Genomic DNA, 140106 nt, shown 5'->3' on the forward strand with positions numbered 1-140106 from the left:
GGAGGCAGAGAGTTGGGTCACCGGCACAGGCGAACGCCATGGAAGTCTGGATCGGAGGCAGGGGTTGCGGCGAGCAAGGAGATATCCAACTACATCCTTTCCTCCCGGATAGTCTCCCCTCAGCACCGCCACTGTCCAACCCTGAGCCCCGCGCTCCAGCCCCACAAGCGAACAGCAAGAGCACGCGGCCTCAGTTAAATCCCTTGGAAGGAGAGTCAGGCATCCGGCCGGACGGAGCCGGGGGCGGCCCACCCCTCGGGGGGTCCTGCCCCTCAAGTGACACGGCCACAGCCAGAGGGACGTTTGAGGTCGAAGCTTTATTGGCTATTTGAACTGAGTCAATGAGTCCAGACCCACTCGTAACGGACTGCTTCGTGGTCGTCGAGTCTCTAGTGTGCATTATCTCATAGGTTACATCCGACGCGGAGGGGGAGGAGGAAAAAAAAAAAACCCCAACAAAACATTAAGACAAGTGACGCTAAAACGTGCCCCAGTGTCCAAGGTGATCTAAGGCTGGGGAGGAGGAGTGAGGAGGAGAATGAGGAAGATGACAGACTCCAGTTTCATTGCACGCCGGGCCCAGTTGGCTATATGATAGGTGCCCGGGGACACGTGCTGGCAATAAAAGTCCCCGGGTCTCCTCTGTCTTATCATTGAGGCGGGGAGATCCAGAGACCCCAGGCCCAGTGGTCCCCTCCCCAGCTAGACAACCTTGCCCTGCTCATGGAGGGGCTGAGGAAGTGGCAGGCTGTGGGGTAGGAGGCACTGGACAGCGGCCCCCCGGGGCACCCCAGACAGTCAGGGTGGAATGAAAACAAGTGCCATCCCACAGCCAGGGAGGGCAGAGAGGCGAGAGAGACAGAGAGCAAAACAGGGTTAGCGACTTAAGGTGGCCACTCGTGAACTCGGGTTTCTCTGCTTCCCATCAAACAGGCCCCGTCCCTGTGGAAACGGGTCCACTGAATCAGCCCAGACTATCTACTGTTAATGATACGCTGCTCCTTAACACTGTGTGGAGTGAAGAGAGCCGGGGAATGGGACCCAACAAGCACCAAGTTCATTCAGGATTTGGCCAAAGGCCCTAAACGGGCCAGCCTCTCCAGCCCGAATCGTGCCGCTAAAGCAGCCCCTCTCCCTTTGGCCAAGAGTGGCAGGAATGGGCGGCTGCCAAAATACAAAGTGGGAGGGGGGGGGGGAAAAAATCCACCAAGATCATACAGAAAGGAAAAAAAATTTTCTTGACAAGTTCATGGCAGATGCTGGCAGCACCTCCCACTAGCCCCTGGGGTGCGGGGAGAGGAAGTACATTTCAATGTCATCCTGTTGCTTTGCTCAAGGGAAACCCCCACCCTATCCTGAGACGTTCCTATCCCCTGGTTCTTAGTGTCTTTTTTTTGTTTGTTTTGTTTTTTTAAATACCCAAACCAAACTTTTTCTAAAAAGTATCTTTAAAAAGGCTATTAAAAAAAAAAAATTTCTAAAACCGCCATCAAGTGTTTCCAGTGGCTAACACTTCTCTCCCACCTCTTGCTGCCACGGGCAGGGGAGCTGGCTAAGCCGGGGCTCCCCTGCCCCCCAACTGCACGGTCAGCAGCACAACCACCCTTGTGGGGCGGGGGAACCCCCCCACCCGGATCCCTCGGCCCCAGAGCAGCCTAGAAACTGGGTGGGGAAATACAAGCCTATGTGAGAGCTGAGCTTCCAGGGGAATGCATAAGTTACTGAGGGGAGGGGAGGAAAGAGGAAAGAAAATAAATATCGATAATCTAAAGTCATCAACTCCCCGAGTCGGACTGAGCAAAGCCCATGGGCTGTCTCAGCATCTCAGACTGAGAGGGTCAACGGGATGGTTCCCCGACCCCCTGACCGGTTGATTGTCCAGACACTGGTCCCTCCCCAGCCAGAAGCCCGCCCGGGGCACAGTTACGGACGGAAACAGGGAGCGGTCCCTGGTTGCCGCCTGGCTTCCTGGCAGCAGGACGCACCGGCTCCTGCCTCCTCTCCGGCCTCAGGGCAACTGGAGTCCTTGCTCCCGGGCACCGTCTGGCAGGAGTTGCCCACCAGCCAGAGGGCTGGCCAAGCAGACTCCTCTCTGCTGCCATCAGGCACCCCAAGTTCTCCGGGACAGTCTGGGGTGGAGAAGGTGGCGGGGGGGGGCGGCTCCAAGAACGGGATGGGGATGGAAATGGAGCCGGCCCCGCCTGCCCCGTGGACTGTGACTATATCGGCCCTCCCGGGCCACCGGGGAGGATTCAGGCCTGCTCCTTGTCGGCCCTCCACAGCCGCTCCTTCACCTCCAGGGGTAGGGTGTTAAAGAGGTCCTCCTCCACCACCAGCCCGCTGCGCTTCAGCATGGGGCAATCGCCCAGCTCCACGGGCAGGCACTCCAGCCGGTTCCCCCGCAGCTCGATCTGGGACAGGTTGGTCAGTTCACCCACCCGGGAGGGCAGGGACTGCAGCACGTTGTTCCCCAGGTTCAAGGTCCGCAGCTTCCGGCACTGGAAGAGCTCGGGTGGGAGGCTCTCGATCTGGAAGGGAAAGGCAACGTGTGACGCCGGGGTCTCGGCTGAGGAGCCCGTGGTGACTCCCCGCCTGGCAGGGATGGATGGACGGATGGATGGATGTGGCCGAGGGCTCAGCTGACCCGGCAAAACCAAAACTCGGCAGCTTCCTCAGTCGGGGGTGATGCTGCCACACTGCCCAGGATGCCACTCCCACCAGCTCTTTCTGGAGCCTTGTCGGGGAGGGGTGGCAGGCGGGGAGGACTTCAAGAGCCGCTCATTCTGATGGGGAGGCCGAAGAAGGGAAGCAGTGTGGCCTAGTGGATAGGGAGCAGGCCCCGGAGTCAGAAGGACCTGGGTTTTAATCCCAGCTCTGCCACTTGTCTGCTGCGTGACCTTGGGTAAGTCTCTGCGCTTCATGTCTGTCATCTGTAAAATGGGGATTAAGACTGTGATCCCATGTGGAACCGGGGTGTGTATCTACCTCAGATATTAGAACAGTGCCTGGCACATAGTAAGCACTTTATTGTCATTAACTTGTGTCATTTTTAGACTGTGGGCCCACTGTTGGCTAGGGACTGTCTCTATATGTTTCCAACTTGTACTTCCCAAGCGCTTAGTACAGTGCTCTGCACACAGTTAGCGCTCAATAAATACGACTGATTAACAACAACAAAAAAAAGACCTGCGCTCCTATCTTGCCACAATCAATCGATGTATTGATGGTATTTCCTGAGCACGTATTCCACCCAGAGCACTGCACCAAGGTCTTGGGTGAGTACAATACGACAGAGTAGATAAGCACGATCCCTGCCCACAAGGAGCTTACAGTCTACAAGGGGAGACGGCCCCTACGATACGTTTCAGGAGGAGGAAATGGCAGAATAAAGGAGATGTATAAAAGTGCCGGGGGCTGGGGTAAATAGCAAACTGTTTAAGAGGTTCAGACAGACCTAAGTGCATAGGAGACACAGAAGGGAAAAGGAAAAGTGTGGGCTTAGTCAGGAAACGCCTCTCAGACAGAAGGGAGGGTGAAAAGGAAAAGTGAGGGCTTAGTCAGGGAACACCTCTCAGAGACAGGATTTTAGGAGGCCTTTGAAGACGGGGAGAATGATGGTCTGTCTGTTGTGAAAGGGGAAGGAGTATGTGGATCAGTCATCAGCTGTGGGAGAGCCACCGGATCGAGGAACAGTGGCATTCTGTTCTGAGTGGCATTCTGAGAAGCAGCGTGGCTTAGTGGAAAGAGCCCGGGCTTGGGAGTCGGAGGACGTGGGTTTTAATCCCGGCTCTGCCACTTGTCTGCTGTGTGACCTTGGGCAATCCATTTAACTTCTCTGGGCTTCAGTTACCTCATCTTTAAAATGGGGATTAGGACTGTGAGCCCCACGTGGGGCAACCTGATTACCTTGTATCCACCCCAGTGCTTAAAACAGTGCTTGGCACATAGCTTACCAAGTGCCATCATTATCACTGTTCTCAGCTTCCCCTCTAAATTGGAGCAACTCCTTGCCACTTCCCATAGGCTGGGGAAGTTCGGACAGCTACGCCCTGGAGTGAGATTCTGGGAAGGCCCGTGTTGAGTGTTAACCTGCTGAATGTCGATGGTTTCTCTCTCCTGGGCCTGCCGTACTGCTCCCTGCATCTCCCTCCTGCCTCAGCTCTGCTCGCACCCCTCCGCTGGTCCCTCGGTGGCCACCCTACTCCGACCACCTCAGGCCAGGCCCGACGTGCCTCGAACCTGGGATATCCCAGATGGGAGAGGGAAGCTGCCGGTTCCTTCCTCTCAAAGGGAGGGCGGACCTTTCCCTCGGGTTTTCCGTCTGTCCTGGGTGTCACCTTCTCTCCCATCCCTGCTCAACACAGCTACTCCTGGGACCCCGACTCGATGCCATTTCTCCCCAGGTAGAACAGGAGGGGAGGTGGGAAAAGCGGGGTGGACTCTCCCTCCTTTCTTCTGGGGGCAGGATCTGTCAGATGGATCTCTGCGCCCTCCTCTCAGAGGAGCTTTGCAGCACATCTCTAGACCATAAGCTCGCTGTGCGCAGAACGTGTCTACCAACTCTGTCGTACTGTCCTCTCCCGACTGCTCGGTGCAGTGCCTGCACCGAGCGAGCGCTCGCTAAATACCACTGCTACGCCTTACTGGGAAGCAGGGCCTAAAGCAGAGCCGGAGGAGTCTGCAGAGTGGAGGAGTCAGTCCTGCAGAGTCAACCAGGTGACTGCTTGCTGTTTCCTTTGTTTTTGGGGTGAGGTGTGGTCACGGTTTAATCCTTGGAGGCTACCAGGTTCTTGGGCCCAAGGGCCTTGGGGAGACAGTTTGGTTTCCCCCTCCTATTTTACCTTGCTGATTTCCTATTACAACCCTCTAATGCTAACCTATCACTGCACCTCAATCTTGCCCATCTCTCCCAAGCCCCGTCTCTGGCCTAGTCCCTCCACATCCTACCAACCACCGCTCTCCCCACCCTCAAAGGCTGATTAAAATCCCATCTCCTCCAAGAGGCCTTCCCCGACTGAGCCCTCATTTCCCCTACTCCCTCTCCCTTCTGCGTCAGCCGGGGACTCGCACGGCTCAGGAAGGACCGAGGCCTTTTCCGGACCTTGAAAAAGGAAGCGCTGGCCTACGAATCAGAAGGACCTCTTTTCTTCTTGTGACCATGGGGGTGAGGTCCCGAAGTCAGCCTGCCAACAGCATCTGGAGTGACCTTCCTATGGGGACAGCTAAGGACTCCCCTGACTGCCTGTGTTCAATGAGTAGGGGAAGCCCAATAAACCGGAATTCTGACAGTCTAATCCACAAAGCAATTTTTGAGATGATCCTGTTCTGGACCCTGATTCTTTTTTTTTTAAGATGGAATTTGTTAAGCACCTACTATCTGTCAAGCACTGTTTTAAGTGCTGGAGTATAAGCAGCAGCATGGCTTGGTGGATAGAGCACGGGGCTGGGAGTCAGACGGACCTGGTTCTAATCCCGGCTCCACCGCGTGTCTGCTGTGTGACCCTGGGTAAGTCACTTCACTTCTCTGTGCCAAAGTCAACTCATCTGTAAAATGGGGAGTAAGAGTGTGAGCCCCATGTGGAACAGGAACTGTGTCTAAGCTGATCAACTTGTATCTACTAGATACCTTCTATTTACCTTCTAGACTGTGACCCTGCTGCTGGGTAGGGACCGTCTCTATATGTTGCCAACTTGTACTTCCCAAGCGCTTAGTACAGTGCTCTGCACACAGTAAGCGCTCAATAAATACGATTGAATGAATACCTTCTCGACTGTGAGCCCACTGTTGGGTAGGGACCGTCTCTATATGTTGCCAACTTGTACTTCCCAAGCGCTTAGTACAGTGCTCTGCACACAGTAAGCGCTCAATAAATGCAATTGAATGAATACCTTCTAGACTGTGAGCCCGCTGTTGGATAGGGACCGTCTCTATATGTTGCCAACTTGTACTTCCCAAGCGCTTAGTACAGTGTTCTGCACACAGTAAGTGCTCAATAAATATGATTGAATGAATGAATGAATGAATCTATTCCAGTGCTCAGAACAGTGCTTGGCACATAGTAAGTGCTTAACAAGTACCATTATTAGGTACAAGTTAATCAGGCTGGACACAGTCCCCATCCTCCAAGGGGCTCACAGTCTAAGCAGGAAGGAGAACGGGCATTGAATCCCCATTCTGCAGTTGAGGAAACCACGATACGGAGAAGCTAAGTGACTTGCCCAAAGTCAGAGCAGGCAGGTGCCGGAACGGAGATTCGAACCCATGCCCTGTGGCTCCCAGGCCCAAGCTTCATCATCCACCAGGCCACGCTGTTAGCCAGCATATCCACCTCTGTTTGGGGGAAGGAGAGCTTAGCATGATGCATTATGCCCTTCTAGATCACTCAATCCATCAATGGTATTTATTGACCGCTTACCACGTACAGAGCACTGTACTAAGCGCTTGGGAGAGTACAATATAGCACAGTTGGTCGACACGTTCCAAAATCGCTACCACGCCCACCCGATACTCCAACACTATAGTACCTCCCTCACAATGAAGTGAAAGATTGGAATAGCCAAGGCTGAGCCCGGCTCTGCACCTCAATCCTCTACAACCACTCAATCAATCAATCAATCGTATTTATTGAGCGCTTACTGTGTGCAGGGCACTGTACTAAGCGCTTGGGAAGTCCAAGTTGGCAACACATAGAGACGGTCCCTACCCAACGGTGGGCTCACAGGCTAGAAGGGGGAGACGGAGAATAAAACCAAACATACTAACAAAATAAAATAGATATGTACAAGTAAAATAGAGTAATAAATATGTACAAATATATATACATATATACAGGTGCTGTGGAGAAAGGAAGGAGGTAAGATGGGGGGGATGGAGAGGGGGATGAATCAATCAATCAATATCAATCGTATTTATTGAGCGCTTACTGTGTGCAGGGCACTGTACTAAGCGCTTGGGAAGTCCAAGTTGGCAACACACAGAGACGGTCCCTACCCAACAGTGGGCTCACAGTCTAGAAGGGGGAGACAGAGAACAAAACCAAACACATTAGCAAAATTAGATAGAATAGATATGTACAAGTAAAATAAATAAATAAATAGGGTAATAAATATGTACAAACATATATACATACATACAGGTGCTGTGGGGAAGGGAAGGAGGTAAGATGGGGGGGATGGAGAGCGGGACGAATCAATCAATCAATATCAATCGTATTTACTGAGCGCTTACTGTGTGCAGGGGCACTGTACTAAGCGCTTGGGAAGTCCAAGTTGGCAACACAGAGAGACGGTCCCTACCCAACAGTGGGCTCACAGTCTAGAAGGGGGAGACGGAGAACAAAACCAAACATATTAGCAAAATAAAATAGATAGAATAGATATGTACAAGTTAAATAAATAAATAAATAAATAAATAAATGAATAAATAAATAAAATAAAATAAAATAAAATAAAATAAAATAAAATAAAATAAAATAAAATAAAATAAATAAATAACCACTCACCTAACCTCCTCTCTCTCCCTCTCAGGAAAGCAGCAACAGGATTGGGGAAGGAGGAATTGTTGCCAGAAACAATCACCGGGCCCACTCCTGCAGCCCAAGAGCCACCCTCCTCTGCCCTTTCCCCCCACAGCACAGGGGCTGGGAACACAGGGAGAGCTTGTCCCAGCTGAGATCACCTGTTGCAACTTGTCCTTCCCAAGCGCTTAGTACAGTGCTCTGCACACAGTAAGCGCTCAATAAATACGACTGAATGAGTGAATGAATGTTGCAAGTGCCCTGAGCGGTCACATAATATTATTATTATTATTATAGTTGTTAATGCTTACTATAACTGTGGTACTTGTACAGCACTATCATCAATTGTATTTATTGAGCGCTTACTGTGTGCAGAGCACTGGACTAAGCGCTTGGGAAGTACAAGTTGGCAACATATAGAGACAGTCCCTACCCAACAGTGGGCTCACAGTCTAAAAGGGGCTCACAGTCTACGTCTAACACAGTCTCACTATGTGCCAAGCCTTGTGGTATCTCAATAGTGGTATCTCTATAGGTTGTCGACTTGTCCTTCCCAAGCGCTTAGTACAGTGCTCTGCACACAGTTAGCGCTCAATAAATACGACTGAAGGAGTGATACAAGTTGGGCTGGTTGGACACAGGCCCTGTCCCACATGAGGCTCGCGCTCTTAATCCCCATTTTGCTGATGAGGGAACTGAGGCCCAGAGAAGTTCAGTGACTTGCCCAAGGTCACACAGCAGGCATGGGGCGGAACCGGGATTAGAACCCTGTGCCAAGCACTGTTCTAAGCGCTGGGGTAGATACAAGTTAATCAGGTTGGATACAGTCCCTGTCCCACATGGGGCTCACAGTCTGTGCATATTTATTACTCTATTTTACTTGTACATATTTATTCTATTTATTTTATTTTGTTAATATGTTTCGTTTTGTTGTCCGTCTCCCCCTTCTAGACTGTGAGCCCACTGTTGGGTAGGGACTGTCTCTATATGTTGCCAACTTGTACTTCCCAAGCGCTTAGTACAGTGCTCTGCACACAGTAAGCGCTCAATAAATACGAATAATAATAATAATAATAATAATGATGGAATTTGTTAAGCGCTTACTATGTGCAGAGCACTGTTCTAAGCGCTGGGGGGATACAAGGTGATCAAGTTGTCCCACGTGGGGCTCACAGTCTTAATCCCCATTTTACAGATGAGGGAACTGAGGCTCAGAGAAGTTAAGTGACTTGCCCAAGGTCACACAGCAGACATGTGGCGGAGCTGGGATACGAACCCATGACCTCTGACTCCAAAGCCCGGGCTCTTTCCAATGAGCCACGCTGATTGATTGATTAACTTCTCTGGGCCTCAGTTCCCTCATCTGTAAAATGGGGATTAAGACTGGGAGCCCCCCCCCCCACCCCGTGGGGGAACCTGATCACCCTGCATCTCCCCAGCGCTTAGAACAGTGCTTTGCACATAGTAAGCACTTAAATAACCAACAAAATGGCCCATTTTCACGTCACCAGCCCCACGGTTAGCAAAAAAAAGCAGCAGGGGAGACAGGAAGTGATTAAGCAGGCTGCTAAACAGGGCTTCCAAGAAGCACCAGGGAGGTCTCTACACAGTAGGCAGGCCAAACGTCACCCACCCACTCGGCCATCTGCAGTGGCCTTTGCAGATTCCTTGGGAGAGGTGCACGAAGGGGAAGGAGTTTGGGGCGGCCGGCCTGCGGGGCGGTTGGACTCCGGCACGCAACTCCCGGGACATCACGAGAGCGCCCCACCCCGAACATCCAGTCAGCCCCGGAGCGGGACCAGTGCCATTTCCTGGGCCTCCCTGCAAGTCTGAACTCACTTCAGGATGGTGGTCTACATCGTACCTCGTTCTCGCCTGTCCCGCCGTCGACCCCCGGCCCACGTCCTCCCCCGGGCCTGGAATGGCCTCCCTCTGCCCATCCGCCAAGCTCTCTCTCTTCCTCCCTTCAAGGCCCTACTGAGAGCTCACCTCCTCCAGGAGGCCTTCCCACACTCAGCCCCTTCCTTCCTCTCCCCCTCATCCCCCTCTCCATCCCCTGCATCTTACCCCCTTCCCTTCCCCACAGCACCTGCATATATGGATATATGTTTGTACATATTTATTACTCTATTTATTTATTTTACTTGTACATATCTATTCTATTTATTTTATTTTGTTAGTATGTTTGGTTTTGTTCTCTGTCTCCCCCTTCTAAACTGTGAGCCCACTGTTGGGTAGGGACCGTTTCTATATGTTGCCAACTTGTACTTCCCAAGCACTTAGTACAGTGCTCTGCACACAGTAAGCGCTCAATAAATACGATTGATGATGATGATGATCGCCCCTTGGCCAGTGTCTATCTCCCCCCCTGACCCCTTACGCAAGGCCTGCCCCTGGCCTGGAATGCCCTCCCTCTTCAAATCCCGGCTCCACCGCTTGTCAGCTGTGGGACTTGGGGCAAGTCACTTAACTTCTCTGGGCCTCAGTTCCAGAGTAAGCGCGCAATAAATACGATTGATTGATATACAAATATTTGTATACTACTCCTATAAATACATGGAGTAGTATACGACTCCTACATACTACTTCTGTATACTACTCCTACAACTACAAATACAAATTACTCCTACAAATACTCCTACTCCTACAAATGTGTACAAATAAAAATATACATATATATGTACATATACATACATATATATGCATATGTACAAACATATACATACATATATATGCATATATGTATATATATATACATATATGCATATATGTATATATATATATATACATGTATATATATTCCCCATCTTACCTCCTTCCCTTCCCCACAGCACCTGTATATATGTATATGTTTGTACATATTTATTACCCTATTTATTTATTTATTTTACTTGTACATATCTATTCTATTTATTTTATTTTGTTAGTATGTTTGGTTTTGTTCTCTGTCTCCCCCTTTTAGACTGTGAGCCCACTGTTGGGTAGGGACTGTCTCTATATGTTGCCAATTTGTACTTCCCAAGCACTTAGTACAGTGCTCTGCACATAGTTAGCGCTCAATACGATTGATGATGATGATATATGTATGTATATATGTTTGTACATATTTATTACACTATTTTACTTGTACATATTTATTCTATTTATTTTATTTTGTTAATATGTTTTGTTTTGTTGTCGTCTCCCCCTTCTGGACTGTGAGCCCGCTGTTGGGTGGGGACCGTCGCCATATGTTGCCGACTTGGACTTCCCAAGCGCTTAGTCCAGTGCTCTGCACACAGCAAGAGCTCAATAAATACGATTGATTGATTGATTCCCTCATCTGTACAATGGGGATTAAGACTGTGAGCCCCCCGTGGGGCAACCTGATCACCTGGTCCAGGTGAGGGATACAGGGGAAGCACAAAAGGTGAGCGGGGGGCACTGGGAAGACAGGGAAGACAGCTGGGGGCGGGGGGGGGGGGGGGGGGGGGGGGGGGGGGGGGGGGGGGGGCCCTGAAGCAGCACACTTTGGAATTTGCCCGAATTCCATGAAAGCCACAGTGAGGCCCCGCCTCCCCCGGCAAGGAACCGTTAACGGAAAGCGGGGCGCAAGCCAGACCCCACTGCCCCAATCTGGATGCGGGCCACGGCTCCGCACCCCAAATTCCAAGTCCCACCATTCCCGGAGGGCAGATCGGGGCCCGCCGTTCTCCCCAACGAAGCGGGGTCCCCCCCCACCCGAGATTTATCATCGGTCATCTCCTTTGCTCAGATCTGCCTACTTGCTTTCCTCTTTCCCGGAGGAGACAGACAGGTAACCCGCCTCGGTTCGCCTCCCTCACCCTCCCGGCGTCAGGCGACTCTCTCTGAGCGAGGGACGGCTAGAACGGGACTTTACGGAAACCCTTCTTGAAAGATCCCCGAAGCGGAAAAGTCATTAGCTCATTTCAACAGGTTGGGTTGCCAGCTCGTACTTCCCAAGCGCTTAGTACAGTGCTCTGCACACAGTAAGCGCTCAATACGATTGATTGATTTCCACCTCCGTTTGCAGATGCCAATATCAGCCGCCCAGATAAGCACTCTCCCTCCGGATCGGAGAGGTGGGCTTGGAGCGATTTCCATCTTAGGCAGTGGACCAGCCAGGGGGAGACCCCCCCCCCGCCCCGCCGGTCCACCTCAGCTCCGGGAAAACCAGCCACACCGTCGCTCCGATCTAAGCGGAGCAGCAGGGCCCCAACCGGCCTTCCCGGTAAGGAGGGAGCAGCGCAGTGTGGCTCGGGTGGCTATTTATTTCCCGTTCCAAAGTCACAACGCGTTTCCTGTCCCGATCCCTAGAACCTTGCCCTTTCAAGTGAACCAAATCCGTGCCAGTTGATGGCGGGGAGGGGAGAGGGGGGAGACACACACACACACGCAGAGACAGACAGAAAGATCACGCGGCAGGATGCAGGCTCGCCCCTGAGCCCGCCAACTTTCCCGACCCCCGTCACGTCGCGCGCGCTCACCCGATTAGCCGTCACGGCCAGGTTCTGGAGGTTCTGGAGCATGCCGACGTCGGCGGGGATGGCGGTCAGGTTGTTGTGGCTGAGGTCCAGGTAGCGCAGCTTGCGGCAGTAGAAGAGCTGGGCGGGGATCTTCTCGATCTTGTTGCGGTTCAGGTAGAGGCGCTCCAGGTTGGTGAGGTTCCCGATCTGGACGGGGATGTAGGCGATGTGGTTGTACCAGAGCTTGAGGCAGGTGAGGCGGTGCAGGTGCTGGAAGCTGATGATCTCCTCGATGGTCTTGAGGTTGTTGTCCTTGAGGTCGATCTCCTGCAGGTTGTGGAGGCTGAAGATGGAGTGGGGGATGCGCTCCAGGTCGCAGCGGATCAGCTCCAGCTCCGTCAGGTTGACCATCTTCTTCAGGCTGTTGAGGACGATGAGCTTGGTGCCCTCGTTGTTGACGGAGAGCTTCTGGAGGTGGACGCCCACGTCGGTCACCACCTGGGGCAGCTTGGTCAGGTTGCTCTTGAGGCGCAGGACCTTGAGGCGCTTGAGCTCGCGCAGCCCGTCGATGACGATGTAGCGGTTGTTCTCGGCGCTGAGGTTGCCCGTCAGGTGCAGCTCCTCCAGGGTCTTCAGGCTGTAGATCCACAGGGGGATCTCCTTGATGTCCGTGAACTTGACGTGCAGGGCCCGCAGGTTCTCGCGCAGGAAGGCCAGGGCGGGCGCCTCGATGCGGGCCGCCGTGTGGTAGAGCCACAGCTCCCGCAGGCCGGCCAGCTGGGCGATGCTGGGCGGGACGGTGACGTCGGGGATGAGCTCCAGCTTGAGCACCTCCAGCTCGGTCAGGTCGAAGACCGTGTCGGGGATGCCGCTGAGCATGAACAGGTGCAGCTCCAGCTTGTCCTGGGAGTTGCGCGTCAGGCGCTGGCGCAGCTTCTCCAGGGTCCACTCGTTGTTCAGGTTCAGCTGCCGCAGCTTGTTCTCGCTCACCTCCGACAGGAAGACGGCGAAGCGCTTCGAGTAGAGCGGGTCGTACTGGTCCGTCAGGTGCAGCATGAAGGCGAAGTCGTTCTTCACGTCCGGGATGTCGCTGTAGCTGCTCTGCTCCCGGATCGACTCGAACGAGTACTTCTTCAGCGAGCGCCGCAGCATCCACCAGAGCGTGTACACGCAGATCAGCCCGTAGAAGAGGACCAGGCTGATGTAGAAGGAGGCCAGGATCTTGAACAGGGTGGCCAGCGGGTGGGCGCAGCGGTAGGTCCGGTAGCCCGTCAGGCTCTCGATGTCCACCGTGCAGTCCACGTCGAACCGGATGTGGTGCACGAAGTAGACCGTGTAGCAGAGGATGAGGACGAACTTGATCACCTTGATGATGGTCTGCCGCATGTAGAGGCGGTAGACGACGTCCCCCTCCTCCACGTGGGTCCGGAACTTCTTCACCTTCTCAAACAGGGCCTTGGCCTGCTCCCCCTCCTTCTTATCCAGCACCCCCGTCTCCGACCGGTCCACGATGCCCTGCTCCAGCCGCGACTTGCTCCGCTGCAGCATGGGCACCGTGGCCTCCACGTCCTCGCTCACCGTGGAGGACTTCTTCTCCACCGCGCCGTTCATCTTGCCGAAGGCCGGCTTGGGGTCGCTCTCCTCCACCACCGTCTCCGACAGGGCCCGCGTGGTCCAGGGCGAGTCAAAGCACTTGAGCAGGATGGAGACGAAGTGCTCCAGCTTGGAGCTGGTCCGGGGGAACTTGAACCAGAAGTTGCTGCAGGCCAGGAAGATGAGCGTGTGCAGCAGCACCAGGTAGGGGAAGTACTTGGCGAACCAGTGGAGCCGGTTCTCGTAGCACACCGCGTCCACGTAGTTGTACTGGTGCCGATCCAGGTCGTAGCGGATGCCCGTGGGGCCCGGCTCCGGGCCCGCCGTGGAGTTGGGGTAGCCGGCCTCGGGCCCGCCCGCCGCCGCCCGGCCCCGGAACGAGTCGTTGCAGGAGTCCCTGGTGACCCACTTGCAGGGCAGGCAGATCATCTTGTCCTGGGTCACCTGCAGGGTCCCCCCGAACACGGCGATCATCAGCATGACGATGGAGATGTAGTCCGTGAACACGTCCCACCAGGGCTTCAGGATGCGGTAGGCGGGCTGAGTGTCGGCAAAGTAGCGCAGTTCTGTCACGGGAATCATGGTTCGACCTGGAAGGAAGCCACAGGCAGGGGGTCACCGGCCGAGGACAGGGCTCGGGGGAAGGGGGGGCCGGGAGGTTCCTTCAGGAGGAGGGGAGAAGAGGGAAGGGGGTCCCCATCTTAACAGAGGCGGCGACGGCCCGAGATTCAAAGCTTCGACTCCGACTGCCCGGCCGGCCGGAGGCGTGGGGAAAACGGAACCCTGGGCGTTACCGCCTGGGCCAGGTGGGGTCGGGGGGCCCTCCGAACGGACAACCGCTACCCCTAAATCGAACGCCGCACGTTCCGGGGCGGGAGAGGGGCTGGCGGCCGGAGGGCGGAGAGGAGAAGGCTGGAGCCGACCCTCAGAGGGCTGGAAAGAACCCCTGGCGTCATCTTAGGCGGCTGGAGACCAGCGGCGGCTCCCAGGGGAGAGATTTGGAGAGGGTCCCGCCCCTCGCCTTTCAAGTTCACATTTCCGTCTCGGGACGAGGACAATGCCGGCTGGGTCACCTGATGTCTCGGGACAGCGAAGGATGGCACGGGCTGGGGGACGACATTTGACACCCTGCTATTACCACAACGGGCACTCCCCTCGGTTCAAAGGGCCCCTTTCTCCCGAACTCGGAGCGCTTCGTGAGACGGGGAAAGGAAGGGAGTGGGAGACGGTGGCCCAGGATGAGCTCGGTCAGTTTCCCGGTAAACACGCGGGGCCCAGGTGTCCGTCCCCTGACGGCGCTTCTCAGATTTGGTGGGTGCCACGGCTGGGTGTCCACCCTCTCCTGGGAAAACCGTCAGGGCCCAGGAGAGCGACACAGGTCTGCCTGGGCCCAGAGACAGAATCAGAGGAGATCTGGACCTAGCCGCGGGAGTCTGCCCGACGGTAGGAAGCTCCCTAATAACAGGGCTAGGCTTCCTTAATCCACCTACACTGTGGGAAATCAGCACTTTATGACTTTCTGAATCATCCAGTCTTTCTTTCCACTCCCGTTTGTGTGTTTTCCCCCCCTCTCTTCTCTCCCTGGCCCGGAGCCTAACGCTAAAAAAAAAATCTAGCCGGGAACCTAAACGTATTCCCTGGTGAGTGGTGTTGTCGCTAAGATTATCTGCCCCTTGGGAGCCGAGCCATCCCCAAACCGGGCCCGACAAAGGCCAGGGAAGAGTTGGTCAACATTTTCCCCGGCCCGTACGCGGTTTCCTAGATTCATAATCTACCTTCACGTCTGTCTCCTCCTGTAGGCTGTAACTCCTTGGGGGCAGGGATAGCATGGACCAATTCTGTACTCTCCCCGGCGCCAGTCCAGTGCTCTGCATACAGTGAGTCGACTGATTGGTATTTCCAGCAAGGAGGACTGAGTGGTGTTATTGGGCAGGGAGACAAGAAATGACTTGTGGGGGGCTGGGGAAGGAGGAGGGAAAATGGCGACAGATTCATCAATCAATGGTATTTGTTATTATTAATGATAATAACAATAATAGTAATTATGGTATTTGTTAAGTGCTTACTAGGTGCTGAGCACTGTTCTACGCGCTACGGTAGATACAAGGTAATCAGGTTGCCCCATGTGGGGCTCACAGTCTCGGTCCCCAGTTTACAGGTGAGGTAACTGAGGCACAGAGAAGTTAAGTGGCTTGCCCCAGGTCACACAGCAGACAAGTAGCGGGGCTGGGATTAGAACTTGGTGACTCCCAAGCCTGTGCTCTTTCCACTAAGCCATCCTGCTCGAGCGCTTACTGTGTGCAAAGCACTGTACTAAGCGCTTGGGAGAGTGCACTATAACAGCCACATTCCCTGCCCACGACGAGCTTAACAGGGTGGGTAGACATGCTCCCTGCCCACAGTGAGATTACAGTCACCAAGCCCCAGAAATGAACTACACTCCCCTGCAGTAGGAAAGACAGGTAGAAAGCGAAATGAAATGACGGGGACAGTTCCCCACCCGGCAGCCAAACCACCCCAGCCTTTCAAGAAAGATGGGCCAGGGAACCCAGGCTGGTCAAGTTGGGTCACTAACCCCCGGAGGAGAGGAACAGGCTACAGAAAGCCGGCCCAGGCATCTTGGCCACAGTTGTGACCAGCTCCAGAAGAGAAACTGCTCTGGGTTATGATTGTGGGTTGGCTCGGATGCCCCATTAAATTAGCTCCACAACCCGGTGGGGGAAAAGAAAGAGGTTCCCGGCGAGGCCGCCGATGGAGAAGGTCCAGAGAAGGACAACCAGGATGACCAGCGCAAGGGAGAAACTGCCCACTGTGGAGAGGCAGAAAGGATTTGGATCTTTTATCCGGAAAGACTCGGGTGGAGGGGAGTCGGGATCGAATCCACGGAATCGCGAAGGGCGAAGAAATGTGGGAAGAGCTGAAGGACCCCCCACAACGGAAGCATGAGGTTCCAAAAAGGAAATACATCTTCACCCACGAGGTGGGAAGCATTTGGAAGTCATCACCGTAGGAACCGTGCAGACTGAAAACAAAAGTAGATCATCATCATCAATCGTATTTATTGAGCGCTTACTATGTGCAGAGCACTGTACTAAGCGCTTGGGAAGTACAAATTGGCAACATATATGGATATAGATATGGATACATTAACCTATGAGTAGTTTATAATGGGTTATGACAGAGCCAGCCAGCTCTCTTAGGTGATAATAACAACAGCTGTATTTGTTAAGCACTTAGTATGTATGCTAAGTGCTGCGGAAGCCACAAGACAATCAGCGTGGTGAAGTGGATGGAGCATGGGCCTGGGTGTTCAGAAGGACCTGGATTCTAATCCCAGCTCTGCCACTTGTCTGCTGTACGACTTCAGACAAGTCACTTAACTTCTCTGTGCCTCAGTTACCTCATCCATAAAATAGGGATTAAGACTAGGAGCCCCATGTGGAACATGGACTACTGAGACACTTGTATCTACCCTACTACGTAATACAGTGCCTGGCAGATAGCAAGTGCCTAACAAATACCATTTAAAAGTAATAATAGTAATGATCAGGTCGTAGTCCCCGACGCACTGGGTCCCAGTAGGAGGGAGAACAAGACTGGGTTCCCCATTTGACAGATGAGAGGTTAAGTAACTTGTCCAAGGTCACACAGGAGGCACGTGGCCCTAACCATTGGGATCAATGAACAGGAAGGCACAGCTGCCATTTGGGGAGACAGAAAATCGCCCTGTGGAGACTGAACCAGACTCAAGAGCAGCATCACTTATGATCTTAAGTCCCAAGCAGAGTGAGAGGAACGCTTCTGCCACAGCTACCCCGAAGGAAGGGTGGGCTCTGACCTAGAAGGGAAAATGAAAAGCAGATTGGAGCCTGTGGTCTGGACTGGGCAACCGCCCTGGGTCGCTCAGAGCCAGAAGCAGGATGTTATGCCTGCCCGCTCCCCGACTTCCCTGCGATGCTGTTCACGCCGAATCAGCAGTCCTCCGGCCAAGATACATGCTGGGAACGGAAAGGCCTCCCTTGCGCTACGGTGGGAAGAGACAGAGTCCGTCTATTTCTACAGACCGGTCCTTTATTCAGACAGCTTCTGGGCCCTGTGATCCCAGACCAGGAGGCAGGCAGAAGGCGCAGTCACCAAGGGTTCTTTAGAACAGGCTGTTCTGACTCGGTTTACTGAGTAATAATAATAATTGTGGTAATTGTTAAGCATTCACTGTGTGCCAGGAACAGTACTAAGCGCTGAGGGGGATACAAGCAAATAGGGTTGCTAGAGCCTCTGTCCCACGTGGAGCTCAGTCTCAATCCCCATTTTCCAGATGAGGTAACCGAGGTCCAGAGAAGTGGCTCGCCCAAGGTCATACAGCAGACAAGTGGCGAAGCCGGGATTGGAATCCATGACCCCTGACTCCCAAGCCTGTGTTCTATCCTTACGCCGAAGTGCTTTCAGGAAGACGCCCCTGCCAGGGTATTTCCCCGGCGCAGATCCCTCCTTTCCTCTCACGAGCCCCACAGCAAAGTCACCCTTCCTCTGGACGCAATCTGACGGCGGGGGAAGGAAGCCTGCTGCGGGCTTACCGGAGATCGAGGCCCCACCACCTGCACATCGGACTCAACGAGGGCCCATGCAGGTGGAGGGCTAGCAGAGGGCCGGCACGGAAAAATCTGGGCTGGCATCTGCCCACACCCTCGCACTCCGGAAAGACGGCTCGGCTGTTTCCCAGAGAGCGGGGCAGGTGCCCGCCAGTCTTGGAGGGTCCTATTCATTTCTTCATCCGAAGGCTTCGGACTCAGTTTGCTGAAAAAAATCCATAGCAGCGGCAGCCCAGGGCCCCCAGGAGAGGCGGTCAGTAGGTGATCTAGGAAGCAACACCCACTCAGGAAGGCTTCCACTGTGGGCCTTCTCACTGCCCCTCGCCAGCAGGTCGTTGGCCCTGGCCCTGTTCCCCCTTTTAGACTGTGAGCCCACTGTTGGGTAGGGACTGTCTCTATGTGTTGCCAATTTGTACTTCCCAAGCGCTTAGTACAGTGCTCTGCACATAGTAAGCGCTCAATAAATACGATTGATTGATTGATTGATTGACAACAGAGCACGTGCCCGGGAGCCAGAAGAATCTGGGTTCTAATCCCGGCTCCGCCACACGCGTGCTGTGAGACCTTGGGCAAGGTCACATAACTTCTCTGGGCCTCAGTTCCCTCATCTGGAAAATGGGGAGTAAGACTGGGAGCCCCATGTGGGTCAGGGACTCTGTCCGACCTGATTAAACTGTATCTAAAGTTCCATCATTATTATTATTGTTTTATCAGCCAGGACCCCAGCCCTCAGGCAGCAACCGCACTCAGCCCACAGGATATCCCCGGTTTAGAAGAGGAAACAGACGACAAGCCGTGAATCAAACACGTTGCTCGGAATCGGTGCAAGAGTTGGCACCTGCCCCCACCCAGAAGGAGCATCCCTCGGTGAAGGGGTGCCCGACGCGGGCCAAAGCCGAGCTCGGGAATCCTGGCGAGGTGCAGGATCGAGTCAGCCCCTGGAACCACCGCTTCCTGCGGCGGAAGAGGAGGAGGAGGGCGGGGAGGGGAGAGATTTTAACTGAAGCACCGACAAGGAAGTCGTCCCAGCCTCTAAAACCCATCTCTAGTTCCATCTTTCCAACAAGGTGTCAACGGCAGGAATGTGGCCCACCATTGGACTAGGGCTTGTTCACGCTGGCCTTGGCAATGCCAAGGCGGGCTTTGGGTGAAGAGGGACCAGTGAATCAAGGGTGGGAATCCCGGTGGGGTTGGTTCCCGTTCGCCCACACAGGAAACGTTGTGTGCTGCTTGGCCGCTGTGGACGGGGTGGGGGTGTTCTGTGTCACTTTCAGAAGACGCGGCCCCCAAATCTGACCCCGGGGTACGTACGGCTGGTACGCTGGAGCCGTGGCAAGGGGTGGCTCGGTGATGGACCCTTCCTAGAAAGACCCAGGCAGTCTGGGCAGATACCCAGGACACAGGTTTTTTGTTCTTGTTTTCTTAAATGTTGCCAACTTGTACTTCCCAAGCGCTTAGTACAGTGCTCTGTACACAGTAAGTGCTCAATAAATACGATTGACTGATTAAATGGTATTTGTTAAACGCTTACTATCTGTCAAACGCTGTTTTAAGCACTGAGGTAGATATAAGTTACTTAAGTAGGACACAGTCCCTGCCCTGCACGGGGCTCATAGTCTAAGTAAGAGGGAGAAGAGGAGAACTGACACACAGAAATGAAGTGACTAGCTCAAGGTCACACAGCAAGCAATTGGCAGATCAGGATTAGAACCCGGCTCCTCCGACTCCCAAGCCCAAGATCTTTCCAGTAGGCCAGGCAGCGTCTCAGAGCTGACAAGGAACGGTGAAAGGGGACCGAAATGATCAGGGGCTGAGGTGGGTGGAACAGCTTCTGGGCAGAAAATATGGACAAGCCTGAACTCCATACAGTCATAAAAAGGGCTGGGCGGGACAAGCATCCAACCATTGTTCACTAGCTCGTACTCCAGTGGGCCCGGTGAGGTGGTTCAAAAATCAATAAAAGAACACACTTCTTCACGCAGAGGATGGGAAGCAGAGAGAATTTATTCCCACAGGGCGTGGCGCACACAGATGTCTTTGGGAAGGGAGTTAGAGGAATTCAGAGATTCCAAGGAAGAGAGGGCAGAAATGGCCTCTAGACTATAAGCCCCTTGAGGGCAGGGCACTTATCTTCCACCTCTGTTGCACTGTGGCCTAGTGGATAGGAAATCAGAAGGACCTGGGTTCTAATCCTGGCTCCCCCCATGCCTGCTGTGTGACCTTGGGCGAGTCACTTAACTTCGCCGGGCCTCAGTTACCTCGTCTGTAAAATGGGAGTTAAGAGTGTGAACCCCATGTGGGACAGGGACTGTGTCCAACCTGATTTGCTTGAACCACCCCAGCTCTTCGTACAGTGCCTGGTACATCGTAAGCGCTCAAATACCACAAATACCACAATTATTACGGGAGAAGCAGCGGGACTCAGGGGAAAGAGCACGGGCTTTGGAGTCAGAGGTCATGGGTTCAAATCTTGGCTCTGCCAATTGTCAGCTGTGTGATTTTGGGCAAGTCACTTCACCTCTCTGTGCCTCAGTTACCTCATCTGTAAAATGGGGATTAAGACTGTGAGCCCCCCGTGGGACAACCTGATCACCTTGTAACCTCCCCAGCGCTTAGAACAGTGCTTTGCACATAGTAAGTGCTGAATGCCATTATTATTATTAATATTAATTATTACTATTAAAAAACTAAACAAACAAAAAACCCTACCTCAACCTTTGAGATTTGGTCACTGTCTGCTCAGGGACTTTACTACCCAACACTTGGCAGAGGTCCAGGGGAAAAGCTTACAGAAAAATAGTTTACAGGGAAGAATTGTGGACCTCCAAGTTAAAGAGAATGGGGAGCTATTCATTCACACGTCTTGTCTATAGATGCTACTCTTCTAGACGGTAAGCTTTTAGTGGGGAGGGAACATATCTACCAACTCTGTTGTACTGCAATCTCCCACAGGCCTAGTTCAGTGCTCTGCGCAAAGTAAGTGCTCAATAAATACCACTGATAGGTTGACTGTCCTTTTAAGGTCTGTTTTACACTTTTAGAACTGGGAGGGCTGAGTTCACACTAAGGGCATGTGGCCCTCTGCTAAATATGATTTGAAGCTAAGCGACAAAAGGGGAGAGAAACAGGGATAACTATAAAAAAAGGGATTTTTGTGAAGGAGGATGGTTAGCTATGCCTTGTTAGCCCATCATCAATGCCTGTTCCTACTCCTTTTCCTTGGGGCTTTTAGTTTCTGTCTCCTTGGGGAGTATAGCCGGACCACGCTATCCGGGCTCAGTCCGGAAATCAAGTCGGCCTGCTCATCTGCAAGGAGGGACACCGTGGCTGAGCATCAGCAGGGGTTGCCCGCTGAGATGGCCGCCTGAACCGGCTGCCCCCTGAGACTGACAGACACCAAGAGAGCCTTGCCCAGCTCGGAACCACTTCCCTCTCCAAATCTCCCTTGGCCCTCGGGCACAATCGACACCAACCATGCCATTACTTGCCTCAGTTATGTTACTTGTTAAGTCCGTAACTTGTTGAGGAGGGTGGAATGAGCTGTCGATCTTGCCTGCCTCAACGCCGATCCCTAAACCAGGTCCTGCCTCTGGCCTGGAACGCTCTCCCTCCTCAAATCCAACAGACAGACAATTACTCTTCCCCCGTTCAAAGCCTCATTGAAGGCCCATCTCCTCCAAGAAGCCTTCCCTGACTAAGCCCCATTTTTCATCTCCCACTCCCTTCTGCATCACCCTTACTTGTTCCCTTTGCTCTTCCCCGCTCCCAGTCCCACAGCACTTAAGTACATACCTGCAATTTTATTTATTTGTATTAATGTCTGCTTCCCTTACTCTAGGACTGTAAACCCGTTGTAGAGGGGGACTGGCTGTTTATTGCTGTATTGTACCCTGCACACAGTGAGTGCTCAATAAATACGATCGAATGAATGACCGACCACCTCCCCTGAGAGCTGAAGTGGTCTTAAATGGGGGGGTATCCAGGGTGGATGATAATAACAATACAAATAATAGTTGTGGTATTTGTTAAGTGTTTACTATGTGCCTGGCACTGTACTAAGCGCTAGGGTAGATACAAGCTCATCAGATTGGACACAGTCCGTGTCCCACATGGGGCTCACAGTCTTAATCCCCATTTTACAGATGAGGTAGAGGCACAGAGAAGTTGAGTGACTTGCCCAAGACCACATACAGACAAGTGGCAGAGCCAGGATTAGAAGGTCCTTATGACTCTCAGGCCTGTGCAGAATCCACTAGGCCATTCTGCTCCTCAAATCCTTCCCTTTGCTAGGATTTTAGTAGAACAGGAAAGGATGTGAGCTCAAGTGTGAGCACACCCGTAACGAGGCCTGGGTTCTAATCCTGGCTCTGTCACTTGCCTGCTGAGTGATCTTGGGCAAGTCACTTACTCCTTCTGTGCCTGTTCCCTCATCTGCAAAAGGGGATTAAACAATCTTTCTCCTACACTCTTAGACTATGAACCCCATGTGGGACAAGAGTCTGTCTAACCTGATTACCTGGTCTCTCCCCAGCCTTTAGCAACATACATAGCACATAGTAGTAAATGCTTAATAATAATAATGGTATTTGTTAAGCGCTTACTATGTGCAAAGCACTGTTCTAAGCGCTGGGGGGATACAAGGTGATCAGGTTGTCTCACGAGGGGCTCACAGTCTTAATCCCCATTTTACAGATGAGGTAACAGGCACAGAGAAGTGAAGTGGCTTGCCCAAGGTCACACAACTAAGTGGTGGAGGCTGAATTCGAACCCATGACCTCTGACTCCCAAGCCTGTGCTCTTTCCACTGAGCCATGCTTCTTCTCTCACAAATACCATGATTATTAATATTAAAGATCTTCCTGCATTGACTAGATCCAGATTCATTATCAGCACAAAACATAAACTGAGTCAATTCTGGTTTATATTCATAGCCCACACATCTATGGAGAAGCAGCCCGGCCCAATGGAAAGAAAATGGGCCCGGGAGTCAGAGGAACCAGGCTCTAATCCCAGCTTTGCCCACTGCTTGCCTTGGGAACTTGGACAAGTCACTTAACTTCTCTCTACCTCAGTTCTCCCTCCTACTTGGACTGTGAGTAGCATGCGGGACAGGGACTGTGCCCAACCTAATTAACTTATATCTACCCCAGCGCTTAGAACAGTGTTTGACGCTGTTCCTTTCCTGCCTTAACTCTGCCCTCTCCTCTGCCAGACAAAACTATTTCTCCTCCCTTATTGACACCCATGCCCATCATCCCCATCAACTCCTCCGTACATTTAACTCCCTTCTCAGGCCCCCTGTTCCTCCCCCTCCTCCTTCCCTCACCCCCAAAGATCTGGCCTCCTACTTCATTAGTAAAATTAACTCCATCAGGCCTGAGCTCCCCAAAGTCACTCCTCCCCTTTCTCCAACCCCCCGGCTCTCAACCCTCTCCGCTACTCTCCCATCCCTTCCCAGCAGTATCCTCAGATGAGATCTCCTCCCTCCTCTCAAGTGCTACTCCGGCCACCTGTGCTTCTGACCCCACTCCCTCTCATCTTATGAAATCTCTCGCCCCTTCCCTCCTCCCCTCCTTAACGTCCATCTTCAAACGCTCACTCTCCACTGGTTCCTTACCCTCTGCCTTCAAACATGCCCACGTCTCCCCGTCCTAAAAAAACCCTCTCGACCCCACCTCCGCTTACAGTTATCGCCCTGTCTCCCTCCTACCATTCCTTTCCAAACTCCTTGAACGAGTCGTCTACACCCGCTGCCTCGAATTCCTCAACGCCAACTCTCTCCTCGACCCCCTCCAATCTGGCTTCTGTCCCCTACATTCCTCGGAAACTGCCCTCTCAAAGGTCACCAATGACCTCCTTCTTGCCAAATCCAACGGCTCCTACTCTATCCTAATCCTCCTCGACCTCTCAGCTGCCTTCGACACTGTGGACCACCCCTTTCTCCTCAACACGCTATCCAACCTTGGCTTCACAGACTCCATCCTCTCCCGGTTCTCCTCATCTCTCCGGCCGTTCATTCTCAGTCTCCTTTGCAAGCTCCTCCTCCCCCTCACATCCCCTTACTGTAGGGGTTCCCTAAGGGTCAGTTCTTGGTCCCCTTCTGTTCTCTATCTACACACACTCCCTTGGTGAAGTCATTCGCTCCCACGGCTTCAACTATCATCTCTACACTGATGACACCCAAATCTGCATCTCTGCCCCTACTCTCTCTCCCTCCCTTCAGGCTCGGGTCTCCTCCTGCCTTCAGGACATCTCCATCTGGATATCTGCCCGCCATCTAAAACTCAATATGTCCAAGACTGAACTCCTTATCTTCCCTCCCAAACCCTGCCCTCTCCCTGACTTTCCCGTCACTGTAGACGGCACTATCATCCTTCCCATCTCACAAGCCCACAACCTTGGTGTCATGCTCGACTCTCCTCTCTCGTTCACCCCTCACACCCAATCCGTCACCAAAACCTGCCGGTCTCAGCTCCGCAACATCGCCAAGGTCCGCCCTTTCCTCTCCATCCAAACCACTACCTTGCTGGTTCAATCTCTCATCCTATCCCGACTGGATTACTGCATCAGCCTCCTCTCTGATCTCCCATCCTCCTGTCTCTCCCCACTTCAGTCTATACTTCACGCTGCTGCCCGGATCATCTTTGTGCAGAAACTCTCTGGGCATGTTACTCACCTCCTCAAAAATCTCCGGTGGCTACCAATCAACCGACGTACCAGGCAAAAACTCCTCACCCTCGGCTTCAAGGCTGTCCATCACCTCGCCCCCTCCTACCTCACCTCCCTCCTCTCCTTCTCCAGCCCAGCCTGCACCCTCCGCTCTTCTGCCGTTAATCTCCTCACCGTGCCTCATTCTCGCCCGTCCCGCCGTCGACCCCCGGCCCATGTCCTCCCCCTGGCCTGGAATGCCCTTACTCCGCACATCCTAGCTCTCTTCCTCCCTTCAAAGTCATACTGAGAGCTCACCTCCTCCAGGAGGCCTTCCCAGGCTGAGCCCCCTTTTTCCTCTCCCCCTCCCCACCCTCCCTCCTTCCCCTCCCCACAGCACCTGTATATGTTTGTACAGATTTATTACTCTGTTTTACTTGTTCATATTTACTATTCTATTTAATCAATGATGTGTAGCTTTACTTCTATTTATGCTGATGACTTGACACCTGACCACATGTTTTGTTTTGTTCTCTGTCTCCCCCTTCTAGACTGTGAGCCCGTTGTTGGGTAGGGACCGTCTCTATATGTTGCCAACTTGTACTTCCCAAGCGCTTAGTACAGTGCCCTGCACACAGTAAGCGCTCAATACATACGACTGAATGAATGAATGACACATAGTAAGCGCTTAACAAATACCATAAAAAAATGAATAGGACACCGCTCATCTCTAGGACTGACCAGAAAGAGACTGATACTGACTAAAGAGATCAGAGCGGACCTGTCTGTTACCAAAACAGCCTAAATTGCTGGCAAGTGTCGAAACCCCTTCTGAAAGGGGATTTTTCTGTAGGGGAAATGGAACACAGAGCCCTTTTGTTGAAAGAGAGAGCGAGAGTGACCAGAAAGCTTCCCAGGAGAGGAAACTTACTTCTTTGGCCCAGTGTTAATAGAACAAGGGAGGTGGGAAGAACTCATTGCCAGCTGTCCCTCAGCAATGTTTTCCCAGGGAAGTGGGGTCAGGTCGAAGAAGCTGGTTTTCAGAGCGACATGGGGGGAAAAAAAAATCACGTGGTCCCCATACCACACATCCAGCATATGAGAAGCAGTGTGGTCTAGTGGGTAGAGCCCGGGCCTGGGATTCAGAAGGACCTGGGTTCTAATCCCGGCTCCACCACTTGTCTGCTGTGTGACCTGGGAAGTCACTTTGCTGAGCCTCAGTTCCTTCATCTGTAAAATGGGGATTAAAACTGTGAGCCCCATGTGGGATCGGGACTATGTCCGGCCTGATAAGCTTGTATCTCTCCCAGCAGCTAATACAGTGTCTGGCACATAGTAAAGGCTTAAATACCAGAAAAAAAAAATCCCTTCAGCAGGAATGACACAAACAGACATACACACACATACAGAGACAAACACACACACACAGAGACTCACGCAGCAGTCAACTGGAAAGACACAGAGGCTTCGGGGATCCTCTGCGAGACAGAGATACTGGAAAGGGTAAAAGCGCGGTCCAGCATCTAGAGGCCACAAGTCCTCTCAGAACAGACGCCACCCGAGTGGGCCACCATCAAACAGTCACCTACACCCGGATTGTGGGTATGAGTCAGGGCCAGCCTGGGCCTGGTGTGGGCTGGCTCACTAGTCACACTGGGCGGGAGGACCGCACCCTCCATTCACCTGAGGAGCCTGACAATCCGAGGACTTCGTGGCCCTAGGTTGAGAGGAAGCCCTCCTGCGCCAAGAGTCACTGCCAAGGAACTTTTAGAGGTAGAGCGGGTCTCCTGAAACTGGTTTTCCCTTCTGCAAACTTGCTACGGGTGCGTTAGTTACAACCGGGGGTGCTGGACTGTGAGCCCCATGTGGGACAGGGACTGTATCCAACCTCACTGCCTTGCACCTACCCCAGCTCTCACAGAGTAAGCACTTAAATATTTTTTTAAAAAAGAAAAGGTGGAGGGCCCAAAAGAGTCGATCGGCTCTTTGGCGGTTCCTCCTCCCTCTCGCTTTCCCCCTCGAGCCGAAGCTAAAGTTGGCTGCCGAGAACATGACAAGCCCCCACTCCTCGAAACAGTCGCCGCGGGCAAGACTTGGGGCACCCAGTGTTCTTGTCCCTCAGTGAACAGGCTGGAAACTGGAACTGCAAAAGAGATGCCCTGGAGCGGGGTACTGACAATTGTTTTCTGTTTTTATGATACCCATTAGACAAACGCTGCCCTAAACACTGGGGCAGATACGTGTTAATTAGGTCCCATTCTCTGTCCCTCATGGGGCTCACAGTCTAAGGAGGAGGAAGAACAGGTATTGAACCCCCGTTTTACGGTCGAGGAGACTGGGGTACAGAGAAGTGACTTTCCCAAGGTCGCAGAGCTGGGATTAGAAACCAGGTCCTCTGAGTCCTGTATATATGTTTGTACATATTTATTACTCTATTTATTTTACTTGTACATATCTATTCTATTTATTTTATTTTGTTAGTATGTTTGGTTTTGTTCTCTGTCTCCCCCTTTTAGACTGTGAGCCCACTATTGGGTAGGGACTGTCTCTATGTTGCCAACTTGTACTTCCCCAGCACTTAGTACAGTGCTCTGCACACAGTAAGCGCTCAATAAATACGATTGATGATGATGATGATGATGAGTCCCAGGCCCTTGCTCTTTCCACTAGGCCATGCTGGTTGGCTTTCTGGGCTCTGACCCACTTTTCGTGGTCAGCCACCACCCCAGAAAAAGGGGGCTCTTGACAGTTTTGGTCCTTCTGGCCAGCCAGAACCTCAGGGGAGGCTGTGGCCCCGGGGGAGGGGGTGTTGAGTCAACCCCAGTGAGTTCACCAAAGGCGATCTGTCCAGACAAGCAGGGAGAAGGAAGTTAACACAGGCTGCAGAAGAGGCGTATATGAGGAACCACCTCCCCGAAAGGTTACGAAACCCTGGAATGGGATCCCGGGAGAGGTTGCGGGAATCTCCTTCCCTGGAAATCTTAGACGGCTGGCAGAGAGGCACCCATTAATCTGGGAATATTCCTGTATCTATCGGAGAAAGGAAGGAGTGTAGTCTCCAGTTCCTGCCTGCCCTAGGGATCCGTGATCCAACCGGCTCCTTCCCCGCAGACTCAAGCCACCCTCCACTCAGGACCCGCTGCCCTCGGGCTTCCACTCGCCTGGAAAACCACTCAGGGCGGTCACATTACAATGAGCCCCTTGAAGGGATGTAGAAGGCGGTTCAAACTCTGAGTTTTTCACTGGCAGGGGTGTGGAGAGCGAATCAGCCCACTCATCAGGCTGACTCCTTGGAACGCACAAAGTTGGCAGTCGGCTCTAAAGGGGTGCCCCAGCGGCTGCGAGAGGGTGGAATTTTACTGCTACTTACCGCAGCCAAACCCTGTACTGGGTGTGAAGCTAAATTGCATCAATCTATTTAATTTTGAGGTTTCAAGCCCTAGAGAGATATTTAAACACAGACACGCTCACGAACGCGTAACGTGGGAGACTGCATTAGGAAAGGGACTCGAAAGAGAAGAAGTTTTCAGCTTAATGAAGAGCCAACATCCTCCAAGCAGCAATGTGGGAATGGCCGGGACAGAGTCTCCCAAAAAGCAAGCCAGGAAAAGTCAACACCTCCAGCTTCCAAGAGAGAGCACCTCGATTCTGGAAAATCCGAGTTTGGAATCCAGAGACCTCTCCTCTGCATCCGGAGACAAAACGCCACATTACAAGCCCATGACGGGGCCACGGACACAGAGATGCAATCAGCAGGGAAAAGATTCAGCAGATGGAGGGGGCAAGGAGTGGCAGCTGAGTTAGGATTTGGTGAATAAGAGAGCCAGCTTAAGGACGGCAACAAGAAGCAGTGTGGCCTAGTGGTTAGAGTAAAGGCCTATGAGTCAGTAGGACCTAGGTTCTAATTACATCTCCGCCTCTTGTCTGCTGTGTGACCTTGGAAAAGTCACTTCACTTCTCTGGGCCTCATCTGTAAAATGGGGATTAAGACTGAGAGCCCCACTTGGGATAACCTGATTACTTGGTATTTACCTCAGCACTTAGAACAGTGCTTGGCACATAGTAAGCACTTAAATATCATCATTATTATCATTATCTACAGAGAAGCAGCGTGGCTCAGTGGAAAGAGCCCGGGCTTTGGAGTCAGAGGTCATGGGTTCAAATCCCGGCTCCGCCACTTGTCCGCTGTGTGACTTTGGGCAAGTCACTTCACTTCTCTGTGCCCCAGTGACCTCATCTGTAAAATGGGGATTAAGACCGTGAGCTCGCCGTGGGACAACCTGATCACCTGGTAACCTCCCCAGTGCTTAGAACAGTGTTTTGCACATAGTAAGTGCTTAATAAATGCCATTATTATTATTACCCTAGCGCTTAGAACAGTGTTTGGCACAAAGTAAGCACGTAATAAGTATCATCATTATTATTTTTACTATTCTCTGTGCTTCAGTTACCTTACCTATAAAATGGAGATTAAGACTGTGAGCCCCATCCCATCTGGTTAGTTTGTATCTACTCCAGTGCAGCGTGGCTCAGTGGAAAGAGCACGGGCTTTGGAGTCAGTGGGCGTGGGTTCAAATCCCGGCTCCGCCAATTGTCAGCTGTGTGACCTTGGGCAAATCACTTCGCTTCTCTGGGCCTCAGTTACCTCATCTGTAAAATGGGGATTAAGACTGTGAGCCCCCCCGTGGTACAACCCGATCACCTTGTATCCCCCCAGCGCTTAGAACAGTGCTTTGCACATAGTAAGCGCTTAATAAATGCCATCATTATTATTATTATTACTGTGCCTGGCACATAATAAGTGCTTAACAATTATGTAAAAAAAAAAAAAGACCAAGGGAGGTGATTTGAGAGAAAATCTAGAAAGAGTCAAATGGTCTTAGAGTAACAGATCTAGAAGCAGCAGGGCACAGGAAGAAGAATGACAATCCTGGATGAGGAAAGAAATCCCAGCGTGCCTTACGGTGTGAACAAGGATTTTGCCTTTTTCCTAAATCCTTTCAAAGTCCTGCAAACATCCCAAAGGTTTCCCTCGCCAAGCGCAGAAGTCTTAAGAGCATGATCCCCAAATCCCACTTCCAAGGCAAGATATTCGGGGTCAACACTGGCAGGGAAAGAGGAAGCATTACCGGAACTTTCTCTCAAGACACTCTCCTTTGCTCATCCGAAACAAACACGTACATCTCAGCTCAGGACTCGAACTCAGTAACCGAGGCTCTCTTCAGCACGAAACTGCTTCTTGGCACCGAGGGCGAGAGCTTGGGCCAACGTAGCAACCGCCTCCTTCACAGGCTATTCTGTTCTCAGAGAGCCGTGGGATCCCTCCTCTCCACTTCCTCTCCCTCCCGACTGGCTCCCATCCCAACTTCCTGGGATTGTGATGCACGCAGATTGGGGGGTACCAATGGCTCCTTCGGCAGACACTTGTGGCTCAAGGCGGAGCATCTTTTACCTAGAGGAGGCACAGTAGCCAAACACCAACAGAAAGCCCTGCTTCTTCCCTGGCCTCGTCAGGTTTTCGGGGAAAGAAGCTGGAGGCCTACTGGACAGCGCAGGGGTTTGGGAATCCCAAACCCAATAAAGCGGAAGGAGACGTGACACCGAAACAGGCCTCTGCCGCTGGCATCTCTGCTGCTCCCGGTTGCGGAACAAGCGGCTCAAAAATCCAAGTTTGGACCCCACCGGGAGAAAAGGGAAATTGCCAGTGTGAGACCCTCTGCCCTTGTGGACAAATCCCAGCTTGGTGGGCAGAACAATCAGCCTTTCAACGATAGTCTGATAGGACTGATAGTCCTCTAGACTGTGGGAAGGGACCATATCTTCCAATTCTATTACACTGAACTCTCCCAAGCTCTTAGTACAGCGCCCTGCACACAGTAAGTGCTCAATACATACAACTGATCGATTGAAAACAGCTCTTAGCAAAAGGCCCAGGGGTGTCTTTTAGACGAGGACTGGGCAAAGACAGAAACCAGTCTGGTCTGATCTGCTGAAAGGAGGAAGAGGAAGCAAAGCAGCTAAAAAACAAAAACCTAATATTAATCCTTGGGAATCACCTGCCACCTGGGAATCTAGCATATTCCCAGAGAGTCTCAGGACCCCAAGCCTCCACCCCAGAAAACCTAAGTTTTCAGGTGCCAGGCAGCGGGCTGTTTAGATAAGGAGAGGACGGCGGACTCTCCTCTGGCTCTAATCCCATCCCAGCTAGGGCACCTGTGTCCTGCGATAATAGGTGCGCAGGAAAGCAGATAGTTGCCCTTTGCTCCTCCACCAGACTCTGCTGGGCATTGTCAGCCACTGACTCTTCCTCATCTCTATATGTCGCCAACTTGTACTTCCCAAGCGCTTAGTACAGTGCTCTGCACACAGTAAGCGCTCAATAAATACGATTGATTGATTGATTCAAACTTGGAGGTCAAGAGCATTTTTGTTGCAAGCAACCAGGGAAAAGAGAGAGAAGAAAAAGGAGAAAGACAGAGGGACACAGAGAGCGTGAGACGGAGACAATCACAGCTCTAACCTCACAGCTGGTTCTGCTATCTGCACTTCAGTTCTCTGTGCTGGAGCAAGGTGACATCTGTGCGGGTTGGACGCTGATTTCCTGTTGAAGTGCTGCATTCCCCAAGCGCCATGGGGGCAGCTTCTCCTGCAAGGAAACAAGAACTCAGGGTCAGCGGGGGAGCAATGAGTGCGAATATGTGGAAGGCAGGCAGCCTCCCCGCTCGGCCCAGGCGACTGACCTTTGGCCAGGTCACCCTGAGCTTTGGTTTCCCCAGATGCCCATCTTGGCATCAGAGAAGCGGCGAGGTCCAGTGGAAAGCGGAGCTCAGGTCTAGGAATCAAAGGACCTGGGTTCTAACCCTAGCTCTGCCACTTGCCTGCTGGGTGACCTTAGGCAAGTCACTTCAGGTCTCTGGGCCTCAAGTTACCTCACCTATAAAACAGGGATTAAAACCTCCTCCCTCTGACTTAGACTATGAGCACTACGTGGGTCAGGGATTGTGTCCAACCTGATTATCTTGAGTCAACCCCAGGGTTTAGAACAGTGCTTGACCCATCCTAAGTGCTTAACCCCTCCTCAGATTTTTTTTTTTTTTAAAAGTGTTCCCTCTGCTCCCTACTTCCCTTATGGATGAACGAGCTCTTTCCTGTAAAGTGCCCTGAGCTGTGAGGGTGGAGAGTCTTCACTGAAAGCTAAGGAGAGAGAGAGAGATTCCCTAACAGGGAGAAGGAATTCCCCAGCCCCTCCCTAGGGCACTACAGGTGATGACTGGAAGTTAGGAAGGAGGATGTGACTGTCAGGCTGAGATCCGTATCCTTGAAAGAAAATGGAATATCCCTAAAATACCCAATGCTCCCACACTCAGGGGCCTCTGACCCACACCTAAGAGATGGAATTGGTCAACACCTGTTTTCCCACCTACTTACACTGTGAGCCTCATGTGAGACTTTTATTCATTCAATCAATCGTATTTATTGAGCGCTTACTGTGTGCACAGCACTGTACTAAGCGCTTGGGAAGTACAGGTTGGCAACATATAGAGACGGTCCCTACCCAACAGCGGGCTCACGGTCCCATTGCTTAGAACAGTGCCCGAAGCAAAGTGCTTAACAAATACCATTATAATAAAACAATAATGGAGCTAGAGATAGGCCATTCTTGAATCGAGAGATTTATGTTGGAGACTCCCCTTGCAGTTCCTTGATGCCTTCTGAAGTTTCCAGCAGATTACCAGAAAATCCCCAAATCATCCCAACTATGCCAACTGTTAGCTGTGTGACTTTGGGCAAGTCACTTAACTTCTCAGTGACCTCACCTGTAAAATGGGGATTAAGACTGTGAGCCCCCCGTGGAACAACCCGATCACCTTGTAACCTCCCCAGCACTTAGAACAGTGCTTTGCACATAGTAAGCGCTTAACAAAATACCATCATTATTTGTATTATTATTATTCATTTGAGGGGCTGGGGACACAATGAGGTGGCTGGTAGAAGTCAAGTAGAGGAGTCAACATCCTAGCTCTAGATACCTCAGTCATCAATCATCACCAATCGTATTTATTGAGCACTTACTGTATACAGAGCACTGTACTAAGCGCTAATTCCATTCAATAATGGCGTTAATCTTCAAGGACCAGGAATCCTAGGACTATCATGAACCTCCCAGATAATCATTCATCCATTCAATCGTATTTATTGAGCGCTTATGTTGCCAACTTGTACTTCCCAAGCGCTCAGTACAGTGCTCTGCACACAGTAAGCGCTCAATACGATTGAATGAATGAATGCAGAGCACTGTACTAAGATAATCCCCCCCAACAAGCCACCTGTGCCCCTTTCGTCTCCCTGTGCGAAAAACCCGGGTCTATTTAAGCCCCATGATTAATAATAAAACAAATTATGGTGCCTGTTAAGCAGTTACTATGTGCCCAGCACTGTTCTAAGCGCTGGGGGTAGTTACTGTGTGCAGAGCACTGTACTAAGCGCTTGTAAGTGCTCAATATATACGATTGATTGATTACAAGTTAATCACATTGGACAGAGTCCCTGACCCGCATGAAGCTCACAGTCGGAGTAGGAGGGAGTAGGATTTAATCCCCATTTTACCGATAGGGTAACAGGCACAGAGAAGTCAGGAGACTTGCCCAAGGTGACACAGCAGACACGAGGCAGAGTCAGGATTAGAACCCAGGTCCCTCTGACTCCCAGGCCCGAGCTCTGTCCCCTTAGGCCATGCTGCTTCTCATCTACCCCACCATTTAGCAGCAGAACCCGAAGCACCCCTAGGTAGAGGGATTGATTCAGAGGACCCATCGCACAGCATCCCTTCATCCGCTAGGCCAAACCAACCTTTCCCATCTTCGCTTCACAGGCATCAATCGTATTTATTGAGCGCTTACAGGGTGCAGAGCACTGTACTAAGCGCTTGGGGAGTACAAGCTGGCAAGGAAGCATGTCTGACCTTCAAGCCAGCCTGCCAGTCGGAGCCACTGGCCCCCAATACGTGCCAGCAGCAAGAGATGCCTGCTTTCGGGTCAGGAAGTTCTGCTCTCTCTGCAGGTGGGATGGTACCTGCTAGGAAGTCGTATGGATGATAACCTTGATGCAAGATGAACAAGGGGAAAAAGAGACACCCCCCGGGGTGGGAGAAGAGGGGTTTAATTTTGCTTTGCCTCTGTCTCTCTCTCCTACAGCCTTCTCCTCCTTGATGTACCAGAAGCTCTTCAGGAGGCACAGGGAGCAGAGAGGACTTCCCTGCCACCTCCAAGAACACAAAAAGGCCCATCCCACACCCCACCATATCCTCCATCAATTCCCTACGGTCTCCTTCCCGGCCCAAAGGGGCCTCCGAGCCTCTTTCCTCCCACACTCCCGGGGAAAGCACAGTGGGCCGCTGCATTCAGTTCGGCGTGAACGAGCTCTCAGAACCCTCCCGCAATGGACATTAAGTGGTCAGCGCCATGCCAAAGGAGAAGGATTCCCTGGCCAAACCTGGCTTCCACAGGCTCGGGGGGGGGGGGAAAAAAGGACCGAGCGGAGATCCAGTGAGTCCAACTTCGCCCTCCTGGCCCGGCTGTTTCTGCCGGACTCCTTCTGGGGGGGGGGGGGGGTTAGGCCTCCTCTTGGGGGAGGGGGGGGGTCAAGCCTCTTCCTGGGGGACGGGGGGGTCAAGCCTCTTACTGGGGGAGGAGGAGGGGGGGGGGTCAGGCCTCTTCTTGGGGGAGGAGGGGGGTCAGGCCTCTTCCTGGGGGAGGAGGGGGGGTCAGGCCTCTTCCTGGGGGAGGAGGGGGGGGCACAGGCCTCTTCCTGGGGAAGGGGGGGGGGGTCAGGCCTCTTCCTGGGGAAGGAGGGGGGGGGGGGTAGGGCCTCTTCCTGGGGAAGGAGGAGGGGGTCAGGCCTCTTCCTGGGGGAGGAGGGGGGGTCAGACCTCTTCCTGGGGGAGGAGGGGGGGTCAGACCTCTTCCTGGGGGAGGAGGGGGTGGTCAGACCTCTTCCTGGGGGAGGAGGGGAGGGTCAGTCCTCTTCCTGGGGGAGGAGGGGGGGGGTCAGGCCTCTTCCTGGGGGAGAAGGGGGGGGTCAGTCCTCTTCCTGGGGGAGGAGGGGGGGGTCAGGCCTCTTCCTGGGGGAGAAGGGGGGGGGTCAGGCCTCTTCCTGGGGGAGAAGAGGGGGGGGTCAGGCCTCTTCCTGGGGGAGAAGAGGGGGGGTCAGGCCTCTTCCTGGGGGGGGGGGGTCAAGCCTCTTCCTGGGGGGGGGTCAAGCCTCTTCCTGGGGGAGGGGGGGGTCAAGCCTCTTCCTAGGGGAGAAGTGGGGGGTCAGGCCTCTTCCTGGAAGAGGGGGGGGGTCAGGCCTCTTCCTGGGGGAGGAGGGGGGGGGGTCAGGCCTCTTCCTGGGGGAGGAGGGGGGGTCAGGCCTCTTCCTGGGGTGGGGGTGGGGGGGTGTCAGGCCTCCTCCCCGCCCTCCCACGACCTCCCTGCAGGGAGCCGGTCTGTCGCGGATGCACCGGGCATGTGAGCCGGGCTCCGGCTTTCCCAGTCGGTCGGTCCCCACCCCGCCACCCTAGGGACCGGCCGTCTCTGCCTCCCAGATAGAGAAGGCGGGCGGGCGGGCGGGGGCTTCCACCAGCCATGTCTTGTCCCGCGGCCTGAAGGAGTGTGTGGGGGCCAAACCAACCAACCAACCAACCACCCTCCCTCCCTCCGGCCCCCCGCACCTCAGACACCGCGCGTCCTTCCCCTCCGCCGGCCCCGGCGGCTCCTCCTTTTGTCTGCCCCTCACTGCACCACTCGGGATCCCCCCACCCCGGAAGTGACGTCAGCCCGCCCACGGGGCCCGCCATCTTGGTGAGGGGAACTGGGGGCGCCATCTCAGTGAGGGGAACTGCGGGCCGCCATCTTGGTGAGGGGAGCCGCGGCCGCCATCTTGGTGAGGGGAGCTGCGGCCGCCATCTTGGTAAAGGGAGGAAACCGCCCCCCTCTCCCTTCCAAAGGACCAGCGCAGGCCGGGCGGCCCCAATAGGCGGAGGGGAGGGCGGGGAACAAAAAAAACAAAACAAAAAAAACAAAACAAACAAACAAAAAAAAAAAAAACAAAAACAAGAAGAGCCCGGCAGTGGCGAGCGTCGACGGTAAGTAAAACGCAGGCTGCAAGGGGGGCGGGGTGGGAAAGCAACAGTGGGTAACTAACTATGAAACAGGTGCAACAACTCACAGATCACAAATTCAGGAATAATAAGAATAATGATGGTTTTGTTAAGCTGTTAACCTGTATCTATGTTTGTACATATATATTACTCTATTTATTTATTTATTTTACTTGTACATATCTATTCTATTTATTTTATTTTGTTAGTATGTTTGGTTTTGTCCTCTGTCTCCCCCTTTTAGACTGTGAGCCCACTGTTGGGTAGGGACTGTCTCTGTATGTTGCCAACTTGGACTTCCCAAGCGCTTAGTCCAGTGCTCTGCACACAGTAAGCGCTCAATAAATACGATTGATGATGATGAAACAGGTGCAACAACTCGCAGATCACAAATTCAGGAATAATAAGAATAATGATGGTTTTGTTAAGCTGTTAACCTGTATCTATGTTTGTACATATATATTACTCTATTTATTTATTTATTTTACTTGTACATATCTATTCTATTCATTTTATTTTGTTAGTATGTTTGGTTTTGTCCTCTGTCTCCCCCTTTTAGACTGTGAGCCCACTGTTGGGCAGGGACTGTCTCTGTATGTTGCCAATTTGTACTTCCCAAGCGCTTAGTCCAGCGCTCTGCACACAGTAAGCGCTCAATAAATACGGTTGATGATGATGAAACAGGTGCAACAACTCACAGATCACAAATTCAGGACTAATAAGAATAATGATGGTATTTGTTAAGCTGTTAACCTGTATATATGTTTGTACATATATATTACTCTATTTATTTATTTTACTTGTACATATCTATTCTATTCATTTTATTTTGTTAGTATGTTTGGTTTTGTCCTCTGTCTCCCCCTTTTAGACTGTGAGCCCACTGTTGGGCAGGGACTGTCTCTGTATGTTGCCAATTTGTACTTCCCAAGCGCTTAGTCCAGTGCTCTGCACACAGTAAGCGCTCAATAAATACGGTTGATGATGATGAAACAGGTGCAACAACTCACAGATCACAAATTCAGGACTAATAAGAATAATGATGGTATTTGTTAAGCTGTTAACCTGTATATATGTTTGTACATATATATTACTCTATTTATTTTACTTGTACATATCTATTCTATTTATTTTATTTTGTTAGTATGTTTGGTTTTGTCCTCTGTCTCCCCCTTTTAGACTGTGAGCCCACTGTTGGGCAGGGACCGTCTCTGTATGTTGCCAACTTGGACTTCCCAAGCGCTTAGTCCAGTGCTCTGCACACAGTAAGCGCTCAATAAATACGATTGATGATGATGAAACAGGTGCAACAACTCGCAGATCACAAATTCAGGAATAATAAGAATAATGATGGTTTTGTTAAGCTGTTAACCTGTATCTATGTTTGTACATATATATTACTCTATTTATTTATTTATTTTACTTGTACATATCTATTCTATTCATTTTATTTTGTTAGTATGTTTGGTTTTGTCCTCTGTCTCCCCCTTTTAGACTGTGAGCCCACTGTTGGGCAGGGACTGTCTCTGTATGTTGCCAATTTGTACTTCCCAAGCGCTTAGTCCAGTGCTCTGCACACAGTAAGCGCTCAATAAATACGGTTGATGATGATGAAACAGGTGCAACAACTCACAGATCACAAATTCAGGACTAATAAGAATAATGATGGTATTTGTTAAGCTGTTAACCTGTATATATGTTTGTACATATATATTACTCTATTTATTTTACTTGTACATATCTATTCTATTTATTTTATTTTGTTAGTATGTTTGGTTTTGTCCTCTGTCTCCCCCTTTTAGACTGTGAGCCCACTGTTGGGCAGGGACCGTCTCTGTATGTTGCCAACTTGTCCTTCCCAAGCGCTTAGTCCAGTGCTCTGCACACAGTAAGCGCTCAATAAATACGGTTGATGATGACAAAACAGGTGCAACGACTCACAGATCACAAATTCAGGACTAATAAGAATAATGATGGTATTTGTTAAGCTGTTAACCTGTATATATGTTTGTACATATATATTACTCTTTATTTATTTATTTATTTTACTTGTACATATCTATTCTGTTTATTTTATTTTGTTAGTATGGTTTTGTTCTCTGTCTCCCCCTTTTAGACTGTGAGCCCACTGTTGGGTAGGGACTGTCTCTATATGTTGCCAATTTGTACTTCCCAAGCGCTTAGTACAGTGCTCTGCACATAGTAAGCGCTCAATAAATACGATTGATGATGATGATGATGTATGTTGCCAACTTGGACTTCCCAAGCGCTTAGTCCAGTGCTCTGCACACAGTAAGCGCTCAATAAATACGACTGATTGATTAAGCGCTTACTGTGTGCAAACCGCTGTTCTAACAAGGTGATAATAATAATAATGGCGTTTATTAAGCGCTTACTATATGCGAAGCACTGTTCCAAGCGCTGGGAAGGTTACAAGGTGATCAGGTTTCCCCTCGGGGGGCTCACAGTCTTAATCCCCATTTTACAGATGAGGCACAGAGAAGTTAAACTCATTCATTCATTCAGTCGTATTGATTGAGCACTTACTGTGTGCAGAGCACTGGACTAAGCGCTTGGGAAGTCCAAGTTGGCAACATAGAGAGACGGTCCCTACCCAAGAGTGGGCTCACAGTCTAGAAGAGTGGGCTCACAGTCTAGAAGAGTGGGCTCACAGTCTGCAAGTTGTCTACAAGTTGGCAACATATAGAGACGGTCCCTGCCCAACAACGGGCTCAAAGTCACACAGCTGACAAGCGGCGGAGCCGGGATTTGAACCCATGACCTCTGACTCCAAAGCCCGGGCTCTTTCCACTGAGCCACGCTGCTTCTCCCCCGTGGGTCTCACAGTCTTAATCCCCATTTTACAGGTGAGGTCACCGAGGCACAGAGAAGTCAAGTGACTTGCCCAAAGTCACACAGTTGACAAGTGGCGGAGCCGGAATTTGAACCCATGACCTCTGGCTCCCAAACCCGTGCTCTTTCCACTCAGCCACGCTGCTTCTCCCCCGTGGGTCTCACAGTCTTAATCCCCATTTTACAGATGAGGTCACCGAGGCACAGAGAAGTCAAGCGACTTGCCCAAAGTCACACAGTTGACAAGTGGCGTAGCCGGGATTTGAACCCATGACCTCTGGCTCCCAAACCCGTGCTCTTTCCACTGAGCCACGCTGCTTCTCTAGCATGAGAAGCATTTTAGACTGTGAGCCCACTGTTGGGTAGGGACTGTCTCTATATGTTGCCAGCTTGTACTTCCCAAGCGCTTAGTACAGTGCTCTGCGCACAGTAAGCGCTCAATAAATACGACTGAATGAATGAATGAGTTTAACTTCTCTGTGCCTCATCTGTAAAATGGGGATTAAGACTGTGAGCCCCCCGAGGGGCAACCTGATCACCTTGATTGATTGATTGATGAGCACGGGCTCCATGAGCCCTGTGGATGTGATTTCAGTGGGCACTTCCGACTGCGTGGGCTCACATGTGGAAGTACACGTGTCCACTCACTTGCCAAGGAAGATGTGGTACATACAACATATCGTATGTTCCGTAACCCCACGTGGGACCACCTGATGACCTTGTCTCTGCCCCAGCGCTTAGAACAGTGCTTGGCACATAGTAAGTGCTGAACAAATACTATTATTATTCAGCGCTTAGAACACTGCTTGGCACATAGTGAGCGCTTAACAAATACCATCATTATTATTACATTGGGTATAACCCACGATTCGCCGGAAGGGTCAAACCCAATCACCAGGTCCTCGCTATCGCCAATCAATCAATCATATTTATTGAGCGCTTACTGTGTGCAGAGCACTATCGAACCCTCGTTCTCCGCTTCGCTGGAAAATATGAAAATGAGAGGGGAACAAGCGATTTGTGGGGAGGGGAGAGTAATCATCGGTAATGGAGAGGGGAATGATCCCTACGATGCCGCTTGTGGGACTCTGAAGGTGACCCTTCAGGCGTTAAGGCCCCATTTGCGGGATTGAGTTTGGATTTCACTCCTGAGTCGTCTATACAGTAGGCTGATTGATAATTTCCCTCCGGGTGCCCCAGGAGCCATTGGGAGTTCATCGTTAGTGTAAATAACACTCAGGGATGGGGTTTGCCCCATCAACAGAGGGACTGGCGCACTAGTATTAGAGAGACAGAACTCCCCCGGTCAACCTGAAGAAGCAGCGTGGCCCAGTGGGTAGGGCACAGACTTGGGAATCAGAAGGTGCTGAGTTCTAATCCCTCGTCTGCCGGGGCAAATCACTTCACGTCGCTGTGCCTCCGTGTCCTCATCCGTCAAACGGGGATTAAAACCGTCCAACCTGATTAGCTCGTGTCTACCCCGGCGCTTAATTCACGGCCTGGCACGCGGTAAGTACTTAAATGCCATTTTTAAAAAACCTCAGACTAGAAGACTCCAGAAATATAAAGTTACAGGGCTTGTTCTCAGCCCTAGAGGGACATTCAATCTCTGTATACGATATAACCGTCCTTTGGAGCTGAAGGTGACATTACTGACGTGAAGTTTACCCCTGGCCGGAAAGGGAGGTGAGAGTTCCTATCGGAGTGAACTCAGGCCGTTGAAATGATGTACCCGAGTGTTGTTTTTGGTTTCCCAATCCTCCTGAAGTTTCTGCGCAGGCCTGCAAACCCTAGATCCCTGTGGGCCATAAACTCGTCGTCATCATCATCATCGATCGTATTTACTGAGCGCTTACTATGTGCAGAGCACTGTACTAAGCGCTTGGGAAGTACAAATTGGCAACATATAGAGACAGTCCCTACCCGACAGCGGGCTCACAGTCTAGAAGGGGGAGACAGAGAACAAAACCAAACATATTAACAAAATAAAATAAATAGAATAGATATGTACAAATAAAATAAATAAATAGAGTAAAAAATATGTACAACATATATATATATATATATATATATATATATATAAACTCGTCGTGGGCAGGGTATGCCCTGTTGCTATATTGTACTGTCCCAAGCGCTTAGTACAGTGCTCTGCATACAGTAAGCACTCAACAAATGCAGTTGATTGATCTCCTGACAGTCCCCCACCCCCTCAGCTCTGTCCCTATGGTCCCGCTGACCTGCGGGAGGTCTCCTCTTTCCCAGTGGTGACAGTCCACTGAGTGCAGAAACGGACCAGAGACTGAAATCAAATTAACTTTGGCCCGGAACTGTGCTCTCCAAGGCTCGGAACAGATAATAATAATAATAATAATAATAATAATAATGGCATTTATTAAGCGCTTAATAAATGCTATCAAAATTTAAAATTTAAAAATTTAAGCACTGGGGAGGTTACAAGGTGATCAGGTTGTCCCACGGGGGGCTCACAGTCTTAATCCCCATTTTACAGATGAGGTAACTGAGGCCCAGAGAAGCGAAGTGACTTGCCCAAAGTTACACAGCCGACAATTGGCAGAGCCGGGATTTGAACCCATGACCTCTGACTCCAAAGCCCGGGCTCTTTCCACTGAGCCACGCTGCTTGGGAAGCATATTAAGCGCCGGATGGTCGGAGTTATTATCAGTGGAATGGACTGAGCCTTCAGTGTGCAGAGCATTCATTCAGTCAGTCGTATTTATTGAGCGCTTACTGAGTGCAGAGCACCGTACTAAGCTCATGGGAGAGTACCATATAACAATAAACACTGTGCTAGGCATTGGGATTATTCATAAAAATAATAAAAAGTGCATTCCCTGTCCTCAAATAGGAGTGTACAGGCTAATGGGGGAACAGGTAAATATAAATTGACAGGTACATCATAGCTATGAGTGAAAAATAGCTAAAAATAAATAGCTGCTTGTTAATGATGCTGGACAGGGACTGTCTCTATATGTTGCCAATTTGTACTTCCCAAGCGCTTAGTACAGTGCTCTGCACACAATAAGCGCTCAATAAATACGATTGATGGTGACAGAAAGGTAATAAAGACAAATGTATAAACAACAGCTACACAAACAAGCCAATATATGACGACTGAGGAGGTTGATGGGATAGTACCCTGCAGCAGAAAAACTTGAGAAAATATCAAGCATCAACCAGTGGTATTTATTGTGTGCTTACTGTGTGCAGAGTGCTGTTCTAAGTGCTTGGGAGAGTTCTGTACAACCGAATTAGCAGACGTATTTCCTTTTGTTTTCTAAATGGCCTAGCGCTTACTTTGTGTCAAGCAGTGTTCTAAGCGCTGGGGTAGTTCAAGTTAATCAGGTCGGACACAGTCCCTGTCCCTGGAAGGAGAGTAGGCATTAATTCCTCATTTTACAGATGAAGAAACCGAAGCTTAGGGAAGTTAAGTGACTTGCCCAGGATCACAAAGCAGGCAACTGGCAGAACCATGATTAGAACCCAGGTCCTTTGTCTTCCAGGCCCATGCTTTATCCACTAGGCCATGAGCTTACAGTTGAGCCCACTGTTGGGTAGGGACCGCCTCTATATGTTGCCAACTTGTACTTCCCAAGCGCTTAGTACAGTGCTCTGCACACAGTAAGCGCTCAATAAATACGATTGATTGATTGATTGAGAGGAGCGTCTAGAAGCTATCCAGAGACGACGACAACAGAGGCTTGTCGAGATTTCACGCACTGAACTCGTGAGCCCGTTGTTGAGTAGGCACCGTCTTTATATGTTGCCGACTTGCCCTTCCCAAGCGCTTAGTGCCCTGCACACAGTAAGCGCTCAATAAATACGACTGAATGAATGGAACCCAAAAAAGCTGACTTGGCTTTTTACCGGCCAAACGCCCTCTGGTCTGTGAAGTCATACACGAAGGAGGGTTTGAGCGGTGAACCAGCAGGACAGGCTGCTGAGCGCCAGTGATCCCAGAAATGCAGCCTACTTTCTGAGCAAGCCCTCTGGGTTTATTTACTAGTCACAACTCCACTTTCCTTCTCCCTCTCCCGGGGCCCACGGGGTCCAAGATCTGCTGGCTGTCCCCCACAGGCGTGGTTAGTTTCTCTGTCGTACATCTCTGGCACAACTTCCCGGTGGTGCCTGGATAGGAGAACCAGGAGAACTCAAGGTCTGGGCTGGGGGTGCCTGAGTCCTAATCTCAGCTTCGACCCCGCTTATGGCATTAGGCGCACCTTATTCACTTTTTTTTCTTACTGCATTTGTTAAGCACTTACTGTACTGAGCGCCGGGGCAGATAGAAGCTAATCAGCTTGGGCACAGTCCATGTCCCACATGGGGCTCAAAGTCTTAATCCCCATTTTACAGACGTGAGGTGACTTTTCGCCCTCATTCTGCCTCTGGCCTGGAACGCCCTCCCTCCTCATATCCGACGGGCAGTTAGTCTCCCCCATCTTTCAAAACCTTACTGAAGGTACATCTCCTCCAAGAGGACTTTCCTTCGAAGCTCTCTTTTCCTTTCCTTTCCCTTCTGCATTGCCCTGACTTGCTCTCTCATTTCACTAATTTCTCATCTCACTCATTTTCCTGCTGTGTTTCTTCTATGGTTTCTTCATCTCCCACTCCCTTCTGCGCCGCTCTGACTCGCTTCCTTTGCTTCCCCCCACCACCCCAGCCCCAGAGCACTTATGTATATATCTCTAATTTTATTTATTTGTACTGATGTCTGCCTCCCCTTTTCTAGACTGTGAGCTCATTGTGAGCAGGGAATGTCCTATTTATTGTTGAATTGTACTTTCCCAAGCACTCAGTATGGTGCTCCCACTCCCTTCTGCGCCACTCTGACTCGCTCCCTTTTGCTTCCCCCCACCACCCCAGCCCCACAGCACTTATGTATATATCTCTAATTTTATTTATTTGTACTGATGTCTGCCTCCCCCTTTCTAGACTGTGAGCTCGTTGTGAGCAGGGAATGTCACTATTTATTGTTGAATTGTACTTTCCCAAGCGCTCAGTACGGTGCACCCACTCCCTTCTGCACCGCTCGGACACGCTCCCTTTACTTCCCCCCACCACCCCAGCACCACAGCACTTATGTATATATCTCTAATTTTATTTATTTGTACTGATGTCTGCCTCCCCCTTTCTAGACTGTGAGCTCGTTGTGAGCACTGAATGTCACTATTTATTGTTGAATTGTACTTTCCCAAGCGCTCAGTATGGTGCACCCACTCCCTTCTGCACCGCTCGGACACGCTCCCTTTACTTCCCCCCACCACCCCAGCCCCACAGCACTTATGTATATATCTCTAATTTTATTTATTTGTACTGATGTCTGCCTCCCCCTTTCTAGCCTGTGAGCTCGTTGTGAGCAGGGAATGTCACTGTTTATTGTTGAATTGTACTTCCCCAAGCTCTCAGTACGGTGCTCTGCACACAGTAAGCGCTTAATAAATGTGATCGAATGAATGAGTTTGCTGGCTCCAGGGCCAGGGCCGTCCTCTGTTTGCCTGGCTCTTCCTGCCTGCTCTCCAGAGGAGTCTCCCAGACTTGTTCCCGATGAGCTCCCTCCCTGCCGTTTGCTTCCCAGCGCCCTGCTTGGGTTCCATCAGCTTTCTGCTGCCTCTGATCCCCTCCTTGTGTTCTTTCAGCTGTCTGTTTTCTCTCTGAGTCCCTGGCGAGGCTGGCATCGGCTTCCCTGGCTCCCCCCGGGAAGTGGCAACGACGACGCGACTCACGGGGGGCAAGAGAGAAACAAGGGGGTTTGGTGCTGGCACCTGTGGCCTCAGAGTAAGAAGAACTCTGTGTTCGCTCACCTGTTGGCCTGGCCCACCCACCCACCAGAACTGGGGCCCAGACCCTCTCCCGTCCCGTCCCCGAATCATCTGCTCAGCCTCCAGTTCCCTGTCTTTCTGAGCACCCAGAGGAGGTTCCTGGGAAGGTGACCTTATTCTTAGCTGTGTTACATCACCTTATTTTTAAATAAGGCTTTGAAGTGGGGGAGAGTGATGGTGAAAGGGAGCGAGTTCCAGCCCGGCGACAGGACGTGGCTTCAAACTAGTCTCGCCCTGTAGAGCATCTGCTCAGCCTCCACTTCCCTGTCTTTCTGAGCAGCCAGAGGTTTCTGTGTTATGTCACCTTATTTTTAAATAAGGCTTTTGAAGGTGGGGAGAGTGATGGTCTGTCGGATATGAAGGGGAGGGAGTTCCAGCCCAGCGACAGGACGTGGCTTCAAACTAGTCGACCCTTGTAGGGCATCTGTCTTAGCCAAGGAGACACCTGGCCTGACATCAGTCAATTAATCAATCAGTCAATTGTATCAAGAGCTATCTGAAGAGCACTGACCTAAGTGCTGGGGAGAGTACAACACAACAATATAACAGACGCATTCCCTGCCCACAGTGAGTATAGGCAGGTCCCACTTGTTACCTGGAGGTGAGAGCCAAAGAACTGTGCCCCCAGAGTGTCAATCCATCAGTCAATCACCTCTGGCTGACTGGTTCTCCCAAAGCCCCAGGAATTATTACACCCACAGAGGCACTCTGAGCCCATGGAGGGCAGAGCTCTCTGCAGTGGGGATTTTTTGTGGACCAGCAGGCAGAGGGGCTGAGGATGGCAGGTGGGCCTTCTTCATCTGGTACTTAGAGATCCTAGAATGGTTCCAGGCCCCCACTCCACCCCCCAGTTCACTCCTCCCTCCTCCCTTATGTCTCCGGAGAAGTTGGCTGTCCCCAGAAGCTGGGACCAAGCATGCTCAGGAGTTCAACATTTTTCCTGGGTCAGTGGCTCCTCAGAAGCAAGAAGCCAGCTGGACTGAGCCGGCCCCTCAGCCAGGCAGTAAGTGATCCAGATTTTTTAATGGCTTTGTGCTTCCTGGGAATACGAAACAGCCACTTCTCTCTTTCTCTCTCTCCCTCTCCCCTCTGCCGTGTGTGTGTGTGCCAGCTAATGTCTCTTGGGAGATCTCACCTCTGTGAGCAAATGTCTCGTGATTCCCCTTCTCTGCAGGGAGGAGTGTCTGAGGTGGATTGAGGAAATGATAGTGATATTGAGGATAGTGATAGTATTTATGAAGTGCCTGCTAGGTGCAGAGCACTATAAGTACTGGGAAAGAATACAAAGGTGGGAATTGGGTATTGGAGAAGCAGCGTGGCTCAGTGGAAAGAGCATGGGCTTTGGAGTCAGAGGTCAGGGGTTCAGAGCCCGGCTCCACCAGTTGTCAGCTGTGTGACTTTGGGCAAGTCACTTCACTTCTCTGTGCCTCAGTTCCCTCATCTGTAAAATGGGGGCGAAGACTGTGAGCCCCCCGTGGGACAACCTGATCACCTTGTAACCTCCCCAGCGCTTAGAATAGTGCTTTGCAAATAGTAAGCGCTTAATAAAATGCCATCATCATTATTATTATTATATGTCCCTGTCCCTTGGAGGTCTCTTAATCTAAATTTAGTAGTAGTAGTAGTAGAAGGGAGGGGGTAATGAGGGCCTGACATCACAGTTGACACATCGCCAACCTCTATCTTTTTAGGCTTGCCACCTTGGCATTAACCTTGATTTCTCTCTCTCTTCCACTGTCCATATTGAGGCTTTTGCCAAAACCTTGTCTACTGCCAGGATCGTTTTTCTAAGACTCTCTCTCCCTGCTCCTCAAAACCTCCAATGCTTGCCCTTTCCCTCCGCATCCAGGAGAAACTTCTGACCATTGGCTTTAAGACGCTCAATCAGCTTTCTCCTTTCTATTTATCTGCTTTCTCCTCCTGCCACATCCCAGCTCAGCCCCTTAGTTCCCCTCAAATTCCCCTACTCACTGTGCCTCACCCTTGTCACTCCCTCCTGCCTGGAACTCTTTCCCTTAACACGTCCCACAGACCACTGCTCTCCCCATCTTCAAAGCCTTTCCGAAATCGCATCTCCTCTAGGAAGCCTTCCCTGATTAATCGCCAATCTCTCCCAGGTTATACTGCCACTTTAACACCTTTTCATCATCTAAGGGCTTGTGTGTTCGCAACTTTCCGGACACAGTGGGCTCTCCATAAATATCGCCTGATTGGTTGAGGACCTGCTCCCTGCCAAATCCTCTTTGAGTCACTCAGGAAGCAGTTGCCAATGACCCTTCGATCAATCAATCAATGGCATTTATTGAGCACTTACTGTGTGCAAAGCACTGAACTAAACACTTAGAGCACAACTCAACAGAGATGGCAGACATGTTCCCCGCCTCCTAGAAGCTTACAGTTTTGAGGAGGATCTTTCAGTCACAACCTGCAGAAGCAGGGAGGGCTAGTGGACAGAGCCCAGGCCTGGGAATCAGGGGACCTGGATTCTAATACCAGCTCTGCCACATGTCTGCTGTGTGACCTTGGGGAAGTCACTTCACTTCTCTGTGCTACCTCATCTGTAAAATGGGGACTAAATCCTACTCCCTCCTACTTAGACGGTGAGCCCCGTGTGGGACAGAGACTGTGTCCAACCTGATTAACTTGGATCTACTCCAGTGCTTAGAACAGTGCTTGACACATAGTAAGCGCTTAATAAGTACCATAATTACTTGTTATGGTCTTTCTTGGCCAATTAGATGGGATTCTGCTGGGTTGGTTGGGGGAAACGGAGCCAAGGAGAAGGAGGGGTAGAGTCTCTCTCTGAGCAAGGACCCAGCAGGTGGGGTGGGAGGGTGGTGGGGGTGGGCTGGGGGTAGGAACGTTGACTGGTAATAACAGTAATAATTGTGGTATTTGTTAAGCGCTTACTATGTGCCAAACTCTGCACCAAGCAGTGGGGTAGATACCAATCAATCAATCAATCAATCAATCGTATTTATTGAGCACTTACTATGTGCAGAGCACTGTACTAAGCGCTTGGGAAGTACAAATTGGCAACATATAGAGACAGTCCCTACCCAACAGTGGGCTCACAGTCTAAAAGGGGGAGACAGAGAACAAAACCAAACATACTAACAAAATAAAATAAATAGGATAGATATGTACAAGTAAAATAAATAAATAAATAGAGTAATAAATATGTACCAGATCATCATGTCCCATGTGGGGCACACAGCCGAAGTAGGAGAGAGAACAGGCACTGAATCCCCATTTTGCAGATGAGGGAATTGAGACTCAGAGAAGCCAAGTCATGAGGAGAGAATGGGTCTCTGTCCTTCCGTTGATGACCACCTCCTCCTCTTCTTCCACCCCTCCTGTTCTTTGGCCCTCTTCCTCCTCCAAAAGGCTTCTTCAGAAAGGTAGACCTCTGTGGAGCCGGATCTCGGGTGGGGATAGAAAAGCTTCAGTGGTCCTGAGCCGGCGCGGGGGCCCAGGCTCAGGCCCTGGATGGAGTTTCAGCGAGCCAGAAGGTAGCCGAGACAGGGAGGGGCTGGGGCGGGCTAACGGACCGTGGGCACTGAGGCCCACGGGATCTGAGCCGGTGGACCTCATCCCGCTCCCCACCAGGGGCCTGGCCAGGGTTAGGAAGGTCCCTCTTTGTGGCAGATGGGGAAACTGAGGCCTAGCATCCTTGGGAAACTCTGTGTCTGGAAAGTGCCAGCTGACAGCCCTCACTGGCAAGGAAAGGAGAAGAGGCGGGAAGACATCCAGGGAGGGAGGTGGGCTGGGTTTGGGGCTGGAGCGGCCTGACTGGTTTGTTGTGAAATCTCCTCCGGGACTGGCTTCTCCAGGGAAGACAGGGAAGAGGAAGGAGGAGGCGGCAGGTAGGGGGTGGGAAGTGAGACGTGGCCAGCTGAGGACGTTGAACTCTTCCTCCCGGAGCCAACCCCCCACCTCTCCCTCTCCAGGGTAAGATGTCGAAGGCTGTGCAGGCCGACAGGCTGGAAGGAATTGACAAGAATCCGTGGTGAGCAGGGAATGAGGGGCGAGGGAGGGTTGCACTGCCGGGAGCCAGTACACAGGTGCTGATGGGAATGCGGGCCAGGGTGCCGGGGGAGACGACCCAGCCTGATTTATTCATTCAATCGCATTTATTGAGCGCTTACTGTGTGCAGAGCACTGTACTAAGCGCTTTACCAAGTTTGTTCGTGACCTCTGAGCGTCTGGAACAGCCAGCTCCTTGAGGGATAGGGGGCTGGAAGGAGCGGGAGAGAGGGGGGCTTATGGGATTCCTAGCGGGAGGGAAAGTCCTAGTTTGGGGTTCCCAGAGGCCCCACCTCATCCACTGCCTCAGAGCATACCACAGTCCTCCCCAGAGCCCATGTCCTATGGAGAATATTGCCATCAGAGCAGGGGGGACGGCCAGCCAGAGCACGCAGGGCCTCCGCTCCTCTGCGCCGAGTGCTTCTCGGCCTGTGTTATGGCTCGGACGAGCCGGGGGCGCAGGTCCAGCCCCCCGGGGCAGGCAGGAGGGAGCGAGGCAGGCTCCTTGGGGTGTAGGACTCACGGCAGACGCTTTTTCTGGGAGAAAGCAGAAGGAAGCGAGCCAGACGAGGAATCTAGTCTGCCACGGTTGAGGAGCAGGGCTTAGAGTGAGTGACCCACAGGGCCAGGAGACCAGAAGTCAGGGACAGCACGTGGCCGGTACTGGGCTCCTCCCTTTCACCAGTCTGGTCCCCCAAGCATCATAGACCAGCCTTTTTTTCCTCTTCCTCTGTAAACTCATTGTGGGCAGGGAACGAGTCTATCTACTCTATTATACTGTTATATCACACACTCCCAAGCGCTTAGTATAGTGCTCTGTACAGAGTAAGTGGTCAATAAATGATTGATTGGGAAAGTGAGCAGGGCAAAGCTTCTGGTTTGGTGGCACAGAGGGAAGGAGACAAAAAAAAACAACAGATGAACACACACTCACACAAACCCCACCCCCACCTATTAACTCACCCTCTCAGACCCCACAGACGCACACACAAATGCACACAAGACCCTCACGCAGACAAATACAGACTCTCACAGACCGCAGTCACACACACACATACATTCACATACGTGACACACTCATAAGCACCCGTGCATAGTCACACATGCGCAGAAACAAACATCCACCCGCATACACCAAAATGAACACACAAGCCCATGCGCGCTCGCCCCGGCATTGAGACTTGTCTAACGCGGAGACGAACTATAGAAGTTGCTCTCAATCCATAGGGGCCGTCAGTCCATCATATTTACTGAGCACTTACTGTGTGCAAAGCCCTATACTAAGGGTTGGGAGAGTACAATATAACAATAGACAGACACATTCCTTGCCCACAACAAGTTTACAGTCTAGGGGGGCGCGGGAAGTGGTGTTAAGCTCCTAGTTTTTGGGGGGGTTTTTAATGGTATTTGTTGAGCGCTTACTCTGTGCCAGGCACTGTACTTAGTGCTGGGGTAAGTACAAGGTAAGCATGTTGAACACAGTCCACATCCCACATGGGGCTCACAGTCTTCATCCCCATTTAACAGATGAAGTAACTGAGGCACAGAGAAGTGACGTGACTTGCCCGAGGTCCCTCAGCAGATGAGTGACGGAGCCAGGATTAGAACCCAGGTCCTTCCAACTCCCAGGCCCATGCTTTCCCGTTACAGCCGGTGCCACCGCTGAACCATCCCTCCTCTTGCAGGGGACCTTGTGTCCCCTGGAGCCCTGGCAGCTGACAGACAGATGCTTGGGGAGACCCTGTGGGCCTGAACCATCCCTATGGATGGTCAGACCCAGGAAATCCCTATTTCCCCAGCTGGTATGGACACCTGTCTATTTGGGGTTTTTTTTTGTTGTCTGTCTCCCCCTTCTAGACTGGGAGCCCGTTGTTGGGTAGGGACTGTCTCTATCTGTTGCCGAATTGTACTTTCCAAGCGCTTAGTACAGTGCTGTGCGCACAGTAAGTGCTCAGTAAATACAACTGAATGAGTGGAGAGAGGAGTGGTGGTCGTGGGGCAGGATGGAGGAGGAGGAAGTTTCTATGGGATCCTTCGGGACCAGTCTAACTAGAGTGTTCAGTGAGATCTGGGGGAGTAGCCAGTTCCAGATAGGGGTGGACTGGGGCTGAGGGCAGATGCGGGACTGCGGGGAGAGAGTGAGAGAGAGTGTGTGTGTGTGTTTCACTGCTCCCAACCTTCTCCCCACTTGCTCCTCTCAGGGTAGAGTTTGTGCAGCTGGCCAATGAGTACCCCTCAGTCAACCTCGGCCAAGGCTTCCCCGACTTCGATCCCCCAGATTTCGTGCAGGAAGCCTTCCAGAAAGCCGTCGACGGGAGCAACGTGATGCTGAACCAGTACACCCAGGCCTTTGTGTGTCTCCCCATCTCCCTCTCCCAGTCCCTCCTCTCCCCAGAGGACCCTCTCTGTCTCAGGGCTCTCCTTTCCCCTCATCCTTCCCACTCCAAGGTTCTCTTGGTCCCCAGCTGCCCCGGATTAGGTCAGGATCCCCCTCCCTCCTTCCCCTGGCTCATGGCTCCCGTGTCCTTCAGAAATTCCTTCCCTTCCCCACTCCGTCTCCTCTTCTCCCTGCCATCTCCCTCTATTCCCCCGGTGATGCCATTCCTCCCCTCCCCGTCTCCACACAGGGCCACCCGCCTCTGGTGAAGAAGCTGTCCCAGTTTTTTGGGCCCCTGCTTGGCCAGGAATTGGTCCCCCAGAGAAACGTGCTGGTGACAGTAGGGGCCTACGGAGCCCTCTTTACCGCTTTCCAGGCCCTGGTGAATGGTGGGGATGAGGTGAGCAGGGGAGGGGTTTCCTGGCTCTCTCCCTGCAAGTTTAACCAGGGCTTTAAGGATCACCAGTCCCCTTCGGGGGATCAGGAGATCCCAGCAGCCCCTAATGACACTTCCCACTGTCACCCAGGTGATTATCATCGAGCCGTATTTTGACTGCTATGAGCCCATGGTGAGGATGGCCGGTGGCCACCCGGTGTTTGTGCCTCTGCGGCCGGTGAGAGCTCTTGTGTGGGGTCATGCGTGCCCAGGAGGGTGGGGGGCTGAGGGGCCCGATTCCTGGAGGGAGGAGGCTGAGGAAGCAGGAGGGACCCGGATGCCGGGTGGGAGGGGGCTGAGGACCAGGCAGGGGCCAGAAATCCAGAAAAGAGGGAATGAGGAGTTGAATTCTGTAAGGCTGATCCTTGAAGGTGAATGAGACTGAATTCTGTAAGGGAGGGGGCTACTGGGAAAGGGCAAGGAGTTGTCATGTGATTCTGGGAAAGGAGCAAGGCCTGGGGAATGGGGATAAGGGCCAGAGGAGAGAAGGGAGGAATGGAGGGAGAAAGGATGGAGGGAGAGAGGGAAGGTAAAGCTGGGTGACCACCCACCCCCCTACACCAAGAGGATCCAGGGGAGGGAAAAGGGGAAGTAAAGACTCAGGTCAAGAGGGAGCCAGGGGCAGAGGTGGTTCACAATCTGTTTCCTCTTCTTCCTGTAGACAGTAGCGGGAGATGGGGAGTCGTTCTCCAGCCAGGACTGGCAGCTGGATCCAGACGAACTGGCCAGCAAGTTCACTTCCCGGACCAAGGCCGTGGTCTTAAACACCCCCAACAACCCCCTGGGCAAGGTAACGCTGCTCTCCTGGACCCCATGGTGGTGGAGGGTGAGAGAGAGAGAGAGAGAGAGTGTCCTTCCATGACCTGAGGCTTCTCTTCCTCGCTCCCCACTGCCTAGCAGGGCATCTCGGGACCCGGACTCAAATGTGTCCTTTAGGGGCACAGGGAGAGAAGCCGTGGCGGAGCCCCCACCCTTGGGGAAGCAGGCAGTACCATCAAGCTCGGCCCACTCCTTTCAGGTGTTCAGCCAGGAGGAGCTGGGGCTGCTAGCAGCCCTGTGCGTGCAACACGACGTGCTGTGTATCAGCGACGAGGTGTACCAGTGGCTGGTGTACAATGGGAGAGACCATGTCAGCATCGGTAGGGGATCCCCCTCAGCCGCCCCCACCATCCTGGCTTTGCCTCCTCCTTAATTTCCAGGAACGGCCTCTGCCCGGCCCACAGGACCTGGGAGTTCTCCTCAGCACCAGCCACCGTAACCCTGGGCTCCTCCTTCCCGTTCCCTCTCTGGCCCTGTTTCCTCCTCTTCCTTCACCCTAAAAGGGGGCTCATTCACATGGGAGGGCATGTCCCTCTTGAGCACCTGCAGAAAATGGGGACATTTAGGAGTTCCCAGGGACCTGGCCCCAGGACATGGCGTGGCCCGAGCGTGGTTGGCCTGGTCCCTGGGTGCCGTGGCCAACTGCTCCAGGCATTGTGGCCCAGAGGCCCCAACGTTTGTCCTCTTGTACCACGGACAGCCACCCTCCCCGGGATGTGGGAACGCACACTGACCATCGGCAGCGCCGGCAAGACCTTCAGCGTCACGGGCTGGAAGGTGATTTCGGGGCCGGGAGTATGGGGAGACGGAATTCCCGGGGAGGAGGGGAAGGGAGGGGAGGCGGCCTGAGGAACGGAGGACGGAGAGAGAACCGGAGGTACTACCGAGGGGGGTGGAGGTTTCAAATCTGACGTTGTTTCTTCTGAGCAGGTGGGGTGGGTCTTGGGCCCGGATCGCCTCCTCAAACATCTACGCACCGTGCACCAGAATTCCGTGTACCACTGTGCCACACAGGCCCAGGTGAGGCCCTCATTCAACCCTCCTGCCCAGAGGCCCCGGGGATCCTCTGGCCCGGCTCAGGGGCGGCAGGCTGGAACCTGGAACCAGGCCCCCGCTGTCGGAGGTGGCCGTGGCGGACAGGGAGAGGAGCCCGGGCTAGCGGAGGGCAGTGCCCTAGATCAATTAGGAAATGAGAGGGAAGGAGTCTAAAGTCCAGAAGCTTGAGATGGAGCGATAGGGCCGCAGTGGTCAACTGCCAGCTGGGAGATGAGGAAACAGCAGGGTGGGGGCCGGGGCTTGGACGGAGCTGAGCCCTGAAGCCCTGCCTCTACTTCCCAAGGTTCAACCAGGGTCCCATCGGGGCGGGGGCCGCTGGGAAGAGGCAAGGAGTCCTCGGGTGATTCTGGGAAAGAAGCAGGGCCTGGGGAACAGGGACAAGGGTCAGAGGAGGGGAAAGGATTTGGGGTTGAGGCTTGTCAGGAGGGGAAGGGGGGGATAATCCAGGGTGGGAGAAATGCTCGAGGGAAAGAAGGCTGAAATTGGGACAGGAGAGTGGAAGGAGGTGGCCAGAGGCGAAGAAGCCGATGCCAGGCAGGTTGTACCTGGGCAGCACAAGGAGGGTGGCCTGAGGGAGGTTGAATCCAGGTGCCTCGGGGTGAAGGATAGGAGGTGAAACTGGGGGGCAGCCTGTGCCTCAGACCCTTGCTGCCCCCCATTCTGTCCCACCACCCGCTCTCCTCCCCTCCATTGTACCCACCCACGAAGCAACGAGGCTTAGCGGATAGAGTATGGACCTTGGGAATCGAAAGGGCCTGGGTTCTAATCCCAGCCCCACCACTTGTCTGCTGTGTGACTTTGGGCAAGTCACTTCACTTCTCTGTGCCTCTGTTCCCTCATCTAAAAAATGGGGATTAAGACTGTGAGCCCCATGGAGGGCATGGACTGTATCCAACCTGATTATCTTGTATCTACCCCAGCGCTTAGTACACTGCCTGGCACATAATAAGCACTTAATAGATACCGTTATTATTATTATTAGGAGGCCGTGGCCAAGGCCTGGGAGCGGGAGCTGGCCTACCAGGGTCAGCCCGACAGCTATCTCGTGCAGCTGCCGCAGGCCGTACAACAAAACCGGGACCGCGTGGTGCGGGGGCTGCTCTCTGTGGGGATGCGGCCCGTCCTCTCCCAGGGCACCTACTTCCTCATAGCCGACATCTCCGCCTTCAGTGAGTCGGGGCGGCCCAAGGGACCTGCTGGGTGGGAGCGGGGGTGGATGGAGGGAGAGGATGGAAGGGCTTGAGGAACGGAGATGGGGGAGGAGGAGAGGAAGGAATGAGGGAGAGCAGGGGAGCGCGAGAGCTCAGCGAGGGGAAGGCTGAAGGCCTGGTCAGACAGCCCTAGTGTGGGCACCAGCTTATGGCTTCTGCAGAGGATAAGATGCCCGACCTTCCCGGTTCGGAGGAGGAGCCTTACGATTCACGCTTCGTCAAGTGGATGATCAAGAACCGGGTGAGGGGGAGCCCAGGATTGGGACTCACGGGGGGCCTGGGCTTCCACTTGACTGAGCTGGGAGTGGCTGGACCCCGGGGCCCTAGGGGGAGGCTCCTGTGGTCCCTTGGGTGGGGCTCCCGGCGGCGTGGAGGTGGTTAGGAGATCCCTGGGTTCTCTCTTTCCCTCCAGGGCTTGATGGCCATGCCTGTGTCCATCTTCTTCAGCCCCGCTCAGAAGAGGAATTTCGACCACTATATCCGCTTCTGCTTTGTGAAGGTGAGAGAGGCAAGTCTGGGTGTTCCTCAAGCCCGTCTGCTAATAATAATAATAGTTGCGGCATTTGTTAGGCAACTACTGTGTGACAGGCACTGTTCTAAACACTGGGGTAGATACAAGGTAATCAGTTTGGACAAAGTCCCCATCCCACATGAGACTCACAGCCTTAATCCCCATTTAACAGATGAGGTCACTGAGGCACGGAGAAGTTAAGGGACTTGCCCAAGGTCACACAGCAGACATGTGGCGGAGCCAGGATTAGAACCCACGTCCTCCAATTTCCAGGCCTGTGCTCTTTCCACTAGACCACGCCGCTTCTCAGCTGACCTGGGGAATCCCGAATCCTAAACTCAGGTCACTCCAGGATGCAAAACCGTGGAGACAGGGAGACCTGACACTTTCCTACTTGACAGCTGGGTATTCGATTTCTCCGAGGACCCGTTGCCTTCTGGTCCTGGCTCCATCCCGGCCGACATTAGTACGCTATTCCTCCGGGGAGGTCACCCCTCACTGGCTCAGTGGAAAGAGCCCGGGCTTTGGAGTCAGAGGTCATGAGTTCAAACCCCAGCTCCGCCAATTGTTAGCTGTGTGACTTTGGGCAAGTCACTTAACTTCTCTGGGCCTCAGTTACCTCATCTGTAAAATGGGGGTTAAGACTGTGAGCCCCACAAGGGACAACCTGATCACCTTGTAAACTTCCCCAGCGCTTAGAACAGTGCTTTTGCACATAGTAAGCGCTTAATAAATCCCATCATTATTATTATTATTAACCCTTATGCCCAGAGACCTGCCCCTCAAGGAGCAAAGAGAGACCTTAAGATGCAGAGAAGGGGAGGCACTGACCTTGAATTCCCCTGCTGATCAGAGTGGAGACTTGAGGCTTGGCCGTCCCGCCGGCCTTTGGATGGGATGGCCAATGGTCTGGGAAGAGTAGTTCCAGGGAGAGGCTGACTCATGTCAGAGCAGTAGCGAGGCCTAGCCAGTAGAGCACGGGCCGGAGAGTCAGTCAGAAGGACCTGGGTTCTAATCCTGGCTCCGCCACTTATCTGCCGTGTGACCTTAGGCAAATCACTTCTGGGTACCTCAGTTCCCTCATCTGTAAAATGGGGATTAAGACCGTGAGCCCCACATGGGACAGGGACTGTTTCTAACCCCATTTGCTTGTATCCACCCCAGCACTTAGTAAGTACAGTGCAGGGACTATGTCCAACCTGATTAGTTTGCACCTACCCCAGGGCTTCAAACAGTGCTTGACACAGAGTAGCCGCTTAACAAATACCGTCATTATACTTACTGTTATTATTACAGTGCCTGGCTCGTAGTAAGTGCTTAACAGATACAACAATTATTATTAATATGGCTCTGCTTAGAATGAGGCCACCCTGCAGGCTATGGACGAGAAGCTGCAGGCATGGAAAGAAGCAGAGAAGGACTCCTGAGGTCCGCTCCATCCCCCCCGGGGCCCCCATCCCCGGCTGCTCCGGCCTCACCCCCGCCTCTTTGATGACTGACAACAAGCACGTGTAACTTTATCTTCCCCGCTGCATCCACCTCTTGCCACTGTGGCCAGCCTCAGGGTCCAGGGCAAGGCATCTAGGATGGATAGGGCAGGGGGAGGAAGCATTGGGAGCGGGGAAGAGGGGTCCGCGGGGGGTGTCCTGGGACAGGACAGGATGGAGAGTAGGGCAGCAGTCAGCCCAGGCTCTCCTACTGTACCGCCAAGGTAACCTCAAGCCCCCCTGCCCCTGGCAGCCTCAGGCAGGCTGGGTCTCCTAGCCGTCCCCACTGGCTGTGAGCAGAGTCGACCAGAGGCTAGGAAGTCTTCCTGGACAGAGTTCAATCAATCAATCGTATTTATTGAGCGCTTACTGTGTGCAGAGCACTGGACTAAGCGCTTGGGAAGTACAAGTTGGCAACATATAGAGACGGTCCCTACCCAACAGTGGGCTGGGAGACTAAAAGGGGGAGAGTTCCTCCCTTACTCCCCATCCCACCCCCGACCCCTGTCTCTCAGTCCGCTCGGTGAGCTTTCCAACTCCTCTCCCCACGAGCAGCTTGGTCGCACTCACAGCCCGGGTCCCGACAGCTGAAGCTGTTCGAGGGAGAAGCAGAGGTGTCACGGTCGCACAGGGTAACGCACAGACACCCCTCCCAAAAAAAACTTTCCTGGGCCCCACACATCTCACCTCTGCCCCTCAGCCCAGAACAGCCGTTCAGACCCATTACCCCGGCTCCATTGACCAGAACAACCCGCCTGAACCATAAAGACCAAAGGTTAGAAGTCGAGGAGTCGACAGTCCTTCAACCTCCTCCCCCTCCCCCAGAGCAACCCTTCGTCTCAGGGAAGTGCATTTAGACTTGACTGTGGGCAGGTGATTTGAACTAGAGTTGGAAGGGATCCCAGCTCTGTACTCAGCACTGGAATAAAGTTGATCATTTTCAACCCGATACAGAGAGGTACTGTTTGACTTCTTTCTCATGCTTCGGTTCTTTCCCAAGAGCTAAGTGTTCTACACTAAAACTAACAGAAGCTCCTTAGATGTCATTACTACTACAACGACTACTATTACTCCTAGAACTACTTAACCTTTCCGTCGGCTTCCGTCGGGGGAACGGAGGTACCAGCCGGAGGCGGCTATCCTTCACTTGTCTCCTCCCGCACTAAATACTGGGTTTTCCCGAACAAGTTCCAGTCAGAAGAGGGAGAGAACAATCATTGCTCTCCAAACGTGAGAGAAAATCCAAGCACGGGAGTGACTTCTGCCACTTGAAATGAATTCTTAGAGCGGAGGCGGCTATCCTTCACTTGGCTCCTCCCGCACTAAATACTGGGTTTTCCCGAACAAGCCCCAGTCACAACAGGGAGAGAACAATCATTGCTCTCCAAACGTGAGAGAAAATCCAAGCACGGGAGTGACTTCTGCCACTTGAAATGAATTCTTAGAGAGGGAGATGTAGGCACTCGATAAATCCCATTATTGCTTTTATTAAAAACGGGGCTTCCCGGCCTCCCCGTTGGCTATGTGGAAACCTTAGACAGTGAGAGAATCTTGGAAATATTCTCCCCAGTTCCAGGATAATAAAGCATTTCCCCTCACCATGGAAAATGTTTTTCAGTGGGGATATCAATACATCGCTGGTATTGATTGAGCAGTTGCTGCATTTATTTTTTATTTATTTTCTTCTTACTGGTATTAAGCGTTTACTCTGTGCCAGGCACCGTACAAAGGGCTGGGATAGATATAAGCTAATCAATTTGAACACAGTCCCTGTCCCACACAGAGCTCACAGTCTCAATCCCCATTTTACAGATGAGGTAACTGAGGCACAGAGAAGTGAAGCGACTTGACCAGGCTACGCTGCTTCTCTTGCAGTTCATTCATTCATTCATTCAATTGTATTTATTGAGTGCTTCCTGTGTGCAGAGCACTGTACTAAGCGCTTGGGAAATACAAGTTGGCAACATATAGAGACGGTCCCTACCCAACAGTGGGCTCACAGTCTAGAAGAGAGTTCAATAGATTTGATAGACACAATCCATCAATCCAGGCCCTCAAGGAGTTTACAGATTGGCGGGGGAACGGATATTAAAATAAAATACAGATAAGGGAAGCAGCAGGATATAAGGATATGTACCTAAGTGGTATGGGGCTGGGATGGGTAGCAAAGTGCTTAAGAGCGATGAGGGACTGGGTTAGGGAGAGAATCGAAGTGCTTACAGACCCCAGTACCTAGGTGACACAAAAAAGAGGGCGAATTGGGGAAATGAGGGGGTTAGGGAAGGCCTTGGAGGAGATGTAGACTTTAAACTCCTTATTCACTTATACAAATGTCTGTCTCCCACTCTAGACTGTATGTATGCTCATCATAGGTACAGAACATGTCCACTAATTCTGTCGTATTTGTACTCTCCCAAACTGCGCAGAGTAAGTGCTCAATAAATACCATTGATTGATTGTGGGCAGGGATTGCATCTACCAACTCTACTGTACTTTCACAAGTGATTAGTTCGGTGCTCTGTACACTGTAAGCACTAAATAAATATCACTGATTGGTTGATGACTTTAGTGGGGCTTTGAAGATGGAGAAAGCAGTGGTCTGTTGGCTAATGAAGGGGAGGAAGATCCAGGCCAGAGGGATGTGGGCGATCTGTCAGCATCGTCAATCGTATTTATTGAGCGCTTACTGTGTGCAGAGCACTGTACTAAGCGCTTGGGAAGTACAAGTTGGCAACATATAGTCAGCAGTGAGATGGACAAGATCGAGGTATGGTGAGTTAGGTTGGCCTGTTTCCTCATCTGCGCAATGGGGATAAAAAATAATAATAATAATGATGGCATTTGTTAAGCGCTTACTATGTGCCAAGCACTGGTCTAAGCACTGGGGGGGATACAAGGTAATCAGGTTGTCCCACATGGGGCTCACAGTCTTAATCCCCATTTTACAGATGAGGTAACTGAGGCACAGAGAAGTCAAGGTCACACAGCTGACACGTGGCAGAGCTGGGATTAGAACCCAGGACCTCTGACTCCCAAGCCCGGGCTCTTTCCACTGAGCCCCGCTGCTTCTCAAATAACTGCTGTAGCTCCCTCTTAGATTGTGAGCTTCACATTCGACAGGGATTGTGCCCAATCTGATCATGAAGATGATGATGTCAGTATTCGTTAATCAATCAATCGTATTTATTGAGCGCTTACTGTGTGCAGAGCACTGGACTAAGCGCTTGGGAAGTACACGTTGGCAACATACAGAGACAGTCCCTACCCAACAGTGGGCTCACAGTCTAGAAGGGGGAGACAGAGAACAAAAGCAAACATATTAACAAAATAAAATAAATAGAATAGATATGTACAAGTAAAATAAATAAGTAGAGTAATAAATATGTACAAACACATATACATATATACAGGTTTTGTTCTCTGTCTCCCCCTTCTAGACTGTAAGCCCGCTGTTGGGTAGGGACTGTCTCTATGTGTTGCCGACTTGTACTTCCCAAGCACTTGGTACAGTGCTCTGCACACAGTAAGCACTCAATAAATACGATTGATTGATTGATTGATTGGGGAAGGGAAGGAGGTAAGACGGGGGATGGAGAGGGGGACGAGAGGACGAGTTAAACATTTATTAATGGGACAAACACCATTCTAAGCACTGGGGTAGAAAGGCAAGCCAGACTCGTTGGGCCCCATGTGCGACAGGGACTGTATCAGATCTGATTATCTTGAACCCAAGTGACTAGAATCAATCAATCATATTTATTGAGCGCTTACTGTGTGCAGAGCACTGTACTAAGCGCTTGGGAAGTACAAGTTGGCAACATATAGAGACAGTCCCTACCCAACAGTGGGCTCACAGTCTAGAAGAGCACTTCGATGCAAGAAGTGCTTAATATTAAGCACACTACTGCTAACGATTATTATTTTCACCCAAAGAGTTTAAGCCCATTGCTGGTGGTGGGACCGTGGCCATAAGGGGATGCACTGAACAGGCCCCACAGGCGGGTTGAGTTGCCCAAAATCACACAGCAGACAAGGGACGGGGCCGGGATTAAAATTTAGGTCCATCTGACTTCCAGATTTGTGCTGTATCAATCAATCAATCAATCGTATTTATTGAGCGCTTACTGTATGCAGAGCACTGTACTAAGCGCTTGGGAAGTACAAGTTGGCAACATATAGAGAGAGTCCCTACCCAACAGTGGGCTCACAGTCTAAAGGGGGGAGACAGAGAACAAAACCAAACATACTAACAAAATAAAATAAATAGAATAGATATGTACAAGTAAAATAAATAAATAAATAAATAGAGTAATAAATATGTACAAACATATATACACGTGCTGTGGGGAAGGGAAGGAGGTAAGATGGGGGGATGGAGAGAATGGATGGGGTGAAAAAAGGGGAAAAAAATTCAACTGCAAGAGAGACAAGCAGGGGAAATGTATGCTTAGTCGGGACAGGCCTCTTGCTAATTGGAGGAGGCAGTTGCGGAAACACACTTTAACTGAAATGTATTTTTAGGGTTTTTTACACTTTATTTAAATCAATGTTTCGTTAAAGTGGCACCTCTACCGCTGCTACAAACTGGGTAGCCAGGGGGTCCATAACGTTGGGTAGGGACTGTCTCTGTATGTTGCTGACTTGTACTTCCCAAGCGCTTAGTACAGTGCTCTGCACACAGTAAGCGCTCAATAAATCCAGTAAGCCATGCTGCTTCCCTATCTGTACAGCTTTAGGCGCCCTGTGCCACTTGGTAAGAGCAAGGGCCAGGAGCTCAGCGGACCCAGGTTCTAGTCCCGACCCCACCACGTCTGCAGAGTGACCTTAGTCGAGTCACTTAACTTCTCTGTGCTTCAGATGCCTCATCGGTTAAGTGAGGATTTAAGACACTGCGAGCCCCTCGTGGGACATGAACTGCGCTTCGTACGGTGCTCTGCACACAGGGAAAGAGCACGGGTTTGGGTTTCGGAGGACGTGGATTCTAATCCCGGCTCCGCCACTTGTCTGCTGTGTGACCTTGGGCAAGCCACTTAACTTCTCTGTGCCTCAGTTCCCTCATCTGGAAAATGGGGATGAAGACTGTAAACGCCAGGTGGGACAACCTGATTACCTTATATGTACCCCAGCGCTTAGAACAATGGTTGGCACATAGTAAGCGCTTAACAAATACCACAAGACACCCGTCGTGGGCAGGGATTGCCTCTATTTGTTGCTGAATTGCATTTCCCCAGCACTCTGCACACAGTAAGCACTCAGTAAATACGACTGAATGAATATTGTATATTTGTACATATTTATTACTCTATTTTATTAATGATCTGTATGTATAATTCTATTGATGTATTTTGATGGTATCGACACCTGTCTACTTGTTTTGTTGTCTGTCTCCCCCTTTCATTCATTTAATCGTATTTATTGAGCGCTTCCTGTGTGCAGGGCACTGTACTAAGCGCTTGGGGAAGTACAAGTCGGCAACATATAGAGACGGTCCCTATCCAACAACGGGCTCCCAGTCTAGAAGGGGAAGACAGACGACAAAACAAAACGTGTAGACAGGTGTCAAAAGCGTCAGAAGAAATAGAATTATAGCAATATGCACATCATTAACAAAATAAAAAGAGTAGTAAATATAATAATAATAATAATAATGGCATTTGTTAAGCGCTTACTATGTGCAAAGCACTGTTCTAAGCGCTGGGGAGGATACAAGGTGATCACGTTGTCCCACGTGGGGCTCACAGTCTTAATCCCCATTTGACAGATGAGGGAACTGAGGCCCAGAGAAGTAAAGTGACTTACCCAAAGTCATACAGCTGACAAGTGGCGGAGCCGGAATTTGAACCCACGACCGCTGACTTCCAAGCCCGGGCTCTTGCCACTGATCCACAGTGCTTCTCTATGTACAAGTAAAATAGAGTAATAAATCTGTACAAATTCATTCATTCATTCAATTGTATTTATTGAGCGCTTACTGTGTGCAGAGCACTGGAATAAGCGCTTGGGAAGTACAAGTTGGCAACATATAAAGACGGTCCCTACCCAACAGTGGGCTCACAGTCTAGAAATCTAGACACCGAATCACCTTGTAGCCTCATCAGTGCTTAGAACAGCGCTTTGCACATAGTAAGCGCTTAACAGAAGCAGCGTGGCTCAGTGGAAAGAGCCCGGACTTTGGAGTCGGTGGTCATGGGTCCAAATCCCGGCTCCGACCATTGTCAGCTGTGTGACTTTGGGCGAGTCTTTTCACTTCTCTGGGCCTCAGTTCCCTCACCTATAAAATGGGGATTAAAACTGTGAGCCCTCCATGGAACAACCTGATCACTTTGTAACATCCCCAGTGCTTAGAGCAGTGCTTTGCACATAGTAAGCGCTTAACAAATACCATCATTATTATTGTTATTATTAACTTCTCTGGGCCTCATTTCCCTCATCTGTAAAATGGGGATTGACTGTGAGCCCGCTGTGGGACAACCTGATCACCTTGTAACCTCCCCAGCACTTAGAACTGTGCTTTACACATAGTAAGCGCTTAACAAATACCATTATTATTATTATTATGATTAACTTCTCTGGGCCTCATTTCCCTCATCTGTAAAATGGGGATTAAAACTGTGAGCCCACTGTGGGACAACCTGATCACCTTGTAACCTCCCCAGCGCTTAGAACAGTGCTTTGCACAGAGTAAGCGCTTAACAAATACCATCATTATTATTATTATTATTAACTTCTCTGGGCCTCATTTCCCTCATCTGTAAAATGGGGATTAAAACTGTGAGCCCACTGTGGGACAACCTGATCACCTTGTAACCTCCCCAGCGCTTAGAACAGTGCTTTGCACAGAGTAAGCGCTTAACAAATACCATCATTATTATTATTAACTTCTCTGGGCCTCAGTTCCCTCATCTGTAAAATGGGGATTGACTGTGAGCCCCCCGTGGGACAACCTTGATCACCTTGTAACCTCCCCAGCGCTTAGTACAGCGCTTTGCACAGAGTAAGCGCTTAATAAATGCCATTAAGACTTTTAGACTGTGAGCCCACTGTTGGGTAGGGACTGTCTCTATATGTTGCCAACTTGGACTTCCCAAGCGCTTAGTACAGTGCTCTGCACACAGTAAGCGCTCAATAAATACGATTGATTGATTGATTGATTTAAAAAAATGCCAGCATTATTAAATACGATTGAATGAATGAATGAATGAATAAATCCTAGGCCCAAGTGCTCTGAGGAAAGGTCAGGCCCGTGGCCGCCTGGGCGCGCGCCACCCTGCGGTCACGTGGGGTGGGGCGGAATCCCGTGTCGTCATGGGGGCGTGGCCTTTCCTGGAGGACGCCGCTGATTGGTCGGGGGCGGAATCCCGTGAGGCAATAGGGGCGTGGCCTCACCCAGAGACGCCTCTGCTTGGTCAGGGGGGAGGAATCCCGTGTCGCCACGGGGGGCGTGGCCCCGGCGCCGCTGACTGGCAGGGGGCGCGGCGAATCCCGTGTCGTCATAGGGGCGTGGCCTTCTCCGGAGGCACCGCTGATTGGTCGGGAGGCTTCACTGATTGGTCGGGGGCGCCGCTGATTGGTCGGGGGGCGGGACATCACCTTGGCCAGCCCAAGATGGCGGAGCGCGCGGCCAAGCGGGCGCGGCCCCAGGTGGGTACCAGCGTAAACCGAACACGTGTTGAGGGAGATTCGGCGGCGGGCGGGTTCTCCGGCTCCCTCACATAATAATAACAATAATGACGGCCTTTATTAAGCGCTTACTATGTGCTAAGCACTGTTCTAAGCGCTGGGGAGGTTACAAGGTGATCAGGTTGTCCCACAGGGGGGGCTCACAGTCTTCATCCCCATTTTACAGATGAGGGAACTGAGGCCCAGAGAAGTGAAGTGACTTGCCCGAAGCCACACAGCTGACCAGTGGCGGAGTCGGGATTTACATATTTATTACTTACATATTTAATACTCTATTTGTGCATATCTATTCTATTTATTTTATTTTGTTAGTATGTTTGGTTTTGTTCTCTGTCTCCCCCTTTTAGACTGTGAGCGCTTAGTACAGTGCTCTGCTCATAGTAAGCGTTCAATAAATACAATTGATGATGTGAGCCCACTGTTGGGTAGGGACTGTCTCTAGATGTTGCCAACTTGTACTTCCCAAGCGCTTAGTCCAGTGCTCTGCACACAGTAAGCGCTCAATAAATACGATGGATTGATTGATTGATTGATTTGAACCCATGATCTCTGACTCCAAAGCCCGGGCTCTTTCCACTTGCTTCTAGACTGTGAGCCCGCTGTTGGGTAGGGACCGTCTCTATGTGTTGCCAACTTGGACTTCCCAAGCGCTTAGTACAGTGCTGTGCACACAATAAGCTCTCAATAAATACGATTGATTGATTGAGCCACGCTGCTTGGCACATGATAAGCGCTTAACAAATACCATCATCATCATTACCTTGTATCTTAACCCAGTGCTTAGAACAGTGCTTGGCACATAGTGAGAGCTCAACAAATACCATTATTATTATTAAATAGACTGTGCGCTCGTAGGGGGCAGGGAACGCCTCTGTTGACTGTTGTACTGTACTCTCCCAAGCGCTTAGTACAGTGCTCTGCATACAGTAAGCGCACAATAAATACCATTGATTGATTGAGTCCCCCTTGGGATACTCTGATCGGTGATCAGGATACAAGGTGATCAAGCTCTAGACTGTGAGCCCGCTGTTGGGTAGGGACCGTCTCTAGATGTTGCCAACTTGGACTTCCCGAGCGCTTAGTACAGTGCTCTGCACACAGTAAGCGCTCAATAAATACGATTGATTGATTGATTGAAATGCAAGAAGCCTGTAAAGCTGCACGGAGATGCACATAAGCGCTTAGTACAGTGCTCTGCACACAGTAAGCGCTCAGTAAATATGACTGAATGAATATGCATTCAGAAGAGTGGGTGGTAGGCGTGGGAGAAGCAGCGGTCGCCTAATGGTTAGAGCACAGGCCTGGGACTCAGAAGGACCCACGTTCCAGTCCCGGCTCCGCCACCTCCCTGCCGTGTGGCCTTGGGAGAGTCGCTTCACTTCTCTGTGCCTCAGTTCCCTCACCTGTAAAATGGGCTTTAAGACGGTGAGCCCCATGTGGGACGCGGACTGTGCCCAACCTGATTAGCTCGTATCTACCCCGGCACTTAGAACGGTGCCTGGCACATCGTGTACCCTAAGGAAGTGGGAGAGGGGCTTGAACAGACCCTCTGCCTCACATCAGTCGTATTTATTGAGCGCTTACTGTGTGCAGAGCACTGTACTGAGCGCTTGGGAAGTACAAGTTGGCGACGTAGCATCCGGGTCTCCCGGATGTGCCTCTGTGCGGGGCCTGAATATCCGAGAAGTCCCAACTTAACAACCTCCTTGCTGCCTTCTAGGGAGAAGACCAGAAGGTGGACTGGCGGAAATGGAAACAAGAGAGTAAGCGCAGAGATGTGGCGTTGGGGGGGAAGTGGGAGGGAACACTTTGGGGGCTTGGGGCTCAGTTTCCCCTGGGCCCCTCTAGACCCGACGGGCCCTTTCCGTGTTGTGAGAAGTGAGAAGGGGGGCCCTGGCCCCCGCCATCCTTCCCGGGCCTCCCCGTGCGGGAAGAATCTGGGGTTGCTAGGGGTAGGCTATCTAGCCAGATAATAACAATAATTAATGATGATTGTGGTACTTGTTAAACGCTTACTATATGCCAAGCTGTGGGGTAGGTACACAGTTCCTGTCCCACGTGGGGCTCACATCTCGATCCCTATTTTACAGATAATAATAATAATGATGGCGTTTATTAAGCGCTTACTGTGTGCAAAGCACTGTTCTCCCCCTTCTAGACTGTGAGCCCGCTGTTGGGTAGGGACTGTCTCTATGTGTTGCCGACTTGTACTTCCCAAGCGCTTAGTGCAGTGCTCTGCACACAGTAAGCGCTCAATAAATACGACCGATTGATTGATTGATTGATTGTGCCACCCCAGGGAAAGAGGAGAAAAAGAAGTGGAAGGAGGTGAAGCTGGTGAAGAAACTGGAAAAGCAGCGAGCCCAGGAGGAGCTGAAGAAACACCAGGAGGAGGAGGAGAAGCAGAAGAAATCCAATGGTAATGGGTTGGGGGGCCCCAAGGAGCCTAATCTCTGGCAGGGGGAGTCCCCCCCACCCCCGTTGGGGTGTTCAGGGGTCGTCTTTGGTGCCCTGTGTGGAGGGACAGTTGATCGCCACCGTGGCAGTTTGGGGGGCAACTCGGAGGACTCATGTGGATTAGAGATTATTTTTGTCTTATTTTAACAGTTAAGTGCTTACTATGTGCCAGGCACTGTACTAAACACTGGGGTAATAGTCATAATATGATTACGATCAGACTGTGAGCCCGCTGTTGGGTAGGAACCGTCCCTATATGTTGCCAACTTGTACTTTCCAAGCGCTTAGTACAGTGCTCTGCACACAGTAAGCGCTCAATAAATGCGATTGAATGAATGAATGAATAATAATTTTGGTATCTGTTAAGCCCTTACTGTGTGCCAGGCACTGTTCTAAGCGCTGGGGGAGATACAAGGTAAGCAGGTTGTCCCACATGGGGCTCACAGTCTTAATCCCCATTTTCCGGATGAGGTAACTGAGGCACAGAGAAGTGAAGTGACTTTTAGAAACAAGCCGAGCAGGTTGGATACAGCCCATGTCCCACACGGGGCTCAGTCTCTTTTTTTATGTTATTGGTTAAGTGCTTATTATGTGCCAGGCACTTCTAAGCACTGGGGTGGATACGACATAATCAGGTTGGACGCAGTGCATGTCATTTGTAGATGAGGGAGCTGAAGCACAGAGAAGTGAGGTGACTTGCCCAAGGTCACACAGCAGATGTGGCGGAGCTGGGATCATCATCATCAATCGTATTTATTGAGCGCTTACTGTGTGCAGAGCACTGTACTAAGCACTTAATAATAATTAATATTGTTAATATTAATAATATTATATTAATAATTAATAGTTAATAATAATGTTGATAATAATAATGTTGGTATTTGTTAAGTGCTTACTATGTGCCAAGCACTGTTCTAAGCGCTGGGGTCGATACAAGGTAATCAGGTTGTCCCATGTGGGGTTCACATCATCATCATCATCAATCGTATTTATTGAGCGCTTACTATGTGCAGAGCACTGTACTAAGCGCTTGGGAAGTACAAATTGGCAACATATAGAGACGGTCCCTACCCAACAGTGGGCTCACAGTCTTCATCCCCATTTTACAGAGGAGGGAACTGAGGCCCAGAGAAGTTAAGTGACTTGCCCAGAGTCACACAGCTGACGGGTAATGGAACCGGAATTCGAACCCATGACCTCTGACTCCAAAGCCTGTGCTCTTTCCACCGAGCCACGCTGCTTCTCTATTAGACTCCAAATCCTGGTGATTCTCAGGCCTGTGCCGTTTCCACTAGGCTACACCGCTTCTCTTACCTGCACCCGTTCCTCCCTCCTAATGGAGGCCGACGGCTATTAATAGAGACTGTTTTTAGACTGTGAGCCCAATGTTGGGTAGGGACTGTCTCTATATGTTGCCAATTTGTACTTCCCAAGCGCTTAGTACAGTGCTCTGCACATAGTAAGCGCTCAATAAATATGATTGATTGATTCCCGGGCACAAGAACCCACTTGCAGGTTGGGCAACCCCGAGTTTGGGACGCAAAGCACTGAACTAGACACCTGGGATCCACACCGAAGATCCGTCTCCGTCCCTGCCCTGAGACACTACTAGGGGAAAACTAGACAGACACCCAGACGGTCAAGTGAGTTGCAGAAAAGTCTTCTTGAGATGTAAAGGGAAGAGCGGGCTGTGGCTTTGAGGGTATGCGGGTAGAGATAAATCAGGTTGAGCTTCCTGGAGGGAGGTGCCCTTCTGCCCTGGGGGTGTTGATGGCCCTCTGAGGGTTCCTTCTCTCCGCAGGAAGGTCCTACACCCTGAGCGTGGCACTGCCCGGGTCTATCCTCAACAACGCCCAGTCCCCGGAGCTGCGCACTTACCTGGCTGGCCAGATTGCCCGGGCCTGTGCCATCTTCTGCGTGGATGAGATCGTGGTCTTTGACGAGGAGGGCGAAGACTCCAGGTAAGGGGACCGCCGCCTTCCTCCCGGGACCGAGGCCTCTTCTGCCAACTTGAGCCGGTGCCCAGGGTGGGCACATGTAGTCAGGGCTGGGAAGAGTGGGAGAGGGCAGTTATTGGGGGGAAGCCCACTTTGGGGGGCCCGTCCGGCCCGCGTCAAGGAGGCGGGGACGGGTCTGCGTCTCTGAGGTCACCGGCTGGGATTCCCTTTGCAGGAGCGTGGAAGGCAAGTTCGACGGCATCGGCAAGAAGGGACAGGCCTGTGTGCAGCTGGCCCGCATCCTTCAGTATCTGGAATGTCCACAGTAAGGCCGGGGGCCGGGCCTGGCTGGATTCTGGGATTCCGGGATTCTGGGGCCAATCTGCCCCCACCAGAGACGTCCAGAACTCTTCCTTTAGGAAGCCGAGGAGTCTTGGGCTCCGAATGCGTGTCTGTCTGGGAGCCGAGGGACGCCAACGACCTGGCGTAGTAGACCAGCCTGGGAGGAGTCAGAAGGTCAGGGGTTCTAATTCCGGCTCCGCCGCTTGTCTGCCGTGTGGCCTGGGCCGAGTCGCTTCCCTTCTCTGGGCTTCAGTTACCTCATCTGTAAAATGGGGATTAAGATTGTGAGCCCCGGGTGGGGCAGGGACTGTGTTCAACCTGACTACCCCAGTGCTTGGCACAGAGTGAGCGCTTAACAATAATAATAATAGTAATGGCATTTATTAAGCGCTGGGGGGATACAAGGTGATCAGGTTGCCCCACGTGGGGCTCACAGTCTTAATCCCCATTTTACAGATGAGGGAACTGAGGCCCAGAGAAGTGAAGTGACTTGCCCCAAGCTGACAATTGGCTGAGCCTGGATTTGAACCCATGACCTCTGACTCCAAAGCCCATGCTCTTTCCACTGAGCCCCGCTACTTGTCTGCTGTGTGACCTGGGGCGAGTCGCTTCCCTTCTCTGGGCTTCAGTTACTTCATCTGTAAAATGGGGATTAAGATTGTGAGCCCCGGGTGGGGCAGGGACTGTGTTCAACCTGATTACCCCATTGCTTGGCACAGAGTAAGCGCTTAATAATAATAATAGTAATGGCATTTATTAAGTGCTGGGGGGATACAAGGTGATCAGGTTGTCCCACGTGGGGCTCACAGTCTTAATCCCCATTTTACAGATGAGGGAACTGAGGCCCAGAGAAGTGAAGTGACTTGCCCCAAGCTGACAATTGGCTGAGCCTGGATTTGAACCCATGACCTCTGACTCCAAAGCCCGTGCTCTTTCCACTGAGCCACGCTACTTGTCTGCTGTGTGACCTGGGGCGAGTCGCTTCCCTTCTCTGGGCTTCAGTTACCTCATCTGTAAAATGGGGATTTAAGATTGTGAGCCCCGGGTGGGGCAGGGACTGTGTCCAACCTGATTACCCCAGTGCTTGGCACATAGTAGGCGCTTAATAATTATAATAATAATGATGGCATTTATTAAGCGCTTACTATGTGCAAAGCACCGTTCTAAGCGCTGGGGGGAATACAGGGCGATCAGACTGTCCCACGTGGGGCTCACAGTCTTCATCCCCATTTTACAGATGAGGGAACTGAGGCCCCGAGAAGTGAAGTGAAAGTCACACAGCTGACAAGTGGCGGACTCCAAAGCCACGCTGCCTCTCAAAACACCGTCATCCTCATCGTCCTTTAATTCTTTTCTCCAGGTACCTACGGAAATCCTTCTTCCCCAAGCACCAAGACCTCCAGTTTGCAGGTAGGGACTTGGGAGCCTCCCTTTCCCGTCCCTAGGTGAATTTCCGCAGAGGGAGGACCCTGCCTCTTTACTCACAGATTCTATAGTGGACACTGTAATCTCCCTCTCTGACTCTCCCTGACTCAGCTGCCCAGAGGGAGCTCTGCTCTTCTGCACTCAATCAATCAATCAATCAATCATATTTATTGAGCGCTTACTGACTCCTGCTCACCCCCAACCCATTATCATTATCATCATCCCAGACTGAGCCCCTTCCTTCCTCTCCCCCTCGTCCCCCTCTCCATCCCCCCATCTTACCTCCTTCCCTTCCCCACAGCACCCGTATATATGTATATATGTTTGTACATATTTATTACTCTGTTTATTTTACTTGTACATATCTATTCTATTTATTTTATTTTGTTAGTATGTTTGGTTTTGTTCTCTGTCTCCCCCTTCTAGACTGTGAGCCCACTGTTGGGTAGGGACTGTCTCTGTATGTTGCCAACTTGTACTTCCCAAGCGCTTAGTACAGCGCTCTGCACACAGTAAGCGCTCAATAAATACAATTGATTGATTGATTGATTCCCTTCTCCCCAGGGCTCCTGAACCCCCTGGACGGCCCACACCATATGCGTCAGGATGAAACCTCGGAGTACCGCGAAGGGGTGGTGCTGGCTCGGCCCTCCAAGCCCGGACGCGGCTCCTTCGTCAACTGTGGCATGAGGAAGGTAGACACTAGTCCCTGCCCCAAACGAGCTGACTGCAGGCTAACCCTAATGATGGTATTTGTTGGGCACTCATTATGTCAAGCGCTGTTCTAAGCGCTGATAGATGATAATCAGGTCCCCGCCAGAACTCTTTCCTACCACGGTGTGGTTAGAAACAGCCCCAGCAGGAATAATAATAATAATGATGGCATTTGTTAAGCGCTTACTATGTGCAAAGCACTGTTCTAAGCGCTGGGGGGGATACAAGGTGATCAGGTTGTCATCATCATCATCATCAATCGTATTTATTGAGCGCTTACTATGTGCAGAGCACTGTACTAAGCGCTTGGGAAGTACAAATTGGCAACACATAGAGACAGTCCCTACCCAACAGTGGGTTCACAGGCTAAAAGGGGGAGACAGAGAACAAAACCAAACATACCAACAAAATAAAATAAATAGGATAGATATGTACAAGTAAAATAAATAAATAAATAGAGTAATAAATATGTCCCACTTGGGGCTCCCAGTCATCATCCCCATTTTACAGATGAGGTAACTGAGGCTCAGAGAAGTTAAGTGACTTGCCCAGGGTCACACAGCAGACACGTGGCGGAGCCGGGATACGAACCCACGACCTCGGACTCCAAAGCCCGTGCTCTTTCCACCGAGCCACGCTGCTTCTCAGTCGACCAGGAGCCTGGAGGAGCAATTCTGGGGCCCCAAGAGCCCAGGCCTTATGTGTAATGTGTGTTGTATGTAGTGCGTGTGTGCGCGTACAATGTTCATTGGGTGGTCGGAGCTCTTCCAGTTCTCGTTTAGGGGAATTGGATTCTTCTTTATGTGGTGGCGACCCTTTCCCTCTAACCCCAGGGTTTGAAACAGTGCCTGGCCGGTAGCAAACGGCCCAAAAACCCCCTTCTTTTCCAGGCTCCCTGTTGGTGAAAGAGAAGACACTTCTTCCTTCCAACCACCCTCTTCCTCCACGTCAGGCAACCGGGGAGGGAAAAGTTGGGACTCATTTTCCATTCTGCTTCCCTCCCCCTGCCCTAGGAGGTGCAGATCGACAAGCAGCTGGAGCCGGGGCTGAGGGTCACCGTGCGACTGGACCAGCGGCAGATTCCAGGTAAGCCGCTTCCAGCGGAGCCCGTCTCCGGGCACCTCCTCCACAACCGCTCCGGGACTCCGCCCTGAAGCCCCCTCTCATTCGGCCGCTCGGTCCCAACGGTTGGGCTGAGCCGGGGGTTTCAGGGACGAGGTGCAGGGGGGCGTGAAGTCTCACGGCTCTTCCTGGCTTCCTTCCTTTCCAGAAAGCAAGAGCCACAAGGGCCGGGTGGTGTCTTCCCAGGAGCCCCGCACGGAAGCCGGCCTCTACTGGGGCTACAGTGTCCGCCTGGCCTCCTGTCTCAGTGAGTAACTGGATCCGGGGGCTACGAGGTAGCCCCGGGGCCCCCACCACGGGACTTGGCCAGGCCAGCAGAGGCTAGATTAATTAGGAAATAAGAGCGAAGGAGTCTGAAGGCCAGAAGCCTGACGGGATGACGGCAGTGGGCCGTAACGGACCGCCAGGAGGGAGGTGAGAGGAAACAGCGGGTATAGGGGCCGGGGCCTGGTGGAAGCTCAACCCTGAAATCCTCCTCCACTTCCCCAGGTTCATCATCATCATCATCATCATCAATCGTATTTATTGAGCGCTTACTATGTGCAGAGCACTGTACTAAGCGCTTGGGAAGTACAAGGTTCAACCAGAATCCTGAGGTGGGGGGATCTGGGGGAAAGAGGCAAGTAACCCCTGTCTGGTTTGGACCCTGAAGCCTGAGGGTGAGAGACGCTGTGGCCGAGCGGGATCACCTCCTCAGGGAACTTCTGAAATCTTTCCCAGGTGCCGTGTTTGCCGAGGGCCCCTTTAAAGACGGCTACGACCTGACCGTCGGCACCTCGGAGCGAGGGGGGGACCTGGAATCGGCCCAGCTCCCCGACTTCTGGTGAACGCCCTCCCCCCCGGGTTCCCCCAAGCCGGTGACTTTCGGGGAGTGGGGAGCCCAACGGATGGATTTTTCTCTTCCGCCATATCCTGACCTCTCTCTCGCTTGCTCCCCTCAGCCACGCCCTCGTCGTGTTCGGAGGGCTCCAGGGCCTGGAGGCCGCAGTGGACGCGGATCCCAACCTGCAGGTGGTGGAGCCCAGCGTCCTCTTCGATCTTTATCTCAACACCTGCCCCAACCAGGGCAGCCGCACCATTCGCACAGAGGTGGGAACCCGGCCCCCCTCTTGGGCACATACCGCCAACCCTTTCATCGTCTGGTCCCCCTCTCTGATGGGCACCGCTCTGAACTACTCTCCGGGTGGGTTTGGAGGTCAGGGATTTCTCCCGCCGTTAGAGCTGTCCCTCTTCCGACTCTTACCCAGAGATCACAAGTTGGGTCGTGCAGAAACACAGGGAATCTCATAAGCGTACAGTATGCCCGCTCTTTAATAACTGGTATTTGCTACGTGTTTACTACGGGCCAAGGACTGGGGCGGATCCAAGATCCTGAGGTCCCATGTGGTGCTCACAGTCCATATAGGAGGGAGGTATCGAGTCCCCATTGGGCAGATGAGGGAACTGAGGCTCGGGGATGTTAACAGTGAGTTGCCCAAGGCCACACAGCAAGCCGGGATTAGAACCCAGGTCCTCCGACTCCCGGGCCCAGGCTCTTCCCACTAGGCCGCGCGGCTTCCCCTTAAATCATCACCGTGGCCACGGGTGTTGGGAAGGGGCCGGAAGGCTCCCAGATCCAAGAGACCCAGAGAGAAAGTAGGGGACTTGAATACAAACCAGCATCCTTGCCCTCGCCCACCCCACCTAAATAATTACGGTACTTAAGTGCTTACCCCGTGCCAAGCGCTGTTCTAAGCGCTGTCCGCTTCCCTCCCCTTCCAGGAAGCCATCCTCATCTCCTTGGCATCCTTACGACCCCGGATCGTCCAGGCCGGGGCCAAGCCTAGCTGAAGGGCAGGAGGACAACGCTGATGGCTACAGGAAGACCCTCCTCCTGTGTCCACCTGCCACAGGAGTTGGGGCTGGGGGACTCGGGGGGCAGGACTGGCGACCCCAAGAACCAGAGCAGCCTCCATTTGGGTCCGAGGAGCAGGGAACAACAGCACGGACGGTGCTGGCCCCCAAACAATAAAACAGAACTTCTCATCACACTAGGCCTTCTTGTCTCGAAAGATAACTTAAATTTAACCCCCCGGACCCCGACCCACAGGTCCTCCTGTTCAGCCGCCTGCCCGCTCGTCGTCCTCACGTGCCCCCTGCTGTGATGGTCTTGAGATTATTCGTCCTCTTGAGGATGTTGGGCACGAAGAGCAGGCCCGAGGCCCTCTCGATGGTCTCGATGGGCACCAGGAAGCGCTCCAGCGGGACGGTCGCGTCCACCGGGGCGTTGGGCATCACGTAAGACCGCAGCTCCACCTGCCCGCCCTCCGCCTCGAGGATGAGCACCTTGAAGAAGTGGGTGGGCACCGCCACGTGGTTCTTACCGATCACCTGGTACTTGACGTACATCTTCCCGTCCGCCTCCTGCCTGCGGACGGGAGACGGGGAGAGGGAGGAAGAGTTGGAGGGGTGAGGGGGTAAGCTCCGTCTGGGCGGGGATCGTGTCTACCAACTCCGTCATCTTGTATTTTCCCAAGGACTGAGTACAGCGCAGTAAGCCCTCAATTCTTGCAATCATATTTTCATTCATTCATTCAATCGTATTTATTGAGCGCTTACCGTGTGCTTTCCCCAGGACTGAGTACAGCGCAGTAAGCCCTCAATTCTTTCAATCCTATTTTCATTCATTCATTCAATCATATTTATTGAGCGCTTACCGTGTGCTTTCCCCAGGACTGAGTACAGCGCAGTAAGCCCTCAATTAATTCTTTCAATCATACTTTCATTCATTCATTCAATCAATCGTATTTATTGAGCGCTTACCGTGTGCTTTCCCAAGGACTGAGTACAGCGCAGTAAGCCCTCAATTCTTTCAATCATATTTTCATTCATTCATTCAATTGTATTTATTGAGCACTTACGTGTACTTTCCCAAGGACTGAGTACAGCGCAGTAAGCCCTCAATGCTTTCAATCATATTTTCATTCGTTCATTCTATCGTATTTATTGAGCGCTTACGTGTGCTTTCCCCAGGACTGAGTACAGCGCAGTAAGCCCTCAATTAATTCTTTCAATCATACCTTCATTCATTCATTCAATCGTATTTATTGAGCGCTTACCGTGTGCTTTCCCCAGGACTGAGTACAGCGCAGTAAGCCCTCAATTCTTTCAATCATATTTTCATTCATTCATTCATTCAATCGTATTTATTGAGCGCTTACCGTGTGCTTTCCCCAGGACTGAGTACAGCGCAGTAAGCCCTCAATTCTTTCAATCATATTTTCATTCGTTCATTCTATCGTATTTATTGAGCGCTTACGTGTGCTTTCCCAAGGACTGAGTACAGCGCAGTAAGCCCTCAATTCTTTCAATCATACCTTCATTCATTCATTCAATCGTATTTATTGAACGCTTACCGTGTGCTTTCCCCAGGACTGAGTACAGCGCAGTAAGCCCTCAATTCATTCTTCCAATCATATTTTCATTCATTCATTCAATCGTATTTATTGGGTGCTTACCGTGTGCTTTCCCAAGGACTGAGTACAGCGCAGTAAGCCCTCAATTCTTTCAATCATATTTTCATTCATTCAATCGTATTTATTGAGCGCTTACCGTGTGCTTTCCCAAGGACTACAGTGCGGTAAACCCTCAATTAATTCTTTCAATCATATTTTCATTCATTCATTCAATCGTATTTATTGAGCGCTTACCGTGTGCTTTCCCCAGGACTGAGTACAACGCAGTAAGCCCTCAATTAATTCTTTCAATCATATTTTCATTCATTTATTCAATCGTATTGATTGAGCGCTTACTGTGTGCTTTCCGAAGGACTGAGTACAGCGCAGTAAGCCCTCAATTCTTTCAATCATATTTTCATTCACTCATTCAATCGTATTTATTGAGCGCTTACCGTGTGCTTTCCCAAGGACTACAGCGCAGTAAGCCCTCAATTAATTCTTACAATCATATTTTCATTCATTCATTCAATTGTATTTATTGAGCGCTTACCGTGTGCTTTCCCAAGGACTGAGTACAGCGCAGTAAGCCCTCAATTAATTCTTTCAATCATATTTTCATTCATTCATTCAATCGTATTTATTGAGCGCTTACCGTGTGCTTTCCGAAGGACTGAGTACAGCGCAGTAAGCCCTCAATTCTTTCAATCATATTTTCATTCATTCATTCAATCGTATTTATTGAGCGCTTACCGTGTGCTTTCCCAAGGACTACAGTGCAGTAAACCCTCAATTAATTCTTTCAATCACATTTTCATTCATTCATTCAATCGTATTTATTGAGCGCTTACCGTGTGCTTTCCCCAGGACTGAGTACAGCGCAGTAAGCCCTCAATTAATTCTTGCAATCATATTTTCATTCATTCATTCAATCGTATTTATTGAGCACTTACCGTGTGCTTTCCCCAGGACTGAGTACAGCGCAGTAAGCCCTCAATTAATTCTTTCAATCATGTTTTCATTCATTCAATCGTATTTATTGAGTGCTTACCGTGTGCGAAGTCCAAGTTGGCAACACATAGGGACGGCCCCTACCCAACAGTGGGCTCACAGTCTAGAAGGGGGCCTATCTGAGCGCTTATTGTACAAAGCGCCGTAATCAAACTCCTCACCCTGGGCTTCAAGGCTGTCCATCCCCTCGCCCCCTCCTACCTCACCTCCCTTCTCTCCTTCACCAGCCCAGCCCGCACCCTCCACTCCTCTGCTGCTAATCTCCTCACCGTACCTCGTTCTCACCTGTCCCGCCATCGACCCCCGGGCCTGGAATGCCCTCCCTCCGCCCATCCGCCAAACTAGCTCTCTTCCTCCCTTCAAGGCCCTGCTGAGAGCTCACCTCCTCCAGGAGGCCTTCCCAGACTGAGCCCCTTCCTTCCTCTCCCCCTCGTCCCCCTCTCCATCTCCCCATCTTACCTCCTTCCCTTCCCCACAGCACCTGTATATATGTATATATGTTTGTACATATTTATTACTCTATTTATTTTACTTGTACATATCTATTTTATTTTGTCAGTATGTTCGGTTTTGTCTCCCCCTTTTAGACTGTGAGCCCACTGTTGGGTAGGGACTGTCTCTAGATGTTGCCAATTTGTGCTTCCCAAGCGCTTAGTACAGTGCTCTGCACACAGTAAGCGCTCAATAAATACGATTGATGATGATGATGATGATCAATGCCGGTGAGAGTACAACAGAACAAGAAACCGACACAATCCCCGTCCACAGGGAGCTTACGGACTAGAGGGGGAGACAGACATCAATACGAATAAACATTAAAACTACTAATTGGAAGATTGGAAGATTCCCCCGCCCGCTTCAAAGGGGGCAATGGGGGAAGAGTGCTTTAAGGGCTGAGGACATGGCGGGGGCTCGCCTTGGACCCTCCTCTTTCGGAACTGGATTGAGGGGCTTATTGGGTCACAGGTTCGGAGGATCCCGCCCGCTCTCTCGCTTTCGGAAGCAGCCTCGGCTCCCAACCCTTCCGGGAAACCGGGAACTAAGCTGGGGCCTGGCATTCCGGGGGAAAACCCAAGGGGAGAGAAAGAACATCCCCCAACCTGGGGCAGCTGACGGATTGGGGTGGAGAGGGCTGCCAACTCCGTGGGCACGGCGGGGGAACCTACCTGGGCAGGAAGAGGGGTCCGGTGCAGACGTAAACGTTTTGGTAAGTGCCGGTCAGGCTGCGGCAGTATTTCTCCAGGTTGTTCCAGGCGTTCTGGTTCAGGTGGGGCACCTGGGAAAGCGAGGGAGGAAAAGGCCCGCTTTTAGTCCAACTCCGATTTGGCAGCCGTTTGCCTTCTTGTGGGAATTCGGGGGGGCTTCGCTAAAAGGAGTCCGGCCGCGCCCCTAGGACCCGGGCAGCCGGCTATAACGGTGTCCATTTCCGCCTTCCTACGCCTTTGGCTGGACCCAAAGCACTGTAGCGCTTAGTACAGTGCTCTGCACACAGTAAGCGCTCAATAAATACGACTGATGATGACCCGATTGCTCCCACATTCAATCAATCAATCGTATTTATTGAGCACTTACTGTGTGCAGAGCACTGTACTAAGCGCTTGGGAAGTACAAGTTGGCAACATATAGAGACGGTCCCTACCCACCAGTGGGCTCACAGTCTAAAAGGGGGAGACAGAGAACAAAACCAAACATACTAACAAAATAAAATAAATAGAATAGATATGTACAAGTAAAATAAAAAAATAGAGTAATAAATATGTACAAACGTATCATCATCAATCGTATTTATTGAGCGCTAACTGTGTGCAGAGCACTGTACTAAGCGCTTGGGAAGTCCAAGTTGGCAACATATAGAGACGGTCCCTACCCACCAGTGGGCTCACAGTCTAGAAGGGGGAGACAGAGAACAAAACCAAACATACTAACAAAATAAAATAAATACAATAGATATGTACAAGTAAAATAAAAAAATAGAGTAATAAATATGTACAAACGTATCATCATCAATCGTATTTATTGAGCGCTTACTGTGTGCAGAGCACTGTACTAAGCGCTTGGGAAGTCCAAGTTAGCAACATATAGAGACAGTCCCCACCCACCAGTGGGCTCACGGTCTAAAAGGGGGAGACAGAGAACAAAACCAAACATACTAACAAAATAAAATAAATAGAATAGATATGTACAAGTAAAATAAAAAAATAGAGTAATAAATATGTACAAACATCATCATCAATCGTATTTATTGAGTGCTTACTGTGTGCAGAGCACTGTACTAAGCGCTTGGGAAGTACAAGTTGGCAAAATATAGAGACAGTCCCTCCCCAACAGTGGGCTCACAGTCTAAAAGGGGGAGACAGGGAACAAAACCAAACATACTAACAAAATAAAATAGAATAGATATGTACAAGTAAAATAAATAGAGTAATAAATCTGTACAAACATATATACAGGTGCTCTGGGGAAGGGAAGGAGGTAAGATGGGGGGATGGAGAAGGGGACGAGGAGGAGAGGAAGGAAGGGGCATTCAGCGATATGCCACCCACCCACCCCCCTTTTTTAAATATAATAATAATAATGGCATTTGTTAAGCGCTTACTATGTGCAGAGCACTGTTCTAAGCGCTGGGGGTGGATACAAGGTGATCAAGTTGTCCCACGTGGGGCTCACAGTCTTAATCCCCGTTTTACTGACCCTTGGAGTCAGAGGTCATGGGTTCAAATCCCGGCTCTGCCAATTGCCAGCTGTGTGACTTTGGGCAAATCACTTCACTTCTCTGGGCCTCCGTTACCTCATCTGTAAAATGGGGATTACGACTGTGAGCCCCACGTGGGACAACCTGATCACCTTGTAACCTCCCCAGCACTTAGAACTGTGCTTTGTACATAGTAAGTGCTTAACAAATGCTATTATTATTATTATATCCACCCCGCGGATGCTTTGTCCAGTGCCCGGCACTGAGTAAGTGCTTAACCAAAACTGTAGTTATTGTTATTATTATCCATTAAGCCAGGGTTGTGTCCAACCTGCTTATCTTCTATCCACCCCAGTGCTTAGTGCTTGGCACCTAGTAAGCGCTTAATAGCCACCCTAATTATTACTCTCCACTAAGCCAGGGCTGTGCCCAACCCACTATCTCGTAACCACCCCAGGGCTTGGTGCCTGGCACTTAGCAAGCGCTTAGCGGATACCGTTAGAAAAGCCAAAAAGGGTTGTCTGCCTCCCCAGGCCTGAGGTCTTTTGGCTGGGTGCCCGGTGGGGCCGGGGGGTGGGCCAGTGGGTGACCCGGGGGGTGAGCTGGCCAGGGGGTGATGGGGGGAGCAGGTCAGTAGGTGACCGGGGGAGCAGGTCAGGGGGCGACTGGGGGAGTGGGCCAGGGGTGATGTGGGGAGCGGGCCAGGGGTGACCTGGGGAGCGGGCCAAGGGGTGACTGAGGGAGTTGGCCAGGGGTGACCGGGGGAGCGGGCCAGGGGGTGACCTGGGGGGCAGTGGGGTGGGCCAGGGGGGTGACCCAGGGGGTGATATGGGATGTGACCTGGGGGGTGGGCCAGGGAGTGACCTGAGGGGGGTGACTTGCAGGGTGACCAGTGGGGTAGGTCAGGGAGTGAACTGGGGGGTGAACTGGGGGGGGGGGGTGACCCTGGGGGGCAAGCCAGGGTGGGGGGGGTTGGGCCAGGGAGTGACCTAAGAGGGTGCCCTGTAGGGTGACCCAGTGGGGTAGGCCGGGGAGTGAACTGGGGGATGACCTGGGGGGTGACCCTGGGGGGCAAGCCGGGGGGTTGGCCCAGGGGGTGACCTGGGGGGGTGAACTGAGGAGTGACCAGGGGGGTGGGTCAGGGAGTGACCTGGGGGGTGACCTAGGGGGTGACCTCTGGGGTGACTCAGTGGGGTGGGCCGGGGTGACCCTGGGTGTGGGCCAGGGGATGACCTGAGAGGTGAGCCGGGGGGGGGGGGGGGGGGGGGGGGGGTTGGGCCAGGGAGTGACCCAGTGGGGTGGGCCAGAGAGTGAACTGGGAGAAGACCTGGGGGTGTGACCCTGGGAGGCGAGCCGGTGGGGGGGGGGGGGGGGGGTGTCATTCATTCATTCAATCGTATTTATTGAGCACTTACTGTGTGCAGAGCACTGTACTAAGCGCTTGGGAAGTCCAAGTTGGCAACATATAGAGACGGTCCCTACCCAACAGCGGGCTCACAGTCTAGGGAGTGACCCGGGGGGTGAGCTAGGGGGTGATTCAGTGGGGTGGGCCAGGGGGTGACTTGGGGGGGGGGGGTGACCCTGGGGGTGGGCCAGGGGTGACCCAAGGGGTGAGCCGGGGGGTGGGCCAGGGGGTGACCCAATGGGGTGGGCCAGAGAGTGAACTGGGGGATGACCTGGAGGGGGGGGAGGTGTGACCTTGGGGGGCAAGCTGGAGGGTTGGGCCAGGGAGTGACCTGGGGGGTGACCGGGGGGGGGTCAGGGAGTGACCCAGGGGTGACCCAGGGAGTGACCTCTGGGGGTGACTCAGTGGGGTGGGCCAGGGGGTGACCTCGGAGGGTGAACTGCAGGGTGACCCGATGGGGTGACCCAGGGAGTGACCTCCGGGGGTGACTCTGGGGTGGGCCAGGGGGTGACGACCCTGGGGGTGGGCCTGGGGGTGACCTAGGAGGGCGAAGCGAAGGGCGACCTCGGGGCCGACCCGAGGGGCAGGACCTGAGGGGCGACGTTGCTGAGGAGGAAGGTGTCGTCCATGGCCCTCTGACTGTGGGCATGGTTGGCGGCGGCAGCCAGGTGCCCGCGCTGGAAGCCGCTGTGGCGGTAGTCGTCCGGGGTGGCCCGGTGATAGGGGTGCAGGGCCGGGTCGGGACGAAAGCGGCAGCCCCGGCGCTCGGCGGGGACGGGGATGGGGCCCCCGGGGGCCCCCAGCCGCTCCAGCACCCAGCGCGCCCCCCGCTCCCGGCCGGAGTAGCTCAGCACGTAGCCCGCCCGCACCTGCAGGCCCCACAGCCCCGGGGCCCCGTATTTCAGGGCCGCCACGGCCCCCTCACCCTCCCGGTCGCCCTCCGCCAGCACGGGCACCACGGGCACCACGGGCACCCGGCCCAGCAGCCGCCCCCCATCCTCCTCCTCCTCCTCCTTGGCCCGGCCTGGACGCCCCCACACCCCCCACCCCCAGCCCGCTCCCACCAGCAGCCCCAGCCCCGCACCCAGCCAGGCCCGCATCGCCCGCCGACGACACAGCGCGGGGACGGTGGCGGCCTACAACGCCGACGGCCTTAGGGCACACGTGTGGAGGTCCCTCCCCTGCTAGAGCGCGGGAAGGTCGGGCTACAACGCGGACGGCTGAAGAGCAACGGGAGGCCCCTCCCTTGCTAGAGCGCGGGGAGGTCGGGGTACAACGCGGACAGCAGATGAGCAAGGGGAGGCCCCTCCCCTGCTAGAACGCCGGGAGGACAGGGTACAACAAGGACGGCAGAAGCCCCTCCCTTGCTAGAGCGCGGGGAGGACGGGCTACAACGCGGACGGCAGAAGAGCAAGGGGAGGCCCCTCCCTTGCTAGAGCGCGGGAAGGTCGGACTACAACGCGGACGAGGGAAGAGCGCGCGCAAGGAGGCCCCTCTCCCCTGCTAGAGCGCGGGGAGGTCGGACTACAACGCGGACGGCGGAAGAGAGCGCGCAAGGAAGCTACTATAGCGCGGGGAGATAAAATAATAATAATAATGTTGGTATTTAAGCGCTTACTATGTGCCAAGCACTGTTCTAAGCGCTGGGGGGGATACAAGGTAATCAGGTTGTCCCACGTGGGGCTCCCAGATCGGCCTATAACGCGGGCGGCGGAAGCAGCGCGCGCAAGGAGGCCCCCTCCCCTGCTACAGCGCGGGGAGGTCGGCCTACAACGCGGACGGCGGAAGCAGCGCGCACGCGGAGGCCCCTCACCCCTGCTATAGCGCGGGGCGGCCGGCCTACAACGTGGACGGTGGGAGAGCGCGCGCAAGGAGGCCCCCCTCCCCTGCTACAGCGCGGGGAGGTCGGACTACAACGCGGACGGCGGAAGAGCACGTACAAGGAGGCCCTTTCCCTGCTAGAGCGCGGGGAGGACGGGGTACAACGCGGACGGCAGAAGAGCAAGGGGAGACCCCTCCCTTGCTAGAGCGCGGGAAGGTCGGACTACAACGCGGACGAGGGAAGAGCGCGCGCAAGGAGACCCCTCTCCCCTGCTAGAGCGCGGGGAGGTCGGACTACAACGCGGACGGCGGAAGAGAGCGCGCAAGGAAGCCTCTCCCCTCCTATAGCGCGGGGAGATCGGCCTACAACGCGGACGACGGAAGCAGCGCGCGCAAGGAGGCCTCTCCCCTTCTAGAGCGCGGGGAGGTCGGGCTACAACGCGGACGGCGGAAGAGCGCGTGCACGGAGGCCTTTCCCCTACTAGAGCGCGGAAAGAGGCCCCTCCCCTGCTATAGCGCGGGGAGGCCGGCCTACAACGCGGATAGCGGCAGAGCGCGCACCCGGAGGCCCCTCTCCCCTGCTAGAGCGCGTATAGGCCCGGACAGAGCGCGGTGACCTTGGGCCCCGGCCCCCTGCAGGCCCCGCCCCCAACGCCCTTAAAGGGGCCGCGGCTTTGGGGGGGCTTTTTATGGGATTTATTCATTCATTCAATCATTCATTCATTCATTCAATCGTATTTATTGAGCGCTTACTGTGTGCAGAGCACTGGACTAAGCGCTTGGGATGTATAAGTTGGCAACATCTAGAGACGGTCCCTACCCAACAACTGGCACTCATTCCATCGTATTCGTTCACTCGATCGTCATTATTGAGCACTCACTATATGCAGGGTACTGTACTAAGCGCTTATGAGCGCTACTGAGAGCTCACCTCCTCCAGGAGGCCTTCCCAGACTGAGCCCCTTCCTTCCTCTCCCCCTCGTCCCCCTCTCCATCGCCCCGCATCTTACCTCCTTCCCTTCCCCACAGCACCTGTATATATGGATATATGTTTGTACAGATTTATTACTCTATTTATTTATTTATCTTGTACCTATCTATTCTATTTATTTTATTTTGTTAGCATGTTTGGTTTTGTTCTTTGTCTCTCCCTTCTAGACTGTGAGCCCACTGCTGGGTAGGGACTGTCTCTATATGTTGCCAACTTGTACTTCCCAAGCGCTTAGTACAGCGCTCTGCACACAGTAAGCGCTCAATAAATACGATTGATTGATTATGAGAAACAGCGTGGCTCAGTGGAAAGAGCCCGGGCTTTGGAGTCAGAGGTCGTGGGTTCGAATCCCGGCTCCGCCAACTGTCAGCTGGGTGACTTTGGGCAAGTCACTTCACTTTTTAGACTGTGAGCCCACTGTTGGGTAGGGACTGTCTCTATATGTTGCCAACTTGTACTTCCCCAGCACTTAGTACAGTGCTCTGCACACAGTAAGTGCTCAATAAATACGATTGATTGATTGATTGATTGATTGACTGATTCTCTGGGCCTCAGTTCCCTCATCTGGAAAATGGGGATTAAAACTGTGAGCCCCCCGTGGGACAACCTCAGCACCTTGTAACCTCCCCAGCGCTTAGAACAGTGCTTTGCACAGAGTAAGCGCCCAACAAATACCGTCATTATTATTTATTATTAAAACAAAACACGTAGACGGGTGTCAAGTCGTCAGAAGAAATAGAAATAACGCTCCAGGCGGGGAAGCGATCATTCATTCATTCAATCGTATTTGTTGAGCGCTTCCTGTGTGCAGAGCACTGTACTAAGCGCTTGGGAAGTCCAAGTTGGCAACATCTAGAGACGGTCCCTACCCAACAGTGGGCTCACAGAGTAGAAGGGGGAGACAGACAACAGAACAAAACATATTCACAAAATCAAATAAACAGAATAAATATGATGTACAAATAAAATAGAGTAATAAATATGTACAAACTAGCTCGGACCGTAGGCCCCTGTACTTCCCAAGCGCCTAGTACAATGCTCTGCACAGTGACAAGCCCAAGGTCACACAATAGACAAATGGCAGAGTCCCCTGGCCTGAAATGCCCTCCCTCCACACATTCGCCAAACTAGCTCTCTTCCTCCCTTCAAAGCCCTACTGAGCGCTCACCTCCTCCAGGAGGCCTTCCCAGACTGAGCCCCCTTTTTCCTCTCCTCCTCCCCATCGCCCCTCTCACCCTGCCTCCTTCCCCTCCCCAGCACTTGACATATTTATTACTCCATTTAACTTGTACATATTTGCTACAATATTGATTTTATTAATGTGCGTATAGCTTTAATTCTATTTATTCTAACGGTTTTGACACCTGTCTACATGTTTTGTTTTGTTGTCTGTCTCCCCCTTCTAGACTTCCCCCTCCTCCCCATCCCCCCCCACCTTACCTCCTTCCCCTCCCCACAGCACCCGTATATATGTATATATGTTTGTACATATTTATTACTCTATTTTATTTGTACATATTTATTCCATTTATTTTATTTTAATATGTTTTATTTTGTTGTCTGTCTCCCCATTCTAGCCTGTGAGCCCGCTGTTGGGTAGGGACCGTCTCTATATGTTGCCAACTTGGACTTCCCAAGCGCTTAGTCCAGTGCTGTGCACACAGTAAGCGCTCAATAAATACGATTGAAAGAATGAATGGACTGTGAGCCTGCTGTTGGGTAGGGACCGTCTCTATATGTTGCCAACTTGTACTTCCCGAGCGCTTAGTCCAGTGCTCTGCACACAGTAAGTGCTCAATAAATACGACTGAAAGAATGAATGAATAGTCTGTGAGCCCGTTGTTGGGTAGGGACCGTCTCTAGATGTTGCCGACTTGGACTTCCCAAGCGCTTAGTACGGTGCTCTGCGCACAGTAAGCGCTCAATAAATACGATTGAATGAGTGAATGAATGTATCCCCTAGGCCTGTGCTTTTTCCATCAGGTCACGCTGCTCCCCAGTTCCTTACAGTGCACAGCACAAGGGATCAAATACTGCGATTGATCAGAGAAGCGGGGCAAGGACCGTGGAGCTTCTAAGAGAAAACCACCCAGGACTAAGTGGATTGCCGTGAAGAGGGAAAGCACAGAGGAAGAGACAAAAAGGAGGATGCCGGGGCTTTGGAGAAATGAGGCAAGCGGGTTTCACGAGACCAGAGGGGGAAACCGTTGAGGAGGACCACCCTGGACTGTCAACGCGCTCCTCCAGCCCTTTCAGACAGGCTCTGGGTCCCAATCAAGGCTTCAAACGGTATTTACTGAGCACTACTGCTAAGTGTTCGGGAAAGTACAGTGCTATAGGAGCGGGTAGCCGCGATCCCTGCCCACAAGGAGCTTACTTTTAGCTGAGGCTGGTGAGCCGGGGGCTGGCAAGGCTGGAGCACGCGCTGTTGTCCAAGGTGGCGGGTTGGAAGGTAAAGTGTTACATTGTGAAGCTCTCTGTGGGCAGGAAATGTGACTGTTTATTGTTGTATCGTACTCTCCCAAGCACTCAGTACAGTGCTCTGCACACAGCCCGTTGTTGGGTAGGGAGCGTCTCTGTATGTTGCCAACTTGTACTTCCCAAGCGCTTAGTATAGTGCTCTGCACACAGTAAGCTCTCAATATGATTGAATGAACAGTGCTCAATAAATACGATTGAATGAATGAGTGAGTGAATGAAGACCATTTGCAATGATGTGAAAACCTTTGCAGAAACAGCAAGATTTGACGGAATCCTTCCTTTCATTATTATTGTATTTGTTTAAGTGCTTACTGTGTGCCAAGCACTGTTGTAAGTGCTCGGGTACATACAAGGTTAAAAGGCTGGACACAGTCCCTGTCCCACATGACGGAGATTAGTTCCTAGGAGGGCGACTGGTATTTACTTCTAAGATAATAATAATCATTATGGTATTTATTAAGTGCTTACTATGTGCCAAGCACTGCTCTAAGTGCTGGGGTAGATAAAGGGTAATCAGGTGGTCCCCCAGTCTCAGTCCCCATTTTACAGATGAGGTAACTGAGGCCCAGAGAAGTGGCTTGCCCAAAGTCACAGAGCAGACAAGTGGCAGAGCAGGGATTAGAACCCATGACCTTCGACTCTCAGACCTATGCTCTATCCACTACGCCATGCTGGTTCTCTGCAGGGAACGCGCCTGCCAATTTTGTTGTGCTGGACTCCCCCAAGCGCTTGGTACAGAGTTCGGCGTACAATTAAGTGCTCAATAAATACCACTGATTCATTTACAAGGTGCAGGAGGGTGACCCCGGCCCCAATCCCCCAATACAAGTTTCTTTCTCTCCTCTCCCCGTCCCGCCATTTCGGGATGTCTGTCACACACAAAGGGCCCATTGCAAAGGAAACACGTGATTTATTAAGATAAGTTATCACGAACAGCAATGATAAAAAACAATTCAGAGCAGTGTGGAAAAACAAACAGAAAAAAAGAGGGTCTTTCTGCGGGTCATGGGAGGAAATCCAACCCGACTGGATAGGGAGATGGTTCGAGGCCTGAGGGCATCTCTGAGGGGTCCAACGGACCTCTGGAAGACCCTTCCCCTCTCACAATGTCCCAGCAAGCAGGGGACCCTCCTGCCAGGCGTATCAGGCAGAGCCCCAGATCACAAGGAACAACCTTGGCCTGAATTCCAGTCATACTCTCCACCCCAACCCTGCCCTGACTCACGAGACTGGGGGTAAAGGGGAAGGATGGCGCGGAGCCAGGATAGCCTTCTCCCGGCAACGGGAGTGAGGGCAAGCAGTGCCGTGGGCAGGATCGGCCGGCCTCCGGAGCCCGTCCGTTCGGATGGGTTGGGGCTGAGGTAAAAATCCCAGCTGCCGGTGAGCCGGTTGCCTTTACGCTGCCCGGACTCCGGAGTAAGCGAAGGAGTTGTTCTAAGGGGCCGAGGGAGGTGGGATTGGGGTGGGGGGACAGGGGAGAGTCTTAGGGGGCAGCTAGTGCCCTCTGAAGAGGGCAAGCTGTTGAAGCATCACACCGCTTCCAGCCTTGTGTAGCAGGCTCGCTCTCAAAGCCATTTCCAGGCCCAGGTCGCTGGGGCTTAGGTGTGGGGTTAGAGAGTGGGGCTCTGGCTTTCAGTGCACATCGTCCAAAGCCTAAAGTACCAAAAGAGAGAAAACGGCTAGGTCCCAAGAGAAGGCCGTAGACCGATGGCCCCCTGGAGTCCCCGCTGGGCTTCCTCCTAAGAGGCTCCGAGAGGAGAGGGCAGCCTCTTCCAACAGCTCCCTTCCTCCACCCGGACGAGGCTCTGCTCTTGCAAACCCCGGGACAGAGCTCCAGTCCCGGGGAAGAGCCCTGGGAGACGGAAGATGGTCCCCTGGAAGGCCCGCATCCAGGAACGGGATCCAGGTGGGGGCAAGCACATGACAGAGGCTCAGTAATCCCCCCCACATATCAACCTCACCACCCCCTTCGATGCAAAGGCTCGGGGTTTCTACGGCATCCAAAGAGATGAGCTCTGCTTCCCCTCCTGGGTGAGAACTAGCAACCAAGCCAGGCCTTCCCACTTCCTGTTCAGCAAGCAGCGCTCCATGGGGAGCACTGAGGAAGGGGGTCCAGAGCACGGAAGAGGAAGGGATTGGGAGTCGGAGGGGGTCAGAAACTTTTAAAAACCGGGGAACCTCACGTGCGGAGTTCAGGCGGGGTAGTCCTTCAGGGTCCCATACTGCAGAGCCTCCAACTCTGCCCCTCTGAAATAAATAACGTGCCCCTCAAATAAATAGGAAGACCTCCCAATACTGCAGGAGTTAAACAGGCACGGTCTGGCCTGAGCAGCCAGTTAAAATGAGCCAAGTGGACAGAGCGGGGTGGTCGCTGCTGGGTCTGAGCTGCCCGGAGGATGAAGGCCCCTCCCTCAACCACGTCCACCTCCTGTGTGGGGTTTGGGGGGGGAAGAACAGGGGCACGGGACTGCACCAACCCTCTGGGTGCAGGAAGAGACGGTCCGATTGACCCTAATGCTCCCGATGGTTGAATAGGTAGCAAGCTTTCTGTTTCCCATGCGTCCTAAACGTAGCCGTGCGGCCACGCCCTTGCTACCCAAGGAGCCGCAGACCCAGGGGAGGGGGCTGCCACGGCTCCCTCTCTTCCCAGAAACCAGATAGCTGAGCCCTGGCAGAGGGGAAGCCAGTGGCCCCTCCAGTGCGCAATCCAAGAAATTGAGAGTCACCCCAGTCCAGCCCCAGGGCACCCCATGGGCCCTGACAAAGCAGGAAACTGAGCCTGTCAGAACCAGGGGGAAAAACGGTCGGCCAAGGGCTCCCCGGTGGCAGACAGAGCCGAGGTGGTCCCGCTCCGTGGGGGCCTCCATCCACCGGTTGGTCCCAATTTCCTGATCCCTGGTCCCCTTGTTTAGAACCGACTCCAGACCCACCCCCTTTCAGCCCAGACCCTCTTGAATTCCCTCAAACCGCTGGCCCTAGAGACGTGGAGTGACCACTCGCTTTCCCGGTCTTGCCCTCCTCCCCAGAGCTCGCTCCCGGCCGGCTCCACCGGCGGCGGGAGAGGAACGAGTCCCGACAAGTGCCCTGAGCCCGAATGGTCCCTGTGGGAAAGGAGGTGATAAAGGCAGCAGAGTGAAGGTCAGGATCCTGCCCCGGGCACAGGAAAGAGTGCCAGGGTTGTGCGGGCCCCGGGCCATTTTTCCACGGGAAGTCCAGTTTCCTCCAGGGCAGACCTGAACCTGGCCCCGCAGGCAACATCCTCATCCGAGCGGATCACGGCGGTTCCGAGACGAGGGGGCAGCAGCAGTCGCAAGCCCCGCCTGGGCCCACGACAGTGCAGACGTCAGGCAGCGGCACGGCCTGCTGCTCTAAGGCTTTAGTGTCACGGAGAGCTGCCCCTCCGGCTCATTCTCCCACCCAGCTACGGCTGGCGGGGAATCAGCCTGGGATCAGGCAACTTGGAGGGAGAGGGAGATTTGGGGGTGGGAGGGAGGGAGAAAGAAACGGAGCACAAGCGCAAGTGAGCAGGAAAGGTCAAAGGGCAGGAATCCTGGGCCACTCTCCGCTTTTCTCTGGAGAGGGAAAGACTGGCAGCACCAGTCAACAAATCACCGCCCCTGGGTGATTCACATACCCAAGGGAGGGGTGGGCACCCCCTAACACCCTCCCTCCACCCCAACTCCCCAAGAGGCAACGAAACAGCAAAATCGCTGCCCTGGAGGAGCTGGGAAAGAAAGATGGGAAGGTGGAGTCAGGAAGGGAGTCACCCCAAGCCCATTCTCCCGCCTCCCCGGCAAGTTCAGCCTTACTAACCTGCTAATGTCCCTGGTGGTTTGAATCAACTTTGGGAGACACGCCACTCACCGCCCCCCGCCCGGCCCCTGCCTCTCCCACGGACCCTGCGGAAGGCCGATCGTGAGGGTCCAAACTCAAATTCAAACCAGGGGAAGAAAATACCCTACAGACGGAGGCAAGGGGCGGGGGCCCGGTGGTCCGCCCCTTCTCAGCTGCCCCGGTGGCTCCGGCGGGGGAAGAGGCCTCTTGGAGTCCGAAGGACCAACACAAACCGGCGGGCCCAGAGGCGGGGGTGACCACCCCCCGGGCCAGGGGGGAAGGGTGGCATCCAGAGCCCCCGGACTTCTCCGCTGCCCCCTCCTCCCCTGGGCTAATTGGAGTCTTGAAGTTCCTTGGCTTTCTTTAGGATCTGATGGACATCCGAGTTGGGGTAATCCTGCGGGGGAGAGGGGAGAGCAACGAGTTAGACACGTTCGCCCACCTCCAACTTTCGGGATGTAGGTCTGGAAACTACAGTGATCGTGACAGCGCACCGTCACGTCAACGCACCGCATCGGAGCAGAGAGCACTGCACCTCCTGGCCTGATTCCGCCTCTCACAGCCGCCCCTGGACCAATGTGGAATGAGGCCCAGAGGAGGAGGGGAACTGGTCTAAGGACACGTAGCAAGTTGGCAACGAGGCCGAGGGCACTGACCGTGGGAGCCAACCTTCCGTTTCAAGAGTGGGACGAGGTCCAGGTGGACGGCACAAGATGGGAGGGTTACTCACTGCCGAAACAAATGTCACGCGCGTGTATCTGAACCCGCCCATCGGTCAGACCTTTGCCACGCTCAAAGCCCTCCTAAAACTCCACCTCTTCCTACCCCGAGCCAATTCCCAGCACCCCGAGTCACACCTCCCCTTCGGCCGACTAACACGACTGAACTTATTTTCACCTTCCTTAACGTTCGTCAGTGTTTTCACGTATTCCCTCACCGTTTTAGAGCGTCTGCTCCTCGTGGGCAGGGAACGTGTCACTTCTTTATTCGATCCTTCCCAGGCTTCTACTACGGTGCGTCTCACCAAGGGGGAGCTCGATAAACGCTCTTCTCCAACCTGTCGCCTAACCTGCTCTTAGTCCAACGCTGCCTAGCGGGTGGTCTCACCTGTTTGCCTTCACGGGGCTTGTGTCCTCTCCCTTCAATCAATTAACCAATTGCATTTATTGAGTGTTTATCACGTGCAGAACCCTGTACTGAGCACTTGGGAGAGTGTGATAACAGAGTTGGTAGACACGTTCCCCGCCCACAGCGAGCTTACGGTCTAGAGGGGGAGAAAGACATTACTTTGATGTCCCGAGAATTCCCGGAAGGAGAGGGGGCACTTGGGGCCGGAAGGCAAAACGACAAGCCTCACCCTTTGGGAATGGATCCATTCCCGGGCCCCGAAAAACCCTCATCCGTAGGGGAAGGCAGCTCTGCTCCCTTTGCTGTAAGATCACTCATCCTATCCCGCCTTGATTACGGTATCAGCCTTCTCGCTGACCTCCCTGCCTCCCGTCTCTCCTCACTCCAGTCCATACTTCACTCTGCTGCCCGGTTCGTTTCTCTACAGAAAGGTTCAGAGCATGTCTCCCCACTCCTCGAGAAATTCTAGTGGTTGCCCAACCTGTACCGCATTCACTCATTCATTCAATCGTGTTTACTGAGCGCTTGCTGTGTGCAGAGCACTGTACTAAGCGCTTGGGAAGTCCAAGTTGGCAACATACAGAGATGGTCCCTACCCAACAACGGGCTCACAGTCTGAGCCCTGTCAGGAGGGAGGGGAATTGGGCCCTGCTGCCCCCGTTCCCTATTCTCACCTGCAGCAGCCTCATGTTCTGGGTGAAGTCCCCTCCCAGCAACTGCTCACGGATCAACCTGGAGAAACCATCAGCAAATCAATCAATCAATCAATCAATCGTATTTATTGAGCGCTTACTATGTGCAGAGCACTGTACTAAGCGCTTGGGAAGTACAAATTGGCATCACATAGAGACAGTCCCTACCCAACAGTGGGCTCACAGTCTAAAAGGGGGAGACAGAGAACAGAACCAAACATACCAACAAAATAAAATAAGTAGGATAGAAATGTACAAGTAAAATAAATAGAGTAATAAATATGTACAACCATATATACATATATACAGGTGCTGTGGGGAAGGGAAGGAGGTAAGACGGGGGGATGGAGAGGGGGACGAGGGGGAGAGGAAAGAAGGGGCTCAGTCTGGGAAGGCCTCCGCTCGGGGGGTCGCGTAACTAGTTAGCATGCCAGAGTCTCGTTCGTTATCGGAATTCCCTCATTCCGATAACGGAATCCCTCATCCCTCATCCCTCATCCCTCATTCAGCAAAGACACCCTGAATCCCGAAACAGGCTCACCCACGCCGGGGGAGGGTGGAGGAGTGGGACGGACTCTCGGGGGACAGGTCACCCCCGCCACGTGTCCTGGTTATGAGGGACTCTCGGCCTCACCCTCCCACCGGCCCCACGGGAAAATCCTCTAGAGAGGCCCACAGCCCAAGGGGTGTCAATCCCGAGGCCGGGCCGGAGGGGCAGAGGGCGGTGAGGTGTGAGGGGGTAGGGAGGGGAACACCCGGGTCCCCAGGCGGGCGGCAGGGACCGCCCCACTCACACCAGCATGGAACAGCAGACGAGGAGGAGGAAGTCGAAGCGGCTGTCGTCGGCGAAGAGGGAGTCCCAGATGCGGATGACGTCGGGGAGCAGGAACTCTTGGGACAGCAGCAGCGTCAGCCAGCGGAAGGCGAAGAACTGGGGCTTGATGTTCTGATCTTGCTGGGGGGGGGAGGGGGCAGGAGGGCAGCGGGGCTCAGGACCGGCCCCTGGCCTGGGGCGGGGGGTGAGGGAGGGATAAACCCCGGGCAAAGGGTACCAGGCCCTGCTGCCCAGGAGGGAAGCGGCGTGGCCTGGTGGAAACAGCGCGGGCCTGGGGGTCGTCAGGGGACCTGGGACCTAATCCCGGCTCCGCCACTTGCCTGTTGTGTGACCTTGGACAGATCACTTAACTTCTCTGGGCCTCAGTTTCCTCATCTGTAAAATGGGGGAGAAAATACCTGTTCTCCCTCCCCCTTTAGATTGTGAGCCCTACTGGGGGAGGGGAACCGGGACTGTGTCTGACCTGATTATCCTGTCCCCGCCACAGTGCTGGGCGTAGAGTTAGCACTCGGCAAATTCCAAGATGACTATATTATCACTATTAGGAACACAGATGGGGAAGCCACGAGCTTTACTTCAGCCCCTCGGCTCCGTAAGTCCCGCTGTCTGCCAGAGGGACAATTCAGGGGTCCCGCTGATCGGCGGCCCACGACCCCCGGCATTCCTCCCGCTGGGAAGCGTCGAGGCAGAGAGCGCCTGCCAGCCAGCTGCTTTCCACGTCCACGGGCCCAAAACAGAGGAAACGGGCTGAAATTTTTGCAGGGGAGAAGAAGTCCACTGGACATAAAAGACTTCAGTTCGGGACCGTCAGGGGGTCCAGACGGCAGAACGAGATGCTGAGGGAGACTCCCGGCTTCCCCCTCTGCCTCCGGAGTCAAAGAACAGATGAGGGTCCGCAGGGTTTAGGGAATTTTTCTCCGCCTGGATCTGATGCCCTCCCAAAGGCAACTCCGGGTCTGGATTCCCTGCACCTCCAGATTACTGGAGTCCACCCTGAGCGGCAGTCAGTCACCACCCGGGGCCACCTCCTCGTCTGCTGCGGCGACCAGGGTTGCCCGGGCCGGGAGCCCCAGGCGCCATTCTGCTCCTCTCCGTCTGTCGTCCGTCCCCCCAACCCTCCCCCGCCCACCCGACGCGGCCCACAGCCGCCTCCTCACCAGCTTCAGGTAGAGCGCCATGTCCTTCTCCTTCAGGATGGAATACACCCTCTCCATCTTGTAGGTGATGCCGCACTGGGAATCATCCAGGCTCTTGATGAAGTTGTCCCGGATCTCGGACATCAGGTTGGTGAAGCAGAAGAAGGTGTCCGCCTCAGCGTGTTCTGGGAGAGACCCGCGACGGCGCGGCGTCAATCGAGAGGGCAAGAGGGCCAGGCGAGGCCTGCCCCTTCGCTCCTGGCCAAAGCCCGGCTACCGTTTCCCCCAGAACAGGGGGAGGGTGGCCCAGCCACAGAGGTGGAAGCAAGGGTGGCAGACGGGAAGAATCTCCCAGAAATTCCACCCTGGGCCCTCCCGCATGCCACGTCCTCGATTGTGAGTGGCGGGAAACAACTCAACCAGCCGCTGACTCCTGACTGGGCGGGCGGAGCTCGGCACAGCGTCTATTTGATAGACGCTGTACTAAGCGCTGGAGTAGATATGAGCAAATTGGGTTGGACACAGTTCCTGTCCCGCGCGGAGCTCACGGTCTCAATCCCCATTTTGCGCATGAGGGAACTGAGGCCCAGAGAAGTGAACTGACTTGCCCAAGATCACACAACAGACAAGTGGTGGAATCGGGATTAGAACGCATAACCTTTGATTCCCAAGCCCATGCTGTTGCCATCAGGCCATGTGGCTTCCAACCTGATGAGCTTGTGTCGAAGCAGCGCTTAGTTAAGTGCCTGGCACTTAGTAAGTGCTTAAACAAAAACCACTAAAAAAAAAAAAATCAAAACCACATAATCACAATGGTTTCGACTCTCCATAGCCCTTCGACTTTTTCCAAAGTGCTTTCCCACCAGTTCCCTCAAGATTCCAACAATCCAAGAGGCTCAGAGGCTGCTACTGTACCCATCGTACAAGGAAACTGAAGCAGAGAGGTGAAACGACTTGCCCAACGTTACACAGAAGGGCCCGGAATCTGGCTCTCCTGACACCAAACCCTGCGGTTTCCGGCAGGACCGGGCCAGCTGGCTCCTCCTCACCTTTCCCTTCGTTGTTGGGGTCGTTGGCGAAGGTGTAGTACAGCGGCCCCACGATCTCGTTCATGCCCTGGACGTACGCGATGCCCGGGTTCAGCTTGGCATAGATGAACAGGATGCGCTCCACCACCTCCCAGTGAGCCTCACAGCCGTTGGGCAGCACCTTGTATTCGCTCAGCGAATGCGGGGCTGGGGTCTTGTGTGGGGAGCTCATCTGTAAGGGAAGGGGAGGGACAGAGAGCTCATGCCCCACCACTCTCCTCCCCGTCGAGGGTGGCTGCCCCTGGGGAAGGTGTCTTATCAAACGGCTAGACGGGATGGCCCTGGAGCAAGGCGGGAAAAATGGGGAGGTGCAAAAGAGGCGTTGGATCTGAACGCCTGATTCAGGGGGGAGAGTATTGGAGGTCCAAACAGAACCACTAAGTGAGGGTGGCACAGACCCACGGACTCGGCCTCACTGGCTGAGGCTGGGCAGAAGCTGGGGGTGGTGGTGGGCACATACACCGATGGCCACGTGTGCCGCTTCCATTCGGTGATGCCGGAGACAAAGGTGGAAAAGCTGGCCCAGCCCCTTCCATGGGGCAGCAGAGTTGGATTCACCCTGAGGAAACCCAGGGCCCTCAAAGGGGTTCACCAGGAGCCAAACGAGTGACCCTGGCCAAACCGAAATAAAAAACAGGCTTTTTCCTCTCAGAGTGCCCACCAAACCCAAAGCAGGGAAGCCTGGGAGGAGGGAGAACGCAACAGGACGAGGGATGGGGGCCCGCCGGCGGCGGGGGAGGGCGACTAGTTGGCCGGCACAACGGCAGACAAGGAGAGTTATGTTGCCAACTTGTACTTCCCAAGCGCTTAGTACAGTGCTCTGCACACAGTAAGCGCTCAATAAATACGATTGATGATGATGATGATGAGTGAGGCTGGGAGGGAGCAGGAGGGACGCTCCCTCAACCCCCGGATGCTCCTTGGCCCCAGGCCGGCCCTCACGTTGGTGAAGCCGCTTCGGGTCCGCGCCACCGTCTGTGATTTCAGGGTGGTCTGCTCCACCCGCTTGCGGAGGGTCTCGAACTCATTCTGGGGGTCCAGGATGAGCAGGCAGGGGTAGTCGGTGCAGGTCTGGAAGAAGGACATGTCTGGGTACAGCCTCCTGAGGGAAAGGGGACAAGAGGGTGAGAGCCACGTGAGTTAGGGCTGGGGAGAGGCCCAGTAGAGCCCACTGCGCTCTGGAGGCCCAGCTGCCAGATGGGCTGGGAGGAGGGAAGGTCACGGGAAAACTAGAAGCCCAGAACAGGGAGGGGAGTTGCCCAAGGTCACGATCGGGGCTGAACTGGAAGAGATCCCAAGAGTGAGAGCTCCCAACATGGGACTTAAATCCCCTGCAGCAGCCTGGCCCTTACGAGCCGCCCTCGCCTGACAATCTGGCTCCCAGCTTCCTCACTGCTGCCCACCGCCACCACCACCACCACCAATCAATCAATCAATCGTATTTATTGAGCGCTTACTGTGTGCAGAGCACTGTACTAAGCGCTTGGGAAGTACAAGTTGGCAACATATAGAGACAGTCCCTACCCAACAGTGGGCTCACCACAGGCCAAAGCTGAGGGCAGAAGGGAAGTGAACACACTAAGGGCTGGTCACCTCCCTCAAGCCGAGAAGCAGCGTGGCCTAGAAGACAGAGCATGAGGTGGGGAGTCTGAAGGACCCGCGTTCTAATCCCGGCCCCGCCGCTTGTCTGCTGTGTGACCTTGGGCAAGTCACCTCGCTACTCTGGGCCTCACCTGTAAAATGAGGATTAAGACTGGGAGCCCCACATGTGGGACGGGGACTGCGTCCAACCTGATTAGCTTGAATCCACCCCGGCGTTAAGTACGGTGCCCAGCACACAGTAAGAACAAATACCATAAAACAAAACCCCCCAAAACCCGGCTGCTCCTCTCTCAGGAGATCCTGGCCAGGCCCTTGCTCACCTGACATCTTTGTCTATCTGCAGCAGCACCTCGTTGTCCTTGAAGTACGTGTTCCACCGGCTTTCGGGGTTGGGGTTGAGTGGCTGAGAGAAAGAGAGACAGACAGAGAGAAAGAGAGAGAGAGCGCAAGATGGAAGCCAAAACTGGTGCCACTGCCTTGGCTTCTGGCGACATACGCACGACCCATTAGGCGAGCCTCACAGTAGCCAGCCAGCTCGGAGACCCCTGGCCTCTTATCGAGCCCTGGGAGAAAAGGCGGGGTCTGAATCCCCAGCCCCACCAGTTGTGTGATGTCGTCGGTGCGGGGAAGGGGAAGGGAATCCTTGACGCTCTGGGTTTTTCAGGCTGGGGGGTGTCAGGACAGTGGCTCTGAGGAGGAGTTTTCCTCGGCCTTCATTCACTCGTTCATTCAATGGCATTCCCTGAGCGCTTACTGTGTGCAGAGCACTGTACTGAGCTCTTGGAAAGTACAATTCGGCAACAGATAGAGACAATCCCTACACAACAACGGGCTCACAGTCTAGAAGGGAGAGACAGACAACAGAACAAGCAGACAGGCATCAATTGCATCAAAATAGGTAAACAGAATTACAGGTATATACACATCATTAATAAAATTAATAGAGTAATAAGTATGTACAAATATACAGCGGCAGAAAACTCCATTCTAGACCTTGCCCTTTCCCCTTCCCCTCCACCGGGGATTACTCAAACCCAGCCAGATGAGACGGGACAGTCGCATGATTTCAACGGCTTTGCCTGGGTTGGAGGGGACAGCTATCTTCAGATGCAAAATGGATTCAGTGAGAGGAAGGGGGGTGCTAGTAGTGTCTGGGAGGTGGACAGGAGAAACACAAACGAGATCACCATCTGATTCTTTGCTTCTGAGCAGAGAAGCAAAAATTTCGCTTCCCCACACTTCCCGATCGTTTCCCAATTTACACCTGGATTCCAGACTTCTTAAACCGCGCCAAGGTTTGTAGAGGGCGGCTGGGGTCAGAAAGAGAGGGGAACCTCCCCACAACTCACATGGTCTTCAAAGGTCACGTCCTCTCTGGAGACGCCCATGTTGGCTTTGGCTATCCCAGGCTGGATGATCATTTCTTTCAGGAACTGGGAGTACAGTTCCCTGGTGGAGGAGAGAAGAAATCGGGTCGGGCTGGGGGGAAGGAGAAGCCTGGGTTTCCTTCCCCGGCCTTGGCCCGGGGGTCTCAGCCCCGGCTCTCCGCCGCCCTGCGAGACCACCGGCTCCACTCCGGCCGGAGAAGCGGCCCCGGCCAGCTTGGCGTGAGCTCGAGACCCAGCTGCCGCCCGTTGAGGACGCTCCGGCCCAGGGCCTCACCTCTGCTTGGACAGGATGGAGGTCCATGAGGCCTTCTCCAGAGGGAGGTAGTTCAAAAGAATCTGCATAAAAGGAAAAGGTCGAGGCTGGTGTCCACCACCTCCCCCGACCCCGGGATGCAGCCAGGAGCCGGGGGAAGGCAGAGAAAAGCGTTCGCTCAAAGAGCCGGTCCTCGGGAGCAGGGTCGTCTTCTGGACCACAGGATCCCTAGGGATCTTTCCTCTGGCCTGGGTTCTCTCCCCCAGCCTGCTACAAGGGGCCTAGGGGTTGTTAGGACGCCTCGATTCTGCATATCCCCCTTGGACCACCACCCCCACCCCAAACTAGGTAAAACCTGCCGGATGGGGAACCCAAGGCCAACTAACTCCCCAGATCCCGTTGCAGGCGGCTGCTAAGCAAGAAGGAAACAGGCCCCAGAAACGGGGGAGAGCCTCCTAAAGCCACTCGGGGTAGAGGAGGAATCCCAAACCCCAGGGTCTTGACCGAACAAGAAGGGAGAGGTTCAGAGAGGGGTGGAAGGCCAAGGGATGGGTTACTCACAGGAGAGGAAAAAAAGCAAAGCCCCAACCACACCCACCTTCCAGCAAAGGCAGCGAATTCCGCCCTCAAAAGGGATCCCTGTGGAATACAGCAGGCAGACGATCACTCACCCCGGCCACCGAATTCCTAGCAGGAGCTGGGACTACGGACACCCCTTAGGGATGGGTGGCCCCAAGGAACGGGTTGGGGGAAAGAGCAGGGTGGGAATCACTGGCTCCCGAGGCTGGGGTTTTCCCTACTTTGGGTCAAGGTTCATGATCCAGGAATCAAGATCCAGGAAGAAGGGGCTCAGAGGCCAGGGGGATGCTTCCTTTTGGCCTCCATTCCATTTCCTCCTTCCAAGAGGAGAAATGCGGGACACTTCTGGGATTTTTTGAGATTGCACGTTGGCGATAAAGCCAAGGATGTTGGTGAGGGCACGTTGTCTGTCTCCCCCTTCTAGACTGTCAGCCCGCTGTTGGGTAGGGACCGTCCCTACATGTTGCCGACTTGTACTTCCCAAGCGCTTAGCACAGGGCTCTGCACATAGTAAGCGCTCAATAAATACGATTGAATGAATGAATGAATCTGGGGTTGAGGGGAGAGGTAAACTGGCTTCTCTCCCACACCCCCAAGCAGGATTGCCTTTTATCCATTTCAAACAAACGGTCTGGCATGCCAGGAAGGCAACCAATCCTCCAGCTCAGCACATAACTCAGAGACAAATGCCTCAGGCTAAAGCCCGCCCGGCAACCCCCACAAATCCAGAGATAGCATGGGGCCCCAGGGGTGAGAAAATTCAGATTTCAGAGAAAAAGCTTCCCCCTTCCTGCTGGGTCAGAATTCTGAATGCTGACCCAGAACACTAACAGCCCTCAGACCAATAAAACCTGATTTGGAATTAGAGTGTCATAGGCCAATTTTGCTTGAATCAAGGGGTCCCAAACCAATAATTTCCTGATGGGAACGGGCTGTGTGTGTGGCGGAGGCAGGGAAGACAGCAGAGGAGGGAGGTCAAAAAGTTTGGGGTGTATACTGCGATCTCTGGGGTAAATGGGGAAAAGAACTGGCCTCTCTTCCTGGAATCCAAGACATTGTTGTGCATGGTTTGGGTTAATATGAAGTTAAACATTGATCCCGTCGGACCCTTGACGCCATCTGCACTGTTAACCAAAGTTCAACCTCCCCTCGTTAGGCAAGGAAGACCCAGAAGGATGCTAGGCTGCCTAAGCCCAGCACCCGGCGAGCCCCAAGGGGGGACCCCAGCCCGTCGTCGTCGTCTCCCCACCCTCCGTCTAGGCTGAAGGTGTGGAATTTCCCGGGAGCCTGAAATATTCCCGTCTTCAGAACAACTCCATCAAGACGAGATATTTCAGCCAGGCCTTCCTTCGGGTCTGGGGTCCCTGGTAACTAAGAGATAAAAGCAACCCGGCGAACGGTTTAGGGACGAGCCCTGGGATTGTGGGCTCCTGCCAGCATCTCTCCACCCTCTGGGCCGAGCTTGAGGGGTCCCATCCTCCCGCCCAAACCCCCTCTCGGCAACCCTCCACCCCCCGGTGACCCAAGCGGGGGCCCCGGCTGAGATTTACCACTGAAGCAGAGTTCACGGAGCTTTTCCAGGGCGATTTTGGGCTCACTCAGGACACCTTGGAAATATGCAATCCTGAAAAAGAGTGGTGTAAGGCCAGGCAAACGGCGGGGACTCCAGACCAGCTCAATTTCCCCCGTCAAATGCCCCCCAGTCCAGCTCTGTTGATCCTTCTCAACGCGCCACTGCTGCCCGAGTTGTTTCTTTGTGAAAACCCTGCAGAGTTTTTCTGCAGAGGCCGCTCCCTGGCCGGGGGTCCTACCACCCAAACTTTGTGGACCCCCAAGTCAGGCAGGGCTTCCCCTGATGGGGCTGTGAGGCTGCAAAAGCAAACAAGCCCGTGGCACCGTTTCTGGAGGCCGTGGGTCGGAGTGTGAGCCCACTGTTGGGTAGGGATTGTCTCTATGTGTTGCCAATTTGTACTTCCCAAGCGCTTAGTACAGTGCTCTGCACACAGTAAGCGCTCAATAAATACGATTGATGTGGATGAGTGAGCTGAAACCTTCCTTCCTGTGACCCTGAGGCCAGCTCTTCCCTCGGCCCACGTGGGCTCCGGCCACCGGACGGGGTCCCCCACAATGGAGCTTGGGGCTAAGGTCCCTAAATCAATCAATCGTATTTATTGAGCGCTTACTGTGTGCAGAGCACTGTACTAAGCGCTTGCAAAGTGTGCAAAGCACTGTACTAACCCCTAAATCAGGGGAGGCCACACCCGAACCCACAAACCTCCCAGCCTCTTGGTTGGCAGCCTCATCACGCCCTGAACCCGGCCTGGGGGAGTCTAGGGGTCACCCAAGAGGAAGGGGCAGAAGAAGGGGAGAAGCAGCGTGGCTCAGTGGAAAGAGCGCGGGCTTGGGAGTCGGAGGTCACGGGTTCTAATCCCGGCTCCGCCACTTGTCAGCTGAGTGACTTTGGGCAAGTCACTTCACTTCCCTGGGCCTCAGTTAGCTCATCTGTGAAATGGGGATGAAGACTGTGAGCCCCATGTGGGACCACCTGATTACCTTGCATTTATTTATTTATTTTACTTGTACATATCTATTCTATTTATTTTATTTTGTTAATATGTTTTGTTCTCTGTTTCCCCCTTCTAGACTGTGAGCCCACTGTTGGGTAGGGACCGTCTCTATATGTTGCCAACTTGTACTTCCCAAGCGCTTAGTCCAGTGCTCTGCACACAGTAAGTGCCCAATAAGTACGATTGATTGTATCCTCCCAGCGTTTAGAACGGTGCTTGGCACATAGTAAGCGCTTAACAAATAGCATTATTATTATTATCATTACCATTATTACCATGTCTGACCTCACTAATTTGTACCTTCTCCAGCACTGAGAATAGAGCTTAACACCTAGTAAGCCACAAAAAAGGGAACATTTGCTACTTGGAATTATTTGTGTAGTTTTTAAAGTGTCACTCACGCAAAACATTTCACATACCTGTATATATGTATATATGTTTGTACGTATTTATTACTCTATTTATTTATTTTACTTGTACATATCTATTCTATTTATTTTATTTTGTTAATATGTTTGGTTTTGTTCTCTGTCTCCCCCTTCTAGACCGTGAGCCCACTGTTGGGTAGGGACCGTCTCTACATGTGGCCAACTTGTACTTCCCAAGCGCTTAGTACAGTGCTCTGCACACAGTAAGCGCTCAATAAATACAATTGATTGATTGATTATTATTACCTCCTTCGGGGCTGTGGAGGGGAAAGGGGCAGGGGAGGGGGAGGACCTGGGAAGCCCGGGGTTATAGAAGGGGGAAAGGGCAGGAGAGGGAGAAGTTGGGGGAGCCTCAGGATTTCCAAGGGGGAAGGGGAAGGGGAGGACCGGGGAAGTTCGAGGCTATGGGGAGGAAAGGGGTAAGGAAGTTTTGGGGTTACAGAGGGGGAAGGGGTAAGAGAGGGGGAGATCGGGGCCATGGAAAGGAGAGGGGGCCGGGAAGCCTGGGGACTGGGAGCCTGTTGATGGGTAGGGCCCATCTCTATACGTTGCTGATTTGTCCTTCCCCAGTTCTTAGTACAGTGTTCTGCACACAGTGAGCGCTCAATAAGTAATAATAATAATAATAATAATAATAATGGCATTTATTAAGTGCAAAGTCTCAGGGTTACAGGGGGGAAGGGGCAAGAGACCGGCAGATCGGGGCCACGGAGAGGAGAGGGGGCTGGGAAGCCTGGGGACTGGGAGCCCGTTGTTGGGTAGAGCCCGTCTCTATACGTTGCTGATTTGTCCTTCCCCAGCTCTTAGTACAGTGTTCTGCACACAGTGAGCGCTCAATAAGTAATAATAATAATAATAATGGCATTTATGAAGTGCGAAGTCTCAGGGTTACAGGGGGGAAGGGGCAAGAGAGGGGGAGATTGGGGCCACAGAGAGGAAAGGGGGCCGGGAAGCCTGGGGACTGGGAGCCTGTTGATGGGTAGGGCCCATCTCTATACGTTGCTGATTTGTCCTTCCCCAGTTCTTAGTACAGTGTTCTGCACACAGTGAGCGCTCAATAAGTAATAATAATAATAATAATAATAATAATGGCATTTATTAAGTGCAAAGTCTCAGGGTTACAGGGGGGAAGGGGCAAGAGACCGGCAGATCGGGGCCACGGAGAGGAGAGGGGGCTGGGAAGCCTGGGGACTGGGAGCCCGTTGTTGGGTAGAGCCCGTCTCTATACGTTGCTGATTTGTCCTTCCCCAGCTCTTAGTACAGTGTTCTGCACACAGTGAGCGCTCAATAAGTAATAATAATAATAATAATGGCATTTATGAAGTGCGAAGTCTCAGGGTTACAGGGGGGAAGGGGCAAGAGAGGGGGAGATTGGGGCCACAGAGAGGAAAGGGGGCCGGGAAGCCTGGGGACTGGGAGCCTGTTGATGGGTAGGGCCCATCTCTATACGTTGCTGATTTGTCCTTCCCCAGTTCTTAGTACAGTGTTCTGCACACAGTGAGCGCTCAATAAGTAATAATAATAATAATAATAATAATAATGGCATTTATTAAGTGCAAAGTCTCAGGGTTACAGGGGGGAAGGGGCAAGAGACCGGCAGATCGGGGCCACGGAGAGGAGAGGGGGCTGGGAAGCCTGGGGACTGGGAGCCCGTTGTTGGGTAGAGCCCGTCTCTATACGTTGCTGATTTGTCCTTCCCCAGCTCTTAGTACAGTGTTCTGCACACAGTGAGCGCTCAATAAGTAATAATAATAATAATAATGGCATTTATGAAGTGCGAAGTCTCAGGGTTACAGGGGGGAAGGGGCAAGAGAGGGGGAGATTGGGGCCACAGAGAGGAAAGGGGGCCGGGAAGCCTGGGGACTGGGAGCCCGTTGTTGGGTAGGGCCTGTCTACCCTTCCCCAGCTCTTAGTACAGTGTTCTGCACACAGTGAGCGCTCAATAAGTAATAATAATAATAATAATAATAATAATGGCATTTATTAACTGCAAAGTCTCAGGGTTACAGGGGGGAAGGGGCAAGAGAGGGGGAGATTGGGGCCACAGAGAGGAGAGGGAGCTGGGAAGCCTGGGGACTGGGAGCCCGTTGTTGGGTAGGGCCCGTCTACCCTTCCCCAGCTCTTAGTACAGTGTTCTGCACACAGTGAGTGCTCAATAAGTAATAATAATAATAATAATGGCATTTATTAACTGCAAAGTCTCAGGGTTACGGGGGGAAGGGGCAAGAGAGGGGGAGATTGGGGCCACGGAGAGGAGAGGGGGCCAGGAAGCCTGGGGACTGGAAGCCCGTTGATGGGTAGGGCCCGTCTCTACACGTTGCTGATTTGTCCTTCCCCAGCTCTTAGTACAGTGTTCTGCACACAGTGAGCGCTCAATAAGTAACAGTAATAATAATGATGGCATTTATTAAGCGCTTACTATACACAAAAAGCACTGTTCTAAGTGCTGGGGAGGTTCCAAGGTGATCAGGTTGGCCCACTGGGGGCTCACAGTCTTCATCCCCATTTTACAGATGAGGGAACTGAGGGTCAGAGAAGTGAAGTGACTTGCCCGAAGTCACCCAGCTGACAGTTGGAGGAGCCGGGATTTGAACCCATGACCTCTGATTCCAAAGCCCGGGCTTTTACCACTGAGCCACGCTGTACCCAGTGCTTAGTACAGTGCCTGGCACATAGTAAGCACTTAGCAAATATCAGAATTGTTATTATTATGGTGCCTGGCACATAGTAAGCGCTTAACAAATACCATTGTTAATTAGTTAGTTAGTTAATTAGTTTCAGAGGAGGAAGAAGTAGGGGGAGGGCGACGCCAGGGGAGGCCCAGGGGCTTTTGGAGGGGGATAGGCCGGGACCGGGGGAGGTTGTCTGCTGTAGGACCCTGGGCAAGTCACTTGACTTCTCTGGGCCTCAGTTCCCTCGTCTGTAAAATGGGGGTGGAGACTGTGAGTCCCAGGTGGGACAGGGGCTGTGTCCAACTCAATCTGCTTGTAATAATAATAATGATGGCATTTATTAAGCGATTATTATGTGCAAAGCATTGTTCTAAGCGCTGGGGAGGCTGTCCCACGGTGGGGGGGCTCACAGTCTTCATCCCCATTTTCCAGATGAGGGAACTGAGGCCCAGAGAAGTCAAGTGACTTGCCCAGAGCCACCCGGCTGACGATCGGCGGGGCCGGGATTTGAACCCACGACCTCTGGCTCCAAAGCCCGGGCTCTTACCACGCTGCACCCACCCCAGTGCTTGGTACAGGGCCTGGGCACAGAGTAAGCGCTTACAAAATACCGGAATTATTATTGTTACAGTGCCAGGCACATAGTAAGCGCCTAACCAATACCACAGTTAATTAGTTACTGAAGCCCGGGGGGTCTCGGGGATGCAGTGGGGGGGGGGGGGGCGTTTCCTGGCAACCGGGGGGTCCCGGGAGGGTTGGGGGGTGAGGCCCCTTGGGGGGGACCCCCTCCCTTCCCCCCCACCTCCCTCCCTCCCTCCCCCCCCCACCCCAGCCCCCCCGCAGCCCCTCACCGGCTCCTGTGCAGGCTCGACATCTTGTTGACTCCCGGCTCCCGGGCCTGGGCCTGCTCCCGGCCCTTTTCCCGGTCCTTTTCCCGTTCCCGTTCCCGTTCCCGTTCCCTTTCCCGGTGGGGCGGCTGGCCCGGGCGCGCCGGATAAAGGCTCCGGGCGGAAACCCAAACCTGCCCAGGCCCCAGCCCGCACACACACTTCCTCCTCCTCCTCCTCCTCCTTCTTCTTCTCCTCCTCCTCCTCCTCCTCCTCCCCGCCCGAGTCCCGGAAACCCTCCGCCCAGAAACAACAACCCTAATCCTCCAGGACCGACACGCTGCCCGACCGACCGCCCTGCCTCCCTCCTTTCCCCTCCTCCATCCCTCCATCCCTTCCATCCCTTCTTCTCTTCCATCCCTGCCATCCCTCCTTCCTTCCATCCCTCCTTCCCTTCCATCCCTGCCATCCCTCCTTCCTTCCATCCTTCCTTCCCTCCCATCCTTCCATCCCTCCTTCCCTCCGTCCCTCCTTCCCTCCCATCCTTCCTTCCCTTCCATCCCTTCTTCCCTCCATCCCTCCTTCCCTTCCATCCCTCCTTCCCTCCATCTCTTCCATCCCTCCTTCCCTCCATCCCTTCTTCCCTTCCCTCCTTCCTTCCATCCCTCCTTCCCTCCCATCCCTCCATCCCTCCTTCCCTCCATCCCTTCTTCCCTTCCCTCCTTCCTTCCATCCCTCCTTCCCTCCCATCCCTCCATCCCTCCTTCCCTCCATCCCTTCCATAACTCCTTCCTTCCTTCCCTTCCATCCCTTCTTCTCTCCACCCCTCCACCCCTTCTTCCCTTCCATCCCTCCTTCCTTCCATCTCATCCATCCCTCCTTCCCTTCCATCCCTCCATCTCTCCCATCCCTCCTTCCCTCCATCTCTTCTTCCCTTCCATCCCTCCTTCCCTTCCATCCCTGCCATCTCTCCATCCCTTCCTTCCACCCCTCCTTCCCTCCATCCCTTCCATAACCCCTTCCCTCCATCCCTCCACCTCTCCTTCCCTCCATCTCTCCTTCCCTTCCATCCCCCCTTCCCTCCATCTCTCCTTCCCTTCCATCCCCCCTTCCCTCCATCCCTTTTTCATTCATTCAATCGTATTTATTGAGCACTTACCGTGTGCAAAGCACTGTACTAAGCGCTTGGAAAGTACAATTCAGCAACACGTAGAGACAGCCCCTACCCAACAACCGGCTCACGGTCTCCTTTCCTCCATCTCTTCCATCCCTCCTTCCTTCCATCCCTTCCTTCCCTCCTTCCCAGCCCTGGCCCGGGGGAAGCACTTGGGCCCTGGGCTGAACCCCACCACCATTTCCTGGATGTCTTAGCCCAACCCCTTCTATCCCCACCCCCCATCTCAGCCCGAGCACCCTCCCCACAGCTGGGGGGAAGCAAGGGTGACTGTACAGGGAACAGAGAAGGAACGTGGCCTAGCGGAAAGAGTCCGGGAATCCGGGTTCTAATCGCGGCTCTGCCACTTGTCTGCTGTGTGACCTTGGGCAAGTCACTTCACATCTCTGGGCCTCAGTTGCCTCATCTGTAAAATGAGGATGAAGACTGGGAGCCCCATGGGGGTAGGGACCGTGTCCAACCTGATTAGCCTGTACCTAACCCAGCAGTTAGGACAGCGCCTGGCACATGGTAAAGCACTTAACAAATACCACTAAAAAAAAAAAAGAAATAAACAAAAGAAATTTGAGGGGTGGAGAGCGAGTCTCCCAGATCATTGGCGGGGGCATAGAGGCTGAAGCCAGACATGAGCCCCGGTTAAAAGCTGTTTCTGCCCTATATGATGATGTTGGCATTTATTAAGCGCTTACTATGTGTAAAGCACTGTTCTAAGCGCTGGGCACTGTTCTATATCCACCAAATACCCTAATATTCATTCATTCATTCATTCAATCGTATTGATTGAGCACTTACTGTATGCAGAACACCCTACTAAGCTCCTGGGAGAGGACAATACAACAATAAACAGTGACATTCCCTGCCCACAAAGAGTTAACAGACTAGAGATGGGGCCAGATCTCCAGGACATGGAATTCCAAGATCCAGGAAAGGGCCAGCCCTCATAGGGTTTAGGAGACACCATCAAATAGACTTCACAGAATATTCCATTTTCCAGAGAAGCAGCTCAGATCACCGGACCCGGGAGCCAGAAGGACCTGGGTGCGAATCCCTGCTCTGCCACTTCTCTGCTGTGTGACTTTGGGGAAGTCATTTCACCTCTCTGTGGCTCAGTCACCTCAGTTACCTCAGACCGCAGAGGCCTTCACTATGGGTTCCCAATCCCACTAGGGAGATCTGGGATAATCATGATGGCATTTGTTAATCAATCAATCGTATTTATTGAGCGCTTACTGTGTGCAGAGCACTGTACTAAGCGCTTGGGAAGTACAAGCTGGCAACATAGAGAGACGGTCCCTACCCAACAGTGGGCTCACAGTCTAAAAGAGTGGGCTCACAGTCTAAAAGCGCTTACTATGTGCAAAGCACTGTTCTAAGCGCTCAGGGGGATACAAGGCGATCACCTTGTCCCACCTTGTGGGGCTCCCAGTCTTAATCCCCATTTTACAGATGGGGTAACTGAGGCTCAGAGAAGTGAAGTGACTTGCCCGAGGTCACACCGCAGACATGTGGGGACGCTGGGATTAGAACCCATGACCGCTGACTCCCAAGCCCGGGCTCTTTCCACTGAGCCACGGACTGGACCAGCCCAGGAGCGGATGACCATGAGCAATGCCATTCTGGCATTGTATGCTTGTACGTATTTATTACTCTATTTATTTATTTTATTTGTATTTATTTTGTTAATACGTTTTGTTTTGTTGTCTGTCTCCCCCTTCTAGACTGTGAGCCCACTGTTGAGTAGGGACCGTCTCTATATGTTGCCGACTTGTACTTCCCAAGCGCTTAGTACAGTGCTCGGCACACAGTAAGCGCTCAATAAATACGATTGAATGAATGAATGAATAAGTGAATGGAACAGGCCCAGATTCTGTTTAATAATAATAATAATAATGATGGCATTTGTTAAGCGCTTACTATGTGCAAAGCACTGTTCTAAGCGCTGGGGGGGATACAATATGATCAAGTCGTCCCACGTGGGACTCACAGTCTTAATCCCCATTTTTACAGATGAGGTAACTGAGGCTCAGAGAAGTTAAGTGACTTGCCCCAGGTCACACAGCAGACTTGTGGTGGAGCCGGGATTCGAACCCACGACGTCTGACTCCAAAGCCCGGGCTCTTTCCACTGAGCCACGCTGCTGTTTCCAACTGCGACACCAAAAAGGGTGTTTGGGGGGACTCGATTCTTGCACGGCTCCGATGTTGCCAACTTGTACTTCCCAAGCGCTTAGTACAGTGCTCTGCACACAGTAAGCGCTCAATATATACGATTGATTGAATGAATGAATCATCATCAGCATTTACGGTATTTCTGAGTGCTCACTGTTTGCAGAGCACTGAACTAAGAGGCTCTGCCGCTTGCCCGCTGCGTGGACCTGGGGCAAGTCACTTCACTTCTCTGGGCCTCAGTTCCCTTGGAGAGGCAGCGTGGCTCAGTGGAAAGAGCCTGGGATTTGGAGTCAGAGGTCATGGGTTCAAATCCTGGCTCCGCCAATTGTCAGCTGTGGGACTTTGGGCAAGTCACTTCACTTCTCTGGGTCTCAGTTCCCTCATCTGTAAAATGGGGATGAAGATTGTGAGCCCCTCATGGGCCAACCTGATTGCCTTGTAACCCCCCCAGCGCTTAGAACAGTGCTTTGCACATAGTAAGCGCTTAAAAAATACTTTTATTATTATTATTATTATTATCTGCAAAATGGGGAGTTGATACCTGTTCTCCCTCTTATTTAGACTGGGAGCCCCATGAGGGATCTGAAGAGCAGCATGGCCTAAAGGCAAGAGCACGGGCTTGGGAATCAGAGGTTGGGGGTGCTGTGTGACCTTGGGCAAGTCACTTAACTTCTCCTTGCCTCAGTTACCATATCTGTAAAATGGGGATTAAGACTGAGCCCCATATGGGCCAACGTGATTACCTTCTATCTACCCCATCATCATCATCACCATCATCAATCGTATTTATTGAGCGCTTACTATGTGCAGAGCACTGTACTAAGTGCTTGGGAAGTACAAATTGGCAACACATAGAGACAGTCCCTACCCAACAGTGGGCTCACAGTCTAAAAGGGGGAGACAGCAAAACTAAACATACCAACAAAATAAAATAAATAGGATAGATATGTACAAGTAAAATAAATAAATAAATAGAGTAATAAATATGTACAACCATATATACATATGTACAGGTGCTGTGGGGAAGGGAAGGAGGTAAGATGGGGGGATGGAGAGGGGGACGAGGGGGAGAGGAAGGAAGGGGCTGAGTGTGGGAAGGCCTCCTGGAGGAGGTGAGCTCTCAGTAGGGCCTTGAAGGGAGGAAGAGAGCTAGCTTGGCGGATGGGAAGAGGGAGGCCATTCCAGGCCCGGGGGATGACGTGGGCCGGGGGTCGATGGCGGGACAGGCGAGAACGAGGTACGGCTTAGTTCATTCAATTGTATTTATTGAGCGCTTACTGTGTGCAGAGCACTGTACTAAGCGCTTGAAAAGAGCCCGGGCTTTGGAGTCAGAGGTCATGGGTTCAAATCCTGGCTCCACTTCACTTCTCTGTGCCTCCGTTGCCTCACCTGTAAAAATGGGGATTAAAACTGTGAGCCCCCCGTGGGACAACCTGATCACCTTGTAACCTCCCCAGCGCTTAGAACAGTGCTTTGCACATAGTAAGCGCTTAACAAATACCATCATTATTATTATTATATTAACTTCTCTGTGTCTCAGTTACCTCATCTGTAAAATGGGAATTAAGACTGTGAGCCCCCCGTGGGACAACCTGATCACCTCCTAACCTCCCCAGCGCTTAGAACAGTGCTTTGCACATAGTAAACGCTTAATAAATGCCATCATTATTATTATTCTTATTATTCTTATTCTCTGGGCCTCAGTTCCCTTATCTGTAAAATGGGGATGAAGACTGTGAGCCCCCCGTGGGACAACCTGATCACCTCCTAACCTCCCCAGCGCTTAGAACAGTGCTTTGCACATAGTAAACGCTTAATAAATGCCATTATTATTATTATTATTATTATTATTATTCTCTGGGCCTCAGTTCCCTTATCTGTAAAATGGGGATGAAGACTGTGAGCCCCCCGTGGGACAACCCGATCACCTTGCAACCTCCCCAGTGCTTAGAACAGTGCTTTGCACATAGTAAGCACTTAATAAATGCCATTATTATTATTACTGTTATTATTACTATTATTAGAATCCACGACCTCTGCCTCCCAAGCCTGGGCGCTTAGAGAGGTGCTTCGAGCGTCGGAACTGCTTAACAAAGGCCATTAGGGAAAAAATGGTGGGGAAAGGGGAAAAGCCAAAGCGGTTGAGGCTGGAAACAGGGACCGTCTCTATCTGTTGCCAACTTGCGCTCAACTTTATTTTATTATTTTATTTTGTTAATATGTTTGGTTTTGTTGTCTGTCTCCCCCTTCAAGACTGTGAGCCCGCTGTTGGGCAGGGACTGTCTCTAGATGTTGCCAACTTGGACTTCCCAAGCGCTTAGTCCAGTGCTCTGCACACAGTCATTGCTCAATTTTATTTTATTTTATTTTATTTTATTTTGTTAGTCTGTTTTGTTTTGTTGTCCGTCTCCCCCTCCTAGGCCGCGAGCCCGCCGTTGGGTAGGGCCCGTCTCTAGACATGTTGCCAACTTGGACTTCCCTTCCATTCACTCATTCATTCATTCCATCGTATTCATTGAGCGCTTAGTCCAGTGCTCTGCGCACAGTAAGCGCTCAATAAATACGACGGAATGAATGAATAAATACGATTGAATGGAAAGATTGGGGGGGACACGGGCGGTGGGGGGGGGGCGGAACCTTGGGGCGGGAGGCCTTGTTTCCCGACCGGACGGACGGAGGGACGGACGGAGGGAGGGCCGGAGGGCCGGAAGCCGTTCGCGGTTGCTAAGGGGCGGCCCCGGAAGTGACGACACCGGGTTTGTTGACAGCGGCGGCGGCGACAGGAGGAGGGGCAGCGGGAGGAGGAGGAGGAGGAAGAGGAGGCCGGGATCGGGATCGGGATCGGAGGAGGAGGAGGAGGAGGAGGAGGAAGAAGAAGAAGAAGAAGAAGAAGAAGAAGAAGAGGGGTTCCGGCCCCGGGCCGCGCCGCCGGCGGCAGAGGCAAGTGAGGGCGGGAGACGCGCCCCTCCCCCCCCGCCCCCGCCGGCCACCCGTCCTCCCTGCCCCCCCCCAGCCTTCCGGACCCCCCACCCCCCGGACTCCTGACCCCCCTCTCATTATTACACTATTATTATTATTATTATTATTACCTCCTCCCCACTACTGGCTTCCCAACCCCCTGGCCTCCCCAGGGCGTCCTCCAGCCGTCAGTGTCCCCTCCGCTCCCCTCTCTCCCCCCTAAGCTCCTCCCCGAACTGCCCCTTCCCCAATGTCCGGGCCCCGGTCCTCCCCCCGACCCCCAGCGCCTAGCAAATGCCATTATTATTATTATTATTATGATTATTATTATTATTACCTCCTCCCCACTACTGGCTTCCCAACCCCCTGGCCTCCCCAGGGCGTCCTCCAGCCGTCGTCTCCGCTCCCCTCTCCCCCCCAGCTCCTCCCCGAACTGCCCCTTCCCCAATGTCCGGGCCCCGGTCCTCCCCCCGACCCCCAGCGCCTAGCAAATGTCATTATTATTATTATTATTATAATCTCCTCCCCACCACTGGCTTTCCAGCCTCCCGGCCTCTCTCCCGTCCCCAGCTCCCCAGGGCGTCCTCCAGCCGTCAGTGTCCCCTCCGCTCCCCTCTCTCCCCCCTCGGCTCCTCCCCGAACTGCCCCTTCCCCAGTGTCCGGGCTCCGGTCCTCCCCCCGACCCCCAGCGCCTAGTAAATGCCATTATTATCATTATTACACTGTTATTATTATTATTACCTCCTCCCCACTACTGGCTTCCCACCCCCCTGGCCTCCCCAGGGCGTCCTCCAGCCGTCAGTGTCCCCTCCGCTCCCCTCTCCCCCCTCAGCTTCTCCCCGAACTGCCCCTTCCCTAGTGTCCGGGCCCCGGTCCTCCCCCCGACCCCCAGCGCCTAGCAAATGCCATTATTATTATTATTATTATTATTATTACCTCCTCCCCACCACTGGCTTCCCAACCCCCCGACCGTCCCCAGCTCCCCAGGGCGTCCTCCAGCCGTCAGTGTCCCCTCCGTTCCCCTCTCGGCTCCTCCCCGAACTGCCTCTTCCTCAGTGTCCGGGCCCCGGTCCTCCCCCCGACCCCCAGCGCTCAGCAAATGTTATTATTATTATTATTATTATTATTATTATTATTATTATTATTACCTCCTCCCCACCACTGGCTTCCCACCCCCCTGGCCGTCCCCAGCTCCCCAGGGTGTCCTCCAGCCGTCAGTGTCCCCTCCGCTCCCCTCTCCCCCCTCAGCTCCTCCCCGAACTGCCCGTTCCCCAGTGTCCGGGCCCCGGTCCTCCCCCCGATCCCCAGCGCCTAGTAAATGCCATTATTATCATTATTACACTGTTATTATTATTATTATTATTACCTCCTCCCCACTACTGGCTTCCCAACCCCCTGGCCTCCCCAGGGCGTCCTCCAGCCGTCGTCTCCGCTCCCCTCTCCCCCCTCGGCACCTCCCCGAACTGCCCGTTCCCCAGTGTCCGGGCCCCGACTCCTCCCCCCGACCCCCAGCGCTTAGAAAATGTCATTATTATTATTATTATTATTATTACCTCCTCCCCACCACTGGCTTTCCAGCCTCCCGGCCTCTCGACCGTCCCTAGCTCCCCAGGGCGTCCTCCAGCCGTCGTCTCCCCTCCTCTCTCTCCCCTCAGCTCCTCCCCGAACTGCCCCTTCCCCAGCGTCCGGGCCCCGGTCCTCCCCCAGCGCCTAGCAAATGCTATTATTATTATTATTATTATTATTATTATTAATTACCTCCTCCCCACCACTGGCTTCCCAACCCCCTGGCCTCCCCAGCTCCCCAGGGCGTCCTCCAGCCGTCAGTGTCCCCTCCGTTCCCCCCTCGGCTCCTCCCCGAACTGCCCCTTCCCCAGTGTCCGGGCCCCGGTCCTCCCCCCGACCCCCAGCGCCTAGTAAATGCCATTATTATCATTATTACACTATTATTATTATTATTATTATTACCTCCTCCCCACCACTGGCTTCCCAACCCCCCGACCGTCCCCAGCTCCCCAGGGCGTCCTCCAGCCGTCAGTCTCCCCTCCGCTCCCCTCTCCCCTTTCGGCTCCTCCCCGAACTGCCCCTTAAAATAATAATAATAAAGTAATAATGGCATTTATTAAGCGCTTACTATGTGCAAAGCACCGTTCTAAGCGCTGGGGAGGTTACGAGGTGATCAGGTTATCCCACGGGGGGCTCACAGTCTCAATCCCCATTTTACAGATGAGGTAACTGAGGCCCAGAGAAGTGAAGTGACTTGCCCAAAGTCACGCAGCTGACAGTTGGCGGAGCCGGGGTTTGAACCCATGACCTCAGACTCCAAAGCCCGGGCTCTTCTCCACTGAGCCACGCTGCTTCCACAGTGTCCAGTGTCCCTTCCCCAGTGTCCAGGCCCCCGTCCTCCCCCCGACCCCCAGCGCTTAGCAAATGCTGTTATTATTAATGCTGTTATTATTATTATTATTATTATTATTATTATTGCTATTATATTATTATTATTATTATTGCTATTATTATAACCTCCTCCCCACCACTGGCTTCCCAACCCCCCGGCCTCCCCAGCCTCCCGGCCTCCCGACCGTCGTCTCCCCTCCTCTCCCCCGTCAGCTCCTCCCCAGTGTCCTCCCCCCGACCCCCCCCAGCTCTCTGCCCCTCTCCCCGTCCACACCAGATCGCCCCTTGTCTCATCAATCGTATTTATTGAGCGCTTACTATGTGCAGAGCACTGTACTAAGCGCTTGGGAAGTACAAATTGGCAACATATAGAGACAGTCCCTACCCAACAGTGGGCTCACCCCTCCTTCCCCCCACATCCTCCTGTTCGGAGAGAGCCTGCCTGTCAATGTTTTCCCAAATCCCCCCGGGACCCCAAACCCCAGGATTCATCCGTCTCTCCCAGGCAGAGTCAGAAGTCGTGGGTTCTAATTCTGGCTCTGCCGCTGATCAGCTGTGTGACTTGGGGCAAGTCACTTCACTTCTTTGGACCTCATTTACCTCTTGTACCTCCCAAGCGCTTAGTACAGTGCTCTGCACACAGTAAGTTCATTCATGCATTCATTCAATCGTATTTATTGAGCACTTACTGTGTGCAAAGCACTGGACTAAGCGCTTGGGAAGTACAAGTTGGCAACATATAGAGACGGTCCCTACCCAACAGTGGGCTCACAGTCTAGAAGTAAGCGCTCAATAAATACGATTGAATGAATGAGTGGGGATGAAGACTGTGAGCCCCACGTGGACAGCCTCATTACTTTGTATCCTCCCAAGCGCTTAGTACAGTGCTCTGCCCACAGTAAGTTCATTCATTCATTCATTCATTCAATTGTATTTATTGAGCGCTTACTGTGTACAGAGCACTGGACTAAGCACTTGGGAAGTACAAGTTGGCAACATATAGAGACGGACCCTACCCAACAGCAGGCTCACAGTCTAGAAGGTGGGCTCACAGCCTAGAAGTAAGTGCTCAATAAATACGAACGAATGAATCAATGAATCAATCAATCAATCATATTTATTGAGCGCTTACTGTGTGCAGAGCACTGGACTAAGCACTTGGGAAGTACAAGTTGGCAACATATAGAGATGGACCCTACCCAACAGCGGGCTCACAGTCTAGAAGTAAGTGCTCAATAAATACGAATGAATGAATCAATGAATCAATCAATCAATCATATTTATTGAGCGCTTACTGTGTGCAGAGCACTGTACTAAGCGCTTGGTAAGGACAAGTTGGCAACATATAGAGACGGTCCCTACCCAACAGTGGGCTCACAGTCTAAAAGAGGGAGACAGAGAACAAAACCAAACATACTAACGAAATAAAATAGAATAGATATGTACAAGTAAAATAAGTAAATAAATAGAGTAATTAATATGTACAAACATATATACAGGGGTGGGGATGAAGACTGTGAGCCCCATGTGGGACAGCCTCATTACTTTGCATCCACCCCAGCGCTTACAGCAGTGCCTGGCGCATAGTAAGCGCTTAGCAAATGCCATCATTATTATTATTATTATTATTATTATTATTATTAGAACCTCCTCCCCACCACTGGCTTCCCAGCTTCCAGCCTTTCCCCTCCACTATCCGAGCTTGGAATGGGTCTAGGAAGTCTCAGGTGAGGCGGGGTACCTGCCGTCCCCTCTCCCCCAGGAGACCCCGAGCCTTGACCCCCTGGATCTGGATTCGCCCCATTATCGGATCGTTTCCTCCCCGATTCTTTTGAAACTTGGTTGGGATAGTTCTCCCAAAGTCAATTTACCGTGCTGGCCTGATTGTAAAAGCGGTTGGGGGACGCTTCCTCAGCTGTGTGACTTTGGGCAAGCCCCTTCACTTCTCTGTGCCTCAGTTACCTCAGCTGTAAAATGGGGATTAAAGCTGTGAGCACCCCCGTGGGACAACCTGATCACCTTGTAACCTCCCCAGCGCTTAAGAACAGTGCTTTGCACGTAGTAAGCGCTTAACAAATACCGTCATCATTATTATTATTATCCAAAATGCTGAGTTGGCCCCACGGCAAGACTGCTGCAGGGATACAGGAAGAATTTGGGCCCCAAAAGAAATCTCCATTACAGCCAAAGCGTTGGGGTAGACCCTACGGGGAAAGTTGGTTTGCAAGCAGGACAGTAAGATAAGTAGTCATCATCATCATCAATCGTATTTATTGAGCGCTTACTGTGTGCAGAGCACTGGACTAAGCGCTTGGGAAGTCCAAGTTGGCAACATATAGAGACGGTCCCTACCCAACAGTGGGCTCACAGTCAATCAGTCACTCGTATTTATTGAGCACATACCGTGTGCAGGGCACTGGACTAAGCACTTGGGAAAGTACAACAGGAAAATATAACAGACACATTCCCTGCCCACAGTGAGCTTGCAGTCTAGCGGGAATGGGTGACAGTGTCACTTTTACAGCCTAGGGCCAGGAAAGCAGGAATAAACAGAAAGTAAAAGTGACCCAATGAAAGCAACTTCAGAGTTGAGCCAACCTTCCTCCTCCTCTTCCTCGGGGATAGGTGGGGAAGCTGGTTTTTCATTTTCGGCGCGTCTCCGTTATTATCGCGGATCGCAATCTGTAGCTGCCCTGCCCCTTTAAGGCCCAACTGGTGGATTCTACTTCTCAAACCCAGCACCAACGGGGGAAAAACCCCATCAAAGGCAAAGTTGGTGAAATGAGTCTTTTGTCGGGTGACCTTGGAGTCGTTCATTCAGTCATTCAGTCGTATTTATTGAGCGCTTACTGTGTGCAGAGCGCTGTAACTAAGCGCTCGGGGAGTACAAGTTGGCAACGTATAGAGACGGTCCCTACCCAACAGCGGGCTCACAGTCTAGAAGGGGGAGACAGACAACAAAACAAAACATATAAACCAAATAAAATTAATAGAATACGAACAAGTAAAATAAATAGAGTAATAAATATTGCAAATGTATATACATATATACAGGTGCTGTGGGGAGGGGAAGGAGGTAAGGCGGTGGGGATGGGGAGGGGGATTGCACAAAGCAAAGTCTCCGACCCGGCCACCACCGGCAGGATTTTAATAATAATAATGATGGCCTTTATTAAGCGCTTACTATCTGCAAAGCACTGTTCTAAGCGCTGGGGAGGTTACAAGATGATTAGGTTGTCCCACGGGGGGGCCTCACAGTCTTAATCCCCATTTTACAGATGTGGTAACTGAGGCACAGGGAAGTGAAGTGACTTGCCCAGAGTCACACAGCTGACAATTGGCGGAGCTGAGATTTGAACCCATGACCCCAGACTCCAAAGCCCAGGCTTCTCCCACTGAGCCACGCTGCTTCCCTTTTAACCGTCCTCCCGGTCGAGGGGAATCCAAACCGGGGCAGCGCGGGCTGCGGGGATGGCTCCCTCGCACCCGCTGACCGTCGGGCATCCCGTCTTCGAAGCCGTCGGCCGGGGCGGAGATGGGGGGGTGGGGGTCCCTGGCCTCTCTTTTAGACTGTGAGCCCACTGTTGGGTAGGGACTGTCTCTATATGTTGCCAGTTTGTACTTCCCAAGCGCTTAGTCCAGTGCTCTGCACACAGTAAGCGCTCAATAAATACGATTGATGGTGATGATGATGGGGGCCACGGCGGAGGACGGATAACAGACCGGCCCCAAGTCCCAGAGGGGCCCTTGGCGGGAGGCAGGCTAACTTTGCCAGGTGTTGTGCAGTGCAGAGCCAGTTCTGGAGTGTTGACATCATTTATTGGGCTCCTCCTCCTCCTCCCACCTCCCCCCCCCACCCCCGGGCACGGGGTAGGGATCGGTTGACCGCCGGGTCACTCCGGGTCCTGGTTTCTCTCGCTGTCAAACGGGGTAAAGACGCCTAGGCCGGGCCCGGAGGGGAGGAGCCCGGAGCCCACGGAGTCAGTCCGAGACCCCCCGTCTGCCCGACTGGGCAGGAGGCCAGGCAGCTATTTCTGGCCCGACCGCTTTTGCAGGCTCACTGCCGCTCTCCGGGCCCATCTGGAAAATGGACGGGCCTGGCAGCCCCGCTCGTTATGATTATTAGCGGTGGGGTTATTCCGGTCATTACCACCACTGATGAACGCCGAGGAGCTCCGGAGCCCCGTACTGACCAGAGTCTCCTTTGCCCGCAGACTGAGCGGAGGCGGGAGGAGGAGGAGGAACGACACTCGGCACAGGACTCGGGTGAGGAATCTGGAGGCAGAACCCACTTCAACCCCTGGGCTGGGCGACTTCCTGCTGACTCTCCCCCCCTCCCCGCCCAACTCTTCCACTCGGCTTCCCCACCGCGGGCTCCGGAGAGATCCCAGCTCTTTTCCCGCGGGCCTGCCCTTTGACCCCTGGGGCCGGCTGACCCTCCCTCCCCGCCACTGCAGCCCCAGTCCCTTCCGAAGCCTGGAAAAGGCCTGACTCTGTTCTCCTCGCCCCGCCGGAGGCCTTCCAGCTTCTAAAAATAGCGCGTTTGTTTTGGTTTCTCCCAGCGGCTCGGTTAATCGTTCCCGCACCGGGGCGACGGAAGCGGCGCAGGGAGGGAGCGACTCCTTGACCGGTCGGCGGCGGCGGTCACCAACAGCTGGTGTCGGGGCCCTGGGAATCGTCCTTGCCCTCGCCCGGCGAGGCGGTCGCGTAATCGGGGGAAAGATCAGGTGGGCAGGGTGCCCCGGGTGACCTCGCGGGGGAGAGGCCGAGGGCTGCTTCGTGCCACTGACTAGTCGGCTTTCTCTATTTTCGTTCCACTTGGATTGGGTCGTGTCCCCCCGCCTGTCCCAGGGGCCTTCGGGGGGACTGCCCGAGATCCCAGATGCGGATCATCATCAATCGTATTTATTGAGCGCGATCCGAGAAGCAGCGTGGCTCAGTGGACAGAGCGTGGCCTTGGGAGTCGGAGGTCGTGGGTTGGAATCCCGGCTCAGCCACCTGCCAGCTGTGGGACCTCGGGCAAGCCACTTCGCCTCTCCGTGCCTCAGTTACCTCATCTGTAAAATGGGGATTAAGACCGTGAGCCCCACGTGGGACAACCTGATAATAATAATAACGATGGCACTTATTAATCATCATCATCATCATCATCATCCATCGTATTTATTGAGCTCTTACTATGTGCAGAGCACTGTACTAAGCGCTTGGGAAGTACAAATTGGCAGCATAGAGAGACGGTCCCTACCCAACAGTGGGCTCACAGTCTAAAAGGGGGAGGCAGAGAACAAAACCAAACATCCTAACAAAATAAAATAAATAGAATAGATATGTACAAGTAAAATAAATAGAGTAATAAATATGTACAAACATATATGCAGGTGCTGTGGAGAAGGGAAGGAGGTAAGATGGGGGGATGGAGAGGGGGACGAGGGGGAGAGGAAGGAAGGGGCTCAGTCTGGGAAGGGGCTCAGTAAGGGGCGCTTACTAGGTGCAAAGCACGGGATGGAGAGGGGGACGAGGGGGAGAGGAAGGAAGGGGCTCAGTCTGGGAAGGGGCTCAGTAAGGGGCGCTTACTAGGTGCAAAGCACTGTTCACCTTGTAATAATAATAATAATAATGGGGCTAGACTGTGAGCCCACTGTTGGGTAGGGACCCTCTCTATATGTTGCCAACTTGTACTTCCCAAGCGCTTAGTACAGTGCTCTGCACACAGTAAGCGCTCAATAAATACGATTGATTGATTTGCTAAGTGCTTACTATGTGCCAAGCACTGTTCTAAGCACTGGGGTAGATACAAGGTAATCAGGTTGTATTCCTCCCCCACCCAGCGCTTAGAACAGTGCTTGACACATTGTAAGCGCTTAACAAATACCATTATCATTATCCCGTCCAACCTCAGGCTGGGCTCTCAGAGCTCCAGGGAATCTGTCATCGGCCCCGCTTGATCCGGCTGGGCATCGGCCGGCCGGTCCGTCGCCGGGGGGAAGTGGCCGACCCGAGGGCCCTTCCTCATGAGGCCCTGGACTTTTGTCCTCTCCACCGAAGGCAGCTCGGTGCCAGCTCTCTTCATGCCCAGGAAGCTGGAATGGCAGTGCCGCGGGAAGGGGCACGCGGCGCCGTCTGCCCGGCGTGTTTCCTCGGTCCCGGGCACCGCGGATTCCTCTGTTGAGTCTGGAGCGGGCCTGGCGCCTCTGGCTCGGCATGCCCGGGGGAGAGGCCCATCCGTTGGGTGGGTGCCCAGGATGGGCACAGATGCCTTCGAAGGCAGCCGGGCCTTTTAGGAGAGGGACCATCTGGGATCCAAACTGCTTTGGCTCTCCCAGCACGCGGTCCTCCAGAGAAACCGGTCGCGTGGGCGCGGTCTCCTGGGCTGATGGTGGAAGGTGGCTGGGGGAGGACCTGGAGTATGATGGTAGCGGAGGTAGGCCAGACCCGGGCTCGGCCCCACATCCTGTCGACCGAACCCGTCCCTCGGGGGTGTCAGGTTGCCAGGGGGACTGTTGGCACAATGGAGCCCATTGTGTGAGCCGAGAGGCCGGCGGGGAACGCGGTTCCGGCTCCAATCCCGACAAGCCCACGGCTCCCGGATGGACGGAAAGGCAGGAGGATAGTCCGACGGGCCGGCCTCGGGGGCGGCGGGAGGCGGGGGCCTTTGCCCCTGTTTCGGAAAAGGCTGGCTGAGTTTCAGGGCCAGGGGGAGGGGACGGAAAGATTCAGGCATGGAGGAGAGCGAGAGGTGTGGAGAACGGAAAAGCGGCATGCAGGGAGACTAGTGAACGTCCCCCACCCAGCCCTCACCCGGGACGCGGACATTAGCCAAAGAACAGAAGGCGCAGGCCGTGCTGGTGCCTTCCAGGAGCCCCCGGGGTCTGGTTAACCCCGCTGCAGAGTTTTGGGGAGCCCCGGGGCACGGAAACCAGCCCGCTCAGTTTCACTTCCCGCTTCCCCTCCAGCTGCCGAGGGAAGGCCAGTTCACCCACCTCCCCCAACCGGGAGACATCTCCCCAGTCTCAATCGGCCCTGCAAGCTAGAACTCCCGAGGCCTTTTCCTTCTCCGGAGGCGTCCCCCTCCACCCGTCCCCGCTATGGAAGAGTAACTCATCGGGGCGGATCCCGAGGCGGGTGGAAGGCGGAATTGGGGTTGGGCACTTCTAGGGCCTCGAGGGGGGTGGGTGTTGGGGGGGTCCGCGGCCCAGATCACCCTCGTGGGGGATCGGCTCCGCCGGGCGGCCGAGGGGCTCGCTCATCCCTCCCAACTGCCGCTTCCCAGGGCCTCGTTCCCCCAGCGCTCCCGTGAGTCCGGCGGGAATCGCGCCGCCCCGTCGGGGGCCCTCGGGCCTGCGCCGCACGCCGGTGTCCCGCCCCCCGCCCGGAATGGCGTCGGACAGCCCGGAGACCCTGATGGCGCTCTGCACCGAGTTCTGCCTTCGCAACCTGGAGGGCACCCTGGGCTACCTCCTGGACCACCAACCCCCGAGGTCGCACCCTGACATCTTCCTGCCCAGCGAGATCTGCGACCGGCTCGTCAACGAGTACGTGCGAGGGGCGAGGCCGCGGGGCGCCGGGGAGGGGCCCCGGGGGGAGGCTCACGGCGAGGTGGGGGCCGAGACCCGTCGCCCAGGATGAGGTCGGGGTTCAAGCCCGCGGCCCGGCCCGGCCCAACCTCTGTGTTAGCCAGTGGGTCCGGTGCCATCGATCAATCAACGTGGCTCAGTGGAAAGAGCCCAGGCTGGGGAATCAGAGGTCGTGGGTTCCAATCCCGACTCCGCTACCTGTCAGCTGGGTGACCTCGGGCGAGTCACCTCACCTCTCTGTGCCTGTTACTTCTGTAAAACTTCTGTGAGCCCCGCGTGGGACAACCTGATTACCTTCTATCTACCCTAGCGCTTGGCACATAAGCAGCGCGGCTCAGTGGAAAGAGCCCGGGCTTTGGAGTCAGAGGTCATGGGTTCAAATCCCGCTCCGCCAGTTGTCAGCTGTGTGACTCTGGGCAAGTCACTTCACTTCTCTGGGCCTCAGTTTCCTCATCTGAGACCCATCCACATGTTTTGTTTCGTTGTCTGTCTCCCCCTTCTAGACTGTGAGCCCGTTGTTGGGTAGGGACCGTCTCTATATAATAATAATAATAATAATGATGGTATTTATTAAGCACTTACTATGTGCAAAGCACTGTTCTAAGCGCTGGGGAGGATATGAGGTGATCAGGTTGTCCCACGTGGGGCTCACAGTCTTCATCCCCATTTTCCAGATGAGGTAACTGAGGCACAGAGAAGTTAAGTGACTTGCCCAAAGTCACACAGCTGACAATTGGCAGAGCTGGGATTTGAACCCATGACCTCTGACTCCAAAGCCTGTGCTCTTTTCCACTGAGCCACACTGCTTCTCTATATGTTGCCAACTTGTACTTCCCAAGTGCTTAGTACAGTGCTCTGCACACAGTAAGTGCTCAATAAATACGATTGAATGAATGAATGAATGAAATGAATGAATAAAATAGGGGTTATGTCTCTGAACCCCCTGTGGGACAACCTGATCACCTTGTAATCTTCCCAGTGCTTAGAACAGTGCTTTGCACACAGTAAGCGCTTAATAAATGCCACTATTATTATTATAGTAAGCACTTAACAAATACCATTGTTTTTAAGCTCTTAGTCCAGTGCTCTGCACACAGTAAGCGCTCAATAAATACGATTGAATGAATGAACTATTATTGAGCGCTTACTGAGGATGAGACCTGGGCACATTCATTTGTTCATTCAATCGTATTTATTGAGCGCTTATTGTGTGCAGAGCACTGTACTAAGCGCTTGGGAAGTACAAGTCCGCAACATAGTAGTAGTAGGAGTAATAATAGTAGTAATAGCAATAGTATTTATTAAACAATTACTGTGTGTAGAGCTCTGTGCTAAGCACTGGGGAAGAAAATACACAAGTGAGAGTTAGGCATGCATGATCCCTGGCCCTCCAGGGCCTCACGGTCTTAGGATAAAACACAGAGAAGCAGCGTGGCTCGGTGGAAAGAGCACGGACTTCGGATTCAGAGGTCGCGGGTTCAAATCCCTGCCCTGCCGCTTGTCAGCCGGGTGACTTGGGGCAAGTCACTTAACGTCCCTGTGCCCCGGTTCCCTCATCTGGAAAATGGGGATTAAAGCCGTGAGCCCCTCGTGGGACAACCTGATCGACTTGCATCCTCCCCGGCGCTTAGAACGGTGCTTTGCACATAGTAAGCGCTTAATAAATGCCATTATTATCGTTATTATCTGGAAAGGGAATGGAGGTGGTGTGTTCCCCTGGCCCCCTCCTCACCGCCCCCATCCCCGTCGGCTCCAGCTGGTTGCCATTAGGCCCTCACCCTCGGGTCCGTGCCCCCCCATTCATTCATTCATTCAATCATTTATTGAGCGCTTATTGTGTGCAGAGCACTGTACTGTAATAATAGTAATAATGGCATTTATTAAGCGCTTACTATGTGCAAAGCACTGTTCTAAGCGATGGACTATTTCCCCTCTCCCTCACCGGGAGGGAATGACCCTTCGCGGGGCCGACGCCTGCCTCCCCCGCAGGTACGTGGACCTCGTCAACGCGGACTGCAACTTCGAGCCGCACGAGAGCTTCTTCAGCCTGTTCTCGGACCCGCGCAGCACCCGGCTCACCCGCGTCCACCTGCGGGAAGAAGTGGTGCAGGACCAGGACCTGGAGGCCATCCGGAAGCAGGTGGGCGAGCGGGCCGGGCCGGGGGTGGCCGTCAGCGCGGGGGGAGAGGCGGGGCCCGAGAAGGGGCCGGAGGAGCCGAGCTCGGGGGGCGGAGCGCTCGGAAAGCCCGCAGAGAGACCCTCCGGCGAGCCTTGGGGGGGACCCCTCGGTCGGCCCATCGACCGATTGCATTTAACGAGCGCTCGCTGCGGGCCGAGGTGGGGACCGTCTCTATATGTTGCCAATTTGTACTTCCCAAGCGCTTAGTACAGTGCTCTGCACATAGTCAGCGCTCAATAAATACGATTGATGATGATGATGGTGTAGTAAGCGCTTGGGAGAGTCCAGCCGAGCGGAGTTGGTAGGCATATCTCCCCGCCCACGATGAGTTTACAGTCTAAAAGGGAGCGGAGTTGGTAGGCATATCTCCCCGTCCACGACGAGTTTACAGTCTAGAAGGAAAAGGGCGTATGACATCAATCAATTACATATCCCCATCGTTTGAATGGAATATGTTTCGCTTTGTCGTCCGCCTCCCCCTTCTAGACCGTGAGCCCGCCGTTGGGTAGGGACCGTCTTTGTATGTTGCCAGCTTGGACTTCCCAAGCGCTTAGTCCAGTGCTCTGCACATAGTAAGCGCTCAATAAATAAGATTGATGATGATGATGGTGTAGTAAGCGCTTGGGATAGTCCAGCCGAGCGGAGTTGGTAGGCATATCTCCCCGCCCACGACGAGTTTACAGTCTAGAAGGGAAAGGTCGTGTGACATCAATCAATTACATATCCCCGTCCTTTGAATGGAATATGTTTCGTTTTGTCGTCCGCCTCCCCCTTCTAGACCGTGAGCCCGCCGTTGAGTAGGGACCGTCTCTGTATGTTGCCAGCTTGGACTTCCCAAGCGCTTAGTCCAGTGCTCTGCACACAGTAAGCGCTCAAGAAGTACGACTGAGTGAATGAGCGAATGAAAGAAAATGCCGCTGTTGATGGAGGTTCACCAGAGATCAATCCGTGGTGTTTATCGAGCGCTTACTGTGTGCAGAGCGTTCATTCATTCAGTCGTGTTTATTGAGCGCTTACTGTGTGCAGAGCACTGGGCTAAGCGCTTGGGAAGTACAAATCGGCAACATATAACTTTTAGACGGTGAGCCCACTGTTGGGTAGGGACCGTCTCTATGTGTTGCCACCATAGACTTCCCAATCGCTTAGTCCAGTGCTCTGCACATAGTAAGCGCTCAATAAATACGATTGATGATGATGATGGTGCAGTAAGCGCTTGGGAGAGTCCAGCCGAGCGGAGTTGGCAGGCATATCTCCCCACCCACGACGAGTTTACAGTCTAGAAGGGAAAGGGCGTATGACATCAATCAATTACATATCCCCATCGTTTGAATGGAATATGTTTCGTTTTGTCGTCCGCCTCCCCCTTCTAGACCGTGAGCCCGCCGTTGAGTAGGGACCGTCTCTGTATGTTGCCAGCTTGGACTTCCCAAGCGCTTAGTCCAGTGCTCTGCACACAGTAAGCGCTCAAGAAGTACGACTGAGTGAATGAGCGAATGAAAGAAAATGCCGCTGTTGATGGAGGTTCACCAGAGATCAATCCGTGGTGTTTATCGAGCGCTTACTGTGTGCAGAGCGTTCATTCATTCAGTCGTGTTTATTGAGCGCTTACTGTGTGCAGAGCACTGGGCTAAGCACTTGGGAAGTACAAGTCGGCAGCTTTTAGACTGTGAGCCCACTGTTGGGTAGGGACTGTCTCTATATGTTGCCGACTTGTACTTCCCAAGTGCTTAGTCCAGTGCTCTGCACACAGTAAGCGCTCAATAAATACGATTGATTGATTGATATAGAGACGGTCCCTACCCAACAGCGGGCTCACAGTCTAGAAGGGGGGAGACAGACAACAAAACGTAGCACGTAGACAGGCGTCAAAATCGTCAGAACAGATATCTAAACGCGTGGGAGAGTGCAGCGCAGCGGAGTTCGTAGACATGATTCCTGCCCTTGATCAGTCTACCAGTAGTGTTTCCCAAGTTCTCGGTCAGTCAGTCGATCAGTCGTATTCCTTGAGCGCTTACTGTGTGCAGAGCGGTCGGGAGAGTAGAGTTCAACAAGAAGCAGACACGTTCCCTGTCCACCACGAGCTTACGGTCTAGAGGGGGAGACGGACGTCAACAGAAATTATTTACAGCTACGTACACAAGTGAGCTTCAGTAAAGGGAGCAAGTCAGGGCGACGCAGAAGGGAGTGGGAGAAGAGGAAAGGAGGGCTTAGGGAAGGCCTCTTGAGCGATTGAAAGAGCACAACAGGTGGTAAACTGGATCCCTGCCCCCGAGGACCCTGTAGGGACGGGGGAGACGCCCGTTCTTCTCCCGGGGAGAACGGCATCTCGGGGAGGGAAGCGGGACCCCCCTCCTCCCCCCGAACCCCGCGAGCGGCGGCAGCCTGCAGCCCGTCCGTCCTCCCCCGGCCGTTGCAGGATCTGGTGGAGCTGTACCTGACCAACTGCGAGAAGCTGACGGCCAAGAGCCTCCAGACCCTGGGCAGCTTCAGCCCCACCCTGGTGTCCCTCAGCCTGTTCGGCTGCGGGAACATCTTCTACGAGGAGGAGAGCCCCGGGGGCGGCTGCGAGGACGAGTGCCTGGTCAACCCCACCTGCCAGGTGCTGGTCAAGGACTTCACCTTCGAGGGCTTCAGGCGGCTGCGCTTCCTGAACCTGGGCCGCATGACGGAGGGGGTGCCCATGGAGCCCTTGCTGCGGCCGCTGAGCGCCCTGGCCGCCCTCGACCTGTCGGGCATCCAGACCAGCGACGCGGCTTTCCTGACCCAGTGGAAGGACAGCCTGGTGTCCCTGGTGCTCTACAACATGGACCTGTCGGACGAGCACATCCACGCCATCGTGCAGCTCCACAAGCTGCGGTGAGACCCCCGGGGTGGGGAGCCCCCGCCTCCCCCCGAACTCCTCCGCCTGCACCAGACGGAGGACGCCCCGGGGGCTCGGCTGGGTGGGCCGGGAGCCGCTTGGGGAGGAGGGCTCTTCCCGGCCCCCCGGCGTCTCCGGGCCTGCCCTCCTTCTCTCTCGCCCGGACGAGGCCGGTGGGAGAGTGCCCCCGCCCAAGGCGCGGCCTTTTTTAATTTTATGGTATTTGTTAAGCACTCACTGTGCACCAGGCACTGTACTAAGCACCGGGGTGGATACAAGCTCGTAAGGTTGGACACAGCCCCTGTTCCACATGGGCCTCACAGTCTTAATCCCCACTTTGCGGATGAGGAAACTGAGGCCCAGAGCAGTCAAGTGACTTGCCCAAGGTCCCGCAGCAGACCTGTGGCGGAGCCAGGACTAGAACCCAGGTCCTGCCGACTCCCAGGACGATGCTCTATCCATTGGGCCATGCTGCTGAGAAGCAACCACCATTTGGGCTGGGCTTATTTTTTTTTTTTTTTTTTTAATGGTCGCTGTTAAGCGCTTACTATGCGCCAGGCACTTTACTAAGCGTTGGGGCGGATACAGAGTAATCAGGTTGGTCACAGTCCCTGCCCCATTTTTCCATTTTACGTTTTACAGATGGGGGAACTGAGGCCCAGGAAAGTGAAGTTACCTCAAACTTACCTAGCAGACAAGTGGCAAAGCCGGGATTAGAACCCGGGTCCTCCCGACTCCCAAGCCCGTGCTCTATCCACGAGGCCATGCGGCTTCTCTGGTCGGTCTGTGTTCCTAGTAGACCTTTTCGGGGGGATCTATGGAGCTCCTGGAACCCCAGCTAAGGCTGGGGCCAGGCCACGGGAGAGAAATCCAGAGCTGTAAGATCACGGAGGGCTGGGGGCTGGAGAAGAATGTCTGTCGGGTCCTTTCTCCGCTTCTGAAGTCCAAGCGCTCCCCCCCCTTCTCCTCAGGCACCTGGACATCTCCCGGGACCGACTGTCCAGCTACTACAAGTTCAAGCTGACCCGGAAGGTGCTGAGCCTGTTTGTGCAGAAGCTGGGGAACCTGGTGTCCCTGGACATCTCGGGCCACATGATGCTGGAGAACTGCAGCATCTCCAAGATGGACGAGGAGGCGGGGCAGACCAGGTGCCAGCCGGCCGCCGGGAGGGCCGAGGGACCGGCGGATCTCCCGGGAGCGGGGAAGTGGCGTGGGGGTAGGGATGGGGGGATGACCCCTGAGGTCCCCAAACTCCCCTCAGGAACTCAGGCGGGATACCCGCCCGACCGACCTGAGCAGGACGCCAGCTCGGCTCCCCGGGATCGGCCCATCCGCCGGCGGGCGGACGTTGAGTCCGCGTGGGGCCCTCGGGGGCCGGGGCCGCCTAGCTGAGGCCTGGCCGTCTCTCCGTCTCTCCAGCGTCGAGCCGTGCAAGAGCAGCATCGCCCCGTTCCGGGCCCTGAAGCGGCCTCTGCAGTTCCTCGGGCTCTTCGAGACCTCCCTGTGTCGCCTGACTCACATCCCAGCTTATAAGGTGACGGGGCGGGACGGGGAAGCCGGCGGGATGGGGTCAGGGATCGGGTCGGAAGGCTGTGGAGTTGGACCTCAAGGAGCACACACGGCAGGGACCTTGCCCGCTGGACTTCCCCGTGGGCAGGCGGAAGGGGCCGGGGCTCGATCGGTCAACCGATCGGCGGTATCGGTATTGTTGGGCGCCGCGCTTACTGTGTGCAGAGCACTGTACTGAGCTCTGCGGAGAGGACCGTAGAATCAGCAGAGGGGATCCCCGCTCTCGAGGAGCTTGCGATGGAACGAAGGGGACGGACGTTGAAATAGATTCCAGGTCGGGGAAGCGACGTACATGCTGTAGGGTTGGGGGTGGAGCCGGTGCCTGAGGGCTTAGGGGACACGGGCTCGAACGCGTAAGTGAGGCAGTAGGGAGGCAAGCGGGGTGATGAGAGATTAATCAGGGAAGGCTTCCCGGTGGGCCGGGAGTGACGTCGGATAGCCGGGACGTGGGGGCGAGCTGTTGGTAGGGCCGCCTCCAGAGGCTCCCCGCAACCAGGGGAAGCGGCCCTGAGCCGGCCCCCTCTCTCCCTCCTGCGGGCAGGTGAGCGGGGACAAGAATGAGGAGCAGGTGCTGAACGCCATCGAGGCCTACACCGAGCACCGCCCCGAGATCACCTCCCGCGCCATCAACCTGCTCTTCGACATCGCCCGCATCGAGCGTTGCAACCAGCTGCTCCGGGCCCTGCAGGTCAGCCCTCCTCCGGTCCCTGTGCCCGGGACTCCCGCTCTTCCGCTTTCACGGGAGTTTGGGTGGCGTGCTTGACGCTTGGACCCCAGCTCGGGTGAGGAGCCAGAGCCCCGGGGTGCGGGCCGTCGTCCTTCCCCTGGAAACGGTGGGCGGGGCAGGCGCGTGGGACCCGAGGCGGGGTCCCCACGGTCTCCCCCTGGTTCCGCGCAGCTGGTCATCGCGGCCCTCAAGTGCCACAAGTACGACAAGAACATCCAGGTGACGGGCAGCGCCGCCCTCTTCTACCTGACCAACTCGGAGTACCGTACCGAGCAGAGCGTCAAGCTGCGCCGCCAGGTCATCCAGGTGGTGCTCAACGGCATGGAGTCCTACCAGGAAGTGACGGTGAGAGCCGGGCCCCGGGGGGAGCACCGTCCCTCGGACGGAGACGCGGGGGACACCCCCGGGCCGGAGAGCCTCCCCGGAGGAGGTGGGGGATGATGGCCCGGGGTTTTCCGGCCGCCGAGTGCAGTGGACATCGCGGCATGCTGAAGGAAGCTCGCCCCGGGGGAAGAGCGGGAGTGTCCGCTCGCTCTGAGAGGAGGATGAGGGGGCAAACCTCCAGATCATCATCAATCGTATTTATTGAGCGCTTACTATGTGCAGAGCACTGTACTAAGCGCTTGGGAAGTACAAATGGGCAACATATAGAGACAGTCCCTACCCAACAGTGGGCTCACAGTCTCCAGATCTGCTTCCTGTTGATGTTTCTGGCCCCCTGAGGGGTGTTTGAGAGCAGCCCCCGGCCGTCCCCATCTTGGGGCGTCAGGACGGCCCCTTGGACTCCACTGTTGGGGAGAAGCAGTGTGGCCTTAGTGGATAGAGCATGGGCCTCTAGGCAGAAAGATCCGAGTTCTAATGCCGGCTCCGCCACTCGTTGCTATATGACCTCGGGCAAGTCACTTCACTGCTCTGCGCCTCAGTTCCCTCATCTGTGAAATGGGGATTAAGACTGGGAACCCCATATGTTGCCGACTTGTACTTCCCAAGCACTTAGTAAGCGCTCAGTAAATACGATCGATTGAATGAATGTGGGACAGAGACCGCGTCCAACCCGATTACGTCGTATCTGCCCCAGCGCTTAGAACAGTGCCTGGCCCATAGTGAGCGCTTAATCAATCAATCAATCGTATTTATTGAGCGCGTACTGTGTGCAGAGCACTGCTCTAAGTGCTTGGGAAGTACAAGTTGGCAACATTTAGAGACGGTCGCTACCCAACAGTGGGCTCACAGTCTTAACAAGTACCGTCATTATTAATTATTATTACTTAAGAGGAGTGTAAAAATCCCGGCCCGGGCTCTGAGGCGAATGGGTTCCCGGGGTGATGGGGCGCGGGCCGGCAGGGAGACGGTGCCAGCGTCGCCCCGTCGGTGGTCCTCACCCTCCCCACCCCCCCCCGACAGGTGCAGCGGAATTGCTGCCTGACGCTGTGCAACTTCAGCATCCCCGAGGAGCTGGAGTTCCAGTACCGGCGCGTGAACGAGCTGCTGCTCAACATCCTCAACCCCACCCGGCAGGACGAGTCCATCCAGCGCATCGCCGTGCACCTCTGCAACGCCCTGGTCTGCCAGGTGGACAATGACCACAAGGAAGCCGTGGGCAAGATGGGCTTCGTCATGGTGCGTGGCCCACCTCCCGCGCCCCCCATCCGTCCCCCGGCGGCCCGGGAAACCCCTTGCCCCCAGGGCCGGACCCCCGGGGTCATCTCGGATTCCCCTCCCACCCTCACTCGGCTTCCGGAGCGAACCGAGAAACAGCGAGGCCTAGGGGAAAGAGCCCGGGCCTGGAGTCAGAGGACCTGGGTTCTAATCCTGGCTGTGACTTTGGGCAAGTCACTTCACTTCTCTGGGCCTCAGTTCCCTCACCTGTAAAATGGGGATTAAGACTGTGAGCCCCCCAAGGGACAACCTGATCACCTTGTAACCTCCCCAGCGCTTAGAGCAGTGCTTTGCACATAGTAAGCGCTTAATAAATGCCATCATTATTATTATTATTATTATAATCCTGGCTCCACCATGTGCGTGCTGGTGGGCAAATCCCCTCACTTAATAATAGTAATAATGGTGATGGTATTTATTAAGCACTTACTATGTGCAAAGCACTGTTCTAAGTGCTGGGGAGGTTACAAGGTGATCAGGTTGTCCGACGGGGGGCTCACAGTCTTAATCCCCATTTGACAGATGAGGTCACTGAGGCACAGAGAAGTTAAGTGACTTGCCCAAAGTCACACAGCTGACAATTGGCAGATTTGGGATTTGAACCCATGACCTCTGACTCCAGAGCCCGTGGTCTTTCCACTGAGCCACGCTGCTTCACTTCCCTGGGCTTCAGTTACCTCATCTGCAAATTGGGGTTTACATAATAATAATAATAATTATTATTATTATGGTACTTGTTAAGCGCTTACTATGTGACAACCACTGTTCTAAGCGCTGGGGGAGATACAGGTTAATCAGGTTGGACACATTCCCTGTCCCACACTGGACTCTCAGTCTCCATCCCTGTTTTGCGGATGAGGTAACTGAGGCCTAGAGAATTTAAATGACTTGCCCAAGATCCCACGGCAGGCACGCGCTGGAGCCGGAATTAGAATCCAGGTCCTTCTGACTCTGGGGCCCGGGCTCTATCCGCTAAGCCACGGTGCTTCTCAGAGAGTGATTAAATCCTCCTCCTTTCAACTTTGAATATGACCCCCGTGTGGGACACAGACTGGGTCCAGCCTGATAAACTTGTATCAACCTCAGCGCATAGGACAGTGCTTGACACATAGTAAGGGCTTCACAAATATCATTTTTTAAAAAATAAATAAGTTAAACTCTCTGTTGCGGAGAAGCAGTGTGACCTAGTGGAAAGAGCCCGGGGCTGAGAGTTCTAACCCGGGCTCCGTCACTTACCTGCTGTGAGACCTTGGACGAGTCACTTCTTGTATGCCTCAGCTACCTCAACTGTAAAATGGGGATTCAGACCGCAGGCCCTATGTGGGACAGGGACTGTGTCCTACCTGATTAGCTTGTATCTACCTACCCCAGTGCCCGGCACATAGTAAGGACTTAACAAATACGGCCATCTCTGACCCTCGGGATGCTCGGGGAGGGTTCGGGCTTAAACTGCAGCAGTTTTTGAGACATCCAGCTTGGCCTTTGAGGCTCTTTTTAATTAATGAGCCAAACAGAGGGTCTGGAATTGCTTTCCCTGTGGACCGCTGAATCCGCCCAGGACGGCAAGGGGTAGATCAGTTGTCCTCCAGAGGGTTGCTCCAGCTTAAAGTTTCTGGCCAGCCGAAGATATCCCCTGGCACTACCCAACCTCACTCCTCCTGCCCCTTCTCTGCCCTCAGACCATGCTGAAGCTGATCCAGAAGAAGCTATTGGACAAGACGGTAAGTTCTGTTGGCAGTCAATCCACTGTACTAAGCGCTTGTGAGAGGACAATCTAACAGACATTCGGCATTTCCCTTTTGGCACCTAGCAGCCCGCCTCGTTGCCTTTCCTCTCCCCCTCGCCGAAATGGAATCAATCCATCCATTGGTGGTATTTATTGAGCGCTTACTATGTGCAGAACACTGTACTGAGCGCTCGGGAGAGGCAGAATTAGCAGGCTCGCTCGCTGCCCACAATGAGCTTGCAGTCTAGGGGAAGCAGCCGGGGAAAGGGTGGGAGGCCCAGACCGTCGTGACCTCGGCTAGCGGGGGTGGTGGGAGGTTACTACCACCTAAAGGGAGATGGGGTGATCCCCTCGCCAGCTGGTCTGCAACCAAGACGGCACATGAGCTCGGCGGGGTCTGTCCCTGGTAGGGTGAGGAGGGAGGTCAGCAGCCCTGCCCCTCTCTCCGCAGTGTGACCAGGTCATGGAGTTCTCCTGGAGCGCCCTGTGGAACATCACCGACGAGACTCCCGACAACTGCGAGATGTTCCTCAACTACAGCGGCATGAAGCTCTTCCTGGAGTGCCTGAAGGTCCGTTAGCCGGCCCCCGCCATTGGATCCCAGGGAAAGGGAGGCTGGGCCGATCCGGAGAGCGGAAGCGGGGTAGGGAGAGCCGGAGGGAACATCCCGAAGGTCAGAGATGGAGGTGACAGTCCCCGCGCTTGAGGAGTCGGGGGGCGGTGGAGACGGGCCCGCCGGACCGGCGCCCAGAGACTGGCTGGGGTCCAACAGTTCCTTGCCTGATGGCTGAATCCTGAGCCCCGCCGGCCACCTGGAGAGTTGGCCAGACCGCTTCTCCCTCTGAGTGTGGGAGACCCCCCCCAACCCTCCACCCAGGGATACAGAAGCCCAGATTGCTCCCGGGACCCTCCCAAGAGCAGTCCCGGCGCTCTTGGATACGATGTCTCTCCGAGGGATGCCGCCTCCACCCGTAGCAGGTGTCCCTCTCGCCAACATTCCCCCCCCCCCCCCCCCCCCCCCCCCCGTTTTCCCAGGAATTCCCAGAGAAGCAGGAGCTGCACCGGAACATGCTGGGACTGCTAGGGAACGTGGCAGAGGTGAAGGAGTTGCGGCCCCAACTGATGACCTCGCAGTTCATCAGCGTCTTCAGGTTGGTGTCTCCGGGGCGGGCAGCCCGGCCCCACGGGGGTCCCGGGGTCAGAGCCAGCCGGGCCTAAGATGACCCCCTCCTCTCCCACACCCGACAGCAACCTGCTGGAAAGTAAAGCGGACGGGATTGAGGTATCCTACAACGCCTGCGGGGTCCTGTCCCACATCATGTTCGACGGGCCGGAGGCCTGGGGGATCCGCGAGCCGCGGCGGGAGGAGGTGGTGGACCGCATGTGGGCGGCCATCCAGAGCTGGGACATCAACTCCCGAAGGAACATCAACTACAGGTGCGGGGGCGGGGCGGGGAGGGACACCCCGCTATCCCGGGCCCTGGGGTCAAGGCAGCCCCGCGCCCTGGCTGAGGAAGCTCGATCTCCCACTGTGGAGAATCGAGCGGCCACATCCTCTCCTCCCGGGATCAAGGGGTTCGGGGGTCCGCCGGAGGCCATCGAAGCCTTAACCAACCGGCCGTTCAGGCAGTCGTCACCGTGACGGAGCGGCTTCGGGCGTGCGGAGTTTACCGTCCCCGCCCACGGGGCGTTTACGGTCTGAGTCGGGAGATGACCCAACCTGATTTCCCAGGAGGAGGAAGTGGTTCCCTAGTAGAGAGGCAGCGTGGCTCAGTGGAAAAAGCCCGGGCTTTGGAGTCAGAGGTCATGGGTTCAAGTCCCGGCCCCGCCAATTGTCAGCTGTGTGACCTTGGGCAAGTCACTTCACTTCTCGGAGCCTCAGTTACCTCATCTGGAAAATGGGGATGATGACTGTGAGCCCCACGCGGGACAACCTGATCACCTTGTATCCCCCCCAGCGTTTAGAACAGTGCTTTGCACATAGTAAGTGCTTAACAAATGCCATCATTATTATTATTATTAACTTCTCTGGGCCTCGGTTCCCTCATCCGTAAAATGGGGATGGGGACTGTGAGCCCCACGCGGGACAACCTGATCACCTTGTATCCCCACCAGCGCTTAGAACAGTGCTTTGCACATAGTAAGTGCTTAACAAATGCCATCATTATTATTATTATTAACTTCTCTGGGCCTCAGTTCCCTCATCCGTAAAATGGGGATGGGGACTGTGAGCCTCCCATGGGACAACCTGATCACTCTGTAGCCTCTCCAGTGCTTAGAACAGTGCTTTGCACATAGTAAGCGCTTAATAAATGCCATCATTATTATTAGTAGTAGCAGAGTAGGAAGTCGGAGGGGAGACAGGTTGTGAGGGCTGAGAGGTGACAAGGGCCGAGACGACAGCTGGAGGGGTAAAAAACGAATCGGGGAAGGTCCCGCGGAGGAGGAGGCCCGGCCCCTGGTCACAGCTGTATTTGCACATAGGAGAGTCTCTCCTACCCCTAGAAACTCTCAGGGGAGTCGGACTCCACCACTCCCACCCTCAATCCATTCCGACGTTCACTATCCTGAAGTTCTTCCTCGGGACTCGACGCAAATCCAATCCTTCCTGCGCAATGTAAGGCTTCTTCCTCATGCTCTACCAAGCCCCTCACTGTGGCGAGAGCCGTCCAGGTGGGGGGACTCAGTTTCCCCACGTGTGCCGCCGAGGTCGAACCCCCCGGAGAGCCCCCTGAGCCTGGCCTTCTTTCTAGGCTCTTGGAGTCACCGGACCCTGGGCAGAGAGCGGCCTTCCACCGTGAAACTTTGGTTCTCTTCTCTCCTGCAGGTCATTTGAGCCAATCCTCCGCCTCCTTCCCCAGGGAATATCTCCCGTCAGCCAGCACTGGGCCACGTGGGCCCTGTATAACCTCGTCTCAGTCTACCGTAAGCTCCTTTTCTCCCTGGGTAAAAGTCCCATGGTGGGGAGGGGGCGGGAAATCCGGTGGGGCAGCCCCTGCTTTGCAGGGGAGAGGGGCAGTGGTGGCTGGCTGGCTGACTCCCAAATTCTGCCTCTGCTCCTTCCTTAAACGGTCAGTCGGTCAATTGTATTTATTGAACACTTACTATGTACTAAGGACTTGGGAGCGTACAATATAACGATACAACCGACACATCCCCTGCCCACAACGAGCTTACGGTCTAGAGGGGGAGACAGATATTAATATAAGGAAATAAAATCACAGATACGTACATAAGTGCTGTGGGGATGGGAGGCGGGGGGGATGAATAAAGGGAGCATGTCAGGTCCACGCAAAAGGGGGAAGAAGAGGAGGAGAGGAGGGCTTAGTCAGGGAAGGCCTCTTGGAGGAGATGTGCCTTCCTTAAGACTTTGAAGTGAGGGGAGAATAATTGTCTGCTATGAGGAGGGAGAGCATTCCATCATCATCATTATCATCATCAATAATCGTATTTATTGAGCGCTTACTGTGTGCAGAGCACTGTACTAAGCGCTTGGGAAGTACAAGTTGGCAACATATAGAGACAGTCCCTACCCAGCAGTGGGCTCACAGTCTAAAAGGGGGAGACAGTCTAAAAGGGGGATTCCAGGCCAGAGGCAGGACGCGGGCTGGAGTTTCGGTGGCAAAATAGACGACAACAAGGTACAATGAAAAGGTTAGCATTAGAAGTGTGCAGGCTGGGTTGTAAGCGATGTCCCCCGGAACTAAATCCAGCATTGGCAGGCCTGACCCTTGAAACGGCCTCCATGGGCTCAGGGTGGTGGAAATCTGCTCCCATTCCTTTGGGTCCTCGTTCTCGTTGGCCGGCTCTTTCCTGGCATTCCCTCTCCCCACCCCGCGTCCCCTCACAGGACCTAGAGACGGAGACCCTTCCCCAACTCCAGAGGCCCTCCCAATCCCATTGCTCCAGAGTGGGCGGTTAAACCAGGCACGGCCCCTTTTCCTGGTTACGGTGCCTCGGGTCAATACCATTATGTCTGTCTCACCGTCTAGGCTGTAATCTCACGGTGGGCAGGGAGCATGTCTACCAACTCTGTTACATTTACTCTCCCAAGCACTCTCGCACACAGCAGGCGCTCAGTAAATACCACTGATTGATCGACTGCTTCTAGGAGGTGCGGTCAGCGTTGAGGTGACGGGGCAAACCCAAGATATATGGCAAAGTCCCTTGGAGGTGCCAGGATACTGGTCAGATTGGTTGAGCCGGGCCAGGCACTTAGGTTAGAGGGGGCCTCCCAGGGGTGCCAGCAACGCTGCCCGGTGACGCCGTCTGCTTCTCCATCCGTCCCGTTCCCGGACTCCTCAGCCCCCGGGGCCCAAGGATGAGCGAGAGGAGAGACCCATCCCCGCATTTCTCTCCTTGCCCTCCCCACAGCTGACAAGTACTGCCCCCTGCTAATCAAAGAAGGTGGCATGCCGCTTCTGAAGGACATGATCAGTATGGCGTCCACTCGGCAGGAGACGAAGGAAATGGCTCGGTAGGAGGGGAGGACGTGCCGCCCTTCGCTCGCGAGGGTGTTGGGAGGCAGCGGGGCTCGGGCCGGGACGTGACGCCGCGATTCAGAGCTCCGACGGGCCCGAGAGGCGGTGGGGCTGAGGGTGAGAGTTGCGACGCGACGTTGCGAGTGATTCGTCGGGAGCGAATGGCCAGCAAACTAGAAAGGCGATTAAGACTGAACCTCTGGATCGTCACTAATACACCAAAAGTCTGTCCCAAGTTTTCGTTCCCCTCACACCTCCCCGTCAGCCGTTCTCCATTCTGCCTTGTCATCCGTAGATCCCAAGATGGGACCTTTTTTTTTTAAAAAAAAAAATTGTTTAAGCGCTTACTACGTGCCATGCGCTGTCCTAAGCGCTGAAGTAGATACTAGCCTATCAGGTTGGACCCGGTCCCTGTCCCACATGGAGGCTCACAGTCTTCATTCCCATTTTGCAAATATGGGAACTGAGGTCCAGAGATGGTGACTTGTCCAAGCTCACTCAACAGACAAGCGGCGGAGCCGGGATTGGAACCCAGGTCCTGCTGAATCTCAGGCCTGTGCACTACCCATTAGACCACGCATTCATGGGCATTTATCATAAGACCTCCCCCGCCCAGTCACTAACCGTCCTGCATTGCGTCAGAGGTTAACTTTCCCTCCTTTCGCAGGGCCGGAAGACCCCCGGCCGCTGACGAGGCAGGCGGAAGAAGGTCGAGGGGGTCCAGGTTTGGGGCGAGAGGGGTCTCGGGTAGCAAGAACCAGACCGACCTGTCAGCCATCGCGGGGGTGTCCGGTTAGCAGCGGTAGGCGTGGTCCAGAGCGAGAGAGCAGGGAGGATGGATCGGAAGGGTGAGGCCCTGCAGGAAGTGGGGCGCAGCGTCAGGGCAGGGAGAGGGAAGGGGTTTGGAGCGAACGGAGAGGCAGGCGAAGGGAGACTCGAGAGGGAGCGGGAGCAGGAGCTGTCAGGATGGTGAGGCCCGAGGCTGTAGGGTCCGTTGGTGTTCTGCTCCGAGGTTGGAGGCGGGAGAGCCTGCCCCGATGGATAGGAAGAGGCCAGACCCGGGGGAAACCCAAAAGCCTCACGTTCCCCCGCAGTGTCCCTCTCCAGCCTTTTTTAATTTTATTTTATGGTATTTGCTACCCGCTGGGGTGGATGCAAGCTAATCGGTTTGGACACCGCCCCTCTCCCACCTGGAGCTCCCAGTCTTAATCGCCGTTTTACAGACGAGGGAACCGAGGCACAGAGAAGCGAAGTGACTTGCCCAAGGTCGCACAGCTAACGGCAGAGCCGGGATTAGAACCCAAGTCCTCTGACTCTCAGTCCCGGGCTCTTTCTCCGGTCCACAACGCTTCGCTAAGCCTCAGAAGTCAAGCTCACTCGCTTCTTCCCGTTCTGTCATTCCCCAGGAAGGTGATAGAGCACTGCGGTAACTTTAAGGAGGAGAACATGGACACATCCAGATAGAGGCAGCTCCTCTTCAGTCTCCGGCCAACGCAGTCCCCGGCATCTCTGTAACTCACGGTATCGACGGATGAATCACCCTCACCAGCCCGGCTGTCAGAAAGGTCCCCCGTTCTGTGCGGGTGTGACCCCAACGAGATGAAGGTGCACCGGGGGAACTTTTGCACAAACGATGCTTTCCTTAACATTAGTGAGAGAGAGAGAGAGAGAGATTATATATATATATATATATTATATATTTTTTGTTTTATTAGGAAGTATGAATTGAAGTTTTGCGTGTATGATTTCTGTATAAAAGAACAGGAAAACCCCCCCCCACCCCACCCCAAATCCCCTGTGGCATCGTTAGGCCTTTCTTAAACCCAGACCCGGAGCCTCCAATCCCCGTAGGTTTGCCCACCTGGGGCGGACAGTGTGACTCGATTGTGTTTCTCTGCTGGAATTCCCTGCTGCCCCGAGAGCCGCTCGCCTTCCCCGCCACCGCTTTACCAACCTTGGGGCGCAGCCCCCGAGCCAGGGCCGGGCCCGGAGGAGCCGGGTCCCGGGGACGCCCGGGGCGGTCAAAGCCGCAGCTCGAGATTTTGACGGTTCCCGAGGATGCCTGGGAATCCCGGGTCTCTCCCGCCCACTTGACGTCCATCCGTTCGGGGGAGGCGTGATCAAGCCTCTCCCCATTGTGGGGGAAAAACTCTGGGCTCTTAGGGAAGTTTCAGGCCCCGCTCTGCCAACCACCACCCCCACCTGTCCAGGGAGGATGTCATTTAGCCAATTCTCTGTCTCGCTCAGCCTCTTTCCTCCATCCTTGCCGCGCAAACCGGATGTACGTGGCCCTCCGCACACCCCGCTCTGAATATTTGGGCTACCGGGTTTTAGTAAAGAGTATGGACTTTTTATTTTCCCCTCCCTCCTCCCAATCTCCCCAGAACACACGCACCAAACCCCGTCCCTTGATCTCCCCACGGTTTCCGGGTCCCCACCCACTCCGACCAGCCAGGAGCCAGGGGGAACACCCCCACCCCCACCAGCAGAACTGAATGGAGGTCACCTCCCCCGTCTGACCCCTTCCCTCTCGGTCCGGTCACTGCTTGCCCGATGCCTCCGAGCCGGACGGGTGCCGTGTATCGGCCTGGAGGGGCCGGGGGTAGCCAGGACGCTTTGGAGAGGTCCCCCCTCCGCCCCCGGCCCCCGGCATCGCCCCCCACCCACCCACACTTCGGGCCTTGTTCCGGCCCCCCGGGGCCCATCGCCACAGAGACTGACGGGTTTTCTTGTGAATGGACATTTCTTCAAACCAGCACAAAGGACACTTTCGGGTGACGGCCCACGCAGGACGCCCCATCCTGCGTCACAAAGCACCCGATGCCCGGGGCAGTGCGATCTTCTTTTTGGACCTCTGTGCTATGTTATGAGAGTGTGAAACGTGAAATGTGTATATTTTTTTTTTCCCTCTCTTGCTTTTAAGTGTCCCCTAACCTCTCTTGAGTGTATTGGGTTTTGGGGAGTTGGGGTGGGTGGGTGTGGGGGGGGTTGGGTTTTGTTTTTTGTTTTTATTTTTTTTTTTGGTGCAACTGTTTATAAATCGGAAGAACGAAACCCATCGACCCGTGGAAGTCGATCGCCCCAAAAATGTATTTTCTTCCTCTTCCTAGCCTCGTCCCCGCCGGCTCCCTTCCAAGCGTTTGCGTGTCAGTAACAAGTGGTGGAGAGTAGTTGGAGATGCATCTGTACATTTTCTCCTTGACTCTCGCCTTCCCTGCCCCAGAAGGTAGAGGTTTTGCTGCTTTCTCGTCTTCCCACTGTGGGAGCGGTGCTGAATTGGGCATTTGTCAGCCGGCTGCTGGGGTTTTTCCCCCGCCCCTTGTCGTCCTCCCCCCACCCCGGCTGTGCTGTCATTGAAAGGGTTGAAAGGCAGTGGTGGGCAGGGGCGTGATGTTTGGACTTGAATCAACACCCAGGTTTTCTGTGTAGGCGTCTGTAGCCCTTGGGGTGTCCCGGAAATACATTTTTGTGTAAAAAGGAGGGGTGTACGGAGTTTTGATTGGGGGCCGGCCGTGGGCCCTGACCTC

The 140106-nt window shown here is 53.5% G+C and overlaps 4 protein-coding genes across 11 annotated transcripts; 2 read left to right on the forward strand and 2 right to left on the reverse strand.

Moving 5' to 3' along the window:
- Positions 1 to 298: 298 nt before the first annotated feature.
- On the reverse strand, positions 299 to 35582 carry LRRC8A (leucine rich repeat containing 8 VRAC subunit A). 2 transcript variants are annotated; one of them, XM_038745248.1, is made up of 4 exons: positions 35525 to 35582; positions 31334 to 31459; positions 12005 to 14166; positions 299 to 2528 (listed from the first exon to the last, which is right to left on the reverse strand). In XM_038745248.1, the coding sequence occupies exons 3-4, from the start codon at positions 14156 to 14158 to the stop codon at positions 2253 to 2255; spliced, it is 2430 nt and encodes an 809-aa protein (XP_038601176.1). In that variant the 5' UTR covers positions 14159 to 14166; positions 31334 to 31459; positions 35525 to 35582; the 3' UTR covers positions 299 to 2252. The 2 variants fall into 2 exon arrangements, with proteins under 2 accessions (XP_038601176.1, XP_038601177.1); XM_038745249.1 differs by lacking the exon at positions 35525 to 35582 and adding an exon at positions 33776 to 33850.
- Positions 35583 to 35846: 264 nt separating this feature from the next.
- Positions 35847 to 74271, forward strand: LOC119926549 (putative methyltransferase C9orf114). Of its 5 annotated transcripts, XM_038744591.1 has the most exons (24): positions 35847 to 35938; positions 45531 to 45646; positions 48594 to 48652; positions 50871 to 51021; positions 51297 to 51446; positions 51574 to 51660; positions 52144 to 52272; positions 52501 to 52621; positions 53002 to 53078; positions 53232 to 53321; positions 54340 to 54526; positions 54730 to 54809; positions 54981 to 55067; positions 65967 to 66009; positions 66546 to 66665; positions 68505 to 68664; positions 68876 to 68965; positions 70343 to 70392; positions 70972 to 71102; positions 72135 to 72207; positions 72392 to 72490; positions 72964 to 73066; positions 73185 to 73332; positions 74005 to 74271. In XM_038744591.1, exons 2-24 carry the CDS (start codon positions 45560 to 45562, stop codon positions 74071 to 74073), a joined length of 2391 nt encoding a protein of 796 aa, XP_038600519.1. In that variant the 5' UTR covers positions 35847 to 35938; positions 45531 to 45559; the 3' UTR covers positions 74074 to 74271. The 5 variants fall into 5 exon arrangements, with proteins under 5 accessions (XP_038600519.1, XP_038600522.1, XP_038600520.1 ...); XM_038744592.1 differs by lacking the exon at positions 45531 to 45646 and having other exon boundaries at positions 35854 to 35938; XM_038744593.1 differs by lacking the exons at positions 35847 to 35938; positions 45531 to 45646; positions 50871 to 51021 and having other exon boundaries at positions 48597 to 48652.
- A 12700-nt stretch (positions 74272 to 86971) lies between these two features.
- On the reverse strand, positions 86972 to 105240 carry TBC1D13 (TBC1 domain family member 13). Its single transcript, XM_038745251.1, has 12 exons — positions 105132 to 105240; positions 100164 to 100237; positions 98633 to 98673; positions 98056 to 98117; positions 97743 to 97842; positions 96714 to 96796; positions 95734 to 95893; positions 94753 to 94963; positions 93725 to 93888; positions 92527 to 92687; positions 91715 to 91772; positions 86972 to 90309 (listed from the first exon to the last, which is right to left on the reverse strand). Exons 1-12 carry the CDS (start codon positions 105152 to 105154, stop codon positions 90244 to 90246), a joined length of 1203 nt encoding a protein of 400 aa, XP_038601179.1. The 5' UTR covers positions 105155 to 105240; the 3' UTR covers positions 86972 to 90243.
- Positions 105241 to 111335: 6095 nt separating this feature from the next.
- On the forward strand, positions 111336 to 138246 carry ZER1 (zyg-11 related cell cycle regulator). 3 transcript variants are annotated; one of them, XM_038745138.1, is made up of 18 exons: positions 111336 to 111393; positions 118019 to 118070; positions 118367 to 118531; positions 121075 to 121336; positions 123368 to 123518; positions 125974 to 126413; positions 127389 to 127565; positions 127837 to 127951; positions 128528 to 128674; positions 128885 to 129058; positions 130118 to 130333; positions 132052 to 132093; positions 132550 to 132669; positions 133134 to 133249; positions 133347 to 133535; positions 134926 to 135023; positions 136473 to 136575; positions 137986 to 138246. In XM_038745138.1, the coding sequence occupies exons 4-18, from the start codon at positions 121179 to 121181 to the stop codon at positions 138041 to 138043; spliced, it is 2304 nt and encodes a 767-aa protein (XP_038601066.1). In that variant the 5' UTR covers positions 111336 to 111393; positions 118019 to 118070; positions 118367 to 118531; positions 121075 to 121178; the 3' UTR covers positions 138044 to 138246. The 3 variants fall into 3 exon arrangements, with proteins under 3 accessions (XP_038601066.1, XP_038601068.1, XP_038601065.1); XM_038745140.1 differs by lacking the exon at positions 118367 to 118531 and having other exon boundaries at positions 111342 to 111393; XM_038745137.1 differs by lacking the exons at positions 111336 to 111393; positions 118367 to 118531 and having other exon boundaries at positions 117882 to 118070.
- Positions 138247 to 140106: the final 1860 nt, after the last annotated feature.

This window comes from Tachyglossus aculeatus, chromosome 4, assembly GCF_015852505.1.
Source record: "Tachyglossus aculeatus isolate mTacAcu1 chromosome 4, mTacAcu1.pri, whole genome shotgun sequence".
NCBI lineage: Eukaryota > Metazoa > Chordata > Mammalia > Monotremata > Tachyglossidae > Tachyglossus > Tachyglossus aculeatus.

What these genes read in the sequence shown, in the direction of transcription:
- TBC1D13 (XM_038745251.1), bottom strand. Translation starts at nt 105,154, where the DNA reads ATGTCGAGCCTGCACAGGAGCCG. An exon ending in CCGTGAACTCTGCTTCAGTG is followed by an intron (nt 98,674 to 100,163) that starts GTAAATCTCAGC and finishes TGTATTCCACAG; the next exon opens with GGATCCCTTTTGAGGGCGGA. An exon ending in CAGATAGACAAAGATGTCAG is followed by an intron (nt 95,894 to 96,713) that starts GTGAGCAAGGGC and finishes CCTTTCCCTCAG; the next exon opens with GAGGCTGTACCCAGACATGT.
- LOC119926549 (XM_038744591.1), top strand. Translation starts at nt 45,560, where the DNA reads ATGCTCAGGAGTTCAACATTTTTCCTGGGTCAGTGGCTCCTCAGAAGC. An exon ending in CCAAGACCTCCAGTTTGCAG is followed by an intron (nt 70,393 to 70,971) that starts GTAGGGACTTGG and finishes CCTTCTCCCCAG; the next exon opens with GGCTCCTGAACCCCCTGGAC. An exon ending in GCCCAGCTCCCCGACTTCTG is followed by an intron (nt 73,067 to 73,184) that starts GTGAACGCCCTC and finishes TGCTCCCCTCAG; the next exon opens with CCACGCCCTCGTCGTGTTCG.
- ZER1 (XM_038745137.1), top strand. Translation starts at nt 117,920, where the DNA reads ATGATTATTAGCGGTGGGGTTATTCCGGTCATTACCACCACTGATGAA. An exon ending in TGCGACCGGCTCGTCAACGA is followed by an intron (nt 121,337 to 123,367) that starts GTACGTGCGAGG and finishes CCTCCCCCGCAG; the next exon opens with GTACGTGGACCTCGTCAACG. An exon ending in CTCACATCCCAGCTTATAAG is followed by an intron (nt 127,952 to 128,527) that starts GTGACGGGGCGG and finishes TCCTGCGGGCAG; the next exon opens with GTGAGCGGGGACAAGAATGA.
- LRRC8A (XM_038745248.1), bottom strand. Translation starts at nt 14,158, where the DNA reads ATGATTCCCGTGACAGAACTGCGCTACTTTGCCGACACTCAGCCCGCC. An exon ending in TGGCCGTGACGGCTAATCGG is followed by an intron (nt 2,529 to 12,004) that starts GTGAGCGCGCGC and finishes TTTCCCTTCCAG; the next exon opens with ATCGAGAGCCTCCCACCCGA.